Source organism: Aquarana catesbeiana, linkage group LG12, assembly GCF_042186555.1.
Source record: "Aquarana catesbeiana isolate 2022-GZ linkage group LG12, ASM4218655v1, whole genome shotgun sequence".
NCBI classification, from domain to species: domain Eukaryota; kingdom Metazoa; phylum Chordata; class Amphibia; order Anura; family Ranidae; genus Aquarana; species Aquarana catesbeiana.
The window spans coordinates 122,725,048-122,869,226 of NC_133335.1; the positions used below are offsets into that span (position 1 = coordinate 122,725,048).

General features: G+C 45.6%; 1 protein-coding gene across 3 annotated transcripts; it reads left to right on the forward strand.

The window, feature by feature from the left end:
• The first annotated feature begins 42,217 nt into the window (after positions 1-42,217).
• RPL27 (ribosomal protein L27) lies at positions 42,218-109,019 on the forward strand. Of its 3 annotated transcripts, XR_012236927.1 has the most exons (6): positions 42,261-42,336; positions 63,968-64,050; positions 64,699-64,868; positions 83,265-83,409; positions 84,767-84,877; positions 108,924-109,019. XR_012236927.1 is itself a non-coding variant. In XM_073608313.1 (5 exons), exons 2-5 carry the CDS (start codon positions 63,970-63,972, stop codon positions 108,970-108,972), a joined length of 411 nt encoding a protein of 136 aa, XP_073464414.1. In that variant the 5' UTR covers positions 42,218-42,294; positions 63,968-63,969; the 3' UTR covers positions 108,973-109,019. The 3 variants fall into 3 exon arrangements, 2 of the variants coding, with proteins under 2 accessions (XP_073464414.1, XP_073464413.1); XM_073608313.1 differs by lacking the exon at positions 83,265-83,409 and having other exon boundaries at positions 42,218-42,294; XM_073608312.1 differs by lacking the exon at positions 83,265-83,409 and having other exon boundaries at positions 42,307-42,336.
• The last annotated feature ends 35,160 nt before the right edge of the window (positions 109,020-144,179 follow it).

Here is a 144,179-nt window from a genome sequence, read left to right on the forward strand (position 1 = left end):
TAATACTCTGTTTGGAACAATTTGTTTGGGGTACTGTGTGGATACCAGCATTAGAGGACTGGAACTACTGACTAACTTAGGAGTCAACCCGTCTGGGGTCTCCTCCTGTGTTAGTCTCCTGCCGAAAGGGGAGAAATGTGACAGACCTAGCCAGGACAGAGGCTTTTGGAGGGGACTGAATGCCAGCCTCTTGCCAACCGATTATGGACCCTGGCATTTGGGGGAATGGTGCTCTTTGTGAGCTGTATGCCTGGGGACCCTTGAGGTGGCATTACTTTAGATTCAGGTCCATGTCCCCCAAGACACACAGACTCTGGGGACCCTGGATATGCCATTGTGATGGGAGTCACTAATAGGGGCACAAGGTAAATGAGAACCCCGCTATGATCTGTGCTAGTCAGACTCAATGTTGTATATATGTATATATAATGTGTGCTGTCTCATTGTGTTGTGTACTATTTGCTGTGCTAGTTTGGGGCGGGGCTGTATTCCAATGTTCTATTGTGTCTGTCTGCCTTGGATCACAGGATGTGTATCTCTATGGAGAAAGGGGGGTTCCTCCAACAGCTCTCCCTGCTGATAAGACTGTTTACTGATGAGAAGTTATATACACCTGACCTGTGTGTCCATTGTCATTGGACAGTTTAAACTGCTTTGTTTTCCAAGGGTGGGGGGGAAGTGTTTTGAATTGGGATCTGTGTAACATGTTTGAATAAAGATGCATTCCTGCTTGAACCTCAAGACACACAGAGCCTTGTCTCGTATTTGGGGGAGAATTATTTGTATGGGTTCCTTGCTCGGCTGATTGAAGTGTTCGGTAGCTGCCTTTGTGTTTGGGTATGGACTGTCATAAACGACTTTAACCCCTTTCATACTCGGGTGTCATTACAATGTCTTAACGCGTGTTGCGCCTCTCAACATAGGCCTCAGAACCAGCTCCTGTGGAACAGTCCATAACGGTCCTAACGTGCTGTGTTTCCCAACACGTGCCGCTTTGCTACTGGGTGACACACCAACATCATTCTTCTGTGACAGCTTCCATGTCACCATTCTGTATCTTCTTCTTTCTGACATCTTCATGAAGGGGTATAATACAGGCATGGGGCGTCCATTCACCCACCATTTACCAGCACACACCCAGAGCAGCATCTTAACCAGCTTTCAGATATAGAGTCTCGAGGAGGGCCTATTGCCCATATTACTAGCCTAAATTACACCTTTATCATACTATATGATGACATAAATCAACCCATCACCATAATATATACATATATGTGTCACATCCAAATATGCATCCCGCTCCCAACCTCCTATAACTCCTCACTGTAGTTACGGGTCGGGATTAGGCAGGCTTTCCTACCGCACTTTTGGCATGTCAGAGGTATCGCAGGGCTCTGACTTGGCAGCAAAGTCTCTAACTTGTACGAAGAGACTAGGGATGAGCTTCGTGTTCGAGTCGAACCCATGTTCGACTCGAACATCGGCTGTTCGATCGTTCGTCGAATTGCAAACGATATGGGCCGTTCGCGCCAAATTCGTGTGGCGCGTCACGGCCCATAATTCACTGCAGCATCGCAGTGCATTGCTGGCTGATGATTGGCCAAGCATTCACTATGACCCGCATGCTTGGCCAATCACAGCGCCGTCGGTAGAGACAGCTGGAATTGGCCAAAGCCAGGGTGGCTTTGGCCAATTATGGCTCAGGGGGTTTAGAACACGCCCCACACTATATAAGGCCGCCTACACAGCGGCCCTGTGTAGTGTGTTCCGGCGTGCTTAGAGAGAGAGACAGTGTCATTTCATTTGAGTTAGCTAGATTAGGCAGGACAGTCAGTGAGTTAGCTGCACTTACAGTGTATTGTGTATATATATATATATATGCATCCCAGGTGTAGCATATATATATATATATATATATATATATATATATATATATACACACTGTATTCAGTTTAGCTAGATCCGTTCCTGTTATCTTCCTACTGACAGGCAGGCTTGTCTTGTTACAGTATTTACAGCTACCTAAAGAAAATTGCTGGTGTTCTTTTGATCCTATTAGTACCACAGTCAGGCAGCTAGACTATTTACAGTTAGTGTAGTGCATCCTCCTCACAGTGTACAGTTAAAGCTACATGTTAGTTTAGTGTGACCTATGCACAGTGTTCAGCTAAAACTACAAGTTAGGGTAGTGCACAGTGTTCAGCTAAAGTTACAAGTTAGGGTAGTGCGTCCTCCTCACAGTGTTCAGGTAAAACTACAAGTTAGTTTAGTGTGACCTCTGCACAGTGTTCAGCTAAAGCTACAAGTTAGGGTAGTGCGTCCTCCTCACAGTGTTCAGCTAAAACTACAAGTTAGTGTAGTGCGACCTCTGCACAGTGTTCAGCTAAAACTACAAGTTAGTGTAGTGCACAGTGTTCAGCTAAAGCTACAAGTTAGGGTAGTGTGTCCTCCTCACAGTGTTCAGCTAAAACTACAAGTTGGTGTAGTGTGTCCTCCTCACAGTGTTCAGTGAAAACTACAAGTTAGTGTAGTGCAACCTCTGCACAGTGTTCAGCTAAAGCTACAAGTTAGTGTAGTGCGTCCTCCTCACAGTGTTCAGCTAAAACTACAAGTTAGTGTAGTGCGACCTCTGCACAGTGTTCAGCTAAAGCTACAAGTTAGTGTAGTGCGTCCTCCTCACAGTGTTCAGCTAAAACTACAAGTTAGCGTAGTGCGACCTCTGCACAGCGTTCAACTAAAGCTACAAGTTAGTGTAGTGCGTCCTCCTCACAGTGTTCAGCTAAAGCTACAAGTTAGTTTAGTGTGACCTCTGCACAGTGTTCAGCTAAAGCTACAAATTAGGGTAGTGCGTCCTCCTCACAGTGTTCAGCTAAAGCTACAAGTTGGTGTAGTGTGTCCTCCTCACAGTGTTCAGCGAAAACTACAAGTTAGTGTAGTGCGACTCTGCACAGTGTTCAGCTAAAGCTACAAGTTAGCGTAGTGCGTCCTCCTCACAGTGTTCAGCTAAAACTACAAGTTAGTGTAGTGCGACCTCTGCACAGTGTTCAGCTAAAGCTACACGTTAGTGTAGTGCGTCCTCCTCACAGTGTTCAGCTAAACCTACAAGTTATTTTTTTGCGAGCTCTGCACAGTGTTCAGCTAAAGCTACCTGTAGAAGGTTGGTGGTGTTTTCCTGATCCTATCACTATCGCAGGCAGCTAAATAAGCTACAAGTTAGTGTAGTGCGAGCTCTGCACAGTGTTCAGCTAAAGCTACCTGTAGAAGGTTGGCGGTGTTTTCCTGATCCTATCACTACCGCAGGCAGCTAAATAAGCTACAAGTTATTTTTTTGCGAGCTCTGCACAGTGTTCAGCTAAAGCTACCTGTAGGTTGGTGGTGTTTTCCTGATGCTATCACTACCGCAGGCAGCTAAATAAGCTACAAGTTAGTGTAGTGCGAGCTCTGCAGTGTTCACCTAAAGCTACCTGTAGAAGGTTGGTGGTGTTTTCCTGATCCTATTACTACTGCAGGCAGCTAAATAAGCTACAAGTTAGTGTAGTGCGAACTCTGCGTTCCAACTAGAGTATCTGTGAGGGGTTGCAGTGTTGTGGCACCAGTGCCTAAGGCTCAATTTTTCAGCCCCTGTTCAACAGGGGCAAGTAATTACAATTCTTGATCTAATATTTCACAGCAGGGCCCGTTTCTGCGCCCACCAAGAGCGAGTGAGGACTTACAATGTTGTGGCACCAGCACCATCACCACCACCAAAGGGCCAATTTTTCTGCCCCTGTTCAACAGGGGCATGTAATTACAATTCTTGATCTAATTTTTCACAGCAGGGCCCTGTGAGGGCTTACAGTGTTGTGGCCACAACAACACCTATGGCCCAAATTTCTGCTGAGTATATAGGGCAGGTGTCAGGGGATCTAATTGACCAGACCGTGTGGACTGCACAGAGGAGACCAGAAACACATGTAAGTGAAAAAATAATGGTGTTTATTAAACAAGTGACAAGTAAGAGGAATATAAACAGTGCAAAACCAACCACAGACCCACAAACAACAAATAGTATATACAAGTAAATGGAGATACCGGAATAGTAAACAAAGCCAGGCCAAGGTCATACACAGGGAGGTCAGCAGATGGGCAAGGACGGGAAACCAGCAGGACAGGGAGAGGATGGATGGTTAGGCTGCAGGGCAGGGATCCAAGGGAATCAGGAGGGACAAGAACAGGATGGGCTAGGGATAGACATTGGATCGGATCGGATCAGAGCAGGACAGAAACAGGTACACGATCAGGATACAGGCAGCAAGGTCTGGGCGCAGGGAGAGATACCAAGGCAAGCCTATGAGGGCTTGCCGGGTATTTATAAGGCTGTGGTAATTGACCTCATGTTACAGCTAAGCGCAGAGTGTGCTGTTTGCTCCACACTGCTGGAGTGCACCCGCTGGTGGACACCGGTACTACGGCCCAAGGATGCAACAGTGCCACCAGCAGGAGAGACCTCTTACTACAGGTCCCAGGTGTTGGAAGACACCCGCTGGTGGACACTGGTACTGCGATCCAAGAGACCGATAGCGCCACCAACGGGTAAACCCTCTCATGACAGTACCCCCCCAAAGGAGCGGCCTCCGGACGCTCCAACAAGGTGGAATTGTCCAAAGTTCATGGCCTCAAACCGAACAACAGATGAGGGCACATCAGGCTGGGCATCGGGTACACCAAACTGGACAGCGGGCACATCCGGGCAGACAGCGGGCACATCCAAGATGACAGCGGGCAGGAATACACCAAGCTGGGCAGCGGGCACGGGCACCTCGAGCTGGGCAGCGGGTACTTTGAGCTGGGCAGCGGGCACTTTGAGCTGGGCAGCGGGCACATCAGTCTGGGAAGCTGGCACATCAGTCTGGGAAGCTGGCACTGAGACATCAGGCTGGAAGGCAGGCACTGGGACAATAGGCTGGAAAGCAGGCACATCAGACTGGGAAGCTGGCACATCAGACTGGGAAGCTGGCACATCAGACTGGGAGGCAATCTTCGAGACATCAGGCTGGAGGGCAGGCACTGAGACAACAGACTGGGAAGCTGGCACATCAAACTGGGAAGCTGGCACATCAGACTGGGAAGCTGGCACATCAGACTGGGAAGCTGGCACATCAGACTGGGAAGCTGGCACATCAGACTGGAAGGCTGGCACATCAGGCTGGTAGGCAGGCATCGAGACATCAGGCTGGGAAGCTGGCACATCAGACTGGGAAGCTGGCACATCAGACTGGGAAGCTGGCACATCAGGCTGGTAGGCAGGCATCGGGACATCAGGCTGGAAGGCAAGCTTCAAGACATCAGGCTGGGAAGCTGGCACTTCAAACTGGGAAGCTGGCACATCAGACTGGGAAGCTGGCACATCAGACTGGGAAGCTGGCACATCAGACTGAAAGGCAGGCATCGAGACATCAGGCTGGGAAGCTGGCACATCAGACTGGGAAGCTGGCACATCAGACTGGAAGGTAGGCATCGAGACATCAGGTGGAAATGCAGACACCGAGACAGGCTGAAAGGCAAGCTTCGAGACATCAGGCTGGAAGGCAGGCATGAAGACATCAGACTGGGAAGCGGGCACATCAGACTGAAAAGCAGGCACCGAGACTTCAGACTGGAAGGCAGGCATCAAGGCATCAGGCTGGAAAGCAGGCACATTAGACTGGAGAGCAGGTACATCAGACTGGAAGGCTGAGACATCCGGCTGGAAGGCAGGCGTCGGGACATCCGGCTGGAAGGCAGGCATCGGGACATCCGGCTGGAAGGCAGGCATCGGGACATCCGGCTGGAAGGCAGGCATCGGGACATCCGGCTGGAAGGCAGGCATCGGGACATCCGGCTGGAAGGCAGGCATCGGGACATCCGGCTGGAAGGCAGGCATCGGGACATCCGGCTGGAAGGCAGGCAGCGGGACATCCGGCTGGAAGGCAGGCAGCGGGACATCCGGCTGGAAGGCAGGCATCGAGACATCCGGCTGGAAGGCAGGCACATCAGACTGGATAGCAGGCGCATCAGACTGGATAGCAGGCGCATCAGACTGGAAAGCGGGCACCGAGACTTCGGGCTGGAAGGCAGACATCAGGACAGACTGGACAGCGGGCACATCAGACTGTGAGGCAAAGACATCAAGCTGGGAGGCAGGCACCGAGACATCAGGCTGGAAGGCAGGCATCAGGACATCAGACTGGAAAGCAGACACATTAGACCGGAGAGCGGGTACATCAGACTGGAAGGTGGGCACATCAGACTGGAAGGCAGAGACATCAAGCTGGAAGGCAGAGACATCAAGCTGGAAGGCAGAGACATCCAGCTGGAAGGCAGGCATCGAGACATCAGACTGAGAAGCGGGCATATCAGACTGGAAGGCAGAGACATCAAGCTGGAAGGCAGGCACCAAGACATCCAGCTGGAAGGCAGGCATCAAGACATCAGACTGAGAAGCGGGCATATCAGACTGGAAGGCAGAGACATCCGGCTGGAAGGCAGGCACCGAGACATCCGGCTGGAAGGTAGGCACCGAAACATCCGGCTGGAAGGTAGGCACCGAAACATCCGGCTGGAAGGCAGGCACCGAGACATCCGGCTGGAAGGCAGGCATCGAGACATCTGGTTGGAAGGCGGACACCGAGACATCAGGCTCGAGCTTGAAGGCAGGCATCAGGACAGACTGGACAGTGGGCACATCAGACTGGACAGCCAGGGCAGGTTGGGTTACTGGCAAGATGGTGTGGGTCGGGAAGAATTTTCGTTTCTTTTTTGGTTTAGCCCGTGCAGTTTTGTACGTAGGTGCAGGGCTGTAAGAAAAGAAAGTAGCTGGGCAGAAGGAAGACCAAGGAACTGTGGCTGGAGGAGGGTTTTGTGGGACTGTTACAGGTGGAGGAGAAGAGACAGGTGGATTGAAGGCAGGATAGGTGCTACACTTGGAGACTGGGTAGTAGTATTTAGTAGGGGGCTGATTAAACTGGGCTGTAGCTGAGGTTGCCATAGGCAATGGGGAGATAGATTTTTGGGAAGGCAGATGATTAATGGCAGGGCTGGAATATTGTGGCTTAGCTAAAGACAGGAGATCTGACCATGCCTGCAGCACAGGTTGAACAAACCCTGATTCACACACAGCCTGACTAACCAAGGATTGCACCGACTGGATGCAATTAGACAACACCTGCTGTGAACAGGAGGAATAATGTTCCATGAAATAGGCTGGATCATCCTCTAACAACCAAACCAGGGATTCAACTTGGCCATAATTGAAGGGGGGCGAAAAATCATCGCTCCCTTCGGGAATACATGACAGGGCTGGTTTTGCACATAACTGGATCAGGGGCTGAACATCTTCAAATGACATATACCCCTGATCCACCAGGGAATGAGCCGATCGGATAGTTTCCATCAGCTGGTCACTAGTCCACCCTTTTAAAATCTGGCGACAATATTCACCATCCTCTTCTGCTAGCAGAGAATAATAAATTATTTCATTGAAATCCATTTTAACAGACCTGACAAACCAGGATGGTTTCCTCAATGCAGCCACGTCTGGTCAGGGAAGGCCTTGGTATACTGTCAGGGGATCTAATTGACCAGACCGTGTGGACTGCACAGAGGAGACCAGAAACACATGTAAGTGAAAAAATAATGGTGTTTATTAAACAAGTGACAAGTAAGAGGAATATAAACAGTGCAAAACCAACCACAGACCCACAAACAACAAATAGTATATACACAAGTAAATGAAGATACCGGAATAGTAAACAAAGCCAGGCCAAGGTCATACACAGGGAGGTCAGCAGATGGGCAAGGACGGGAAACCAGCAGGACAGGGAGAGGATGGATGGTTAGGCTGCAGGGCAGGGATCCAAGGGAATCAGGAGGGACAAGAACAGGATGGGCTAGGGATAGGGATCGGATCAGAGCAGGACAGAAACAGGTACACGATCAGGATACAGGCAGCAAGGTCTGGGCGCAGGGAGACACCAGGGAAAAGTTCTCCCCTCAATCCATGTAAGGTACTGGTCGCAGTATGAAGTACGAATGTTGTTATTGGGTGAACAACCGAAGCAGGAGTGGACAGCTGAGTTAAGCAGGCTGATCCGGGCAGAGATGCAGTTGGATGAGAGCTACAGAGCCCTCCGGTGGTATGTAGCCCAAGAGTGCCCGTGGTCAGCGGATTACAGCCCCACGGTAGGCTTTGACTATGATGGCCTGGGATTGTTGTATTGGAGGCTGTCCAGGGACCCTGACTTTGGGAGTGATCGGGAGTGGCGTTTGGTGGAATTAATGGAGCACAGAGAGCGAAGACTGAATGTCTCGGAAGGGCACTGGACACAGGAAGATTTGGAGTTTCTGGCCATTCAGGAATGGGAGCTGGAGATCGCCTACAGACAGCTGCTAGACTCTGCTCAGCAGCAGGGTGGGGCTCCCTTTGCCTGGGACTATCAGGAAATACCAGTTGACAACGCCAAAATCCTGGCTGAAAAATCGGCAGTGGAAAATCTGGAGATTGCCATCCCCAAAGCTGAAGTACTGACAACTGGGCAGAGTTCTGCTAACCTCTGCCCAGCACTGATAGCATCTTCTGGGTTCCACGGACATGAGATTGTCAACTTCTATCCCCAGACACCAGTTATAGAGATTGGGGATTTGATGGACTGTTCTGCTGAAGAAGAACAACCTGGTGAGCCTCCAGCAGAAAAGCTGGTATTAGAACCAAACTTCACTGAGCTCTGCCCAGCACCAACAGAAGCATCTGTGGAGTTACCAGAGACTTCCCCAGCTGAAGCGATAATCACCGGACAGAGGGTCCAAGACCTCTGCCCCACACCTGTGGCAGTTCTGAAGGCCCAGGTTGAGGAGGTGGTGGTCACTCCCGAGCAGCAGATCAGGACCCAAGGAGAGAATGCAATCTGCACCTCATAACTGCAGCTTGAGCTGATATCGGTGGATGGGACTGCGGTCTCCACTCACAGCAACCCAGCAGAAGGGTTGGCAACAGAGCAGAATGCTGCTAGCCTCTGCCCTCACCTAACAGAAGAGGGAGTTCCTGTGGTAGTGGAGGGGACTTTGGTCTTCACTGACACAACCCCAAAAATTGGTGCGGCACTGGGACAGGAGGATGTCAGCCGTGCTTTGCAAGCACTGGGGGATTTTCACCTACCAAAAGTGGATGGGACTTCAGTCTCCACTTGTATGCCCCAGGGATGCTGGGCGGTCGGCCCAGATCCCCAAAAGCATGACGGAGTGAGCCCAGTCACCCTGTCTTCTCTCCAGCGACTGAAAAGACTCCAGGGAGAAGGGGCAGTCCAGGCCTCTCCCCAGTGGCGGGCGTGTTCTCTGAGAGAGGCAGAGGTTGGCCGAGTGAGTAATACTCTGTTTGGAACAATTTGTTTGGGGTACTGTGTGGATACCAGCATTAGAGGACTGGAACTACTGACTAACTTAGGAGTCAACCCGTCTGGGGTCTCCTCCTGTGTTAGTCTCCTGCCGAAAGGGGAGAAATGTGACAGACCTAGCCAGGACAGAGGCTTTTGGAGGGGACTGAATGCCAGCCTCTTGCCAACCGATTATGGACCCTGGCATTTGGGGGAATGGTGCTCTTTGTGAGCTGTATGCCTGGGGACCCTTGAGGTGGCATTACTTTAGATTCAGGTCCATGTCCCCCAAGACACACAGACTCTGGGGACCCTGGATATGCCATTGTGATGGGAGTCACTAATAGGGGCACAAGGTAAATGAGAACCCCGCTATGATCTGTGCTAGTCAGACTCAATGTTGTATATATGTATATATAATGTGTGCTGTCTCATTGTGTTGTGTACTATTTGCTGTGCTAGTTTGGGGCGGGGCTGTATTCCAATGTTCTATTGTGTCTGTCTGCCTTGGATCACAGGATGTGTATCTCTATGGAGAAAGGGGGGTTCCTCCAACAGCTCTCCCTGCTGATAAGACTGTTTACTGATGAGAAGTTATATACACCTGACCTGTGTGTCCATTGTCATTGGACAGTTTAAACTGCTTTGTTTTCCAAGGGTGGGGGGGGAAGTGTTTTGAATTGGGATCTGTGTAACATGTTTGAATAAAGATGCATTCCTGCTTGAACCTCAAGACACACAGAGCCTTGTCTCGTATTTGGGGGAGAATTATTTGTATGGGTTCCTTGCTCGGCTGATTGAAGTGTTCGGTAGCTGCCTTTGTGTTTGGGTATGGACTGTCATAAACGACTTTAACCCCTTTCATACTCAGGTGTCATTACAATGTCTTAACGCGTGTTGCGCCTCTCAACATAGGCCTCAGAACCAGCTCCTGTGGAACAGTCCATAACGGTCCTAACGTGCTGTGTTTCCCAACACGTGCCGCTTTGCTACTGGGTGACACACCAACATCATTCTTCTGTGACAGCTTCCATGTCACCATTCTGTATCTTCTTCTTTCTGACATCTTCATGAAGGGGTATAATACAGGCATGGGGCGTCCATTCACCCACCATTTACCAGCACACACCCAGAGCAGCATCTTAACCAGCTTTCAGATATAGAGTCTCGAGGAGGGCCTATTGCCCATATTACTAGCCTAAATTACACCTTTATCATACTATATGATGACATAAATCAACCCATCACCATAATATATACATATATGTGTCACATCCAAATATGCATCCCGCTCCCAACCTCCTATAACTCCTCACTGTAGTTACGGGTCGGGATTAGGCAGGCTTTCCTACCGCACTTTTGGCATGTCAGAGGTATCGCAGGGCTCTGACTTGGCAGCAAAGTCTCTAACTTGTACGAAGAGACTAGGGATGAGCTTCGTGTTCGAGTCGAACCCATGTTCGACTCGAACATCGGCTGTTCGATCGTTCGTCGAATTGCAAACGATATGGGCCGTTCGCGCCAAATTCGTGTGGCGCGTCACGGCCCATAATTCACTGCAGCATCGCAGTGCATTGCTGGCTGATGATTGGCCAAGCATTCACTATGACCCGCATGCTTGGCCAATCACAGCGCCGTCGGTAGAGACAGCTGGAATTGGCCAAAGCCAGGGTGGCTTTGGCCAATTATGGCTCAGGGGGTTTAGAACACGCCCCACACTATATAAGGCCGCCTGCACAGCGGCCCTGTGTAGTGTGTTCCGGCGTGCTTAGAGAGAGAGACAGTGTCATTTCATTTGAGTTAGCTAGATTAGGCAGGACAGTCAGTGAGTTAGCTGCACTTACAGTGTATTGTGTATATATATATATATATGCATCCCAGGTGTAGCATATATATATATATATATATATATACACACTGTATTCAGTTTAGCTAGATCCGTTCCTGTTATCTTCCTACTGACAGGCAGGCTTGTCTTGTTACAGTATTTACAGCTACCTAAAGAAAATTGCTGGTGTTCTTTTGATCCTATTAGTACCACAGTCAGGCAGCTAGACTATTTACAGTTAGTGTAGTGCATCCTCCTCACAGTGTACAGTTAAAGCTACATGTTAGTTTAGTGTGACCTATGCACAGTGTTCAGCTAAAACTACAAGTTAGGGTAGTGCACAGTGTTCAGCTAAAGTTACAAGTTAGGGTAGTGCGTCCTCCTCACAGTGTTCAGGTAAAACTACAAGTTAGTTTAGTGTGACCTCTGCACAGTGTTCAGCTAAAGCTACAAGTTAGGGTAGTGCGTCCTCCTCACAGTGTTCAGCTAAAACTACAAGTTAGTGTAGTGCGACCTCTGCACAGTGTTCAGCTAAAACTACAAGTTAGTGTAGTGCACAGTGTTCAGCTAAAGCTACAAGTTAGGGTAGTGTGTCCTCCTCACAGTGTTCAGCTAAAACTACAAGTTGGTGTAGTGTGTCCTCCTCACAGTGTTCAGTGAAAACTACAAGTTAGTGTAGTGCAACCTCTGCACAGTGTTCAGCTAAAGCTACAAGTTAGTGTAGTGCGTCCTCCTCACAGTGTTCAGCTAAAACTACAAGTTAGTGTAGTGCGACCTCTGCACAGTGTTCAGCTAAAGCTACAAGTTAGTGTAGTGCGTCCTCCTCACAGTGTTCAGCTAAAACTACAAGTTAGCGTAGTGCGACCTCTGCACAGCGTTCAACTAAAGCTACAAGTTAGTGTAGTGCGTCCTCCTCACAGTGTTCAGCTAAAGCTACAAGTTAGTTTAGTGTGACCTCTGCACAGTGTTCAGCTAAAGCTACAAATTAGGGTAGTGCGTCCTCCTCACAGTGTTCAGCTAAAGCTACAAGTTGGTGTAGTGTGTCCTCCTCACAGTGTTCAGCGAAAACTACAAGTTAGTGTAGTGCGACTCTGCACAGTGTTCAGCTAAAGCTACAAGTTAGCGTAGTGCGTCCTCCTCACAGTGTTCAGCTAAAACTACAAGTTAGTGTAGTGCGACCTCTGCACAGTGTTCAGCTAAAGCTACACGTTAGTGTAGTGCGTCCTCCTCACAGTGTTCAGCTAAACCTACAAGTTATTTTTTTGCGAGCTCTGCACAGTGTTCAGCTAAAGCTACCTGTAGAAGGTTGGTGGTGTTTTCCTGATCCTATCACTATCGCAGGCAGCTAAATAAGCTACAAGTTAGTGTAGTGCGAGCTCTGCACAGTGTTCAGCTAAAGCTACCTGTAGAAGGTTGGCGGTGTTTTCCTGATCCTATCACTACCGCAGGCAGCTAAATAAGCTACAAGTTATTTTTTTGCGAGCTCTGCACAGTGTTCAGCTAAAGCTACCTGTAGGTTGGTGGTGTTTTCCTGATGCTATCACTACCGCAGGCAGCTAAATAAGCTACAAGTTAGTGTAGTGCGAGCTCTGCAGTGTTCACCTAAAGCTACCTGTAGAAGGTTGGTGGTGTTTTCCTGATCCTATTACTACTGCAGGCAGCTAAATAAGCTACAAGTTAGTGTAGTGCGAACTCTGCGTTCCAACTAGAGTATCTGTGAGGGGTTGCAGTGTTGTGGCACCAGTGCCTAAGGCCCAATTTTTCAGCCCCTGTTCAACAGGGGCAAGTAATTACAATTCTTGATCTAATATTTCACAGCAGGGCCCGTTTCTGCGCCCACCAAGAGGGAGTGAGGACTTACAATGTTGTGGCACCAGCACCATCACCACCACCAAAGGGCCAATTTTTCTGCCCCTGTTCAACAGGGGCATGTAATTACAATTCTTGATCTAATTTTTCACAGCAGGGCCCTGTGAGGGCTTACAGTGTTGTGGCCACAACAACACCTATGGCCCAAATTTCTGCTGAGTATATAGGGCAGGTGTCAGGGGATCTAATTGACCAGACCGTGTGGACTGCACAGAGGAGACCAGAAACACATGTAAGTGAAAAAATAATGGTGTTTATTAAACAAGTGACAAGTAAGAGGAATATAAACAGTGCAAAACCAACCACAGACCCACAAACAACAAATAGTATATACAAGTAAATGGAGATACCGGAATAGTAAACAAAGCCAGGCCAAGGTCATACACAGGGAGGTCAGCAGATGGGCAAGGACGGGAAACCAGCAGGACAGGGAGAGGATGGATGGTTAGGCTGCAGGGCAGGGATCCAAGGGAATCAGGAGGGACAAGAACAGGATGGGCTAGGGATAGACATTGGATCGGATCGGATCAGAGCAGGACAGAAACAGGTACACGATCAGGATACAGGCAGCAAGGTCTGGGCGCAGGGAGAGATACCAAGGCAAGCCTATGAGGGCTTGCCGGGTATTTATAAGGCTGTGGTAATTGACCTCATGTTACAGCTAAGCGCAGAGTGTGCTGTTTGCTCCACACTGCTGGAGTGCACCCGCTGGTGGACACCGGTACTACGGCCCAAGGATGCAACAGTGCCACCAGCAGGAGAGACCTCTTACTACAGGTCCCAGGTGTTGGAAGACACCCGCTGGTGGACACTGGTACTGCGATCCAAGAGACCGATAGCGCCACCAACGGGTAAACCCTCTCATGACAGTACCCCCCCAAAGGAGCGGCCTCCGGACGCTCCAACAAGGTGGAATTGTCCAAAGTTCATGGCCTCAAACCGAACAACAGATGAGGGCACATCAGGCTGGGCATCGGGTACACCAAACTGGACAGCGGGCACATCCGGGCAGACAGCGGGCACATCCGAGATGACAGCGGGCAGGAATACACCAAGCTGGGCAGCGGGCACGGGCACCTCGAGCTGGGCAGCGGGTACTTTGAGCTGGGCAGCGGGCACTTTGAGCTGGGCAGCGGGCACATCAGTCTGGGAAGCTGGCACATCAGTCTGGGAAGCTGGCACTGAGACATCAGGCTGGAAGGCAGGCACTGGGACAATAGGCTGGAAAGCAGGCACATCAGACTGGGAAGCTGGCACATCAGACTGGGAAGCTGGCACATCAGACTGGGAGGCAATCTTCGAGACATCAGGCTGGAGGGCAGGCACTGAGACAACAGACTGGGAAGCTGGCACATCAAACTGGGAAGCTGGCACATCAGACTGGGAAGCTGGCACATCAGACTGGGAAGCTGGCACATCAGACTGGGAAGCTGGCACATCAGACTGGAAGGCTGGCACATCAGGCTGGTAGGCAGGCATCGAGACATCAGGCTGGGAAGCTGGCACATCAGACTGGGAAGCTGGCACATCAGACTGGGAAGCTGGCACATCAGGCTGGTAGGCAGGCATCGGGACATCAGGCTGGAAGGCAAGCTTCAAGACATCAGGCTGGGAAGCTGGCACTTCAAACTGGGAAGCTGGCACATCAGACTGGGAAGCTGGCACATCAGACTGGGAAGCTGGCACATCAGACTGAAAGGCAGGCATCGAGACATCAGGCTGGGAAGCTGGCACATCAGACTGGGAAGCTGGCACATCAGACTGGAAGGTAGGCATCGAGACATCAGGTGGAAATGCAGACACCGAGACAGGCTGAAAGGCAAGCTTCGAGACATCAGGCTGGAAGGCAGGCATGAAGACATCAGACTGGGAAGCGGGCACATCAGACTGAAAAGCAGGCACCGAGACTTCAGACTGGAAGGCAGGCATCAAGGCATCAGGCTGGAAAGCAGGCACATTAGACTGGAGAGCAGGTACATCAGACTGGAAGGCTGAGACATCCGGCTGGAAGGCAGGCGTCGGGACATCCGGCTGGAAGGCAGTCATCGGGACATCCGGCTGGAAGGCAGGCATCGGGACATCCGGCTGGAAGGCAGGCATCGGGACATCCGGCTGGAAGGCAGGCATCGGGACATCCGGCTGGAAGGCAGGCATCGGGACATCCGGCTGGAAGGCAGGCATCGGGACATCCGGCTGGAAGGCAGGCAGCGGGACATCCGGCTGGAAGGCAGGCAGCGGGACATCCGGCTGGAAGGCAGGCAGCGGGACATCCGGCTGGAAGGCAGGCATCGAGACATCCGGCTGGAAGGCAGGCACATCAGACTGGATAGCAGGCGCATCAGACTGGATAGCAGGCGCATCAGACTGGAAAGCGGGCACCGAGACTTCGGGCTGGAAGGCAGACATCAGGACAGACTGGACAGCGGGCACATCAGACTGTGAGGCAAAGACATCAAGCTGGGAGGCAGGCACCGAGACATCAGGCTGGAAGGCAGGCATCAGGACATCAGACTGGAAAGCAGACACATTAGACCGGAGAGCGGGTACATCAGACTGGAAGGTGGGCACATCAGACTGGAAGGCAGAGACATCAAGCTGGAAGGCAGAGACATCAAGCTGGAAGGCAGAGACATCCAGCTGGAAGGCAGGCATCGAGACATCAGACTGAGAAGCGGGCATATCAGACTGGAAGGCAGAGACATCAAGCTGGAAGGCAGGCACCAAGACATCCAGCTGGAAGGCAGGCATCAAGACATCAGACTGAGAAGCGGGCATATCAGACTGGAAGGCAGAGACATCCGGCTGGAAGGCAGGCACCGAGACATCCGGCTGGAAGGTAGGCACCGAAACATCCGGCTGGAAGGTAGGCACCGAAACATCCGGCTGGAAGGCAGGCACCGAGACATCCGGCTGGAAGGCAGGCATCGAGACATCTGGTTGGAAGGCGGACACCGAGACATCAGGCTCGAGCTTGAAGGCAGGCATCAGGACAGACTGGACAGTGGGCACATCAGACTGGACAGCCAGGGCAGGTTGGGTTACTGGCAAGATGGTGTGGGTCGGGAAGAATTTTCGTTTCTTTTTTGGTTTAGCCCGTGCAGTTTTGTACGTAGGTGCAGGGCTGTAAGAAAAGAAAGTAGCTGGGCAGAAGGAAGACCAAGGAACTGTGGCTGGAGGAGGGTTTTGTGGGACTGTTACAGGTGGAGGAGAAGAGACAGGTGGATTGAAGGCAGGATAGGTGCTACACTTGGAGACTGGGTAGTAGTATTTAGTAGGGGGCTGATTAAACTGGGCTGTAGCTGAGGTTGCCATAGGCAATGGGGAGATAGATTTTTGGGAAGGCAGATGATTAATGGCAGGGCTGGAATATTGTGGCTTAGCTAAAGACAGGAGATCTGACCATGCCTGCAGCACAGGTTGAACAAACCCTGATTCACACACAGCCTGACTAACCAAGGATTGCACCGACTGGATGCAATTAGACAACACCTGCTGTGAACAGGAGGAATAATGTTCCATGAAATAGGCTGGATCATCCTCTAACAACCAAACCAGGGATTCAACTTGGCCATAATTGAAGGGGGGCGAAAAATCATCGCTCCCTTCGGGAATACATGACAGGGCTGGTTTTGCACATAACTGGATCAGGGGCTGAACATCTTCAAATGACATATACCCCTGATCCACCAGGGAATGAGCCGATCGGATAGTTTCTATCAGCTGGTCACTAGTCCACCCTTTTAAAATCTGGCGACAATATTCACCATCCTCTTCTGCTAGCAGAGAATAATAAATTATTTCATTGAAATCCATTTTAACAGACCTGACAAACCAGGATGGTTTCCTCAATGCAGCCACGTCTGGTCAGGGAAGGCCTTGGTATACTGTCAGGGGATCTAATTGACCAGACCGTGTGGACTGCACAGAGGAGACCAGAAACACATGTAAGTGAAAAAATAATGGTGTTTATTAAACAAGTGACAAGTAAGAGGAATATAAACAGTGCAAAACCAACCACAGACCCACAAACAACAAATAGTATATACACAAGTAAATGAAGATACCGGAATAGTAAACAAAGCCAGGCCAAGGTCATACACAGGGAGGTCAGCAGATGGGCAAGGACGGGAAACCAGCAGGACAGGGAGAGGATGGATGGTTAGGCTGCAGGGCAGGGATCCAAGGGAATCAGGAGGGACAAGAACAGGATGGGCTAGGGATAGGGATCGGATCAGAGCAGGACAGAAACAGGTACACGATCAGGATACAGGCAGCAAGGTCTGGGCGCAGGGAGAAAGATACCAAGGCAAGCCTATGAGGGCTTGCCGGGTATTTATAAGGCTGTGGTAATTGACCTCATGTTACAGCTGAGCGCAGAGTGTGCTGTTTGCTCCACACTGCCGGAGTGCACCCGCTGGTGGACACCGGTACTACCGCCCAAGGATGCAACAGTGCCACCAGCAGGAGAGACCTCTTACTACAGGTCCCAGGTGTTGGAAGACACCCGCTGGTGGACACTGGTACTGCGATCCAAGAGACCGATAGTGCCACCAACGGGTAAACCCTCTCATGACAGCAGGCCCCTACTTTCAAACATCCAACTTACAAACGACTCCTACTTGCAAACGGAAGGAGACAACAGGAAGTGAGATGAAATCTACCCCTAGGAAGGGAAATTCTCTCCTGTAAGAGTTAATATGGGAAAAACATTTCTCCTTTCCACTGATGCTTTATCACCAATCCTTGTTTCACAAAAAAACCCAAATTTTCAAAAAACATTTGACATTGGGACAAAAAGTGAGGTTCAATCTTCTGAAGAGGAGCACAGACAGCAAAACAAATGTCACAGGGGTGATAACCCTTCCCTATGTTTTCCAAAAAGCTTAAAATAGATTTTTTTGCTGGAGCTAAACACGTTAAAAATGTACCCGTTCAAAATTACAAACAGATTCTACTTAACAACAAACCTACAGTCCCTGTCTTGTTTGCCTGTTTATTGCTGTTCAGAGTACAGAGCCTGTATACTGCTGTTTCCTTTTTTAATTTGGGTGCGGGGTTCCCCTTAATATCCATACAAGACCCTAAGGGACTGGGGGGTATCCATGCCGTTTGTCTCACTGATTTTCGTCCATATTGCCAGGACCCGACATTACATTAAAGCCGCAAACAGTTTTGAAATGACTTTTTTCCTTTAAAAATGACATTTTATATTTCACCTTTTTTTTTTTTTTTTTACTTTAAGCATCATTAAAATCACTGCTCCCGAAAAAACGGACGTTTTTAAAAGTTTTTTTTGCATTGATACATGTCCCTTGGGACAGGAGCCGGGTCCCCAAACCCTTTTTAGGACAATACCATGCAAATTAGCCTTTAAAATGAGCACTTTTGATTTCGAACGTTCGAGTCCCATAGACGTCAATGGGGTTCTAACGTTCATGCAAATTTTCGGTCCGTTCGCAGGTTCTGGTGCGAACCGAACCGGGGGGTGTTCGGCTCATCCCTAGAAGAGACCTTACCGTCAATTCGTCCCCCAGCTCGCATAGATAAATGGGAGATCCTTCTATATAAATTTTGAGTCTAACAACACATATAAATCTGCAACAATGACCAAACCCACACAATTCCATCCCTGTGCCTGTATTTCAGAGACCATGCCCAGGGTTTACCATGCACCTCTACCTATGGTTAGGTTCAAGGAACCCTCTAGTTCCATGACTAACGTTACCTCGGTATTCTTTAGGACAAAGAAACAAACTCGTCTATGTCCCAAATAATACCCAGTTGCTTTCTTCCCCGCAATGATCTCTCCATCCAGAACACAGAATAAAATATCTTCCCAACATTTTTGGTTCACCACCATGTATTGACCTGGCATACAAAGGATGTCATGGTCATGCCTCTGACCAAGGGAAATATCAACCTGCCTCCAGCTTCCATCTTCTCTGATCACATGTGGGTAATTTAGCCTCAAATGCAACAAGATTGAATCCTCAGTCAGTAAGCCCATTGATGTCACCAAATATACAGACCTTCTATATGTGGGATCATACAGCAGCATAACACCTCTCACAATCCAAACTATTACAGCCCATCCAGGCATTCGACCACCACTTTGGATTAGTGTAAGCGATGTGTTTTGGCAAAGTCTTACTGAGCAGTGATACTAACTCATCAGGCCACTGCCCCTCATACAGAGACTGTACAATCAGCTCAATGCTGGTTGATACTTCCGCCTGCCACTGCGTGCACGCCAGAGCCCATGACAGATTTCTGTCCTGTACCATCACACTCTCTACCAACCTCTCAAAACGGTATAGAAAATCTGGAGCCACTTTAACCTGGGTGTTTATATGACTTTGTTGAATGCTATCCTGGATGCCACCAATCTCTCTGAGCAACAAAGCCCCGCTTAAGTTATGGCTGAGAGTTTGTTCCTCAGAGACCGATGTCCACTGCATTAACAACACCTATCCCAGCTCCTATTCCCCCAATATAGTGCTGAATACATCCCTCCTCTTTCGGGTTACTCCTCAGAAATAAGCGTCCTGCATGAACCTCATTCTGTGTCCGCACATCTCTGGGAGCAAGCCACTGGTACAATGACCGCACTTGATTCAGTGTATACTCAGCACATATAGGGTGATAGGTTTTTATCAACCACTGTGAGATGTTGCAGCGCCATGTGGTGAAGGCATACTGTACCCTGGTAGCCAGCGTTTTGTTCCCTTTATCTAATGGAGCATGCTCCTGTGTGTATTCACTGGCATTACCTGTGCAGGGTTTCAACCTTTCAGGTGAGACATCAACCAGGCGTATCTCCCCGATGTCCAATTCTGGTGTCCCACGTGTCCAGTAACCGAGAGCTTCTCTGTAGGACTGATAAGACTGAGATACCACTCCCACAAGGAAGTTTTCACCCCGTTGATATGTCACCTGGCACCCTCTAGTCTGGCCAACCGACACCTTATTATGTATAAGTGCCAGTCTCCTGGGTACCTGCACCATATTATTTCTGTTACGTCAATACATGTCATACATTAAAAACCTTTTCTTCTTTCAATTCCTCCCTCCAACAAAAAAAACATATATTTTACATTTCATGTTCTGATGGATTGGATGTGTATATTCCTTCCCCAACATCCAACCCATCGCACATGTATTAATAGCACGTTTGCATTCATCAGGAGAGACTCTGGCAAAAATGTTTCACAAGTCTTGTTGATAGGCACAGTCTTTCAGAGCACGTTAGATCTCCGTAAAAAGAGATCTAGGGAGCTGGTAAGCGGCAGCATTTCTCGTGGTGAAGGCACTTTCTGTATTGTACCCCAACACATACCACCTCCAGTGTCGGAATTGCGTGTCACCGTTTATAGAAGGACATTAAGTCACCCCCCGGAGGACTGTCTATAATAGTGGACTTTTTATTTTGGTCTATTTTTGTCTATTTGAGTTGACTTCATTTTTTATAATATTCTTCATATCATATTTTTTGTTTTATTTCTTGGCATTTAGTCATACATATTTGTCACTGCTTGTTTTTTTCCCTTTTTTTGCACATATCACTGGTGATAGGGAATGTCAATGTGATACTGTATATATGCACTTATGTGTATTCACACAACCTGTAAGGGTTTTTTTGATGATTTTAAATCAATTCATAGCGCAGCTTATTATTTGGTACAGTCTTTCAGATTCAGCATTAGCACTACATTGTCCATAAGAAAAAAACAAGTATTAATCTGAATCTTTTCGTTTGTCCCTTCTCTCCTGGTGTCTATCAGAACAAATTTGCGGTGTGGTATGGCACAAACAAACTGCCAACCAGATGATCATCTGTCATCCATGTTCCAGAAACCTCTCCAGTCTCGCTCCACCAGGATTTTGGAAGTGAAAAACAAGAGCAGAATCAAATTCTTATCCATAATATCTGCTCACTTGCTACGTTTACTTATAGTTCCTTGCTTGGAACCCAGGAAACTACTATTCCTGGCTTCTGCAACTCTGACCAAACTATCAAAACAACCATGACTTCTTTAGACTGAACCCACTCTAAAATGGATTCCCATGGTATAAGCTAAAAATTCAAAAACGAACATGAATGTTGCTTTCCAAAAATTCTCAATTTAAACACTAAAAAAAAAAACAATGCATTTATCTGTATCTTAAGACCTACGCACTAACCCCCTTTTCAGGTGGACAAAGCGTGAACCTTTTGGAACTCTTTGCACCTGAATGAAAATAAAAACAAATAACAAAAAAAAAACGAACTCCTGGAGGACATATCCCATGACGATCTATTCAGCTGCTAATTGACGGAATAGCCAATTACCCCCCTTTCAGATGGACTAAACAATAATTTTTCCACCTGAACAAAACAAAAATAAAATAGATGACTAAACAAATACCAAAAATATAAAAAAAAAATAAAAAAAAGAATAACAAAAAAAAAATACAATTCTGCCCATTATCACACAAAAACAACATGACAAGACAACCACCATAAAACAATGACAAACACTCAACTTTTAATTAAAGACATCCATGGGCTTTCCTCATGAGAAGAGTAAGTGCTCATTTCGATCTGAAAGACAATTAGTTAATGGGAAAAACAAAAAACAAAACATCTGTACCTCATCACAACATTTGTAACTTCATTTGTAATTCTTTAATCCATTAATGTCTGACTATTGTTTAATTTTTTTTCATTGTTTGCAAACAATTACTAATTAATGAGCTTGTGGTACCATGTGATAATTGATTATGCATTTACAATAACCTAACCCCTGCAAACAAAACACAAACATTAGTATGCAAACCAGTTTAACTTCTTCCCTGGTCTCTGGAAAAGGAACACAAAGACAGTGATTACACACAATTATCATGACAATTGACTTTTTGAGTCCCTCAAGCCTTTTCCCATGAATTGTAATGCTAGGGGGACAATTGCCATATTTTCCTATACTAAGCAAGCAGTATTGGTAAACTTTGCCATATTACTCAGGAAAAATGGCAATGCAATTTGCGTCCAACTACATACAAGCCACAAATTTTTAAAAGAAATGTAATTAAAAAAAATTAAAAATAAGAGAAGAGAAAAAAAACCTACTAATCATAACAGAAAAAAATGTTTAATAAAGAAAAAAAAAAAAAAATCACAGGCTTATCTTTGAACATACTAAAAATATATCAAGGCCCTCTTTCATAATTAAAACATGAAGCTCACATCTAACCCTTATTCATAGCAAGGAAACATTGACCAGAAAATTCTTAGCATCCATGCAGCTCACTAAGTGCTGCTAACATTATTTCCCCCAGTGCTACATTTGAATAACCATGCGGCTACCTCCATTTTGACTTTACATAACTGTTCTACATATTGATGATTTTCAGTTTGTAGTCTCCGCATTTGGGTTTAAAAAGGGGAAATGGGTTTGATTACTATGACCTCAATGCTTTGGATTGCTACCTCATCGGGCAGAATACACTTCATAATGCCCTGGGGTCTTTTTAGGGTGGTTCGGTCTTCTTTTGATAACAATATTTTGCGATGTGACCCCCCTTTTACACAAAACACATTTGAAGGCTGGTCTCTCTCCATAGGCCCTTCTTTGAGCATATGGCGCTGGAAACTCACATTGCTGGACATTATTACTACGATTATTATGATTGGAATAAACAGACTTTACACTTTCATCATCTGAGGAGTCATCAGAAGTTTCCATTGTTTCAACTCCTGAATCAACTTCAAGCGTAGTTATCGCACTTTTATTTAAATCTCCAACACTGATTTCTATCATAGTAACATCACTTTGCAGCAATAAGAGCGTCTGGTTTTTCTGCATGTTGTTTTACTTCTATCTTTGTTATGCACTGAGCATGTGCGGAGGGTACCTCCACCATTGCACATTTGGCTTTTACATGTTTGGAGGATAACTCCATTATGGCTGCCTATGCACCCTGTAATTCCTCCCTAAGCAGTGTGATAACACGCAAATTCTCAGCCTCTCTTTGATTCAAAGAGACAATGCAACTTTCTCTTAATTTATGCCGCGTACACACGAGCGGACTTTTCGACCGGACTGGTCCGATGGTCTATCCAACGAACTTTTGGCAGACTTCCGACAGACTTTCCGAACAAACGGACTTGCCTACACACGATCACACCAAAGTCCGACGGATTCGTACGTGATGACGTATGACCGGACTAAAATAGGGAAGTTGATAGCCAGTAGCCAATAGCTGCCCTAGCATCGGTTTTCGTCCGTCGGACTAGCATACAGACGAGCGGACTTTTCAATAGGAACTGGGTCCGGCGGAGTTCCGATGTAAAGATTTCAAACATGTTCCAAATCTAAAGTCCGTCAGATTTTCGACCGAAAAAGCCCGCTGCAGGTCCGATGAAGCCCACACATGGTCAAGTTGTCCGCCGGACTCGGTCCGTCGGACCAGTCTGGTCGAAAAGTCTGCCCATGTGTACGCTGCATTACACGTTTGTTCTAATTCATCTATTCTCTGTTCCAATACACATCTCTCAGTCACTAATTGTTGAATGTGATCAACAACATTTGCATCTGCTTTTGCAACTATTGCTAATATATTCTCAGTTACACTTTGTACCTGTTCCAATAATTGTTTCCTCTCACTATACCATTCTAATTCTTTTTGTTCCGCAATGTCTCTCATTTTCAACAACATGCTTATGAAATTGACCATTCTCTGTTTCTTGCCTCTTTTGGAAGACTTTTTATACTTTTTGGCATCATTATGAGTATTGCATTGTTTTAATAGATCATTGTATTGGTGTGTTAACGCATTCTTTTGTATAGACTCAAATCTTGTTAACAAAATCTTCAATGGCTTCCATTGATATGCTGATCTGCAACTAGCTACATTGAAGTTGCTCAACCAGTTGCTTACACAATGCACACAGATAAACAACAACAAAGAAAAAAAACAGATACAAAGCCGTTTAAACCTTAAACAGTGACTTGTAGTTCTCCAATACACAAGCCAGACTCCAAAACACAAGGCACACTCTTATAGGGCGTACACACGGTTGGACTTTGTTCGGACATTCCGACAACAAAATCCATGGATTTTTTCCGACGGATGTTGGCTCAAACTTGTCTTGCATACACACGGTCACACAAAGTTGTCGGAAAATCCGATTGTTCTGAACGCGGTGACGTAAAACACGTACGTCGGGACTATAAACGGGGCAGTGGCCAATAGCTTTCATCTCTTTATTTATTGTGAGCATGCGTGGCACTTTGTCCGTCGGATTTGTGTACACATGATCGGAATTTCCGACAACGGATTTTGTTGTCGGAAAATTTTATCTCCTGCTCTCCAACTTTGTGTGTCGGAAAATCTGATGGAAAATGTCTGATGGAGCCCACACATGGTCGGAATTTCCGACAACACGCTCCGATCGGACATTTTCCATCGGAAAATCCGACCGTGTGTACGGGCCATTAATCAACCTTCTGGTGGTGTACACAGTTTAAAATACAGTGCATCCGTAGTACAGTTGCTAATGCAGTTCAGGTGGTGTACACAGTATCTTAATACAGTGTGTAGTTTCTACTACACTTCTGGTGGTGTACACAGTATAAGATACAGTGCAGCCGTAGTACAGTTGTTAATACAGTGCAGGCGGTGTACACAGTATCTAATACAGTGTCTAGAGTTTCTACTACACTTCTGGTGGTGTACACAGTATCTAATACAGTGTAGTGTGGTGTTGCAAAACAAAATATACATCATCTCCGGAAGGCCACCAAGGAGAGGCAGACGCTCACAGGCCACTAAAAGAGGGCAAGCAGCCTCTGTGTCTACAGTCAACAGTGCTGGTTGTGGACATGGTGCATCCTTTGCAGGTGGCCGTGGGGCACACTTGTCCTTTTTTTCTGCTGTTGGCCGTGTTATTGAGCCACAACATGCAGAAGAGTTGGTGGAATGGATAACAAAGCCGTCCTCATTCTCCTCATCCTCTGTCACCCAGGCTCAGAGTAGTTTGCCTTCCAATGCAGCTACCAAAGCGGCCTATTCCACTGGCTCCTTGTCCACAGTCACTCCTTCCATAGCCCCACCATCATGCACGGAGGAGTCCCCAGAACTATTCGACCACAGTGTTGGGTACATGCTGCTGGAGGATGCGCAGCGATTTGAAGGCTCCAATGTTGGTTCCCAGGTTGAGGAAGGGAGTAACGTGAGCCTAGAGAGAGGGGGTGCCCAAGAAGGACAAGAAACTGGCAGTCATGTTCCCCCAGCTGCAGCATACTGCCAAGTTTGCTCCAGTGACAAGGAGGGAGGGGATGATGAGGTCACTGACTCTACTTGGGTGCCTAAGAGAGGAGGAGGAAGCACAACTGAGGCAGGATGTCCTCTAGGGGGCAGCTTAAGGGCAGCCATCCTATTGCATCACACCACAGAGCTCTGCAGGTGCAGGGGGCACTGCTGACTCCCCGCTGACTTTTAAAAGTTCCTTGGTGTGGGCCTTTTTCGACACGTGTGCAGCAGATCGCTCCATTGCTGTTTGCAACCAATGTCTGAAGCGGATCAAATGTGGCCAGAACAGCAGCCGCTTGGCACCACATGCTTGACCAGACATATGACGACCTGCAATGCAGTCCGTTGGCAAAAGCACTTGAAAGACCCACATCAAAGAAAAAGGCGGACTTCTCCTTGCTCCTCATCTGGGATCTCCAACCCCACTATACTCCCAGTCCTCTCAAAAACCTGCACTGGGAGGAATGAAGGTATAGCCATAGGTGTACCAAGTACTTGCAGCCAATCTGCTAGCAGTACACCACCATCTGATTTTAGCAGGCAAATTTCCCTACCCCAGTTGCTGAACCATAAAAAGAAATTCAGTCCCAGCCATCCACATGCTCAGTGTCTGAATGCTAGCTTGGCCAAATTGCTAGCACTGCAAATGCTGCCTTTTCAGCTGGTAGACTCTGCCCCCTTTCGTGAATTTGTGGAATGTGCTGTACCTCAGTGGCAGGTTCCAAAACATCATTTCTTTTCACAGAAGGCCATTCCGGCTCTCTACCGGCATGTGGAATGCAATGTTTTGGCCTCGTTGGACAGGGCAGTCAGCAGTAAGGTGCATATTACCACTGACTCATGGTATGGGCATGGGCAGGGATGTTACTTTTCCTTCATGGCGCACTGGGTAACTTTGCTGGCAGTTGGGAAGGATGCAGGACAGGGTTCGGTATTGTTGGAGCATGTTCCGCCACCACGCTTCCTAAATGCTAGTGGTGATTCTGCCACAGCTCTCTCCTCCACCCCCTCCTCTTCTTCTTCCTCTATGGCCTCTTCTGCAGATTTGTCCTCTGAACCACCGGTGCTCCGTAAGCGTTCAAAGGTCTATGCAAGCAGTCAGGCAAAAAGATGCCATGCGGTGCTTGAGTTGGTCTGCTTAGGGGACAGGAGCCACACTGGGGCAGAGATTCTGTCAGCTCTGCAGGGGCAGGCTCAGAGGTGGTTGACGCTATGCCAGCTTCAGCCATGAATGGTTATATGCGACAATGGCACCAACTTTCTCTCCGCCCTCCGACAGGGACATTTGAACCATGTTCCATGTTTGGCACACGTCTTGAATTTGGTGGTGCAGCGGTGCTCCGCGTAAGCGTTCAAGGGGCTACGCAAGCAGTCAAGGAAAAAGATGCCATGCGGTGCTTGAGTTGGTCTGCTTAGGGGATAGGAGTCACACTGGGGCAGAGATTCTGTCAGCTCTGCAGGGGCAGGCTCAGAGGTGGTTGACGCCATGCCAGCTTCAGCCAGGAATGGTTGTATGCGACAATGGCACCAACCTTCTCTTCGCCCTCCAACAGGGACACTTGACCCATGTTCCATGTTTGGTACACGTCTTAAATTTGGTGGTGCAGCGGTTCTTGAGCAGGTACCCAGGCTTACAGGATGTCAGAGGAATAATCCTTCCAGTCACACCAGCCGTGTCCCAGCGTGCATGCGCAGTGGAACAGCGCTCCGGCGCATGCGCATTCGCACCCCAGCGCGACGGCGCACGCACATGCGCACTGGCACATGCCCAACGTGACCCTTGGGGCTAGCCTATAAAAATTGCTCTTGTGCTCAAATTGTTGATTCGTCTTCAGCTTCCTGTTAAAACTTGATCCTGTTTCCTGTGCCTGATTACCTGTTGTGACCCGGATTACTACTGACTCCTCTGCTCTTCTCCTGGACCTGACCCTTGGCTTGTTTAACGGATCTCCACCTATCTCCTGTGTTTGACCCTCTGCCTGTGACCTGGATTTGCCTCCTGTCTCCTTGCCTTGACCCCCTGCTTGTGACCTGGACTTGCCTGGTGTCTTCCAGACACCATCCCTCAGCCTGCGGTTGGATTTACTGATCTTGTGTTTGACCCTCAGCCTGGTTCTGGACTTTCTGTTTGTTCTCTTCCAGCAAGTTATCCTGTTTGCCAGTCTCTGCACAGCGGCTCATCCCTACAAGGACCACCACGCAAGTCCACTCCTGTCCAGGTAGCCTGTGCCTCTTTGTGCCATTCACTCCCTGTACCACCTCCAGGGGGCGGACTGCGCTTAGTCGCATGGGTGAACCGCTCTCGGCATCTCAGCCTTGGTAAGTACTTTCCTGACAGTACGAACCAGCCATGTCAGAGGCCGACTGAGCTCGTTCCCTGCTTGAAATCCTATGTCAGCAAGTTTCGGCATTCATAGATGCAGTTCAGAAGTTGCAAGAGGGCTACCCCCAAATAGACAGTCGCCTCCAGCAACTCTCCGGGGCACCCACATCAGCAGCCGCAGCCCCTGCACCTCCCAGCGGGGCCTCCTCCTCTCAGATTTCATCCAACCCTACAGCGATTATGGCTTCCCCTGAACCCAGGGTCCCCACCCCGGAGGGATTCTCTGGCGACCACAAAAAATTCAGAGCCTTCAAAAATGCCTGCTCCTTGTACTTAGCTTTGCAACCCAGGCCTTTTTTCTCCAATGTAGTAAAAGTTGGCTTTATCATCTCTCTCCTAGCCGATGAACCACAAGCTTGGGCCCACAGCCTTATGGAACAGAGGAGCCCTGTGCTGAATTTAGTAGATACCTTTTTCGAAAGTATGGCACAATTGTACGATGACCCCCAACGCATGGCAACGGCTGAGGCAACTTTACACAACTTATCTCAAGGGCGAAGGCCGGTAGAGGACTATACTGTTGAGTTCCGGAAATGGTCGGCTGATACCAGCTGGAATGAACCTGCCCTCAAGTACCAGTTCCGTCAGGGGCTGTCCGAAGCTCTTAAAGATGAGTTGGCGAGGATAGAGACCCCTGCTACTCTGGAGGACTTGATCTACCAGCTACCAAATTGGACAGGCGTATGCGGGAGCGACGCTCAGAGTGCTTCTAGGTTCTTCGTCCCAGCTGGATGCTCCCCAAGCCGACTCCCATCCATTCATCCTACTCGGCTCCTCCAGTCTCCACCACTCCTGAGGCCGAGCCTATGCAGTTAGGACTGGTCCGTGCTCCTTTTACCCTGGAGGAAAGATTACGTAGACGTCAGGCCAACCCGTGCCTTTATTGTGGGGGTTCAGGACATTTTCTTTGTACCGGCCCTGTGAGACCTAGTAAGTCCTACCCTCAATCTGCCATGAACTATTAAAGGGGTTGTAAAGGTATAAATTTTTTCACCTTAATGCATTCTATGCATTAAGGTGAAAAAACTTTTGAAAATACCGCCGCCCCCAGCCCCCCCGTTTTACTTACCTGACACCTCGAAACTCGGCCGCTCGCTCCCGACCTCCATTCAGCCGATCAGCCTGGTCGCTGATTGGCTATAGTGGATGGATTGAAAGCAGCGCAGCCATTGGCTCGCGCTGCTGTCAATCACAGCCAATGACGCCGAGTGATACAGCGAGTGGCTATAGCCGCCGGCTGTATCACGGGAGTGCGCCCGCAATAACTAACCACCATGCCAGAGAGCTCGCATTAAGGTGGTTAGTTATTGCGGGGAGGAGCTGAGACAGCCGCCGAGGGACCCCAGAAGAGCAGGTTCGGGGCCACTCTGTGCAGAACGAGCTGCACAGTGAAGGTAAGTATAACATGTTTGTTATTTAAAAAAAAAAAAAAAAATTACCTTTACAACCCCTTTAAGTCTCCGGTATTTCACAGACTTATGTTACCCTCTTTGTCTCCTTACAGTTAACGGAAAAGGAAACTCGCCTGCCAGCCATAGTTGATTCTGGAGCGTGCAGCTGCTTCCTGGATGCTTCACTAGCTGCAAAACTACACAACCCTCTGTTGACTAAAAACCAAAGCTTCCAGGTACACCAGGCTGATTGGTCTCTTCCCCACTCTGGACTGATCACTCAAGAAACCAGACCCATCCTTACCACCACGGACTCCGGTCATCAGGAGTTCCTACGCTTCAACATTATCCCTTCTCCTATGTTTCCCATCATCTTGGGGCTCCCCTGGCTACAGGCTCATGAATCTCAAATCCATTGGAAAAAGAAAGAAGTCTCCTTCTCTTCCCAATACTGTTCCCAACACTGCCTTCTTCCAGCCTCTTGCTCAACCATAGTACCAGTACCTGACAGTCTCCAACACAACAATACCTCCAGTCTACCTGGAGTTTAAGGATGTTTTTGACAAACAACAGGCCGACCGTCTACCACCTCATCGTCTTATGACTGCCCTATAGACCTTTTGCCCGGCTCTGAAATCCCTTTTGGCCGCATCTTCCCCTTGTTCGAGACTGAATTAAAGGCCCTCAAGTCTTACATTGACGAAAATATTGAAAAAGGATTTATCCGTCTCTCCTCATCGCCGGATGGAGCCGGTATCTTCTTCGTAGAGAAAAAAGATGGCTCTCTCAGAGCCTGCATTGATTACAGGGAGCTAAACAAAATCACCATTAAAAATCGGTACTCGCTTTCTCTCATTCCGGAGTTAGTCCAACGTTTCCGATCCGCCCGAATCTTCTCCAAGTTAGACCTTCGTGGTGCCTACAACCTTATTCGAATTTGAGCTGGCGATGAATGGAAAACCGCCTTCAGGTCCAGGTTTGGGCACTATGAGTACCTGGTGATGCCGTTTGGACTCTTCAACGCCCCGGCCACCTTCCAGCACCTGGTAAACGACATTTTCGGTGAATACCGTGAATACCTTGATAACTTTCTAGTAGTTTACCTGGACGACATCCTCATTTTTTCTGCCACCATTGAACTACACCAGGCACATGTCAAACAGGTCCTTGCAATCCTCAGGAGACACAAATTATACCTCAAAGCAGAAAAGTGTGAATTTGAAAAGACAACGGTGCAGTTCTTGGGATTCATCATCTCCACCAACGGGGTCGCAATGGACCCTCAGAAGGTCAAGGCAATCCAGGAGTGGCCGGCTCCTGTGGATAAAAAAGGGGTACAACGATTTATAGGATTCTCAAATTTCTACCGGAGATTTATTGCTGGCTTCTCAGCTATTGTAGCTTCCATCACCCAACTCACACGCCCACATAATCAATTTCAGTGGTCCTCAGAAGCCCAGGAAGCTTTTATTAAACTAAAGGCTCTATTTTCATCTGCACCAATCTTACGACATCCAGATCCAGCCCTGCCATTTGTACTGGAAGTAGATGCTTCAGAAACAGCCACTGGGGCCATCCTCTCTCAAAGACAGGGCCCCAAAGCCCTCCTGCACCCCGTAGCCTTCGCATCTCGGAAATTAAGTTCACCTGAGAAGAATTTTGACGTAAGCGATAGGAAGTTGTTGGCCATCAAGTTTGCTCTGGAAGATTGGAGATACCTACTAGAGGGGGCATCTCACCCTGTCATGATCTTCACCGACCATAAAAATGTAGAGTATCTCAGGACAGCAAAACGTTTAAAACCCAGACAGGCCCGGTGGGCCCTCTTCTTTTCCAGGTTTAATTTTCATATTTCATACAGACCCGGTTCAAAAAATGGTAAAGCAGATGCACTCTCCCGGATGTTCCACGAAACTTCTCAGGTAGTTGAACCCAGTACCATTTTGTCTCCACAAAATTTTTTTTTGGTCACCCAAGCTGACCTAATGACCGCCATTAAATCAGCATCCAGTCATTGTTCTGATCCTGACATGTCCTCTTTGGAGAAACACGATGACTTACTCTGGTCCCACGGAAAAATTTTTGTCCCGCTGGAGGTAAGACCTCTAACTTTAAGGACCTTCCGCGACCACAAACTGGCAGGCCACTTCGGGACACAAAAGACTACTGAATTGATTTCCCTTCCTTTTGGTGGCCAGGTTGGAGACAGGACTGTAAGGATTACGTTTCCTCCTGCATCCCATGCCAACGCAGTAAGGAGCCAAATACTAAATCTTGGGGTCTACTAAAACCCTTGTCCATCCCTGAACGGCCATGGGCAGGAATTTCCATGGATTTTATTGTGGATCTACCTCCCTCGGGGGGGGGGGGGGGTGTTCACCACCATCCTTGTTATCATTGATCGTTTTTCAAAGATGGCACATTTCCTGCCCATGGTGGGTACTCCCTCTGCTTCTGCTACAGCCAACATTTTCTTCAAAGAAATAATTAGACTTCATGGTGTGCCTGTGAGCATCACCTCGGATAGAGGTGTCCAATTCACTTCTAAGTTTTGGAGAGAGCTTTGTAAGTCCCTGGAAGTAAAGATCTGTCTCTCCTCTGCACACCATCCCCAGAGCAACGGCCAAACGGAGAGAACGAATCAAACTCTGGAGCAGTATCCCTGCTGTTTTTGTTCTGATTCCCAAGATGACTGGTCCACTCTCCTGCCGTACGCTGAATTTGCGTATAACAACTCCATCCATACTGCCACCAATCAAACACCTTTTTGGTCTAACTTCGGTTTTCATCCCTCTTTTCTTCCAAATTCTATTCCTGAGTTATCTGTCTCTGCTGTACAAGACCGGGTAACTTCCATTCAGCTGAACTTCCGGAGAATTCAGGAAGCTATGCAAAAATCCCAGGAGGACTACCAAAAGCACTATAACAAGGGAAGGAAGGAGAACCCAGCCTTTAAGGTAGGCGAAGAAGTATGGTTATCATCCATCAACCTCAGATTGCCCATACCTTCACGGAAATTAGGGCCAAAGTTTATAGGTCCCTTCAAAATCAAGAGGGTGATCAATCCTGTGGCCTTTGAACTGGCCTTACCTAACTCTTATAAAGTACATCCAGTATTTTACGCATCTCTCCTGAAGCCTGTTGTTCCCAGCCCTTTTCCTGGTAGGGAAAAACCACCTCCTCCACCAGTCATGATAGACGGGGAAAGTGAATTTGAAGTGGAGAATATACTGAGTTGCAGAAAAAGGGGTACACAGCTCCAGTACTTAATTAAGTGGAAAGGGTATCCCTCTGAAGACAACTCCTGGGAACCCTCTGGAAATTTACCTGCCCCACGTTTGATCCAGGCCTTTCACCAGGAACATCCAGAATTGATGTCCAGTTTGGGTGTCCAGAGGCCACCCCTCGGGGGGGGGGGGCACTGTCAGAGGAATAATCTTTCCAGTCACACCAGTCGTGTCCCTGCGCGCATGCACGGTGGAACAGCGCTCCGGCACATGCGCATTCGCGGCCCGGCGCTACTCCTGTCCACTGGATAGCCTGTGCCTCTTTGCGCCATTCACTCTCTGTACCACCTCCGGGGGGTGGACTGCTCTTAGTCACAAATGTGAATCGCTCTCGGCATCTCAGCCTCGGTAAGTACTTTCCTGACACAGGATCTCCTGAGGCAGGCCAGAAAAGTCTGTGGTCATTTCTGCTGGTCATACAATGCCAGTGCTCGGCTGGCTGACATTCAAAGGGAATGCAACCTGCCCACCAAACGCCTCATTTGTGACATGCCCACCAGGTGGAACTCAACGTTGGCAATGCTGCAGTGGCTGCACATGCAGCAGAGGGCCATTAATGAGTACCTGTGCGAGTATGGCATCAGGACAGGGTCAGGGGAGCTTGGCTTCTTTTTGCCACACCAGTGGCTACTGATCACGGATGCATGCACTGTCCTGTCACCATTTGAGGAGGCCACAAGGATGGTGAGCAGCGACAATGCATGCATCAGCGACACTGTCCCTCTAGTCTTCCTGTTGGAGCACTCGCTTTGTGGAATAATGGACAGGGCAGAACAGCGGGAGGAAGAGAAGGACTTCCTTACCTCTCAAGGCCGCCTTTATCCAGATAGCATTCCTGTGGGCCTGCCAAACACACAGGAAGAAGAGGAGGAGGATTGTGTCAGCATGGACGTGGAGGATAACACTCAGCAACAGTCTTCAAGGGATGGTTTTCAGTCCCCAGAAACCCAAGGAGTTTTTTTACGTGGCTGGGAGGAGGTTGTCACGGATCATGTGATCCTTAGTGACCCAGAGGACTCAGAATCGAATGCCTCTGCAAACTTATGCTGCATGGCCTCCCTGATTCTACAAAGCCTGCGAAAGGACCCTAGGATTCGTGGTATCAAGGAGAGGGATCATTACTGGCTGGCAACCCTTCTTGATCCACGTTATGAGGATAAAGTTGCAGAACTCATCCTGCCTTCGCAGAGGGAGCAGAGGATGAAACATCTTCAGGAGGCCTTGAAGAAAGGTTTGTGCAATGCATTTCCAGACCCTGGGAGGTTACAATTTCCTGGTGCTGGACAATGTGTTCCTGCGGCTTCGTTCAGTCAGAGAAAGAGAGTGGTGGAGAACGTGGCCGGCTGACTGATGTCTTTAAACAATTTTTTAGTCCTCAGCGCCAAGGTCTGAACGGTTCAAGCAACCATCGCCAGCGTCTGCATTACATGGTGTAGGAATATCTAGGGGCAAGAGCAGACTTGGAGACCTTTCCAACAGACCATACACTGGGTTACTGGGTCTTGAGGATGGACCACTGGCCAGAACTTGCTCAATATGGAATTGAGCTACTTGGCTGTCCTGCATCCAACTTTCTTTCTGAACGCACATTCAGTGGTGCTGGAGGGTTTGTAACAGATCATAGAGTGCGCCTGTCCACAGACTCCATTGATAGGCTCACATTCATAAAAATGAATCAGTCTTGGATCAGCAGCTATCAAGTACCTGATGCTGATGTAACTGATTGAATTTTCTATGGATGTGGGATGCCTTGAAGACTGCCTGTGCTGACTATCCTATTCCTCCTCAATCTTGATGATGCTAGCTTCCAACAATATTTTTGGTTTAGGGCACCACCACCACCACCCAAGGCCCAATTTGTCTGCCCCTGTTAAACAGGGGCATGTGATTACAATTTTTTATCTAATATTTCACAGCAGGGCCCGTTCTGTGAGGGGTTACAGTTTTGTGGCACCAACACCCAAGGCCCAATTTTTCTGCCCTGTTTAACAGGGGCATGCAATTACAATGTTTGGTACAATATTATAACGCAGGGCCCATTCCTGCGCCCAACAAGAATATCTGTGAGGGGTTACAGTGTTGTGGCACCACCACCATCACCCAAGACCCAATCTTTCTGCCCCTGTTTAATAGGGGCATGTAATTACAATTTTTGATATAATATTTCATAGCAGGGACCGTTCCTGCACCCAACAAGTGTAACTGTGAGGGCTTACAGTGTTGTGGCACCACCACCACCAAAGGCCCAATTTTATTCCAAATCTTGATATAATATTTCACAGTAGGGCCCGTTCCTGCGCCAAACAAGATTAACTGTGAGGGCTTACAGTGTTCTGGTACCACCACCACCAAAGGCCCAATTTTTCTGCCCCAGTTTAACAGTGGCATGTAATTCCAAATCTTGATAAAATATTTCACAGCAGGGCCCATTCCTGCGCCCAACAAGATTAACTGTGAGGGCTTACAGTGTTCTGGTACCACCACCATCAAAGGCCCAATTTTTCTGCCCCTGTTTAACAGGGGCATGTAATTACAATTTTTGCTATAGTATTTCACAGCAGGGCCTGTTCCTGCGCTCACCAAGAATAATGCCCCGTACACACGGTCGGATTTTCTGATGGAAAATGTCCGATCGGAGCATGTTGTCGGAAATTCCGACCGTGTGTGGGCTCCATCGGACATTTTCCATCGGATTTTCCGACACACAAAGTTGGAGAGCAGGAGATAAAATTTTCCGACAACAAAATCCGTTGTCGGAAATTCCGATCGTGTGTACACAAATCCGACGGACAAAGTGCCACGCATGCTCAGAATAAATAAAGAGATGAAAGCTATTGGCCACTGCCCCGTTTATAGTCCCAACGTACGTGTTTTACGTCACCGTGTTCAGAACGATCGGATTTTCCGACAACTTTGTGTGACCGTGTGTATGCAAGACATGTTTGAGCCAACAACCGTCGTAAAAAATCCAAGGATTTTGTTGTCGGAATGTCTGAACAAAATCCGACCGTGTGTACGCCCTATTACTGTGAGGGCTTACAGTGTTCTGGTACCACCAACACCTAAGGCCCAATTTTCTGCAGAGTATATAGGGCAGGCCGTATAGTATATATACTGCTGTTCAGAATATATAGTGCCTGGGGGACCCCCACGCCATTTAAAAAAAAAAATAGTGTGTGGGGTTACCCTTAATATCCATACCAGACCCAAAGAGCCTGGTAATGGACTGGGGGGGGGGGGGCCATGCCATTTTTTCAATGATTTTCTGATTTTCATCTATATTACCAGGACCCAACAATACATTACAGCCGCTATCAGTTTTAAATGACTTTTTTCCTTTAGAAATGTAATTTCAGCTATGAGTAAGCATCTTACAATGTGAAACGCGTTAGTAATTGACCCCTGTTTTGTCCTTGTTTGATATGACTGTCACGTTGGATTTTTACCTTTTACAATAAAGATACCTTTCTATGGAGTGCGGCAGTCCGGGACCTTTCTTGTTTCTACAGACTTGCGCAAAGCCTGCACCTGAAAGTTCACAGTAGGGCGGGAGCACCTGTGAAGGTTTGGAGGCTTAGTGAGCGGCGTTCCCCTTCTATTATTATTCTAAACATGGGAAAACTGCGCCACTTTAGATACATGTCCTCTGGGGCAGGACCCGGGTCCCCAAACACTTTTTATGGCAATAACTTGCATATAAGCCTTTTTAAAATAATATCACCCAAATCATCCTCTCCGCTCTTCTCAAGACCTCCTACTCTCAAGCTCTCTCGTCTCCTCCTCTCATGCTCGTCTCCAGGATTTCTCCAGAGTCTCTCCCATCCTCTGGAACTCGCTACCTCCACCTGTCCGGCTATGCCCTACTCTTGCTACCTTCAGGCGATCCCTGAAAACTCATCTCTTCAGGAAAGCCTATCACGTCTCTAACTAATCTTTTACTACTTCCATCAGCTCATTCCCCACAGTTACAACCTTCTGTACCACCTGCCCCACCCTATTATGCCCCGAAATTCTGACCGTGTTTAGGCTCCATCACACCTTTTCCATCTGATTTTCCGAAACACAAAGTTTGAGAGCAGGCTATAAAATTTTCCGACAACAAAATCCGTTGTCGGAAACTCCGATCGTGTGTACACAAATCCGACGGACAAAGTGCCACGCATGCTCAGAATAAATAAAGAGATGAAAGCTATTGGCCACTGCCCCGTTTATAGTCCCGACGTACGTGTTTTACGTCACCGCGTTTAGAACGATCGGATTTTCCGACAACTTTGTGTGACCGTGTGTATGCAAGACAAGTTTGAGCCAACATCCGTCGGAAAAAATCCTAGGATTTTGTTGTCGGAATGTCCGAACAAAGTCCGACCGTGTGTACGGGGAATTAGGTTGTAAGGGCCCTCTTAATCCTCCTGTATTTTATTGTATTATAACTGTATTGTCTCCCTTTTTATATTGTAAAGCGCTGCGTAAACTGTTGGCGCTATATAAATCCTGTATAATAATAATAATAATAATAAAATTAGCACTTTTGATTTCTCACATTCGTGTCCCATAGACTTTAACGGTGTTCGCACAAATTTTTTGCCTGTTTGCATGTTCTGCTGCGAACCGAACCGGGGGGGTATTCAGCTCATCCCTAGTGCACAGCTGACTGATAAATATGAAACCACTCCCATTAGACCCACTCAGCACAGAGGCACAAAGAAACAAACAGTGATTTCTTCAGAATAACAAAAGGTAGGAATCTGCAACAAAGGCTGTTATAACCCTTGCAATGTACATAGGTCACCCAGAGGGGAATTTTTTTTTCTCAACAAAAGTGAAGTTACGCTTTAACCACTTCAGCCCCAGAAGGATTTACCCCCTTAATGACCAGGCCATTTTTTGCGATACAGCACTGCATTGCTTTAACTGACAATTGTGTGGTCGTGCGACGTTGTATCCAAACAAAATTGATGTCCTTTTTTTCCCCACAAATAGAGCTTTCTTTTGGTGGTATTTGATCCCCTCTGTGGTTTTTATTTTTTGCGCTATAAACAAAAAAAGACTGACAATTTAAAAAAATATACTGTATATATATTTTTTACTTTCTGCTATAATACATAGCCAAAAAAATATATAAAAAAAATATTTTTTTCATCACTTTAGGCCAATATGTATTCTGCTACATATTTTTTGTAAAAAAAAAATCTCAATAAGCGTATATTGATTGGTTTGCACAAAAGTTATAGCATCTACAAAATAGGGGATAGATTTATGTACTTTTATTTTTTTTTTAATGTTTTTACTGGTAATGGCGGTGATCTGCGATTTTTAGCGGGACTGCGACTTTACAGCAAATCTCACCCCAAGTGACACTTTTTGGGGACCAGTGACATTATTACAGTGATCAGTGCTAAAAAAATGCACTGATCAATGTAAAACTGACACAGGCAGGGAAGGGGGTAACACTAGGGGGTGATCAAGAGGTTAACTGTGTTCTGTGTGGGGGCTCACTGGGACAACACAGAGATTACTGTTCCTGATCACTAGGAACAGCGGAGCTCCATGTTGTCCCCTGTCAGAACGGGGGTTCACCTTGTTTACATAGGCAGATCCCTGTTATGACTCTCTGTACCGCGATTGCGGGTGGCCGGTGAATATCGAATCTGTCAGGGACTACAGTAACCAAGACTGTAATGTTAATGTTAATAACACATCACAGAAAGAACCCATATGGCTAACAGAAGGCAGAATCAGAAATAGAATTGAAAAACTTAACATAAGTCACCGGGACCAGATGGCTTACAGGGTCCTTAAGGAACTCAGCCAGGTGATAGCCAGACCATTGTTCCTAATTTTTATGGACAGTTTACTGACTAGAATGGTACCAGCTGATGGGAGAAAAGCCAATGTGGCACCAATATTTTAAAAAGGTTTGAGATATATCCCTGGGAACTACAGGCCAGTTAGTCTAACATAAATAGTCTGCAAGCTATTGGAGGGAATGATGAGGGACTATATACAAGATTTTAGTAATGAAAATGGTATCATTAGTAGTAATCAGCATGGATTAATGAAGAATCGTTCTTGCCAGCCCAATCTATCAACCTTCTATGAAGAAGTGAGCTACCATCTAGATAAAGGAAGGCCTGTAGATGTGGTGTATCTGGATTATGCACAAACGTTTACTGTACAAACTAAGGTATGCAGGCATGGACCATAGAGTGAGTACCTGGATTAAAAACTGGCTACAGGGACAAGTCCATAGGGTGGTGATGAATGGCGAGTACTCTGAATGGTCTGGTGTGGAAAGTGGGGTCCCCAAAGGATCTGTCCTGGGACCAGTCCTGTTTAATGCATTAATAAACTATCTAAGGATGGGATAAACAGCTCAATCTTAGTATTTGCGGACGATACAAAGCTAAGCAGGGCAATAACTTCTACACAGGATGTGGAACCCTTACAAGAAGACCTAAACAAAATAATGGGGTGGGCAACTACATGGCAAATGAATGAGGTTTAATGTTGAAAAATGTAAAGTAATGCATTTGGGTGCCAAAAATATGAATGTAAGTTACTCGCTAGGGGGAGAACCTCTGGGGAAATCTAGGATGTAAAAGGACCTGGGGGTCCTAGTAGATGACAGGCTCAGCAATGGCATGCAATGCCAGGCTGCTACAAGCAAAGCCAACAGAATATTGGCATGCATTAAAAAGGGGATTCACTTCAGAGATAAAACAATAATTCTCCCACTCTACAAGACTCTTGTCCGGCCGAAGGATGTGCTGGAACTGGAGAGAGTTCAGAGAAGGGCAAAAAAGCTAATAAAGGGACTGGGGGACCTCAACTATGGGGAAAAACTACAAGCATTGAACTTATTCTCTCTGGAGAGGAGATGTACTGGCAACCCTAGCATAGGGGAAAAAGTTTGCAGCGAAAGGGATGTTAGAGGGGGGCAGGGCCACCCGTTTACCTCACGGGGTGGCCCCGCTCTTGGCTATATAACAGCTGTCACCGCAAAAAGGCTGCAGTTAGCGGTACTTTTGTGTTCGTTTTTTCTCGGGACCTTCAGCGCTGTGATTAAAGATGGATGGACATTGCAGGACCCCTTTTTTTTTAAATAAAGGAATTGTCAAAAACTGTCTGTCATTTTTACTTTTTTGACACTTTTTTGTGAATGGGTAGGGGTACAATGTACCCCATATCATTCACATGGGGGGCGGGATCTGGGGGCCCCCTTGTTAAAGGGGAATTCCAGATTCCGATAAGCCCCCCCGCTCGCAGACCCCCACAACCACTGGGCAAGGGTTGTGGGGGTGAGGCCCTTGTCCCCACCAACATGGGTAAAAGGTGATTTGGGGGGACCCCAAAGCACCCTCCACATGTTGAGGGCATGTGGCCTGGTACGGTTCGGGGGGGGTGCTCTCTCGTCCCCCACCCTTTTCCTCTGGCCTGCCAGGTTGCATGCTCGGATAAGGGTCTGGTATGGATTTTGGGGGGGACCCCCACGCAATTTTTTATCTAATTTGGCGCAGGGTTCCCCTTAAAATCCATACCAGACCTGAAGGCCCTGGTATGGATTTTGGGGGAACCCACACCGTTTTTTTCCATGATTTTTTATTACAGCCGCGAGCAACTTGTAATGACATTTTTTCCTTTAGAAATGTCATTTTGCTGCAGTATTGTTATAAACATGGGAAAGAGGTGCTACTTTACAGGCAGACCAAAGGGACCCCCAGGCACGATATTTAAAATAATATTTCATTTTTATTGTTTCACTTTAAGCATTATTAAAATCACTGCTCCTGAAAAAACAGCCGTTTTAAAAACTTTCTTTTTTGCATTGATACATGTCACCTGGGGCAGGACCCGGGTCCCCAAACACTTTTTATAGCAATAACTTGCATATAAGCCTTTAAAATTAACAATTTTGTTTTTTCACATTCGTGTCCCATAGACTTTAACGGTGTTCGCAGGTTCGTACAAATTTTTTGCCAGAACATGCGAACCAAACGGGGGGGGTGTTCGGCTCATCCCTACTGTATATATAATAAACAAATAGATAGTGCATGTTATATAGATCAGACCAAATGAGGAGGAAAGAGAGACAGAGGGTCTTTGTTCCAAATCAGGGACAGACAGTTCCTTGAAATCAGGGACAGTTGGGAGCTATGCCATTATTAGTATAAAAAAATAAATAAATACAAATTCCAGTATATATACCAGGGTTTGTAGACACTACAACTGTCACGCAAACCACATAGTATACGCTTACTGGGTTTCTTTTTTTTTTCTTTTTTTACCAAAGACATGTAGCAGAATACATTTTGGCTTAAATTCATGAAGAATTTAGATTTTTTTATTGGATTTGTTTTATAGCAGAAAGTAAAAAAAAAAAATTTTTCCCCAAAATTTTAGGTCTTTTTTCGTTTGTATAATAATAAAAAAAACAAAAAAAAACAGTGGTGATAAAATACCACCAAAAGAAAGCTCTATTTGTGTGGAAAAAACTTCATTTGCATACAGCGTTGCATGACTGTGCAATTGTCAGTTAGCATAGTGCAGTACCAAATAGCGAAAAATGGCCTGTTCATGTTGTTAAGTGGTTAAAGGGCAAGTTCACCTTTACAGAAAAATCTGTAAGGTGAACTTACACAGGACCCTCACCCGTTTTATGCCCCGGTATAGCCGCCTCACGGCTCCGGGACTTAGAAATCCCCGGAGCTTAATCTCCTAAAAGTACCCCGTCAGGAGGTACCTTTAGAAGCATTCTAATTGATCATCGTTGTCACATGGGCAGCACGGACCAATCAGAAGCCGCATAGCCACGTAGCCCACCCCGCTGAGAGGAGGAAGAGAACTGAGAGGATTTCTAAGCCCCGGAGCCGTGAGGCGGCTATACCGGGGCTCACAAAGGGCGATTACTGCCATTCAGGTCAGCGGGAGGTCACCGCATACTAGCTCATTATGAAATACTTACCTTAGAACAGTGGTTCTCAACTCCGGTCCTCAGGACCCACTAACAGGCCAGGTTTGCAAGATAACTGAAATACATCACAGGTGATATCATTTGCTGCTTAGTGATTGCAGTATTCTTGTCTGCATCTCCCCAAGGTAATACTTAAAATCTGGCCTGTTGGTGGGTCCTGAGGACTGGAGTTGAGAACCACTGCCTTAGAACGAAGCGCCCGCACCGCCTCCCGGTCACTGCTGAGGGAGCTGACATTTCTTCCGGGTTCGCGTCTCTGGCGCTGTGAGTGGCCAGAGCTGCGATGATATCACTCTCGTGATCTCTGTTGGTGGGGTGCGCCACTGACATCAGCAGCTTAATGCAAGGTGAATATCTCCAAAACCTTACAGGTTTAGGAGATATTCATTTTACCTTATTATAGGCTTACCTGTAGGTAAAAATGTGCAAGTGGGTATACAACTGCTTTAACTAAACTTAAGGCATAATTTTTTGTATTGTTTTTTGAAATGTGTATAAAACAAAAACAGGCTCTGGCAGCAAAAGTATAGTCTCCACCTACAATGGCTTGCTGGACGCACCACAAAAAATGTTGGCAATTCAGAAACTCACGCTGTCACACAAGCCAAAAGTTTGACATGGGCCATAACAATGCTCTTATAACGTTGCGAAGCTGATCAGTGTATATTATCAAGTGTAAATCTCCAAAAGCTAGGAAAGCTTGGACTACAAGCACGCAAACTGTCACCAACCAGACATTCGCACCAGTCCTCCCACAGCCATAGAGGAATCCCGGCTGGCTGCTAGACAGCGTTCTACAGGAAGTACGTCATGAAAAGCACGGCGTGAAAGGGCAGCTGCGTCGAATCTACTTCCTTTCTTTTCAGGTCGGCCATTGAGTTGAAACGAGTGAGTACTTGGAGCTGTTCATGCAATCTGCGGCCATCACGGGTATTTTGTTATCGCTGAATGCTGGAAACGTTACTATATTGTAGTGCAGGAATCGCTCTTTGTTTCCGTGGACGTATATTCGCGATCTCTCTTTTGCGTTAGCTGGGTGGGGTGATTTTGGTCAGACGAGTTCCATCCATAGATGTGAATGTATGGTTGCTGTGGCCTATTCTATAGTGGAATTTTCGCCGCTTTCTGCAAGGTTTGTTTGGATGCGTTGAGTAGTAGCGGAGTCCTATACATTGCTCATCTGTTTCATTCACTTATTGTAGAACTTGTCATTACTAAGTAGTCGAACGGCCAATGCCTAGTCTGTTGGTGTGACGAATGAATTGGTGTTATATCTTGTTCAATCCACCACTGTAAGGGGAAGCAAGCCCTAGTTTAAAAAAAAAAAATGGTTTATTATGGCTAAAGTTAGTCTTGTCTGCTCTGTCTTAAATGCAAGTTGTGACGTGGTCTGTTAAAACTGCTGTTCAATAAAGGGGAGAAAAAGACTTTCAGAAGAAGGCAGGATCACCTTCTGGTTAAGCCTCCCTCTGGAAAGCGATGCTTTTGCATTATGGCAGTGTGCTTTTGAGATCTGAAAACCTTTACATTTCTTTGGCTGATTTGCTTTCATTTTAATGCCAACCTTCACTCATTTGCCAACTAGCCTGTCACCGACTCCCCTGCCCCCCCAAATTGCAGCTAGTTTTGTACATTTTGGGAAGTGTGTGTGTGTGTGTGTGTGTGTATATATGTGTATATATATATATATATATATATATATATATATATATATATATATATATATATATATGTGTATATATATATATATATCTATCTCAGCCTGCCACTTCATGATTCTTTACCCAGGAAAAGGTGATATGGAGATCAGCTGCTTGATGCCTCCTGGAATGTTTGTCATCCACATCCCAGGAAGCTGTGCTTCACCAAAGGGTGGCCTAGCACAGGCTTTGAATCTTGGCAGAGATCTGCAGCATGTTGACAAATGCATGGGACCTTTGCTGTGCATGCATGTGCCAGAAAGCAACAATTGTGTCACTGAAAAGGAGTTTCAAGATGGCAGCGTGGAAGAGCGGTGCATGGAGAACTTGGGCTCTATAGATTAGTGTGGATTTTTTTTTTTTATTGTACGGAGACAATTATAGTATTATTAAAGGATAAGTTTTCCTGGTGTTGTACCGGCCGCCGCACTGCACCCCCCCCCCCCCCCCCCCCCATTCCCCGTTTTGACAGCAAGCAGGGGATTATCTCCCTCTGCTTGCTGGCACAATCCTAAAAAACACCATCGTGAGGGGCTCCAGTCATTCAGTGAATGTGAAAACTACAAGTACCGACCTCCTTTGCGGCTGTCTGCTTGTAGTTCTCAATGAGCTACCAGGGCGCTCTAAGTAGTTCATCGAGTGTTCCTGCCTGCACGTACCGAAGGTACGAGCAGACAGCTTCACAATCTGCAGGTCCTCAGTGTTACATCCATAATCTGCTGACCATCCTGCCTCCAGCTCTCCATTCAGTCTGAGGTGGGAGAGTGAAGGGCAGAGGACACTAGGGGGGGTGGGGGTTGTGTGAGTGTTGTGAAAGGAGGCTATCAAGAGGGCAGAGCACACTACTGTGGGGATAAAGGGGGGGGGGGTATTGCTGGGGGGGAGCTGTGAAGAGGTGGGGTTGTGATGTGAGAGGGGGCAGTGCATTAGGAGGGTGAAGAGGGCAGAACACACTACTGGGAGGAAATGGGATTTGTGTTGTAAATGGGTGCAGTGATGTGAAGAGAGCAGATCACACTGCTGGGGTGGGGGGGGGGGGGGTGAGATGCAAGAGGCGGGATATGTGAAGAGGGGCTGTGGTGGAGGAGGGGGACAGTGCTGGGGAAAGCAGGTGGTGTGAAGGGTGAGCAGTTCTGATGTGAAGGGAGCATACTACTGGGGGGGGGGACGCTGCTGTGAATAAAGGGGGTGTGTTATGTAAAGGGAATTCAATACACTACTGTGAAGGGGGCCTGAGAACACTGCTCTGTAGGGAAAAATGTGAAATGAAGTGAGGATGGGATTGTGATATAAAGGGGGCTGTGATGTAAAGGAGACTTAGCACAAACGTGATTCAGGCCTTTGCCGGAAGAACATTTTACTGATCGGACCTCCGTAAATTTTAATTCAATACCCCTGCTCAATAGACTCCTAACAAAAAAATTTTTTTCTTGCTGAAAGTACATTTTCCCCCCTCATCTTCCAGGACAGCTACTTGAGGAGATTGGCTCCTCCTTCTACAGGAAACACAAATCGGACACAATTTAAAAGGCCCCTCCCTTTCCCCTGACCCTCAGTAGTTTTGTGTTTCCAGACCTCCAGAAGTACGCACCATCATGTTTGTTTCTTTCGTTTGGTCTGGTGATTGTGGTTAGCGGACCCCCCTTGTTCAGATTACTCAGACCGATTGTGGCCTTGTCTGCAGTATATTCTGCTTTTTCAGCAGTCTGAGAAGGGTTCCCCCTGTTTTTGTGGTGGTTACTTGCATTAGGGAATCTTCTGCAACTTCCACCCCCCCCACCTTCCTGATCCACCTTGGTACACCCAGAGAGCGCTTCCTTGTGTCCTTTTCACCGTTTTGGGTGTACCAAGATGGCGGCGAGTGCACTTCCTGTCTCGCCACTGGAAGTGATGTCACGCACTTCCGGATGCCGAGCCTCTTCATGTTTAAAAAGGACTGGCTCAGGCACACATGCTGCTGGGGATGTTTTGCTGGCTGTACAGCAAACGGACAGCGTCCAAGCTCATTACAACGCTTTCCTATCTGGTCCTTCTCATCATGTTGGTTAAGGACACCCCTGTGGACGGTGCACCTGCTCTGTCTGATCCAGCGGCTGCAATCGGGTCCTGTGTTACCCCTAAGGTTAGTACTTCTCCTCTGTAATGAGAGATTGTATATGCAGGGGCAATCGTTTTAGAAAGTGTAATTTTGTATGCCTTTTCTTATTGTGGTTTATTTTTTCTAGGTTGACAAACCTGTAAAAAGAAAATGTGGAAATTGTAGATCCAAGCTCCCTGATAACTGTAGGAAACTGTTATGTGAGACATGTATTTCTTCAGTGGCAGGGGCTGAGTCTGCTTCTGACCTAAAGGAATTGATGGTTTCCATGAAGGAGGTAGTTTCCTCCTTTCAAGCCTTTAAAGAGGAGCTACACCTTAAAAAAAATATTAAAAGCCAGCAGCTACAAATACTGCAGCTGCTGACTTTTAATAAATGGAAACTTACCTGTCCCAGGGTCCAGCAATGTCGGCAGCCGATCAATCGCTCGGCTCTCAGCTGCCCCCGCCGCCATCCTCAGTCAGGGAATCGGGAAGTGGAGCGCTGCGGCTTCACTGCCCGGTTCCCTACTGCGCATGCGCGAGTCGCGCTGCGCCTCTGCACTGGTCCCTGTTGTGTGCTGGGTACTGTGTTTCCCAGGACACGACGGGGGGGGGGGGGCGCATCTGCGGATATTCTGCGGCTGTCTAAGCCTGGAAGTGGCTGCAGATATCTGTATTAGACGGGTATCTGCGCCCCCCCCCCCCCCCTGAAAGGTGCCAATTGTGGCACCGGAGGGGGGGAGGAATCGGATGGGTGGAACTCCGCTTTAATGATAAGTTGGCTGGGCCCTTCCACGTCTGTAGCAGTGATAGTAAACCAGGTTCCTTCGGTCTTTTCAAGATCTCTACCCCCTTTGGTGTCAGAGACCGTTGGTTCCCGTGCGGTCCCTGATCCAGAGGAGGGGGAGAACTCCGATTCCTCATCTGACGAGGAATCTGTATCAGAGATGTAGGAAACTGTTAATACAGCTAGATACATATATTCAGTCGAAGATCTGTTGAAAGCAATCTTTACTTCTGAACAGATTGAGCCACCACAAAAATCTCAATCAGTTCAGGATAGAATGTATAGGGGTCTTCAGAGCGTATAAACAAAAGTCAGTGCTACTACCCATACATCACATAGAAAGCAGAGATCCCGGGTGTTCGATCCACAGTTGCTGGCTGAGTAGGGAAATGAGGAAAAGATGATCCGCACTCCGGTGATTGCTCTTAAAAAGTGTAATATTTATTGACAAGCCACAGTGACCAAACGCAAATGATAACAGTTGACGCGTTTCAGCCTATAAGGCCTTAGTCATAACCACCATAGTATTCAGAGCGTAAGCCTAAGTGTTTTCCGGTACACCAGTCACTTAAAGATATGGTCCTGTCAGAATGGAAAGAGCCTGAGAAAAGGTTGTTCCAGTCAGGAGGGCATAAGAGGAGATTTCCCTTTCAGTTGGACATTGAAGAGACGTTTTTCAAGTGTCCCAGACTGGATGCTCCTAGGTCTCAAATGTCTAAGAAATCTGACCTTTCATTTGAAGACTCTGGGGCTCTTAAGGACCAGATGGATAGGAAAGCTGACACTTTGCTCCGCAAGGCCTGGGATGCTTCAGCCTCCTCTCTGGGGCCAGCCCTGACATCCACCTTCTTAGCTAGAAATCTAGATGTTTGGGTCCAGAGGCTAGATTACCTGTTCCCCACCGACACGCCTGTAGAAGAGATCAAAGAATCTCTCCCTCGATTGCCAAATCAGTGGCCTTCTTGGCAGATTTGGTTAGATCAGTGGCCAAAATGTCAGCCTTGATCAATTGCTCTAGACAGGCAATCTGGTTGAAATCCTGGGACTGGGATCTGACCTCCAAAAATAAACTCTGCGGTATTCCCTTTGAAGGCAAACTATTGTTTGGCTCGGCTTTAGAGGAAGTACTTGGTCCTCAGCAAAGGGTAAACGTTTCTCATCTAGGAAGGTTAAGCCTCAAAGTAAGCGGCCCTTTCGTAGTTTTCTGAGCAAAGCTAATTTCAAACCAGTGGGTCAGCAGGCAAAGAAAAAATGGTTGTTTAGCAAAGACAAAGCTAAAGGGTTTCTCTTTGCTCCTTCAACCCAGGCAAAAAGCTCTCAGTGACGCCAGGTCAGGGGTAGGAGGAAGGCTGACCTTTTTCACTGAGAAATGGGCAAAGGTAACAGAAAATCCTTTTGTTCTCAAGGTCATAAGAGGGTTTTAGGTTGGAATTCAATCTCCCTCCTCCCCAGAGGTTTTTTCTCACTCATCTGCCGAAGGACCAAGAGAAACGGCAGGGCATGTTATGTCTGATTTCTCTTTGGATTTCTCTTTGGAAATCTGAAGGGGTTATTTCCCCCGTTCCAGAGGATCAAAAATTCCAAGGATTTTATTCCCATGTTTTCCTGGTAAGAAAGGAATCGGGAGGATTTCGGATGGTCATCAATCCGAGCCTCCTAAACAGTTTCCTGGTTTACAGGCATTTTCGGATGGAAAGCATTTATTCACTCAGGAATCTGTTATTTCCAGAGGTATTCATGGTGACCCTGGATCTTCAGGATGCTTATCTCCATGTTCCAATATACCAGGATCATCAGATGTTTTTGAGGTTTGCGATCCTCGGGAAAACGGCTTAAGTCACTGGCAGTTCAGAGCCCTTCCTTTTGGTCTCTCGGCAGCCCCGATAATCTTTACAAAGGTCATGGCTGAGGTCATGGCTTTTTTTCGTTTGCAGAAAATTTCAATCGTCCCTTACTTGGACGACTTTTTGATCTTTGCCCGGGACAAAGAGGACCTGGGTCAGGATCTGCAAGTAGTTCTGCAGACCTTCCAAAGATTGGGTTGGAAAGTCAATCTGCAGAAATCTGCTCTGGTTCCCTCCTAGAGCTGTCTTTTTTTTTTTGGGCTACCTGATAGACTCAGCCAAAGAATTTTCTTGCCGGAAGAGAAGATCTCCAAGATCCTCCTTTCCATGCAGAAATTCAGGTGCAATCCCCAGGCATCCCTGCATCAGATAATGCAGCTGTTGGGCTGGATGACTGCAGCAATTCTGGGAGTGCCCTGGGCCCAATTGCATTTGATCCTCTGAATCTATCCTGGTGGGTCCGACTGGAGCATCTGCCATTGGGGAAGGCTTGGGCCCAGCGTTTCCCAGTAAAGATTACCACAGACGCCAGGTTGGGGGGCGCACTTGGAGGTTTGGCAGGCTCAGGGTGCCTGGCAGACAGAGGTAGCCCAATCCTTAAACTACAGGGAATTGTTAGCAGTAGGAAAAGCTTTGATCACTTTGAAAACCAGGGTTCATGCAAAGGACCTGTTGAGTTTTTTTGGACAATGCCACGACAGTGGCTTACCTCAACAAGCAGGGGGGTACTCTCTCAGACAGCCTGCTAGGGTTAAGTCAGGAGATCCTTTCCTGGGCATAGGACAATGTTTCCTCAATCAGGGCAGTCCACATCAGTGGGTCGGCAAATATACTGGCAGATTATCTGAGCAGAGTGACTGTCACTTCCAGCAGTTGGGAGCTGAACCAGGAAATCTTCCGGGAGTTAGTGGTCAGGTGGGGAATGCCCAAAGTGGATCTGTTTGCTTCCACCCATAACAGGAAGCTTCCAGCTTATTTTTTCCCTGGAGAGAGAAGCAGTCTCTAGGGACAGATGCGCTCTTTCCAGTGAAATTTTCCCCTGGCCTGCACGCTTCCTCCAATTACGCTATTGCCTCTGGTGCTCTAAAAGATTGTGCAGGAACAAACAAGTTATTCTGATTGCCCCATGGTGGCCCAGGAGGAGTTGGTTCTCCGCACTGAGAGCACTCTCAGAGCTCCCCTGGCCCCTGCCAGAGAGAAGAGACCTTCTACACCAAGGGCCAATGCTACATCCAGACCCTTGTATTTACTGTCTGACGGCTTGGAGGTTGAGTGGCACATCCTACAATTGAAAGGATGTTCAGCTAGGGTTATTGAGACTATTCTAGACAGCCATAAATTAGTCACAAGGAAGATTTATGGCAAAGTGGCGGACCTTTTGTAGCCTGGCAAAAAAGGGCTGGGGTAGACTCGTTTTTCTATTCCCTATGTTCTGAACTTTTTACAGAGGAGTGGAAAAGGGGCTTGCTGTCAGCACTCTTAGGGTTCAGGTTGCTGCCCTATCTCTGTTCATGGAGAAAAGACTGGCGGAGGAGCATTTAATTAAGAGATTCCTCCTAGCTAGGGCTAGACGTACACCCAGAGTAGTCAAGCAGGTTCCCCCCTGGGATTTGTCCTTGGTGTTGAACGCCCTTACCAGACCCCCTTTTGAGCCACTGCGTGATGCCTCTTTTTAAAATTGGTCACCCTAAAGATGGTTTTCCTTTTGGCGAGAACTTCTGGGAGAAGGGTCTCTGATTTAGGTTCTTTCTCGTGTAAAGATCCTTTCTTAAGGATTTTAGACGAGAGTAGTGATCAGGCCTGACCCTTTGTATTTGCCCAAAGTTTCGTCTGACTTCCACAAATCCGAGGAAGTAGTTCTTAGCTTTTGTTCCTCCCCCAGGAATCCAGAGGAAGAAAGGTTTGGTTTTTTAGATGTAAGAAGATGTCTTCTACACTACTTAGAAGTTACTAGTGAATTTAGGAAAGATTCCAATTACTGATTACTTTTAGTGGCCCCAAAAAGGGTTCCATTTCCAGATGGATTAGAGATGCTATATGTGAGGCCTACAAATTTTCAGGACAATCACCTCCTTCCAGAGTTAGGGCTCACTCTACTAGGTCGCTAGCTGCCTCTTGGGCAGAAAGAGCGGGTGCATCATGAGAAGATATTTCCAAAGCTGAAGTCTGGGCCTCCTCTTGTGCATTTGTCAGGCATTTATAGAGTCCAGATGCTTTCCAGCCAGGACCTCTCCTTTTGGAAGAAAAGTACTTCAGGCTGTCGTCCCTCCCTAAGGTATAGTTCTTGCTTATCCTCTCAAGTAACTGTCCTGGAAGATGAGGGGGGAAAACCTCCGTTAGACTTACCAGTAACGGTATTTTCAGGATCCTTCCAGGACAGAGTCGATATTCCCACCCTATTCTTGTTTCACTGGTCCCCTTATTTTAACCTGGTGTTGGTGTATTAATGTTATTCCTCTTCCGAGTTCACTTTTGGTGTAGGTTTACTCGATTTCATACAACTGAAGGTCAGGGGAAAGGGAGGGGCCTTTTAAATTGTGTCTGATTTGTGTTTCCTGTAGAAGGCAGAGCCAATCATCTCTCAAGTAGCTGTCCTGGAAGATTCCTGGAAATACCGTTACCGGTAAGTCTTAACGGGGGTTATTTCCCCCTTCATCTTCCAGGATAGCTACTTGAGAGGATTGGCTCTGCCTTCTACATGAAACACAAACCAGACACTATTTAAAAAGCCCCTCCATCTCCTCTGACCCTCTGTTTTGTGTTTCCAGACCTCCAGAAGTATGCACCGTAATGTTTATTTTCTTTAGGTCTGGTGACACTGGTTAGCGGACCCCCTTTTTCGGTTATACTCAGACTGGTTGTGGCTGTGTCTGCAGTATTTGTGGCATGTGCAGCTGAAAGGGGGCCCCCCCATGTGGTGGGTGCCTTTGCTTTGCTTGGGCATTGGTGACTTCCACCCCCCTACGTCTGTCTGGCGTCTTGCAGGGTACCTGGGTGAAGAGAGGAGCGTCTTCCTCATGTTTCACTTCATTTGGGTGTACCAAATGGGCATTGGATGACACACTTCAGGTGACGTGGCAAGATGGTGCAGGAAGTGGCGTGACACACTTCCAGACGCCGTTTCTTTTGGAAAGGAGCTGCTCGGATGTCACACTGCTGGGGGTTTTGCTGCTGTAGTAGAAGCTCTACAAATGGCGTCGATCAGCACATACAGCATTGCTTTCCTGCCTGCCTATAGTCCTCTTTTGTTATGGTGGACAGTCCTGAGGATGGAGCACCCACTCAAACTGACCCAGCGGCTGCATCCAGGTCCTATACTGGCCCCAAAGTGCCTCCCCTAAGGGTTATTGAGAGCCATTAGAACCTGGGGTCTGTATAGTTTTCTGTTCCCATATAGTGAAAAGTGTCATATATGCCTCCTTTTTTGCTTTTTCTCCTAGGTTGACAAGCCTGCTAAGAGAAAATGTGGAAATTGTAGATCTAAGCTTCCTCATGGCTGTAGGAAACTGTTGTGTGATAGTTGTATTTCTTCAGTTGCAGGGGCTGATTCTTTTGCTTTTATAAAGGAATTGATGCTTTCCATGAAAAGTGTTTTCTTCTTTTCAGTCCTTTTAATGATAGATTAGCAGGGTTAGGCTCCTCCACTTAAAGAGCTGTGACAGTGACCCAGGATCCTTTGGTCTCGGTGAAGTCTTTACCTCCTTTAGTACTAGCGACTGTGAGTTCACGAGCGGTCTCTGACCTGCAGGAGGGGGAGAATTCTATGACCGATTCTATGTCTGACGAGGAATCCGTGTCAGAGGTTGAAGAAACGGTTAACATGGCCAGATATCTTTTTTCCGATTTGTTAAAAGCAGTTTATGCTTCTGAACAGTTTAAGATGCCACAGCAGGAGATTTTTAGGATAAAATATACAGGGGCATAATCCTAAGCCTTTTCCAGTACATCAGTTGGTTGAAGACATGGTCCTTTCTGAGTGGAAAGAACCTGAAAGAAGGTTGTTCCAGTTTAGAGGACATAAAAGGAGGTTTCCCTTTCAGTCCGACATTGAGGAAGTGTTTTTCAAATGTCTTAGACTGGGTGCTCCTATGTCACAGGTGTCTAAAAAAAATCTCTCATTTAAAGGTTCTGGTGTGCTTTAAAGATTAGATGGGTAGGAAAGCTGACTCTTTACTCTGTAAAGCCTGGGATGCTTCAGCCTTCTCGCTGGGTCCAGCCCTGGCATCCACATGTAGCCCTAGAAATCTAGATGTGTGGGTCCATAGGCTAGATGACCTTCTCTCCTCCAATATGCTGGTGGAGGAGGTGTCCCCCATCCCCCCCCTCCTCCCGATTGCAAGTCAGTGGCCTTTCAGACGAGCAATCTGGTTAAAATCCTGGGAGGGGGATCTGACCTCCAATACTAAGCTTTGTAGTATTCCTTTTGAGGGCAAACTTTTATTTTGGCTCTGCTTTAGAGGAAGTACTGGCTCATTTTTCAGAAAAGGGTAAAGGTTTTCTGACTCTGAAGACTAAGCCCCAAAGTAAGAGGCCTTTTTGTAGCTTTCAAAACAAAGCCAATTTCAAGGCAGGTGGTCTTTTAACAAGGACAAAGCTAAAGGGGCACTCTTTCTCACTCTGCTGCCCAGAGACCAAGATAGGTGGCAGGGCATGTTAGATATGATTTCTCTTTGGAAATTGGGGTAATTTCTCCTGTTCCAGAGGATCAGAAGTTCCAAGGGTTCTATGCTCACATTTTCCTGGTGAAGACATCCAGAGGGTTTTGGATGGTCATCAATCTAAGCCTCTTGAACAGATTCTTAATTTACAGGAGTTTCCGAATAGAAAACATTTACTCTCTCGAATGTATTGTTACTAAAAGTGTTCATGGTAACCCTGGATCTTAAGGACGCTTGCCTTCATGTACCAATATGCCAGAACCATCAAACATTCTTGAGGTTTGCGATCCTTGCGGAGAATGGTCCATGTCATTGGCAGTTCAGGGCCCTTCCTTTTGGTCTCGGCAGCCCCGAGAATCTTTACAAAAGGCCATGACTTCGGCCATGATTTTTGTGATCGAAAAAAAAGATCGCAATCGTCTCGTACTCAGATGACTTTTTGGTCTTTGCCTGGGAGAAAGAGAACCTTTGTCAGGATCTTCAGTTGGTTCTGCAGACTTTTCAAAAATTGGGCTGGAAAGTAGGGTTGTCCTGATACCACTTCTTTTTTTTTTTTTTTTTGTCATGTAGCACTAATGGGCACTGATGGGTGGCATGCACTGATGGCTGGCACTGATAGCTGGCACTGACTGATGAGCAATAATAGGTGGCATTGATTATGCAGCACTGATGGGTGGCACACACTGATGGATGGCACTAACAGATGTAACTGAGCACTGATTGATGGCTGGCACTTGTGGGCACGAGAGGATTTATTTTTCTATGCTGCCTCTGCGACACCCATCTTGGTACACCTTGCACTCGGCCTCAATAAAGCAGCAGCGGACATCTTGTTACACCCAGCCCCAACTATATGGGCTGGGTGTAACCAGATGTCCGCTGCTGGCATAATGTGGCTGAGTGCAGAGTGTACCAAGATGGGCGTTGGGATTTTCAAGCACTGATGGTGTAACGGCAACACGGAGCGTCACTTCCATTACCGAATATGACGGCTCCGATCCCGATGGATGATGCAGCTGTGCCCTGCACTACCTGCTTGAGGACTCGCTCTCCGCTCCGCCTGCTGACTTCCTGTCTCTCCCATCCCAGGTATCGGCTAAGGCATTGGAGGATTTGTGCGCGTACAAGTACTCACGCAAATGCTCGGTATTGGTCCCTATACTAGTATCGGGACAACCCTACTGGAAAGTCAATCCGCAGAAGTCTTCTCTGGTTCCCTCCTTTTTGGGTTACCTAATAAACTCAGTCGCCCAAATGATTTTTCTTCCAGGGGAGAAAATCTCAAAGATCCTTCTCTCCGTGCGGAGTTTCAGGTTGCTCTCCCAGGCCCCCCTTTGTCAACAATCCCGGGAGTGCCCTGGGCCCAATTGCATTCCATGTCCCTTTAGGCGTTTCTTCTGTGTCATTGGGATTGCAGAAAAGGCTCATTGAATCAGGTCATACATCTTCCAGGAGACGATTCTCTCAGTCTGTCTTAGTTGGAGCAGCCGGAACATCTGCAGGGAGGGAAGGACTGGGCTCAGCATTCCCTGATAAAGATTACCACAGATGCCAGGCTGTGGGGTTGGGGAGCTCACTCAGAGGACTGGCGACCAAGGGAGGCAGCCAAGTCTTACAACCTTTTACCGTAGGCCTGGGGCTGAGGTCCCTCCCTGCTGGTCTCCAGACCACAAGTGGATGCAGGTCTTGGTTAACAGGGCCCTGCCCAGGGGAACTCCAGCAGGTCCAAATCTAATGCCCCCTCCCGGTCTAAGTGTTGCGGGTACTGCAACGACAAGCTCCCGCAGGACCATTCTACACCTTTCTGCTTTAAGTGTATCCATAAGCTAGCCAGCAAAGAGACCTCGCAAGTCATGAAAGATTTTCTGTACAATCAGAGATGCTTGTGACATTCCAGTCCTTTAAAACAGCTTTTGGGACCAGGCAAGGACTGCAAGGACTTCTCACAAATAGAGCTTTCTTTTGGTGGTATTTGATCATCTCTGCGGTTTTTATTTTTTGCGCTGTAATAAATGGCCCCAATTTTTTTTTTTTTTAAAAAAGCCTATTTTTTTCCCTCAGTTTAGGCCGATATGTATTCTACATATTTTTGGTAATAAGCGTATATTGATTGGTTTGTGCAAAAGTTAGTGTCTACAAAATGGGGGATAGATTTATGGCTTTTTTTTTTTTTTTTTTTTTTTTTTTACTAGTAATAGCGGTGATCTGCGTGTGTGTGTGGTGTGTGTTTTTTTTTTTTTTTTTTTTTTTTTTTTTATTTTTTTCACATTTTTGGGTCGATTGACAATTATTCAGCGATCAGTGCTATCCAAATGCACTGATTGCTGTGTAAATGTCACTGGCAGGGAAGGGGTTAATACTAGGGGGTGATCAAGGAGTTAACTGTTCCCTAGGTGTGTGTTCTAACTGTGGGGGATGGGACTGACTATAGGAGATGAGAGATCGTGGTTCCCAGCTTGTAGGAACTCGCGATCTCTCTCCTCACAGAACTGTTCATACAAACACATGCTTGTACTGCCTCTTGTGCCTGCGATGGCTCGTGGCCGCTGGCCATTGCAACCGCCGTTCACGAGCATCGGCACCCCCGCTGTGCGCGGCGGCGCGTGCGTGCCTGCTACCACGCTTAAAGGGACCGACTTATAGCTTCGACTGTTCGAGGTGTCCTGCTGACCTGCCGCAACATGATGGCGGCTGGTCGGCAAGCGGTTAACCGCTTGCTGTTCTGCAGACGGGCGGTTGCTGTAGGCAAAGCGACAATACCCGTACATAGTTTCATACTTCCAGGTTCAGGGCTCACTCATTCACACTCGGTTTCTCACTGTGATTGTACACGGCGGCAGCCTGTCAGCAAGTTCTGGCCAATCATTTGCAGCCGGAAGCGATCAGTTTCTCATCGGAGAAACAGATCATTGGTGAAAAGCAGCACACTTTAAATGCATTACACATAGGCACACTTCTAACCCCTTGATCACCCTAGATGTTAACCCCTTCCCAGCCATTGTCAGTATAGTGACAGTGTATAGTCTGATCACTTTATTACCCACTTAAGCCCCGGACCATTTGGCAGCTCAATGACTGGAGGACTTTTTACAATTTGGCACTGTGCTGCTTTAACTGGTAATTGCGCAGTCATGCAATGTTGTACCCAAATGAAATTTGCGTCCTTTTTGTCTCACAAATAGAGCTTTCTTTTGATGGTATCTGATTGCCTCTGCGATTTTTATTTTTGCAATATAAAACGTAAAAAGCCCGAAAATTTTGAAAAAAAAAAAAAAAAGATATTCTTTACTTTGTTATAAGAAAAATCCAATAAACTCAATTTTAGTCATACATTTAGGCCAAAATGTATTCAGCCACATGTCTTTGGTAAAAAAAAAATGTAAATAAGCGTATATTGGTTTGCGCAAAAGTTATAGCGTCTACAAACTAGGGTACATTTTCTGGAATTTACACAGCTTTTAGTTTGACTGCCTATCTATCCTATCTAATTTCTTGAGGTGGTAAAATGGCAGGGCAGTACACCCCCCCCCCCCCCCAATGACCCCATTTTGGAAAGTAGACACCCCATGGAAATTGCTGAGAGGCATGTTGAGCCCATTGAATATTTAATTTTTTTTTTTTTGTCCCAAGTGATTGAATAATGTCAAAAAAATATTATTTTTAGAAAAAGTTGTCTCTAAATGATATATTGCTCACACATGCCATGTTTATATGTGGAATTGCACCCCCAAAATACTTTTTGCTGCTTCTCCTGAGTACGGGGATACCTCATGTGTGGGACTTTTTGGGAGCCTAGCCGTGTATGGGGCCCCGAAAACCAAGCACCAACTTCAGGATTTCTAAGGGCGTACATTTTTGATTTCACTCCTCACTACCTATCAGTTTTGAAGGCTATAAAATGCCAAGATGGCATGACCCCATTTTGGAGAGACCCCCAAGCTATTGGCTAAGAGGCATGGTGAGTATTTTGCAGCTCATTTTGTTTTTGAAAATGAAGAATGAAAAATTTTTTTTTTCTTTCAGTTTTCACAACTTTGTGACAAAAAGCGAGGTCTGCAAAGTACTCACCATACCTCTCAGCAAATGGCTTGGGGTGTCTACTTTCCAAAATGGGGTCATTTGGGGGTCTTTTGTGCCATCTGGGCATTCCATGGCCTCCAAAACTGGGATAGGGAGTGAAATCAAAAATTTACACCCTTAACCTGAAGGCGGTGCTTGGTTTTGGGGGCCCCTACGCGGCTAGACTCCCAAAATGTCTCACATATGTGGTATCCCCGTACTCGGGAGAAGCAACAGAATGTATTTTGGGGTGTAATTTTACATATGCCGGTGGCATGTTTGTGCAATATATCATTTAGTGACAACTTTGTGCAAAAAAAATAAAATTTGTCTTTTTCCCGCAACTTGTGTCAAAACATAAAATATTCCATGGACTCGACATTCCTCTCAGCAAATAGCTTGAGGTGTCTACTTTCCAAAATGGGGTCATTTGGGGGGGGGTGGGGGGTTGAACTGTCCTGGCATTTTATGCACAAGATTTAGAAGCTTATGTCACACATCACCCACTCTTCTAACCACTTGAAGACACAGCCCTTTCTGAGACTTTTTTTGTTTACATGAGAAAATTTATTGTTTTTTACAAGAAAATTACTTTGACCCCCCCCCAAACATATATTTTAAAGCAAAGGCCCTACAGATTAAAATGGTGGGTGTTTCATTTTTTTTTAATTTTTTTTCTTCACAGTATTTGCGCAGCGATTTTTTTTTTTTTTTTTTTTTTTTATTATTTTTAAACTGTTCCTTTTCATTGTTATTATCTCAGGGAATGTAAATATCCCCTATGATTGCAATAGGTGTTGACAGGTACTTTTTTTGAAAACATTGGGGTCTATTAGACCCTAGATCTCTGCCCTCAAAGCATCTGACCACACCAAGATCAGTGTGATAAAATGCTTTCCCAGTTTCCCAATGGCGCTGTTTACATCCGGCAAAATCTAAGTCGTGAAATGCTCGTAGCTTCCGGTTTCTTAGGCCATAGACATGATTGGAGCTGTTCTGGTCTCTGATCGGCTCTATGGTCAGCTGGCAGAACCACCAGCTGCATTCTCAGGTTCCCTGTTGGGAGGGGGGGGGGGAGATTCCCTCCCACTGCTTGTAAAAGCAGTCTAGAGGCTAATTAGCCGACCGCTGGCTGAAAATGATGCATAAACCTGTAGGCATCATTCTGGTATAACACTCAAGTCCAGCAACATACCAGTAAGTTGCTGGTCCTTGTTGAGTATAGATTGTAATTTTTTTTTTTTTTCATGCAGCCTGTGGGCTGAACGAAAAAGATTGATCGGTGGGTATGCCCACCATTAGAATACCTCCCTTCATCCACCCACTTCTAATGATGGGCATACATGCACCATTTTGTTTTTAACTGTGGTGGTGAAATCACCTTCTACAGCGCTGGAGTCATGGCTTTATGTATCGTGGGAGCAAACGCTGTTGCCGCCAAGATAAATAAAGCAGCTGTATGGCGTACCTGCTAAGCAAATGATGGTTAACAATAAAACAAACATTACAGTATAAACATGCCATACCTGCAAAGCAAATACAATAAAACATAGTAAAAATAAAACAGAACGAGAGCTATAGAACAATAGTGTACGAACAGTAGAGAACATAAGAGAGAGGAAATACAACCACAACTATTGCTTTTTTATTTTTTATTTTTTTTGTTTTTATTTTTTTTTCTCCACTTTTATAAAAACTAAAAAAAAACTTTAAACTGAACATTGCAGATTAGGGTCTCTCAAAATGTGATGGCCATCACATCTTTCGAGACCCTGTGTAAGTGTGCCTATGACTGGTGCCCTACGCTAATACTCAACTAGTGTGTGATAGCGTTCAAAACAGTCACCAATGCAAAGTTCAGGTTGGTCAGGACAGAAGGGACAATAAAAGCGGGTGTCACGCCTAAACCTGTGCTTTCTACAGACACAACATCTTTGGGGTGTTCTTTGGGTAGGGGTACTAGAGGACATACAGAAAATGCCTCTCATGCAGCCGGCTTACTGCATTTGCGTTGGGAAGTTGGGCCAGAGCACCGTCTGAAAATGGAAGGGCTCTGATGATCTCTTCCTGGAATTTAAGGAAGGATCCAGTTCGTCCTGAAGCTCTGTATAGCACATGAGCATTCAGCAAAGCCAATTGAAATAAGTATACAGACACTTTATTTTATACCAGCATCTGGCCTTACGGGCAGTTGGGTACAGCGCCAACTGGTCGTTGAGGTTATATTCGTGGACACAGAGGGGTTTCTCCACAACACCAGTCGCCGTAGGAATTTGGACTGTTGTGTCTGCGTGAAGGGAGGAAAGAACGGAAACCTTTATTATCCCTCCACTTCACAGCGAGCAAATTATTACATCTCAAGCATGCTCTCTCCCTCAGCCTAAGACGGGAATCTACAAGCCGCTGGGGAATGCCCCAGCGATTGCACGGTGCCACATGCGCCAATTTGATGATCAAACAAGTGACTAAAAAGTGGCACGCTTGTGTAATGGCCACTTACAAGTGGTACCCCTTTCCGAATAAGGCTGACACCAAGTCCCACACAATCTTGCCAGCGCTCCCTATGTAGGCAGGGCAGTTCTCCAGAGCTACGTAACTATCTCGTAAACCATAAAACTACATGTATAGCCTATGGCCCTGTCACAGAGCTTATACATCTTGACCCCGTATCTGGCACGCTTGCTGGGAAGATGCTGTTTGAATGACAAGTGGCCAGAAAACTTAATCAGGGACTCAACGCAGACAACTATATGGGGCGTAAACAAGGCTGCAAAACGTTGGTTGAAGTGGTTTACGAGGGGCTGAATCAAATTCGGGGTCACCACGAGGACGACAGAGTTCATTATCGTTGAAATGCATGAACCGCAAGATGTGCTCGTATCGTGTCCTGGTCATGGAGGCAGAGAACATGGACATATGGTGAATTGTGTCAGTGGACCAATATGACCGTAACTCACTCTTTTTTTAGTTATGACCATGAGGAGGGATAGGCCCAGGAAGGTCTTAAATTCGGAGACTGTAATTGGTCTCCAATCTCTGGCAAGGGTCAGTTGGGGATTAGCGGCGATGATGAACTGACCAGCATATAAATTGCTTTGGTCCACAACAGATCTATAGAGATCTTCAGTGAAAAACTGCAAATAAAAATCAAGTGACGTAAAATGAACTGTTTCCACCTGAATTCCGGGTTGGCCAGTGAATGGGGGAAGTACGGGTGCTGCCGAAGTGGTGGGTTCCCAATTAGGATTGCCGAATGCAGCAGGAAGGGCACTGTGGGCTCGACGGGCCTGTCTTTGTCTTCTTGGTGGCAGCGGGACAGTACTGGTGCTTGCTACCTCGCCAGCTTGAACTGCACTTATGGGACTCGCCAGGTCACCAAGTATTACTTCAGTACTGGATGTACGACCAGGATGTACTAGGCCGCTGGTGCTTGCCAGTTCACCAGAAGGAATAGCGGCGCTAGTACTTCTCTGCTCCATACGAGAGCCCTGCGGTTCTAGCACCTCAACGACAGCAGAAGATCAGGGTCTGGTACGCCTAACCTTGGCAGGGACCACAACTCCGTCGTTAGAGTGATCTGTCAAGGTGCCGCTGCTGTCTACAAGTTCGTATTCTGAGCCTGAATCTGACAGATGAGTGACTTCCTCTTCACTATCTGTCATGCTCAGAAACGTGTAGGCCTCTTCACTACTGTACCTTCGATTTGACATTTTGGTCTCTAAATTTACTGGTACAGTAGTGAGACTCACAGGTAAAAAAAGCTCCTGACTGTTAGCGACTGATTCAAATGCTACCAAAAAAACTGTTGGCGTTTGCAGGGATCAGGCCTGACTCTGCGAACGCTGCAGTTGTGTGTTTTGTGACAGTGATCGATTGATACTGCACTTGGGTGGGCTGGGCGGAGGGGCTAAACACAGGTGCTAGAAGGTATCTGGGCTGATCCCGCTAACACTGTTTTTGGGAACCCTAAACTGTTGGGGACGCTAATATAGATCTGATCAGATATTGATCCATTCAGACACTATACTCCTAAGGGAGTCGTATGGTGCGTGCGTGGGTGTTAGCGGTACTGGCACTAATCTGACACTGCCTGTGGCGACGCAGACCCTATCTGACGCTAAAACCTAACTTTGATCACTCGCCGGGTGATTAGGGGGTTAAACCTTTATTGGGTAAAATATGGCGGGTGCCATGACGCTATAAAAAAAAAAAAAAATCTAGCTAAACTGCATCAGCTGTGACACTTATGCTGTGATCACAGGTTATGGGGTAATCAAGGTGTTAAACCTTTATTGGGGGGGTTAGGGGGAGTCCCTAAACCTAACACTGATTAGTGTCACTAATGACACTAGTACAGCGATCAAAAAATCTGATTGCTGTACTGGGTGACAGTGACAGGTGGTGAAGGGGTTAACTGGGGGAGTGATCGGGGGGTGAATTGTGCCTACCATGACCTGGTGTTAGTGTAGCGTTGTGCAACTCACTTTTTAGATGCTCTCTCCTCTCGGTCAGGAACGAAAAGACTGACACGAGGAAAGATGGCATCACTTCCCCTGTCAGTGTTTACAGTTACACAGACATGGGAAGGATATCATTCGTCGGTAACGATCACTAGGTCCAGTCCAGATTTTATTGGTCTGGGGATTGAACGGTTCCTGATCGAATCCGATTGGCGCCGGCCATGCACCGCCGTACCATGTCGGTGATTCGACTGTGCCATTCTGCTGCAGTATAACTGGCCTTCCGACAAAAGGAATACCCCTGGATATTTGCCAGCCAATCGTGTGAGCTGTCAAACCAAGTTTGTTATTCACAAAGTCTAAGGCAGGCACGATTGGAATTCTGAACAAAATTTTCTTTCAAATCTTTTTAAAGAATTTTCATTTGAATTTCGCACTATTAGTGGGACACAGCAATGGTCGATTTTCGTGCGGCTATCGAATTTGAGTGATCGGACATGTTGGAAATTTTTTGAAATACAAATGATTTCCTAAGCAATGATGGGAGAATCGTGTGAGAAATATAATTGAAAAAGTAATGCACATGAGTGCAAGAAAATTCACGGAAAGAAAAGATTCCCAGACAAATTCTTTTCTGTAGCAACATGAGGTGCAATTGAAGGCTTGGTTGATTGAATTTTGAAAATCGATGGTGGCACAATCGGATAAACGCAAAATTTCTGATTTTGAAAAGAGAATTTGTTTGGAATTTGCCCATGTATGGCTTGCCTAAGTCCTCCTTGTGTAATAGCAGCTCCAGTTCCTCTATTTTGTTAGCTAGACTCCTAGCATCTGTGTTGTATGTAGGAGTGCAACGGATCAAAAAACTCACGATTCTGATCGTTCCTCGGATCAGGAATCGTGGTTCGGATCAACAACAAAAAAAAAAATCTTCCCCACTGTAATATCCACAATCTCCGTATTGGCAGGGTATTGTCAGGGCATTGCAGGGTATTGTCAGGGCATTGGCACTGTAAACGGCCGCCGGGTGTACCAAGATGGCCGCCGCTCCGGAGCTAGGCCGAAGCCACGGCCTTTCCTATGGCCGAGGCCACAGAGCGCTCCGCGGATCGTGTGTGTCCCGATCCACGGAGGTTGATCCGTACGGATCACGGATCGATGACAATCCGTTGCACCCCTATTTGCATGAGTGCATATTTTCTCCTTATGTTTCCTCTAGCTTCGTTTTCAAATTGTCCATTAGGGGATTAGATGTTACGGCTGTATTATCACTGCTGACTCCACTATTACCCTCTGTCCTTTGCTCACTTCCGGCTATTGTTTGCTCTGAAAACCCCCGCTGAGCAGGAAGATGACAGCAGCAACGGACCTGTCAGAGCGCCGCTCCCCCCCTATGGGGGGATCATATGATGACGGACCGTAGAGTCCATCGTCACCCGATCCAAAAACGGATGGAAAAGTAGGGTTTTCCTCCGTTACACTTTTCGGATAGGAGCGGGTCGGATGTCAGCGGACATGTCACCGCTGACATCCGACGCTCCATAGGGATACATGTATGTCCGTTTTTCATCCGAAAACGGAAGGATGTAAAACAGACATACGGATCCTCTGTGTGAAAGAGCCCTTTTCTGACACTTGTTACTTACAAGTTAAAATCAGTGGTTGGTTTGTTTTTTTAGCCAAACAAAAAAAAAAATTACTTTTGAACCCCCAAACATTATACATGGTTTTTTTTTTTTTTTACCCTAAAGAATAAAATGGTGATCATTGTAATATCTTGTCACGTTATTTGCGCAACGGTCTTTCAAACACAATTTTGTGGGGAAAAAATACTCTTCCATATAGTTAAAAAAACAAAACCGTAAAGTTGGCCCAATTTTTGTGAAAGGATGCTACGCCACAAGAATCTTTATTCTAAGCAAAAAAAGCGATTCTCATTTTATCAAGTGTCATGCAGCTCTAATGCAAACCAAAAATTTGACTTAAGTGTATGTAAAAAATTGTAAGTTTTTCTCTGAAAAAAACAAAACTGAACTGACGAAACTGAAGGCATGTGTGAAAGGGGGGGCCGAAGTGCCCGGTATGTACTGCGCATGTGCTGTACAGAACAGCACAACGGCTGATTTGCCGATCAGCTGGCCTGACGTAGCCAGGGCGCATACGCACATCTTAGGAGGTAGCTCTAGATGGGAGATACCATTTCACAGGCATAATTTAAACCTATACAAACAGCGGGGGAGACCGTAGTGCTCAGATTGTGCATCGCTGCTGCTGGAGGGAGGCTAGCGGCTGTGTTGAAGAGCTGTTTTTGTCTGTGTTGCAACCCGCCCTTTCACACAGGCAAAACCTGTTGACCAACACTGCAAACCTTCCCTGCAACACAGACAATACCGAACCATCAGCACACTGTAAAGCCGCCCCGCAACAGTGAGACACAATACGGTCTTCCCCCGCTGTTTGTATAGGTTTCAATTGTGGCCGTGAAATATTATCTCCCATTGAGAGATGCCTCCTACGATGTGCGCTTGCGCCCTGGTCACTTCACCCCAGCTGATCGGTAAACCAGCTGAAGTGCGGCTCCGTCCTGCGCATGAACGGGCACTATTCGATAGGAGGCACTTCTCGCCAGAACACCGGTTCACACTGGGGCAACTTGTCAGCCTGGCAAGTCGCGATCCATTCAGTACAATGGAAACATTCTAATAGGAGTGACTCAGGTCGCTCTGACTTGGAGAAAGGTTCCTGTACTACCTGGGGGCGACTTTGGATCGGCTTGCATTGACATCTATACAGAAGTTGTTTTGCGAGCTGCGCTGAAGGCGCGCTGTACAGGGCCGCATCAGACGGACAAGAGCCAGGCGACTTTGGGAAATAGGTTTATTAGAAGAGAAAATGTTTTCCTGTCAAGATTTGTTTTTTAAAGAGAATCCATTTCATGGGAATGCCTTGTATAACATTTTAAATCTTTCCACAGAGATGGGCAAGTTCATGAAACCAGGGAAAGTTGTCCTTGTTTTAGCAGGACGCTATGCAGGCCGCAAAGCTGTCATTGTAAAGGTATATTTATTTCATGTTTTACTTGTGTAATATGTACCTTCTCCTCCTCCTCCTCCCTCCTCCTCCCTCCTCCTCCCTCCTCCTCCTCCTCAAAAACAGAGGCTTGTTTTCAGTTATCACGTGCCCTTTTTATTCTGATGCTTGTACTATATTTCCTGATTTGTGGCTTGGCTTCACATCCCTGTGACAGGCACATGTATATTCCTCATTTAGTGGGAGGACTACTCTGCTTGCCTCACAAGGGTTTGTGTCAATCGCTCCTTGTAAACAAAATCTGTTCTGGCCAAAAATTTAAATTTTTTTTTTTTTTGTATACCAATTTTGAGTAGATGGTGCTATCCATCCCATCACTACACCATCCATCCGGCTGATTTATGGATGCCGTTTACTCTGCTTACCTGACACATCCCACCTGTTATTGTGAGGCATGCAGATAATGGATGCAGGGTTTTTGATGCTCAGTCTTGGCAGATGTAACTTGATCAGTGGGATCATGACAAAAAGCTATAACAGTTAATGGAGCAACTGTTAAACATCAAGTGCTTAGCCTTCACTTACTAATTCACTCACTGTATAGAGATTTGTAACGTTTAATATAGGAAGCTTTTGAAATAGCATTTTGAACAAATGTTTTGTTCTCTTAAACAGAACATTGATGATGGCACCTCTGACCGTCAGTACAGCCACGCCCTGGTTGCTGGCATTGATCGCTATCCTCGTAAGGTGACCGCCACTATGGGCAAGAAGAGAATTGCCAAGCGTTCGAAGATCAAGTCATTCGTGAAGGTGTACAACTACAACCACCTCATGCCAACCAGGTACATAGTGATCTTTATAGTGATGTGATGCTACAAGCTTTCGAAATTGCAATACATGTTAAAAAGCAAAAACCTGTGCTCAGACCGCAGCAGTACATACTATAGACAAACGTCAGGACGAGAAGGCCAGCAAAGGGGTGTGTTGGCACAATAGTCTTTATAGATCCCTTGGGAGTTAAAAGTATCCTATGCATAAAGTGACGCATTTCAGCCCAGGTGCTCTTTATTCATGATAAATCACTTAGAGGAAGTAACCCTGATGGGGGGTTTACTTTTTTTTTTTTTTCCTGCTAAGTAAAAGCATAAAGTGCTAGTATGCATAGCATACTAGCACGTTATGTGACACTTGCCTGCAAACGAAGCACGCGCCATCCCCGCTGCAGGCTGCATCCATCTTCGCCCCTCTTCCTTCCGGGGCTGCGGACTCCGGCTCTGTGACTGGCTGGGGCCTCGTGACGTCATTCCCGCGCAGGAGCTGCCAGTCACTGCACTCGCTACTGAAGAAACGGCACGGGGGCCGTTTCTTCACAGTGCATGTGCCAATGTCATCGGCGCAGTAAAAAAATCTCACGTTTAGGAGATATTTACAGTACCTATAGGGAAGCTTTTTATAGGCTTACCTATAGGTACAACGTGTAAATGGAGGTTTACAACCCCTTAAGAGCACAATATATAATCGCCACCTGGTTCTGAAGAGGGGCGGAGGTAGAATATTTAAAGGGGTTGTAAAGATAAAAAATTTTTCACCTTAATGCATTCTATGCATTAAGGTGAAAAAACTTTTGACAGTACCGCTGCCCCCAGCCCCCCCGTTTTACTTACCTGACGCCTCGAATCTTCGCTGCTCGTCCTCATTGCAGCTCAGCCTGGTCGCTGATTGGCTGCAGTGGATGGATTGAAAGCAGCGCAGCCATTGGCTCGCGCTGCTGTCAATCATATCCGATGACGCGGCGCGCCGGGGGGCGGGGCCGAGTGATACAGCGAGCGGCTATAGCCGCCGGCTGTATCACGGGAGCGCACCCGCAAGCACTCACCACCATGCGAGGGAGCTCGCATTAAGGTGGTAAATGCTTGCGGGGAGGAGCTGAAACAGCCGCCGAGGGACCCCATAAGACCTGGTTCGGGGCCACTCTGTGCAGAACGAGCTGCACAGTGAAGGTAAGTATAACATGTTTGTTGTTTTAAAAAAAAAAAAAAAATTACCTTTACAACCCCTTTAACCCTTTCCGCAGGATAAACTTCTGACCACAAACCAGATGGTGACACAAACAAATTTATCCACATTAACGTTTTCCCGCCTGACCTATTGTACAAATATAGGTGGGCAGGTGCTCTTTTCCGGGTGGACATCGTTAGACCACCTCCCTGTTGCTCACCCCCTGGGGCATGGAGTGGCAAATCTCAATCTGCAACTGCTGTGTCCAGCAGACACAGCAGAACTGAGCAATGAATACTGGGCCACTGTGTTCGACCCAGGTACAGTGTGACTGCTCTGACCAATCACCTGCTCACCAAGTAAAATATTCATGATTATTTACTATTGTGATTGGTCACAGTAACCCCAGGGCCCTGTACCTAGCTGTGGACAATTACCGTATAGTAAACGAGTCATAAATGAAAATCATTTGACAGTTAAAATTATTGCAATTACAGTGATGATCACTGTAACAAGTAATCGGTGTAAAAAAGAGAAAAAATCCCAATCTCCTTCCCAGAGTAGTACAGTGGCACTAAGGTGACACTGCACTGGCGACAGTATTTAAAAAAAGTGTGTGTTGCCGCATACCTTAGTCTGGTTGAAAAAGACAAGTCCATCCTGTTGAACATTGGTTCAACATAAGGGAGGAAAAAAGTATACAATACTTTACCCACAGGTAATCCAGAGGAAGGCAAAGAACCCCAATAAATCATGATCCAATTTGCTCCAGCAGGGAGAAAAAAAATCCTTCCTGAACCCCCAAGAGGCAATCGGATGTTCCCTTGATCAACTTTACCTATAAATAATAGTATCCAGTTATATTATGTGCATCTAGCAAATAATTCAGGCCTTTCTAAAAACAATCTAATGATCTGGCCAGAATCACATCTTGAGGGATTCTATCCCACAATTTCATAACTTTTGCTGTGAACAGCCTTTCTGTATTTGGAAACGAAATCTTTTCTTTCAGACGTAGAGAGTGTCCCCTTGGTCTCTGTGATGACCTTAATGTAAGTAACTCAACACTCTGGTCCGGCCGCACCTAGAGTATGCTGTCCAGTTCTGGGCACCAGTCCTCAGGAAGGATGTACTGGAAATGGAGCGAGTACAAAAGGGCAAAAAAAGCTAATGAAGGGTCTGGAGGATATTGGTTATGAGGAAAGGTTGCGAGCACTGAACTTATTCTCTCTGGAGAAGAGACACTTGAGAGGGGATATGATTCCATTATACAAATACCATACTGGTGGTCCCACGATAAGGATAGATGAGTGGCCAGACTTGTGGCCACTCATTAAAATGAGAAGAAAAGAGGTTTAACCTTAAACTACGTAGAGGGTTCTTTACTGTAAGAGGGGCAAGGATGTGGAATTCCCTTCCACAGGCTGTGGTCTCAGCTGTGGGCATTGATAGTTTCACAAAACTATTAGACTAGCACCTGAACAACGGCAACATTCAGGGATATACAATGCAATACTGACATATAATCACACACAGGTTGGACTTGTGTCTCTTTTCAACCTCAACTACTATTCCAGATGAGGTCTTACTAATGATTTGTACAGGGGCAAAATTATGCATCTCTCTGCAGTCCATGCCTCTTAATACAAGAGTATTTTGCTCGCTTTGTAAACTGCAGCTTGGCATTGCATTAAGCCTATGATCTACCAGAACATCCAGATTCTTCTCCACCATTGATGATTCCCCCCCTAGTATATAGGATGCATGCATGTTTTTAGCCCCCAAGTGCATGTTACATTTATCAACATTAAACCTCATTTGCCACTTAGTTGCCCAATTAAACAGTGCATTGAAGTCCAGCGATGCGACTGCCTAAAGCCTAGTTTCTCTCCCCCCGTGCCAGCATCACTAGTGTGGACACCTGGCTGTGACAGCTAGCGGCTTCGTCGCTGGGTGCGCGCTGCGCGTCCTGAATGGTAGAGCAATTTTCTGGAACCTGACTTGTCCCAGAAGATGCGAGGGAGGCGGAAAGGTGGAGTTGCCTAGGCGGCGAAAGTGGCAGCTGGGTACCCGTCAACTAGGTACCCACTCCTAAGTAGCAGAGGGGGTTGTTAATCAGTTTTAGCTGCTTTGGTGTTAATGAAATTACCAGGTGCACTAGATGGGCAACAATGAGATGACCTCCAAAACAGGAATGGTTTTACAGGTGGAGGCCACTGACTTTTTTTTTTTTTTTTTCTCTACTCCTCTTTTCTGTTTTTCACTAGTTTTGCATTTAGAGGGTCAGTGCCACTACTGGTAGAATGAGGTGAAACCTTGACCCTATAGAGGTTACACAGGCAGTCCAAATCCTCCAGGATGGCACATCAATACATGCCATTGCCAAAAGGTTTACTGTGTCTCCCAGCAGAGTCTCTAGAGCATGGAGGAGATTCCGGTAGACAGGAAGTTACTATTGGAGAGCTGGACAGGGCTGTAGAAGGTCTTTAACCCATCAGCAGGACCAGTATCTGCTCCTTTGTGCAAGGAGGAACAGAATAAGCACTGCTAGAGCCCTACGAAATGACCTCCAGCTGGCCACTGGTGTGAATGTCTGACCAAACCATCAGAAACCGACTTCATGAGAGTGGCCTGAGGGCCCAACCACCTCTAGTGGGCAATGTGCTTACTGCCTGGCACCGTGGAGCTCAATTGGCATTTGCCATTGAACACCAGACCTGGCACCCTGACTGCTATTGAGTATTGGGATGAAATCCTTGGACACATTGTCAGACCCTATGCCGGTGCAGTGGGTCGTGGGTTCCTCCTGGTGCACAACAATGCCTAGCCTCATGTGGTAAAAGTATGCGGCCAGTTCCTGAAGGAATAAGGAATTGATACCATTGAATTGGCCCCCACACTTGCCTGACCCCTCCTGGGACATTGTTTTGGTCCATCCAATACTGCCAGGTTTCACCTCAGTCTGTTCAGGAGCTCAGTGATGCCCTGGTCCAGATCTGGGAGGAAATACCCCAGGACACCATCCGTCTCATGCAGAGCGGACATTGTCAGGCATGTGTAGAAAGCAAACATACAAAGTACTTAGTACCATTTTGAATTGCTGCAATGAAATTTCAGCAAAATGGACTAGCCTGCTGCATCATTTTTTCACTTTGATTTTTGGCAGTCTTTGAGTTCAGCCATTTGTATGTAGGTTGATAATTTTAAATTCCATCAGACTATATGGCATCCTTTTGGTTCCTAACACAATACCCAGTCCAAATCCGTATACATATCCAGCATTTTTCCCCTATTGAGATCTGATGTGTTTTCAAAGTGTTCCTTTTAGTTTTTTTTTTTTTCCGAGCAGTGCATGTGTGTATAATGCCGTGTACATACGGCCGGACTTCCCGACAGAAAAAGTCCGATGGACATTCCGACCGTGTGTATGCCCCATCTGACTTTTTCTGTCGGCATTTCCGATGGACTCCGATATAGAACATGTTCTAAATCTTTCCGTCGGAAATGCCGACGGAGTTTAGCTCATTGGCAAGTCTGGCCATGAGTACGCGGCATTAGTATACTATTTCAAAAAGCCACCATGCTGACACTTGACGATCAGGCTGTCACTTTTGTGACTACCTTTTCTAAAGAATATCAGGTTGTGGACATCAAGAGAAATCTGCCTGTTCTGTATTTTGACAAACTAGTTTTCTGTATTGTGGAAAGGCTGGCTTTAAATTCTCAATGTCATGCACCCACGTTGGGTACCCTTCTATTCCCCCCCCTTATGTGGGTTGTACAACCCGGCTTTTAGAAACCAGTATAGGGGAACATCTCTAACTCCCATAATCTACATGCTAAGCTTATTTCCAATGCTTTTGAAACCCTTTTAAAAATAACAGAGGTGATGGAGGTAGTCTTTTCTTGTATTGAGAGGGATGGACTCAAGAGAAAGATCATTTTGCCCCTGTACAAATTGGTAAGGCCTCATCTGGAATATGCAGTTCAGTTTTGGGCACCAGTTCTTACAGATTTCAGGGAACTGGAAAGAGTGCAGAGAAGGGCATGGAGGAGCTCAGCTATAAGGAAAGATTAGAGAAACTGAATTTATTCCCTCTTGAGAAGAAAAGATTAAGGGGGGATATGATCAATTTGTACAAATACAGAAGTTGTCCATATAGTGAACTTGGTGTTATTCACTTTAACCACTTGCCGACCACCTAGCGCAGATTTACTGCGGCAGAATGGCACGGGCAACCAAAATCACATATCCGATGTGGGGACACATCACTTACAAAAACACTAAACGCACATAACTGCAGCGTTCGCAGAGTCAGGCCTGATCCCTGCGATTGCTAACAGTTTTTTTGGTAGCGTTTTGATAGTCGCTAACAGTCAGCAGCTTTTTTACCTGTGAGTCTCACTAGTGTACCACTAAATTTAGAGCCCAAAATGGCAAATCGAAGGTACACTAGTGAAGACGCCTACATGTTTCTGAGCATGACAGATAGTGAAGAGGAAGTCGCTCATTATGGTTTCCGAATTTAAGCTCTTTCTGGGCCTTTCCCTCAACATGGGCATAACTAAAAAGTGTGAGTTGCGGTCATATTGGTCCACTGACCCAATTTACCATATTCCCTTGTTCTCTGCCTCCATGACCAGGGCACGATACGAGCAGATCTTGCGGTTCATGCACTTCAATGATGATCTCTGTCGACCTCATGGAGACCCTGGATACGATTGGCTCTACAAAATTCGGCCCTCGTAAACCACTTCAACCAACGTTTTGCAGACTTGTTTACTACCCATCAAGTTGTCTGTGTTGATGAGTCTCTGATTAAGTTTTCTGGCCGTTTGTCATTCAAACAGTACCTTCCCAGCAAGCGTGCCAGATACGGGGTCAAGATGTATAAGCTCTGTGACAGGGCCACAGGCTATACATGTAGTCTTATGGTTTACGAGGGAAAAAGATAGCCACGTAGAGCTGACAAACTGCTCTGACTACATAGGAAGCGCTAGCAAGATTGTGTGGGACTTGGTGTCACCCTTATTCGGAAAGGAGTTCCACTTTTATGTGGACAATTATTACACGAGCATGCCACTTTTTAGTCACTAATTTGATCAGCAGATTGGAGCATGTGGCACAGTGCGACCTAATCGCCAGGGCTTTCCCCAGCGGCTTGTAGATTCCCGTCTTAGGCTGGGGGAGAGAGCCTGCTTCAGGTGTAATAACTTGCTCGCTATGAAGTGGAGGGATAATAAGAATGTTTTTGTTCTTACCTCCCTTCATGTAGACACGACTGTCCAAATTACTACAGCGACTGGTGTTGTGGAGAAACCCCTCTGTGTCCACGAATATAACCAAAATATGGGAGGGGTGGACCTCAACGACCAGTTGTTGGCGCCGTACCTAATTGCCCGTAAGGCCAGACACTGGTACAAGAAAGTGTGTATTTCAATTGGCTTTGCTGAACGCTCATGTGCTATACAGAGCTTCAGGATGGATTGGATCCTTCCTTAAATTCCAGGAAGAGATCTTCAGAGCCCTTCTGTTTCCAGACGGTGCCCCACCTCACCTTCCCCAATCAAATGCAGTAAGCCGGCTGCATGAGAGGCATTTTCTTTATGTCCTCCTGAGTTCCCCTACCCAACGAACCCCCAAAAATGTGTCTGCAGCAAGCGTGGATATAGGCGTGACACCCGCTATTATTGTCCCTCCTGTCCTGACAATCCTGGTCTTTGCATTGGTGAATGTTTTGAACGCTACCATACACTAGTTGAGTATTAGCGTAGGGTACAGCACTGCACAGACTAGGCACACTTTCACAGGGTCTCCCAAGATGCCATCGCATTTTGAGAGACCTGAACCTGGAACCAATTACAAGTTACAAAAAAAAAAAAGTAAAAAAACACAAATATAAAATAAACCAAAAGTAGTTGTCGTTTTATTGCTCTCTCTTGTTCTGCTCTTTTTTACTGTATTCTATTCTGCAATGTTTTATTGTTTTATAATGTTTGCTTTATAGGTATGCAATTTTTTTTATATTTTACCGTTAACCATTTTTTTGTTTTCAGGTATGCCATTCAGCTGCAGAGCGGAATCTATTTATCTCGACAGCAACAGTGTTTGCTCCCACGATACATAAAGCCGTGACTCCAGCGCTGTCGGAGGTGATTTCACCACCACAGTTATAAAAAAAAAAAAAAAAAGCATATATGCTTTTATGGGGCCAGCAGGGGGTGGAGGAGCAATTTGCTCCTACCTTTTTGGGGCGGATGCCCCCATGCTTCGGCATATATAAACGGTACATGTATGCCCATCATTAGAAGTGGGTGGATGAAGGGAGGTATTCTAATGGTGGGCATACCCACCGATCAATCCTTTTTTTTTTTTTTTTTTTCTTTCAGCCCACAGGCTGCATGAAGAAAAAGTTTGCAATATATGCCCAACAAGGACCAGCAACGTACTTGTATGTTGCTGGACTTTGAGTGATTATGCCAGAATGATACCTGCAGGTTTAGGTATCATAAGATAGAAAATAGATGCGCAACCCACAAGTAAAAAAACTAATGTGATCATATGACACTAAGGAAAGGGAATAAGTGCACCCTAATACTCTAATTGTGACAAGTGAATAAATGGAATATTGTGAATGTTCGGATGAATCTCAAATAGCCTCTATCTGCATACACAAATAAGCATAAACAAAAACGTGCTGAAGCAAATAAGTGCTAAAACAAATAAGGGAGCTCCAGTGTTGGCAAAGACACAAAAAAGGTCCATAGCGCATTAGGTACAGTTCATATGGAAAGGGGTTATTCTGATGAAGAGCCCCAATTTATCTTTTTCAGCATATGGTCCCACCAGATGGTCAGGGAATGAAAGAAAAGGGAGGCCAGGTGGCTGCTTACCGGAACTGTAGGACCCCTATTACAGAGGTCTGATAGGCGCAAACAGAAATGAGCGGTCAGTCACAGGTGGCAAATTCAAAGGTCCATCCAGATCCTCTCATCCACCCGCATGCCAGACTTCAATACATTCCACAGGACCCACATTCCGTAGGTGGAAATGGAAAAGGAGGGCTTCATGGTGCATTATGTTTTAAAAATATAGGTTTATTGCAGCACTGCATACAAACATGGGTAAAGAGCAGGCACTTCAGCGCAGAAAGAAAAAAACAGCCGAGGCTCACGCCAGTCGGCTGATGCCCGGTGACGTCAAATCTAGCTCCTGATAAAACTGAGTATTCCTTTTTTTTATTTATTTTTTTTTTTTTAAGTGCAGCACCATTACACATGTATTTGTAATGATTGCATTTCATTTTTTTTTTTTTTTTTTTTTTGCACTGATTGGGGTAGCGCGGATTGCCACATTATACATTAGGTATCATCTTGGTATCATTCTTTTCAGCCAGTGGTCGGCTTTCATGTAAAAGCAATCCTAGCTGCTAACTAGCCTCTAGAGTGGGAGGGAATGCCCCCCCCACCGTCCATGTTTTTCTCTGGCTCTCCTGTCCCAACAGGGAACCTGAGAATGCAGCCGGTGATTCGGCCAGCTGACCATAGAGCTGATCGGAGACCAGAATGGCTCCAATCATCTCTATGGCCTAAAACCGGAAGCTACAAGCATTTTATGACTTGGATTTCGCCGGATGTAAACAGCGCCATTGGGAAAGCATTTTATCATACCGATCTTGGTGTGGTCAGATGCTTTGAGGGCAGAGGAGAGATCTAGGGTCTAATAGACCCCAATTTTTTCAAGAGTACCTGTCACTACCTATTGCTCATCATAGGGAATATTTACATTCCCTGAGATAAAAATGATTTTAAAAAAATGAAAGGAACAGTTTAAAAATAAGATAAAGCAAAAAAAAAAATACCCCTGTCCGACCCCCTCCCCTGCTCTCGCGCAAAAGCGAACGCAAGCGTCGGTCTGGCGTCAAATGTAAACAGCAATTGCACCATGCATGTGAGGTATCATTGCAAAGATCAGATCGAGGGCAGTAATTTTAGCAGTAGACCTCCTCTGTAAATCCTAAAGTGGTAACCCGTAAAGGCTTTTAAAAATGTATTTAGTTTGTCGTCACTGCACGTTTGTGCGCAGTTTTATAGCATGTTGTGTTTGGTATCCATGTACTCGGCCTAAGATCATCATTTTTTTTTTATTTCATCAAACATTTGGGCAATATAGTGTGTTTTGGTGCATTCAAATTTAAAGTGTGTTTTTTCCCAAAAAGCGCTTGAAAAATCGCTGCGCAAATACTGTGTGGGGAAAAAAAAAAATAAAACTCCCACTATTTATTTTAATCTGTAGGGCCTTTGCTTCAAAAAAAAAAAAATGTTTGGGGGTTCAAAGTAATTTTCTTGCAAAAAAAAAAAAAAAAAAAAACTTTTTCATGTAAACAAAGTGTCAAAAAAGGCTTTGTCTTCAAGTGGTTAGAGTGGGTGATGTATGACATAAGCTTCTAAATGTTGTGCATAAAATTCCAGGACTGTTCAAACCCGTCTCTTCTCCCCCCCCCCCCCCCCATTTTGGAAAGTAGACACCCCCCAAGCTATTTGCTGAGAGGCATGTCGAGTCCATGGAATATTTTATATTGTGACACAAGTTGCGGGAAAGACTTTTTTTTTTTTTTTTTTTTGCACAAAGTTGTCACTTAATGATATATTGCTCAAACATGCCATGGGAATATGTGAAATTACACCCCAAAATACATTCTGTTGCTTCTCCTGAGTACGGGGATACCACATGTGTGACTTTTTGGAAGCCTAGCCGCATGCGGTACCTCAAAAACCAAGCACCGCCTTCAGGCTTTCTAAGGGTGTAAATTTTTTATTTCACTCTTCACTGCCTATCAGTTTCGGAGGCCATGGAATGCCCAGATGGCACAAACCTCCTGTCTTCATTTTCAAAAACAAATGAGAGCTGCAAAATACTCACCATGCCTCTCAGCAAATAGCTTGGGGTGTCTACTTTCCAAAATGGAGTCATTTGGGGGGTTTTTGTGCTATCTTGGCATTTTATGGCCTTTGAAACTGATAGGTAGTGAGGAGTGAAATTAAAAATTTACGCCCTTCGAAATCCTGAAGGCGGTGATTGGTTTTCGGGGCTCCGTATGCAGCTAGGCTCCCAAAAAGTCTCACACGTGGTATCCCCGTACTCAGGAGAAGCAGCAGAATGTATTTTGGGGTGTAATTCCACATATGCCCATGGCATGTTTGAGCAATATATCATTCAGTGACCGCTTTGTGCAAAAAAGTTAGTCATATTCCTGCAACTTGTGGCAAAATATAAAATATTCCATGGACTCAACAGGCCTCTCAGCAAATGGCTTGGGGCGTCTACTTTCCAAAAATGGGTCATTTGGGGGGGGGGCGGGGCGGTTTGTGCCATCTTGGCATTTTATGGCCTTCAAAACTGTGATCGATAGTGAGGAGTGAAATCAAAAATTTACGAACTTAGAAATCCTGAAGGCGGTGCTTGGGTTTCGGGGCCCCGTACGCGGCTAGGCTCCCAAAAAGTCCCACACATGTGGTATCCTCATACTCAGGAGAAGCAGCTAAATGTATTTTGAGGTGCAATTTCACATATAACAATGGCATGTGTGAGCAATATATCATTTAGTGACAACATTTTTGTAATTTTTTTTTTTTTTCATTACTCAATCACTTGGGACAAAAAAATTAATATTTAATGGGCTCAACATGCCTCTCAGCAATTTCCTTGGGGTGTCTACTTTCCAAAATTGGGTCATTTTGGGGGGGTTTTGTACTGCCCTGCCATTTTAGCACCTCAAGAAATGACATGGGCAGTCATAAACTAAAAGCTGTGTAAATTCCAGAAAATGTACCCTAGTTTGTAGACGCTATAACTTTTTCGCAAACCAATAAATATACGCTTATTGACTTTTTTTTTTTTTTCTTTTTTTTTTTTTTTTTACCAAAGACGTGGCCGAATACATCTTGGCCTAAATGTATTACTAAAATTGTGTTTATTGGATTTTTTTTTTTGTTTTTTTTTTTTATAACAAAAAGTAGAAAATATAATTTTTCTCAAAATTTTCAGTCTTTTTCCGTTTATAGCGCAAAAAATAAACGCAGAGGTGATCAAATACCATCAAAAGAAAGCTCTATTTGTAGGGAAAAAAAGGACATAAATTTCATTTGGGTACAGCATTGCATGACTGTGCAATTAGCAGTTAAAGGGACGCAGTGCCAAATTGTAAAAAGTGCTCTGGCCAGGAAGGGGGTAAATCCTTCCGGGGCTGAAGTAGTTAAGGTCATCACAGAGGACAAGGGGGCACTCATTAAGTTTTTTTTTTTTTTTTTTTTTTTTTTTTTTAGAGGGGAAAAAAAGATTTCATCTCCAAAAGGAGACCGGTTTCTTCACAGTAAGAGCTGTGAAAGTGTCGAATAGACTCCCTCCAGAGGTGGTTCTGGCAAGCTCAGTAGATTGCTTTAAAAAAAGGTCCTGGATTCTTTCCCAAATGTACATAATATAACTGGGTACTGACCTTTTTATAGGTAAAATTACTCCAGGGAAAATCTGTTTGCCTCTTGGGGGATCAGGAAGGAATTTCTTTCCCCTGCATCATGCTTTGCTGGGGTTTTTGCCTTCCTCTGGATCGGTTTGGTGGATATTTTAGGTTGCGGGCCAGGGTCCTGCAGGGGTTAAACCTCGGGTGGCATCTGGAGTTGCAACTCTTCTCTATTGAGATCCATTTGTTCCCCTCTTTTCCATTTGGATACTATTTAGTCTTTGGTTGACTTTCTGCTTTTGTTTTTAAGATGTGCACTTTTGTTTGCATGTGGGGTGTTTTTTTAATTTTTTTTTTTTACTTTTCACATCCTGGTTTGCAATCAGGTTTATGCTGCAGCAGAGGTAAAATATTCTACCTTCTCTTTCAAGCCAGGTAGTGCTTATATATTCTGTTCTTAACCACTTGCTGACCGCGCACTGTACATATACTGCAACAGTGCGTGCCGGCATACAGAATCACATGGGGGTGTGTGCTGTCAGTATGTTTAAACAGTTTTATATTAATGAAAATAAGCAAGGATCTATAATTAAGGAGATTCCCAACTTATTTCCACAAAATAACTCGTTTATTTGCGCTAACCTGAATACAGAAGTGTGAAAATATATATTTATATTTTACTTTAAAAAAAAAATCCGCGCAGAATATTAAAATATAACTGGTGACAGAATATGGATCAAAATTTCAATAATATGGATAACACAGATAAGGAAACAGCCAAAAGTAATTACTGATCAAAAGGTGCAGATTTTGACACGTGACCTCTGTCCAACAGATATGGGAAGCTCAAATTTCCTTTACAGCACATGGACAAACTTTGATATACCATGCACAGAATTGGTGATTTAACCAAGACTTATATTTTAGGTAAAGATACATTTTCAATAAACTTTATTTTTAATCGTACATCATAACTAAACCATTTTACTAGACTGAAATCGACTTCAGTGAGATTATACATGGTAAAACAATAGTTCCGCGCTTAGGAGGAGAAAAAAGGAACTGCAGCCCCCCGACACAGAATATCACCTAAGTGAAATTCTAATCAGACAGAATTCTATAATGAGGGAATTGGCGCTGTTCAACCACATATGCACTGGATAATGATCATAAATATGTGTAAAAATTTTATATATATATATATATATATATATATATATATATATATATATATAATATAAGTGTAAAATGTGAGGAAAAAAGAGCTATATATATGTGGAATGCTCTTACAGCAATGTATTATACATTAAAGTGCAGTGTGCTATAACATATGTACTCTAATACATCAATAAAAATCTAAACAATCCAAACTGTGATAAAAAACAAGTGGGGAAAATCCAATCTAAACCACTCCGGTAAAGTGTCCAGCTTTAGTGTGTAAACTGTCCAATTCATAAACAAAGTGATGATAAAAAACAGTGTCCCAAAAAAATTTTTCCCCCTTCGTCTTTCAGGACAGCCACCATGAGAGATAGTCTCCTCCTCTTCCTCTAGGAAACACTGCGCCAGCCCATAAATTCTTACTTCCCCCTGCCAGTCCTCAGTATTAGTGTTTCCTCCGGTGGGGAGACACTGTGCAAGGAACCTGGCCACTCAGTCAGGGTGACTATGGCTGTTTTTATTTTTTTGGAGCCTATAATGGAAGCAGGGGCTTCATAGGGGCTTGAGGGGGGACTTACCCCTCGTTCTGTTGCCACCACTTCCTAGCCGAGCGCGGCTTCAGGCTGTGGGGGCTCCCTATCGCGGCCACAGGGCTGCAGCATGCAGGCGTTCGCCTTTCCTGTGTACTATACAGACCGCTCTCTTTTTTTCTTTTTGGAACTAGGCGGGCCGGATGACGGGCGACGTCATTTCTGGCGGAAGGGCAAATGCTTGTCTTTGACCCGCGGCTTCCGGTTCCGGGTCGCGGCGCTGATAGGGAAGCCAGGCACAGGCTGGAGACGAGTCTGGGATGCGCACAGGCAGCGTAGGACTCGGTAGTAGCAACCACCTGCAAAGTCATGTCGGAAGCAGATGCTCAGCCAACGGACACTACCTCCAGCCTTCCTAAGGTAAGAGTGCCCTGGGGAAGAGTACTCTTTATCTAGGATTGTCCCTCCATGTATAGTTCCTGTCATGGGGGGGCAGACACCCTGGGTGGTCAGGGGGAGGGAGGCTCAGATCCCCACATATTAAGGAGGGTCTAGTGCACTCCCAGGGTTGTATCCTTGTTTTTTTTTAAAAAAAAAAAAGTGACAAAATGTTTTTTTCTTTCATGTATTTCAGAAAGCTACAGAGAAGTCTAGGTCTACACATAGCTCTAAGAGGTGTGCCTCTTGCAAAGACACATTAGGAGAAGCATGGACAAAGGTCTTGTGTAGGGAGTGCATAGACTCCCTTGTTAAGGAGAGGGACTCTGAACAGGAGTCAGGACTTGCAGCCTCGGTTAAGGAGCTTTCGTCCACCTTTTCTTCATTTAAAGCCTTATTTGAAAGGTTTCAGCCTCCCATTAGTCCAGCTCCCCAGGATACAACCCCGCCTCAGGCTCAGGGCTCTGCTCCTGCCCAACCTGCAACTTCAGTTAGGGCAGAGGAAGCTCCAGGGCCCTCCGGAGTGGAACAAAGACAACCAGACAGTTCCTCCTCCGATTCCCAGGATGGTTCTGAGGGGGAGGACCAGGACGGGGAGTCCAGGAAATCCTCCAGATATAAATTATCCCTGGAAGAGGTAGAGGACCTCTTAGGGGCTATTTATACAACCCTCGGTATTCAGGAGGACAGGAAACCCCTGACCCTTCATGACCAAATGTACAAAGGCTTGGGGGAACAAAGGAGGAAAGTTTTTCCAGTACATGAGGTACTGGTTGAAACTATTAAAAAGGAGTGCCAGGATCCCGAAAGGAAGCCCTTTTTTTCTAGATCCTTAAAGAGGAGATTTCCGTTCTCGGATGATCCTACATCTATCTGGAATAAAAATCCCAAGTTAGATGCCGCCTTCTCCCAGGTTTCCAGACACACAGACCTGGCATTTGAGGACATGGGGGCCCTGGTGGATGTCATGGATAAGAGAATAGACTCTCCTCAAAAAGACTTGGGATTCAACAATTGGTAACTTAAAACCTGAGTTGGCTGTCACAGTAGTGGCTCGCAATCTGGAGCACTGGCTCTCTAAGATTCAAGAGCATATTGAAGCTGGAACGGCAAAAGAAACCATTCTGTCTTCTTTCCCTACGATTCTGCGAGGTATTGCCTACATAGCTGATGCCTCGGCAGAGTCAGTACGTATGTCGGCCAGATCAGCGGCTCTGGCCAATTCGGCCAGGAGAGCCCTCTGGCTAAAAACTTGGCCGGGCGATAGCGCCTCTAAAGTCAAATTGTGCGGCATACCATTAACGGGAGACCTTCTCTTTGGCCCAGGGTTAGAGACCGTCTTGGACCGCACAGCAGACAGGAAGAAATCCTTCCCGGTTAAGCGGAAAACCCCTGCACATACAAAGAAGGGGTTTCGTCCGCAAAAGCGTAAAGAAACTCCAAAGCCGGAAGGGCAAAAGAAATTTTGGGGTCAGAAAGGCAAGGGCAGGGGAGGGGCGATTTTTCGCCCTCCTGAACAGCCCTGTAAAAGTCAATGACTCCCCAACCAGGGTGGGGGGAAGACTGGGGGCCTTCCTCCCACAGTGGGAGGCAATATCCCCCAATCGCTTTATCCTAGGGATTATAAGAAGGGGGTACCATATCGAATTCGCAAATCCTCCTCCACGGAGATTTCTTGTCACGCACCTACCCAGGTGTACGGCAAAAGCCGAGGCTCTGTTGGAAGCATTAAGAGATCTGGTAGATCAAAATGTGGTTCTCAGAGTTCCAAAGGCCGAGGAGGGAGAGGGTTTCTATTCACACATTTTCGTAGTGAAGAAACCCACAGGGAAATTCAGACTGATTCTGAATCTAAAGCCCCTGAACAGGTCAGTGACATACAGGAGATTCCGTATGGAAACAATTTTCACAGTCAGAGCCCTGTTGCCCCGCAACTGCTTTATGGTATCTCTGGACCTAAAGGATGCGTATCTACACGTTCCTATAACAGAAGCCTCGCAGAGGTTTCTTCGGCTAGCGGTAGATGTAGGTGGAACAACGGTACATCTACAGTTTCAGGCGCTGCCTTTCGGGCTATCCTCCTCGCCCCGCATTTTCACCAAGGTCTTGGCGGAGGTGATGGCTTTTCTTCGGCTCCAGGGTATATCAGTGATGGCATACCTGGACGACCTGCTCCTATTTGCAGCTTGTCCACTGCAGTTAGTAAGAGATCTAGAACTAACAAAGAGGGTTCTTACAGGTCTAGGGTGGCTAATGAACTTGGAGAAATCCAGTTTGATTCCTTCTCAGCGCATCACGTACTTAGGCTATCTGTTGGACTCAACGCTACTGAGAGTGTTTCTTCCAGCAGAAAAAGTAAAAAAACTGGACAGGGCAGTGGCTGTTCTCCAGTGCAGCAGTCAGGTCTCCATAAGAATTCTGATGTCGGTCCTAGGACTATTAACCGCTACCCTCCCAGCAGTGCAATGGGCAGGTCTGCACTTTCGTCCCTTACAGTCCTTTGTCCTAAGGGTGTGGGATCACAGTCAGAAAGATCTGGACACCTTGGTACAGGTTCCACCCCAAGTAAAGAGATCCCTCTGGTGGTGGAGGAGGGTCTCAAACTTGTCGCAGGGTCGTCTGTGGTTCATCCCAGTTTCTCAGGTGGTAACCACAGACGCAAGCGGCAAGGGTTGGGGGGCGCATCTGGGTTCCCTTTTAGCACAGGGCACCTGGGAGGGCGACGAACTAAGAAGGTCGTCCAATTGGAAGGAGCTGAGGGCAATCGGGCTAGCACTCAGGTTCTTCAAAGAGGAGCTACAGGGCCACCATGTGCAGGTGCGGTCGGACAACTCGTCCGCCGTGGCCTATGTAAACAAACAGGGCGGCACAAGAAGCGGAGTCCTGTCGGCCTTAGCATCAGGCATTCTGAACTGGGCCGAGACTCACACTCTCTCACTCTCAGCAGTCTTCCTGAGAGGAGAAAAGAATGTGATAGCAGATTTTCTCAGCCGAACCAAACAGAGAGGGCGATTGGATCCTCAACCAGGAGGTTTTCAATCTCATTTCAGAGAAATGGGGTCCTCCAGAAGTAGATCTGTTCGCGTCAAGAAGCAACGCGAAAGCCCCTTGTTTTTTCTCCCTAAACAGAGGGGAGGGAGCGCGAGGGGTCGACGCATTGATCCAGAACTGGCATTTCAGAATCTGCTATGCCTTCCCGCCCCCAGCGTTATTACCGGCAGTTCTCAGGAAGTTCCAGATGGAAAACACGTCCCTGATTCTAGTAGCACCACATTGGCCAAAGAGGGCTTGGTTCTCAGTACTCAAGCAGCTAGCGGTCGAACCTCCCTTATTCCTGCCACCTCGAGAGGATCTCCTCTCACAGGGCCCAGTCCTCTGTCCACAGGTTCACCAATGGCAGTTAGCGGCCTGGCTACTGAGGAGGGTATGCTAAGAGCTAGAGGTTTTTCTGAGAAATTAATCTCCACCCTCCTCAACAGCAGGAAAAAGGAAACACGCCAGATTTATAAAAAGGTCTGGGTACGTTTCAATGAATGGTGTGCAGAAGGCTCCTTTGCGGTACACAGTCCAACAACGGTGTTGGAATTCCTTCAGTGCGGGGCAGATAGGGGTTTATCCAGAAGTACCCTTAAAGGTCAGGTGTCAGCACTCAGTGCTTATTTAGAAAAGCATCTGGCCACCAACCCTTGGGTGGTCAGATTCTTTAAGGCTCTGTCTAGACAAAGACCGGTTCAGGGCCCTCCCTTTCCCAAGTGGGACCTATCTTTAGTGTTACAGGGCCTGACGGGAACCCCCTTTGAACCTTTAGAGGAATGTCTACTAAAGGATCTTACGTTAAAAACAGTTTTTTTGGTAGCAGTGACTACTGCCAGGAGAGTCAGTGAGATTGAGGCCTTATCGGTTAGACCTCCTTTTTGCGTTATTTTTTCAGATCGGATCATCTTCAAGACTGATCCAGCATTTTTACCTAAGGTGGCTTCTGGTTTCCACAGAAGTCAGGAGGTAGTTCTACCCTCATTTTGTCCCAACCCCTCGGGGGAAAGGGAATTAAAATTTCATTCTTTGGATGTAAGGAGATGTATCCTTAAGTACCTAGAGCTGACCAAGAGGTTTAGAAAGTCAGACTCTTTGTTTTGTTTTCTGGGGCCAGAAAAGGATGCAAAGCGTCTCAACGCACTATTGCCAGATGGCTCAGAGTAACCATTGGCCAGGCCTATACATTAGCAGGGAAAGAAATCCCAATGGGTATAAGGGCACACTCTACCAGAGCTATGGCAGCTTCTCAGGCAGAAAAGGCTGGAGCACCGCCAGAGCAAATATGCAGGGCTGCAACATGGTCCAGCTATTCCACTTTCGTAAAGCACTACAGAGTGGACCTGGTGTCGGCTAGTGAGCAAGCCTTTGGGCGAAAGGTATTGCAAGCTGTAGTCCCACCCTAACTGGTAAGTGCTCGTTCATCCTCTCATGGTGGCTGTCCTGAAAGACGAAGGGGGAAAATTGGAGTTGCGTACCGGTAACGTCTTTTCCAGTAGTCTTTCAGGACAGCCCTAGTTACCCACCCGAGATTTTTGGGTGTCTTATAAAAGACCAGAATGCAGCATGATAATGATATGGGATAGTATGTTATTAATGTGTTCTTGTGTCTCCCCAGCTTACCGGAGGTAATCTTGGAATATACTGAGGTCTGGCAGGGGGAAGTAAGAATTTATGGGCTGGCGCAGTGTTTCCTAGAGGAAGAGGAGGAGACTATCTCTCATGGTGGCTGTCCTGAAAGACTACTGGAAAAGACGTTACCGGTAGGTAACTCTAATTTTTTTTAAAAACTGATGTGTCCCTTCAATAAAATGGCAATATTCTTGATGTGGCAAGTGCTCCCCATCTTCCAATGCACCTAATGTACTTTAAACATACACCCCTCAATAAAATATATATATATATATTTTGTTTTTTTAATGTTAAAATCAAACCAGGAATATTGTAAAAGTACATAAACAAAAATATGTAAAATTATTATATATAATTAAGAAGGCATATAGAGGTCGGCCGATATTTGTTGTCTTTTAAGAAATCGTCATCGGCCAATTCACGGCTGCTACACTATACCCGGTCCGCAGGGCCCCGCTCCCCCTATAGGAGCATGAGAAATTAACCCTTCACCCATGCTGCCGGCCCCTATAGAGAAGAGGAGAGTTTCACTAGCACCGCACACCCCCCCCTGGTATGCTGTAGCAGAGGAAGAAGGCATCATTAGTGTGTCACAAGCCCGAGCCTCAACCGCCTGTCTGACTAGTAACCCCCCCCCCCAGCAGGTGATCATGGCCAGCACTAGCTAGCTCCTCTTCCTTCCCTGCTGAGGCAGAGTTGCTATTTTGTGATTGGCCGGTCAGCTCATCAGCGTGCATCTGCATGTACCTACTAGCCCTATCAGGTGCATGCAGATAGATACTATAAAGCAGCATGGATGGAGGGCAAGTCACAAATGTAATGTGTGCTGCCTGCAGACTTTAAAGTGGATGTAAACCCACTGTCCTTTGTATACTACTGCCATAGTGCCTCCTGCATGTATCCCTATCTGTTGTATGTTACCCCCAATCTGTAAAAGGCGGAGGCTGTCTGTTGAGGCTTTGTGGACTAGATCACTCAGGTGCCTCAGCTGGAGCGATTTACAGTGCCTATCGCTGGTCACAACAGTAAAAAAGCTGTTCCAGATTTTACATTATCCTGTGATCACTATGACCAGTCATAGCAATTACATAATACCCAGATACTGGTAACTGTAATCCACTGCGTCTGATGGACATGGGGAGCGTGCTGCACGACCAATCGTGATGTGTGCTCCTAACCCAGAAGAGGCTCAGTCACATATGTGGCTGTGCCTGCCGTGCTGCCCTGCTGCAGTAAATCTGCATGAGTGGGGTAACAAGTGGTTAAACACTACGCAGATTTTATACTACTATGTAATGTTGACATTTCTTTTTTTATATGGATGTTGGATTTAATTCTGCAATTATGTGTGTATATATATATATATATATATATATATATATATATATATATATATATATATATATATATATATATATATATATATATATATATATATATATATATATATATATATATTAAAATAAAAAAAAATTTTTTTTTCTCTAGATACTCTGTTGATATCCCTCTTGACAAAGCTGTGGTGAACAAGGATGTTTTCAGGGACCCAGCTCTGAAACGGAAAGCCAGAAGGGAGGCCAAAGTAAAATTTGAGGAAAGGTTAGTATTAGAAAAATATTGATGCCGCTTACATAAAATTTATTTAGTTTTAGCCTGGGTTCACATTATTGCGATGCGGGAACTAGCGCAATTCCAGTGCTGGTTCCAGAGTCGCATCTCCCTTGTGGGCAGTTTACACTGCCCTTTGCGAACCCCTGTGGGTTTACCTTTTTCGTGCAAATCCAGTGTGAGTTCAGCCATACAACTGTGTGGCTGAAGTCGCATTGCACAGCAATGCGGTGCGAATCACATGCAATGTCTGTGTTCGCAATAATGTCAACCCAGGCATAGTGATTAATTATTCCTGACATTCAAGCATGATTGCTGCAAAACAAGTTCTGTTCAGTGTAAACAGCATATTTTATATAGTTTTTGCCATATTATTCCATTGCACAGAGCAGGTAAGTATAGATATGTATGTTGCCTTTTACAATCCCCTTATCCACAACACCTTCCTGTAGAAATTGAAGAACTGAGGAAGAATCGGCCTGTGCCCTGTTAGAATCTGCCAACCAAAGATTAAGTTATCTCTAGGGCTGAAACAACTAATCGATCAACAACTAATCGATTATGAAAATAGTAATCAATTTAATAATCGGCCAGTAACATAACAGAGTTAAAAATAAAAAACTAAAATGAGCCCTTTATAATACAAAAAGAGCAAATAATTGCTACTGTAACTATTCTTTTTTCAGCTGCTGCATATTTGGAAAGGGTCAGGGACTTTTTTTTTTTTTAACACAAAACGGTGCTTTTTTGGTTCAATATACTTCAATGGAGAAGCTGCAGAAAAACATGTGATGCGTTTTTGCAGCAACTTGTGTTTTTTAATCTGCCCAACAACAAATTGTCAAAAAAAAAAAAAAAATACAAAATCATGTGCGCAAAAAGCACTGCAGAAACGGATCAAAAGCAAATTGCATAGGTGTGTACTGAGCCTTATGCTGGCCACATGGATCAATTTTGAGACAAGAATATTCATAAGAAAAATCTTTGTACATTTGCTGAAAGAGAATTTTTCATTTCATGAAATTTTCACTTGTTTTTAAGTGAATGTAACTTCTGAACGAAAACCACATACACTGTCTGAAAATTCCTTTGACCAAGAAGTTTTCTATTTCCAAATTTTCCCATCACTGTGGTTGAAAATGAACGTCGATTTGACTCCACTAACGATTAGAAAATTGAACGAACGTTCTTAAAATGACATTTTTTTTGAAGGAAGACATTGTTTTTTAAATAAAAAAAATTTGATCTTGGAGTCTGATATTTATCAGATTCACCCTTTAATATACTGTTAGAGGATATATACTGTCTCTCCTCTAATAGTATATACAGTATATCTCTTCTGTCTGTTATTCTAAGAGTGGATTAGAGATTTTGCTCCCTAACCATATAGTTGGTTATTTAAATTTACTACTGCATAGAGATATTTAAGAATAAATTGCCTTTTTTTTAAACTTTACATATTAACTAAATTATACACCACACTTTTTTTAAAGGTTATTAATTGAAATAATAATCGGCCAACTAATCGATTATGAAAATAATCGTTAGTTGCAGCCCTAGTTATCTCCACACTTTTTGCTAAATGGCTCTTATAACCAGCTTACAGCTCTGAATTAACCACTTACCAGCCGAGTCGTACCCAAATGACAGCGAGATTGGATAACTCTGGGAGGGCATACAATGAGGTTCTCCCAGAATCGCGTAACAGTCAGGTCCCCTGGACCCGGCGTGCCATGGAACGGGGTAAAGGGCCAATGACAGCAGCCCTTTACAATGTGATTGCTCTGTCCAATGATGGAGCGATCAGTTGTCAACAAACTGGACCATGTCCGGTCCAGTTCCTCACACAGAATCGGTACAGTGTGTGAGGAGAGGAGGGAGCCGGGTGCAGCAGCGCTGTGGGCTGGATCTGAAGTGCCACTACAGTGCCCCATCAGTCTCTCAAAAGTGTTATAGGTAGTCCAATTATATTTTAAATGTATGCCCTTAGCACACCTGATGGTGCTCCCTGCATGTTAGGCCTCCGTATGTGGCCAGGCTGTGGAAAACTGACGCGTTATCACCACACTTGAGAAGAGTAGCAGAATATATTTTGGGGTGTAATTTTTGCTATGTTCATGCTAGGTGTTAGAAATATATATATGAACAACTTTGTGTGTAGAAAGGATAAACGCTTTTTTTTTAAACATTTTTGAAAAAATTATATATTCAAAAGACTCATTATGCTTCATAGATTCATTGGGGTGTTTCCGTTCCAAAATGGTGTCATTTTTGGGCTGTTTCCATTGTCCTGGTGCTCCAGGGCCTTCAAGTATAAGAGGTAGTCGGGAAACTAAATGTGTAATTTATGTCCCAGTCAACTAAAACGTTTTTTCGTTTGCGGCATTTTTAGTGATGAAAACTAAACAACATTTTTGTCCACTGATGTACTATGACGAAAATCAATTCAGTTTTCGTTAACGAACGAAAACTAAATTAAAATGGGAGGACAGGGATGTTTAATCTCAGAACTTCTAGTTTCCATGGAGCTCTGCCTGCTTTCTCTGGCTGGAGCCTGGCATTTGTAGATAGGAGGCTGTCAGAGGAAGGCTGTTCTCTGCAGTCTGAAGGGGTATGGTGAGGCTGGACTGTGTAGTTAACCCTCTCACACACTGCCACTTCATATTGATATATAGAGGCCCCCTGAAAAAGACCTGCTCCTTGTCAATAGGCTTCGCAGCTTGTCCGTTACAGGAGAGCAGCACAGTCTGATCTGTGCTGGATTAACCCTTTTGGTGCCAGAGCTGTTTTTGCACCCATGCTTAAATCAATTTAGGCCTGAAGATATAGATATACTTTAATGTCATTGTATACATACAACAAAATTTTTTCGGATACCCTTTACAGCAGCAATAAAACATTTCTCAAGAAAACCACACATACATACTCCTAGCGCATGCCCACATATCTATTTAAATATATCAAGATATAAAATGTTATTTAAAAATAAATAAAAGAATGTTAAAATTCCTAAAACACTGTACCTGATGGGATTATGGACAATACGGCCCTAGGAAAAAAACTATGCTTTAAGCGATTAGTGTGCGTTTTAAGTGTTCTATATCATTTCCCTGATGGCAATGGGACAAACACATTGTAACCTGGGTGGGTTGGATCAATACTAATAGCTTTTGCCCGCTTTTTTAATCGGTTGGCATATGCTGTGTCCAAACTTGGTAGATCTGTTCCTATGATCCGCTGTGCGGTTTTCACCACACGAGACAGGCACTTCTTATCCTCCGCCCTGCAGCTGGCATACCACACTACAGCGCAGTGGAGAAGAATACTCTCAATGGTACAATGATAGAAATTGACCAGAAGCCTTAAGGGCAATCCAGCCTGATTCAGTCTCCGAAGGAAAAACAGTCTCTGCTGCGCTTTTTTCACTAGAAAAAAAGTGTTTTGAGACCATGACAACTCCCTTGTAATATGCACTCCCAAAAATGTAATAGTGTCCACCCTTTCCACCTCCTCACCACCTATATGAACCGGGCAATGATTGATCTTGATCTCCTATAATCCACTATTTCTTTAGTTTTTGCCGTATTGAGTATTAAATCATTTTCTCTACACCACTCAACCAAATGTTGATTTTCTGCCTATAAGCTGTCTCATCATTATCTTGTATGAGTCCCACTAAAGTGGTGTCATCAGCAAACTTCACTATAGTGTTAGACGCATGTATGGGAGTACAGTCGTGAGTGAACAATGTAAACAAGGCCGGACTTAACACACATCCCTGTGGTACCCCTGTATTCAAAATAATAGTGTTAGACATCTGATCTCCTATTCTCACCATTTGTGGCCTGTTTGTTAGAAAATCCATAATCCATGAGCGCAGCAATGGACATAGGCCCAAAGCTTTTAACTTTTTCACTAATTTGTCAGGGACTACTGTGTTAAATGCAGAGCTAAAATCAATGAATAACATCCTAACATATGTGTTTGGGTGCTCAAGATGTGTCAAGGCAGCATGCAATGCAATAGCAATTGCATCATCTGTGCACCTATTTGCACGATAGGCAAACTGATACTTATCCAGATCAACAGGAATGCTTGCCTTAAGATGTGATAATACGAGCCTCTCAAAACATTTCATGATGATAGGAGTTAGGGCAACTGGGCGATAATCATTTAAGCATGATACCGCTGATTTTTTAGGTATTGGGACAATAGTAGTAGATTTAAAACAAGAAGGTACTGCAGCCTGCTTTAATGACAAATTAAAAATATCAGTAAAAACACCTGCTAACTGGTCTGCACATCCCCTCAGTATATGGCCTGACACCCCGTCTGGTCCTGCTGCCTTTCTGATGTCAATCTTCCTCAAATTTGACCTGACCTCATGTATTTTTAATACCAATAAATGGTCATCCTCCACTAGTTCTTTACTATGGGTTTCGCATCTCATATTTTGGCCCTCAAAGCGAGCAAAAAATTGGTTTAAGGTGTCAGGGAGCACTTTACAAACCTGTGTATTCCTAGATTTAAAATCTACCATTGTTTTAATCCCCTTCCACATGCTACAAGAATTTTGATTTTCAAAATAAGATTCAATGCGCTGTTTATATCTACGCTTAGCCTCCTTAATGCCTTTCTTTAATTCATTCCGAGCTTTCCTATAAGCCATCGGGTCGCCCGATCTAAAGGCCACATCCCTTGCTCTAAGCTGAGCCCTTACTTTACCATCCAACCAAGGCTTTTGATTTGGGAACACCTTAATAGTTTTTGTAACTAGGAACATCTCCATGCAAAAGCGGATATAAGCTAGAACAGATAAAGCATATTCCTCTAAGTCTGCATCCTGTGCAAATACATTCCAATCAGTTAATTCAAAGCACTCTTGCAGGAGTGAATTTGACTCCTCACTCCAAACCTGTATGGTTTTAATATCTGGTTTTGTTCTGCAAACAAGAGGCTTATAACATGGGATCATCATTAAAGAGGTATGATCTGATAGACCAAGATGTGGCAACAAAGTAGCTTTATATGCACTGGAAACATTTTGTATATACCTGATCTAAAATATTGTTCTCCCTTGTTGGAAAGTGCACATTCTTATAAAATTTAGGAAGAACCATTTCTAGCTCCACATGGTTAAAATCGCCAGCCACAATCACAACCCCCTCTGGATGTGCATTCAGCTGAATGTTGATAGCATCATATAATTCCTCCAGAGCCAGCTTAGAATTAACCTGTGAAGATTACATAAACCCCCCAAAACATATATTTTCTTAAAGCAGACACATTCATGTGAATGTGCACTGCATGGTGGCATCACAGAATTGTTAAAATGAAAGAAAAAAAAAATTACATTTCTGTCAATATACAATATTCTTGTAACAAAACGTGGTTTACCTTAAATTATAAAATGACTAAATCTGTGTCTGTTGTTTATGCTATTAAGGATAGAACATGCACTAACTAATTAGATTTTTCACTCCAGGAGTATGAGTTTGGAAATTGTAGATAAATGCATTACAATGTAACTAAACCCATTTGATTTTAGTCAATTAAAATGTACTGAATTAAATCGAAATTTGCTACCAAAATTAACACTGCCTAGAACACCTGATGGTGCTCCTTGCATGTTGGGCCTCTGCATGTGGCCAGGCTGTGTAAAAGTCTCACATTTGATATCACCATACTCTGGAGTAACAGTGTATTTTGGGGTGTAGTTGCAAGCATACGATATGTGAGATATAACCTGTTAATAATAAGTTTTGTGAAAAAAAAGAATCTTAATTTTTCAAACAATTGCGTGAAAAAAATGACAACTTCAAAAGAAACTCACCATTCCTGTACCTTGGAATGTCTACTTTGCAAAAAGGGGTATTTATACTGTCCTGGCTTGTTAGTCTCATGAGATGTGCCGTCAGTACATCAGGTGTGATCAATTTTCAATGATTGGCACCATAGCTTGTAGACTCTATAACCTTCACAAAGACCAAATCTACACTTATTTGGGTTATTTTTACCAAAGATATGTAACGGTATAAATTTTTGCCAAAATTCGATGAGAAAATTACTAAGTTGCAAAATTTTATAGCAAGCAAAGAAAAATGCCTTTTTTATTACAAAATTTTCAGTTTTTTTTTTTTTTTATTATTCCTCCAAAAGAAAGCTCTATTTGTGTGGTATTTGTGAGGGAAAAGACAAATTTCATATGGGTACAGTGTTGCATGACTGTCATTCAAAACGTGAGCACTGAAAGATGAAAATTGGTCAGGTTAGGAAGGGGGTTTAAGTGCCCAGTGGGCAAGTGGTTAACTACTTCAATACCAGGCACTTAGACACCTTCCTGCCCAAGCCAATTTTTCAGCTTTCAGCGCTGCAGCAATTGGGATGACAATTGCGCAGTCATACAACACTGTACCCAAACCAATTTTTTTATCATTTTGTTCTCACAAATAGCTTTCTTTTGGTGGTATTTGATCACCTCTGAGATTTTTATTTTTTGCGCAACAAATAACGAAAATTTTGAAGAAGAAAACACGTTTTTCTTTGTTTCTGTTAAAATTTTTTGTAAAGTATGTTTTCTTCAGTGATGGACACCGATGATCTGGCACTGATGGGCACTCGTAGGTGGCACTGATGGGTGACATTGCTGGGCATCACTGATGTAATTTGTTACATAATGGTGCCAGTCAGTGCCCATTTGTGGGCACTGATTGGCACAGATTGGGCATTCATTTGCACATGTGGATGGCCATGGATTGGTGTAGCGATGTGTCAGACTGACACACCGCACCACCGATCGCCACGATGCGCGCCCCCATGGGCGCGTAGCGGCTGTTATCCTGAAGGACGTCATATGATGCCCAGTCAGGATAACTGAACCACTGCCAGGCCGTCATTTTGCTATAGGCCGGGCGGGAAGTGGTTAAGTATTTTCTCAAATCGCCTTTCAGGACAACCTTGGATAGAGCGCAGCTCCGCCCATTTTTCAGGAAACGCATGCAGCCTTTAAATCCCTCCTCTTCCACCATGGCCTCAGTTATTGTGTTTCCTCCGCCATGATGGAAGTGCATGCTGGAACCAGGGGGGCTGCGCTCCCTCCAAGGTGGAGGGGAAAGGGCTTACCTCTGTAATTTTTTTTTTTTTTTCTGCCTGGAGTGCAGCGACCATCCCAGCACCCTCCCGTACAAGCGGGGGGGTGTTCCGGAGTCCCCAGTTTCTTCCAGCTCAGTGGAGCAAGCAGCCAGCAGCAGGTTGAGGTGTCGGTGTGCCCGAGGTTGGCTTAGGTAGCTTGGTGGCTCGCTGCCATTCTTTCGCGCCGCCGTTCAGTGGTTTTCTCGCCGCCGTTCGTACAGTGGTTGTTTTCTGCATTATGCGGTTCCAGGTCCTGGCGGGCGGGTGACAGGCCAGTGACGCTCCTTCCTGTGTGGGCGTGGCGACAAGTGGTTCCGGTCGCCTGGAACACAGAGGCCAAGGGGGCAGGTCTATTGACAGGTGCTTCCGCTCCCGGCCATCGATGACGCCGGAGCCGGGAAATTTTAAAACGGGAGTTTTTCTTTCTCATCCCCCTGCTGCTAAGATGGACGAGAGACCGTCCGCAACGGTGGAAACAGGCACCGGTCAAGCCCAGGTAAGAGGGGCACAGTGGTGCCTTTATTCTTCTCCTTATGGGCTTATGCTGTCACTGTTTTTATGCTGGCCCTGTTGGGAGCCTGTTTCTGCTGGGTCAAAGGTTACTTCTCTTGGACCCTGCAGTTTGATGGTGGAGGTTTTTTATATGTATTGGTTTCAATACTGAGGGTAGTCTCTTTCTATCGCTGGTGGTCTGTGTTAAACACTAGAGGGCAGGAAGGTGTTTAACATTTTCAGTGAGAGGCCATTGCTCTCGTTTCAGGAAAAAGTTTTAGTGAAAACGAAACATTCAAACCCACCAAGTCAGAGGAAATGCCCTTCATGCAAGAATCCTTTCTGAGACTCTTGGCAAAAAGCTATGTGCAGATCTTGTATTAAGAATCTTGTGGAAGAGGAAACATCTCAGCAATATAGGGACTTGTTTTCCTCAGTTCGTGAACTCACAAATTCACGGAGTTCAGTCAAATCAATGCTGGTTGAGTCCAGCAGGCCAAGTTGAATCTCAACCACCATCTAGTCCCAGGGCATCTACCTCTAGGCCCGTGGAGGTTGTAGACTCTGAGGACGAGGGGGCAAGTACTCTTCCTTCCCTCAAGGGTTGAGGATGAGGTAGAAGAGGAAGACTATATGAGAGGCTCTAGGTTCAAATTGTCTTTAGAAGAAGTGGACGACCTTTTGAAAGCGATTTACACGGCCCTCGACATTCAGGAGGAGAAAGTACAACTGTCGGTTCACGATAGAATGTACCAGGGTCTGGATGACACCAAACACAGGGTGTTTCCAGTACATAGTCCCATCGGATTCGGTCAAGAAGGAAAGGAAGGACCTTGAAAGAGGCCCTTTCCTGTCCAAAACCCTTGAGACGTTTTCCCTTTGAAGACAAAGTCTGAAATGTGGAATAAAAAATAGTGGGTAGATGACGCTTTTTCACAAGTGTCCCGTCGCACAGACCTTGCCTTTGAGGGTGCTCAAGGACGCGATGGATAAAAGGGCAGATTCCCTCTTAAAGACATGGGATTCCGCGTCGGCCAGCCTCAAACCAGCTATGGCTTCAACAGTGGTGGCAAAAAACCTAGAGTGCTGGGTGGAAAAGCTGAAGAGTCATGTAGAGGCGGGGACACCACAGAAAGATCTTTTGGAATCCTTTACATTAATTCTGAAAGCAGTGAAATACATGACTGACTCCTCATCTGAATCAGGATGGCAGCGAGGTCATCGGCTCTGGTGAATTCAGCCAAGACGGGCTGTCTGGCTAAAAACTTGGTCGGGTGACACAGCCTCCAAGATTCAATTGTGTGGCCTACCCTTCTTTTTGGACCAGACCTGGAAACCATCTTGGACAGGACAGCTGACAAGAAAAAGGCTTTCTCTGCCAAAAAGAAGCAAACAGTTGAGAAGAATTTTCGTGCTGTTCAACAGCCCCGTAAGAGTAGGGAAGACAACAAGAGCCGTTGGTCCTCCCAAAAGGGTAAAGGTAGAGGAGGAGTTCTCTTCAGATCTCCCTCAGACCAACCACTAAAAACAAGTGACAATCTGGTCCCAGTAGGGGGAAGATTGTCTGCCTTCCGCCTACAATGGAACAGAACATCTTCAGGCCTGTTCGTTAGGAATGTTGTGTCTCGGGGATACAGTCTGGTGTTTTCAGAGCCTCTCCCAAGCAGGTTTTAAGTTAGAACTGTTCCAAAGGATCGAGACAAAGCTTCAGAAATGACGAACCTATTTCAGGATCTGATCCAACAAGTAATTGTTCAGGTCCCGAAACATCAGGAGGGCAGAGGCTTCTGGTGAAAAAGCCTTCAGGGAAGTATCGTTTGATCCTGAACCTAAAAATCCTAAACAGATCAATTTGTTAAACATTTCCGGATGGACACAATCCATTCAATAGCAAAACTATTGACTCCAGACTGCTTCATGGCATCCCTAGATTTAAGGGATGCTTACCTACACGTCCCGATTGCTCAGGCTTCTCAACGTTTTGGCCATCAACCTGGGGTGTCATTGGTGTGGCACCTTCAGTTCAAAGCTCTGCCGTTCGGACTCCTCTTCCCCCAGGATTTTCACAAAAATAATGGCGGAAGCCCTGGAGCCTCTGAAGTTTGGAGGAATTTCCGTCATTCCATATCTGGACGACTTGTTCTTTGCGGACTCCAGGGAGCAAGTGGTGACGAATCTCCAGATATCAGAGATACACCTCAGGGAACTAGGGTGGCTCCTCAACCTAGAGAAATCCAAATCTAGTACCAAGTCAAGAAATAATGTTTCTCGGGTATACAACAAATTCGGTGCTCCAGAATGTTTTCTTACCACAGGCGAAGTTAGAGAAAATTCTTTCTGCAGTAAAACAAATTCAAACGAATATCTCAATCTCAGTCCGATCAGCCATGGCAGTATTAGGACTTTTCACGGCATCGTTCCCAGCCGTACAGTGGCCCAGATTCCGTTCCAGACCACTCCAGCTGAATATCTTGCAGGCATGGTCGCATCAGGTTTCACTGGAAAAGCAGATCAGGCTTACCTCAAAGGTAAAACGGGCACTCTGGTGGTGGAGGGACTCAGCCAACCTGACCAAAGGTCTTCTCTGGGTCTTTCCACTAGACAAGCATCTAACAGACGCAAGTTCCTGGGATTGGGGAGCCCACCTGGACGGCTTAACGTCTCAGGACTTGGTCCAAGACAGAATACAGAAGATCAACAAACTGGCGGGAACTAAAAGCCATCTTTCTCGGTCTTCTAGCTTTTCAACAAGCAGTGAAGGGACATCGCATTCAAGGCCTTCCGAGCAATATGACCGCTGTAGCATACGTGCTCAAACAGGGAGGAACCAGGAGCAGAGGACTTATGGAACTAGCCAATCAACTACTTTCTTGGGCAGAACAGAATGTGGCATCTGTCAGCAATCAATCTAAAGGGTTATCAGAATCTGTTAGCAGACCTACTCAGCAGGACGAGGGTGGTGGAAGCAGAATGGAGTCTGAGTCGAGACGTCTTCTTGATGATCTCCAGAACATGGGGGCACCCCCAAGTAGACCTGTTCGCCAGCCAACAATGCAAAGGTTCAGAACCTCTTTTCTCTCCGAGAAGACCAAGCCATAGGCATAGACGTTCTCGCTCATCCATGGCATTACCAACTGTGCTATGCCTTTCCCCCCTTCCCTCTGATACCGATGGTCTTAAGGAATTTCAGGGAAGAAAGAACCAACATGTTCCTGGTCACTCCTTTTTGGCCAAAAACACCTTGGTTCGCAACACTGCTAAATTTGGCCACAGAACCTCCTTGGAGGCTACTGCTCAGGGAGGACCTTCTGACACAGGGCTCGGTGAATCATCCAGAATCAGATCCGTTACATCTATCTGCTTGGCTTCTGAAGATCTCCTCCTAAAAACCAAGGGTTTATCTGATAAACTAGTAAAGACCCTACTTTCCAGCAGAAAAGGGGTAACCCGAGCCATATACCTGAAGGTCTGGAAGAAGTTTAATTCCTATTGTACCTCAAAACCTTCAGGTAAAAAGCATTGCATCAGTCCTTGAATTTCTCGGAAGTGTCTGATTCATTTGAAGTTATTGGTAAGGCAGTAGCCTACCTGGCAGACGCTGCTGTAGTAACAGTTAGAACAACTGCCAAATCGGCGGCTCTTCTGAACTCTGCCAGAAGAGCCCTTTGGGTAAAAACCTGGGATGGAGATTTTACTTCTAAATCGCATCTCTGTGGGATACCCTTTGAGGGCTCTTTGCTTTTCGGTGCAGGTCTAGAACAAGTCTTATCCCGATCATCAGATAAAGGCAAAAAATTCCCAACAAAACCCAAAGGAAATGGGGGGGAGATTTTTTTTTTTTGGAGTCCCTCCAGTCAAGACTGCTTCATGGACAAGAAGGAGCCTAGGAAGAAGTGGGGGTTCGGTAAGGGCAAGGGAAAAGGTGGTATCCTTTTTTCCGGGCTCGTATCCTCTAACAAGGAGCCCAAATGACACCAACATAAAGGTTGGTGGAAGGCTCACGTTCCTCCCCCAATGGGAAAACCTCTGTCCTTACATTCTAAGTCTCTTGTAAAGGAGGGTTACAGGCTGGAATTTCTGTCTACCCCTCCTCCAAACTTTATCCTCGCCCATCTCTCCAGGGACCCACTAAAGGCAAAGGGCCTTTTGGAGCGTGTCAGGGTTCTGGCAGAACAGGAAGTAATTACCCCGGTTCCCGTGGGTCAGATTGGCCGGGGTTTTACTCCCACATTTTTGTGGTGCCGAAACCCTCGGGACCAATTATAAATTTAAGGAAACTGAACCGGTACTTGTACAAAAAGTTCCGGATGGAAAGCATTTTCAGTCAGACACCTCCAAGAAGGCGTATTCATGATCACGCTAGACTTAAAAGATGCTTACTTGCATGTTCCCATTGCCCTGAAACATCAGAAATTCCTACGTTTCGCGGTTCAGACAGACCAGGGTGTTCAACACTGGCAGTTCAGGACACTCCCCTTCGGCTTAGCCAGCCCGAGGATCTTTACAAAGGTCCTCGCCAAAGTGGTGTCGTTCCTACACCTAACAAGGGATATCCTTGATCCCATACCTGCACGACATGCTAATTTACATCCCAACCCAAGAACAGCTCCTGTCCAACCGAGACAGGGTGCTGTTAACTCTGAAAACCCTGGGTTGGTTGGTCAGCAAGGAGAAGTCCTCCCTGGACCCTGCACAATCCAAGATTTTTCTGGGGTACTGGATAGACTCGGTATCCCAGAGAATCTTCCTTCCCCAAGAAAAGATTACAAAAGTGCAGAGGGCCATGTCCACTCGTCAAGAGAGGAGAGGCCTCTTTGAGGACCATCATGAGTATTCTGGGGCTGATGTCATCTTGCGGCCCACTGCGCCCAGTTCCTCTCTCAGGGGGGGTTCCAGGGATTTCTTCTCCCTTGGGATGGGAGAAGGGAATCCCTGGACATCAGGGAGTTTACCTCCCTCGAGATGGATACCCTTAACTGGTGGCTCAACCCATTCAACCTCTCGGGGGGGGGGGGGGGGGGGGGGACGCAGACCTGGAACCAGCAGAACCCGCTGAATGTAACTACGGACGCAAGTGCCTGGAGCTGGGGTTCTCATCTAGGAGATCTTTTGGCCCAGGGTCCTTGGGATCAGGAGCAGACCTTGGCTTCCTCCAATGTCAGAGAGCTACTAGCGGTCGGAAAAGCATTAAGCTTTTTCAGAGATCAAGTCCGGGGTCAAGAGGTACAAATCTTCTCAGACAACGCAGTAGCCGTGTCCTAGCTAAATCACCAGGGGGGGAACAAGGTCCAGCAAGTTAATGAGGCTGACCCAGGAAATCCTGGGAGAAGCGGAGGAAACAGTTCTCTCAATCTCGGCAGTCCGCATAAAAGGGTCCCTCAATATGTGGGCAGACTCTCAGCAGGCAACCCATTTATCAGGGGGAGTGGGAGCTGAGCAACGAGGTGTTTTCTCTGGTTTGCCAATGCTTTGGCAGGCCAGAGATAGACTTGTTTGCCTCCAAGAAGAACAGGAAGGTTCACAAGTTCTTCTCCCTGGCCAGGGGGCAGGGATCCTGGGGAGTAGATGCACTAGCCCAAAGCTGGGATTTTGCCCTAGCATATGAGTTTCCTCCCCTGGTGCTCATTCCCTGGGTTTTACAGAAACTGTCCCAGTCAGACGGTTGCCTTATTCTAATTGCACCCTGGTGGCCGAGACAGGCATGGTTCCCCACCCTGAAGAGATGGTTGGTGGCTCCTCCATTCCATCTCCCCTCCAGTCACGATCTCCTCCACCAGGGACCAGTTTTTCACCCAGATACCGGGTTTCTTCCCCTGGCGGGCTGGTGTTTGAAAGGGAGATCCTCAGATGTAAGGGTTGTTCTGAAAAAGTGATATGCTTTTATCAAGTAGAAAGCCAGCCACTAGACAGATTTACGCTAAGGTCTTCTCTCACTGGGCTCAGTCTAGAAAAGGCTCTCTTCAAATAATTCCAGCGGTCCTGGAGTTTCTCCAGAATGGGGCTGACCAGGGTTTAGCAGTCAATACCCTCAGAGTCCAGGTTGCAGCCTTGTCAGTTTTTCTGGATAGTAAGCTGGCCCTTAAACCCCTCATAAAAAGATTTTTGTCAGCTAGGGAAAGTTACCCTGGTGAAAACCAACAGGTTTCCACCTTGGGACTTATCCTTAGTATTAGATGCCCTTACTAAAGGACCTTTTTGAGCCAGTGACTCAAGTTTCAGTTACCGTATTTATCGGCGTATAACACGCACCCCAAGTTTAGGAGGGAATTTTAAGGAAAAAAAACTTACATTAAAATGCCCATCAATGCAGCCTCATCAGTGTTCATCTGCAGCCTTGTTAGTGCAGCCTTGCCCCAGTGTCCAGTGCAGCCTTGCCCCAGTGTCCAGTGCAGCCTTGTCAGTGCAGCCTTGTCCCCAGTGCTGCCGACATACACAAGTTTAGTGTGTATTTTAAAATATGGCGCCGCGGAGTTCGGAGGGACTCGGCGGCGCTCCTTCAGCTGAACGAGCGCCGCCGAGATACACATAGCCGAGGGTTCTCGGCTCTTCTCGGTGCCGTTCACAGTCACGCCCAGTCCCTATGATGGACATAACAGAGGTCCAATGGCGGGACTGGGCGGCACTGTGAACGGCGCCGAGAAGACCCGAGAACCCTCGGCTATGTGTATCTCGGCTCCGCCCAGTCACTGTGTCCTCGGCGGCGCTCGTTCAGCTGAAAGAGCGCCGCCGAATCCCTCCTGAACTCCGCGGCGCCATATTTAAAAATACACGCTATGTGAATGTCGGCGGCGATCGCTCCGATAGATCACAAAAATAGCGGGGATCGGCATATAACACGCACCCACGATTTTCCCCTGATTTTAAGGGGAAAAAAGTCCGTGTTATACGCCGATAAATACGGTAATTTTCTTTCTCTTAAAATGGCTTTCCTTCTGGCGATCACGACAGCCAGAAGAGTTAGCGACCTTCATGCTCTGACGATTAAAGAGCCCTTTTTGTTGCTCCTGGAGGATAAGGTAATCCTCAGACATGATCCTTTATATTTGCCAAAAGTGACCTTGGATTTTCACAGGAGATTATTCTTCCCTCTTTTTGTCAGAATCCCAAAAATAAGGAAGAAAGATTTCTTTTATTAGATGTTATAAGATGTCTATTTAGAGTGAGTTCAGAAGAGCAAATCATTTGCTAATTTAGTTTTTCGGGCCAGAAAAAGGGTCCTCAGGCCTCCAAGCCAACGATAGCCAGGTGGATTAAGCAGACTATCTCTGTAGCCTATGAACATTTGGGCAAACCTGAGCTGAAGGGGTAAACAAGGTCACATGCCGTCTGTGTGGTGGCTTTCAACGTATTTTCTTGTGTACTTTCACTTCGTGCATTCGCTGACGTGCTCCCACTAGTAATAACCCCAGCAGAGAATGTGTCCCCCTACAAACGTAGCATAAAGATGCTTTAGTTTTATACTGTTAGGGATCGGAGTGGGTGCTTTAACTAGCCAGGAGTTCATAAAGGATGGCTGGCTAAACAGAGCACGATTTTCAGTTTAGAAACAGACTTACAAGAGGGCAGCATTGTAAAGATAACAGGCCATAAATTTTAGGTAAGACACTAGGGAGAAAATAAAGCATCACAATGTGGACAGGTCTACAGATGGTTAAGCAGAAAGAACATACCAGAGTAATACACACAAGGAACGCCAATTTCAGTATTTCAGCTATGGGTGGAATTGCAGCAGCAAGGACAGAAATCAGATGATGCACAGGTCGGCAGTGCTCCCACTTATAGAAATACCCCCACTTTTAGACAGAACCCCAAGAGCAAATGTGCCCCCCTGTAAATACACATTCCTCCTGGCGTGGTAGGCTATCATCTCAAGCTGATGACAGAACTGTGCCAAGAGGCCCATTCCTCCAGATTTAGGTTGCCTTGCTATTGCTTGGGGATCACCTCCCAGGGTCTATAAATATTAAGCCTGTGTCCTGTACTGTACAATACAATTAAAAGGAATTTTGACTTGACTTAACTTTAAAGTCCATATCTTGTATATCAGTTACGACCCATGGTTAGTAAATATTTAGACCCTTTGCAGTTTGCATACCAGCCAAGACTGGTTGTTGAGGATGCTATCATTTTCATGGTAAATTGCATGTATGCACACCTGAAAGTCAGCAAGCACTGAGGGTCATGTTTTTTTGACTTCTCCAGTGCTTTTAATACTATCAGGCTGGCTCTTTTGGGTGAGAATCTAGCAGCAATACAGGTTGAGGTTTTCCTTGTCATGGATTGTAGACTACCTGACAGGAAGACAGCAATATGTGTGTTTGCAAGACTGTCAGATAGGGGGATCAGCGATATTGGAATTCCCCAGGGGGGCAGTTCTCTCTCCCCTTTTTTACTGTGTACACCACTGATTTTACCAAATGATAAAAGGTTGTGGACATAAACAGGAGTTAGGACGATTCTCCCAATCCCTAATTATAACCAAATACAACGAAAGTTGGGATTCTTTCAAAAGACTGGGATTTTTGTGGGGAGATAATACGTCTATTTTCCAGTAGGTATCAACGAGTGAGATAGTTAAAATATAATTTTTATTTAATTGCAATAAAAAGGAAATATACAAAACAGATATAAATATATGTACACAAGTATGACCATCCAGTATTGTGTTCAAATTTCATTCGTGCCTGTCAGCCAACATGTTTCGCAGAAAACTAATTGCTTCATCGGGGCATAGATCGGCATCAATGGTTCTTTTTAAACTATATAAACAGATATACTACAGTTATATGGCGGTCATACATATTTGTGCAACCAAATACAGTAAAAAACATAATTGATCAAAACATTCAATCTGGTAGTCTCACCTACTGGTGCAAGTCTAAAATTTAAAGCACACACACCACCATTGCTAGGCATCATCCACTGTACCAACTGGTGCAAAAAATCCAAGGGTGCCAGATCCCAACTGGATAATACCAATAGAGGAACTGGACCACACAACAGCAGGACAAGCGTCTAGTAAAATATATAAGAAACAAAAAGAAAAAATAATAAACCACTAAGCTTCCTAATCCAAAAAGACAATATATATGATTAATCTATGCCATAAGATAGTCAGTACGACATATAATCAAATTCGTTATACTGAAGTATAACGTAGATGGGTGAGATAGTAATGGCCATATGTGCTAGGAAATAAATCTCAATATGGGAGGCTAGTAGCTATATTCAAGTGTAATGTTACAATCAGTGTATAATACACTTAATGACCAAATAAACGTAAGCCTAATCGCATAATCCCTTTATGATTAAGGTATCTGGGTGGGAGAGTCGGTATTAAATTGCAAGCTGTATAAAGATGGCAAGGTTAAATGGGACCATATAGCGCAATATAGTTCCATATGCGCCACTGCAGACCCCAAGGCCCTATAAGGTAGCATGGTTAACCCGTATCAAGGAATTGACAAACGGCCAATGAGTCTTCTCTAAAACAAACAGATACACACCTTCCCCCAAAAAAACATGGGAAACCGATAGTACATGTAGTCCCACAAAAATAGGGGTGCCTTCCCAAATGGTCATAGAGATCAAACATAGATTACCTGCAAAGGCTAAAGAATTGTAGCTCCTCACTCAACGAGGTCTCCTCCTGTCAATAAAGATGGGTCGGGCCGAGTGTGTCTGTAAGACAACACAGCGGCGCCTCCCATCTTTTGTGTGGTCCCACCGGAAGTGAAAAGGTCAGGGATGACCTCCGGCATCACTTCCGGTCCGGACGTCCCCGCACATGATGCGCGCGCACCTCGCCGAGCAGACGCATACATCGCCACTTCTAGCGGATGCGCGCGCACTGCCCACACTACGCGAACGGAGTAAGGGCATGTGGGGCGGACATGAAAGACTCCGCCCCCTTACACAGGGACGTCCGAGTCCCCCCATCTATGGCAATAGCAACAGTACGGTACCCGACTCGTCCAGCATGGGGGAGGCTTCATTACATAGTCCCGCAAACGTCTCTATGCACTTATATTTTAAATGCAATGATTATAGTTGTAAGGAAATAAAAAACGAAATGTTTTAAACATGATAATAACCCATACAGGGATCTTTCCCCTAAAGACCAAACAGGTATGCATGGGTATAAGTAACTCAACAGAGTAAATACATATATATTGCAGCAACCATTCTATTTGACAAGGTGGAATTAATGGAAAAGAGGAGGTAAGAAACCTGATAGGGCAGTGTCCCCTGATTAGTTATCCATACATCCTAACCCCCCCCTAGAAAAAATATACAGAAGATGGAACCAGACAGGGGGTATAGATTCATTTAAAATGTACATTCATAAAACCTATATATTGAAGAAAGCGAGGACATCAAGAAGGAAAAAAAAAAAATGTAAATAAACAGGAAGAGGATGGAATTAAGGAGGAGGATCCCAGCTGAGGCTCCCAACCATGTATTATAAAAATGGTTTATATGAGAGTGCTGTATTAAGGCCAGGTGGATGAGTGGCCTGCTGGCCGAAAATCCATCTAGCCTCTCTCTGGAGTATTCGTTTGTCCACATTTCCTCCCCTCTCGAAGTCAGATATGACCTCCAGAGCAAAGAAGGAAATAAAGCTAGGATCAAAACTATGATGGAGGCCGATGTGCTTACAGATAGGAGTGTATAGCAGTCCGGCATCCAGATAGTATAAATGGTCCTGAATCCTTTTAGCAAAGGGACGTTTGGTTTTACCAATATAGAAGGCGCCGCAACGGCACGTGGCAAGATATACAATGCCTGTTGTGGAACAATCTGCGTAGCCCTTTAGCTTATGGAAACCCCCTCTTGGGAGGGGGCATCCTATGCCTTCTCTGATCCACGGGCAAAATTCTCAGTGTCCACATCTATAAGTGCCGTTGCCACCCTCCGCCCCCAGTAAGGTTGTTGTAGGCTGTAGATGACTATGTACTAAGGTGTCCCTAATGGACCGTGACTTTCTATACGTGATCTGTGGCACATTAGCTACATATTTAGAAACTATTGGATCCTCAGAGGAAATGCCAATTTTCATTGATGAGATTCTGGATCGACTGTTGATGGATCGTGAAGGTGGTGATAAGTTTGGTAGTAGGATGGGAGTCACATACTTTCTGTTTAAATATGAGAGTATCACGTGTGTTTGATTTTGCCCGTTTGTAGGCCCTTTTGAGTATTTTCTTGCTATAGCCTCTGTCAAGTAGCCTCCTGTAAAGGGCCTTTGCTTCCCTTTCGAAGTCTTCATTTCTCGCACAATTCCACCGCAGCCGCAGATATTGGCTGTAAGGTATACTATGTACAAGCGTACGGAGGTGAGAGCTGGAGAAGTGCAATATGGTGCTCAGAAGCTCATCGAGGCAAGATCTAATTATCTGACCATCATCGATCAAGCATACCAACAGGGCTTGATTGACAAAGACACCCGGGAGTTTTTGGAAGTAAAATGGCCAATCACGCCAACTTTTTACTCATTACCCAAAGTTCATAAGAACATCGTGAACCCCCCTGGACGTCCAATTATATCTGGGATAGGCAGCCATACCCAGACTGCCAGCCAATACGTAGATGGTTATCTACGCCCACATGTCACAAGCTTGCCCTCATACCTTAAGGATACATTAGACCTACTTAAAATCCTGGAAGGACTTACTATACCTCAAGGAGCAATCTTGGCAGCAATTGACATAGAGGCTCTTTATTCAAGCATCCCGCACACCAAGGGTATAGAGGTAGTTTCGGAATTCCTGAGAGAAAGAGACACCAATAGCTGGGAACTAGGCCAATTTATCATCCTACTACTGGAACATATCTTAACCAACAATATGTTTTTGTTTAATGGCGTTACCTACCTCCAGGTACAGGGGGTAGCGATGGACTTCTTGTGCCCCATCGTATGCCAACCTGTACCTGGGGGGGATGGGAACGCACTCTCTTCTCCAGTGAAGGGGCCTCGATGTATCTCCGCCACATTCTTCTTTGGCGGAGATACATCGATGATGTCCTCCTTATTTGGACAGGTTCAACAAACCTGTTGTCGGATTTCATAGAATTTCTGTCCCAGAATAACTTCAATTTAAAGTTCACGATTCAATCGGATGCAATCTCCATCCCTTTCTTGGATCTGCGCCTCGTCCTCAAAGAAGATGGCTCTGTCTTCAGCACATTATATAGGAAGGAGACTGCTGGGAACACCATATTGCACTTCTCCAGCTCTCAACCCCGTACGCTTGTACATAGTATATCTTACAGCCAATATCTGCGGCTGCGGTGGAATTGTGCGAGAAATGAAGACTTCGAAAGGGAAGCAAAGGCCCTTTACAGGAGGCTACTTGACAGAGGCTATAGCAAGAAAATACTCAAAAGGGCCTACAAACGGGCAAAATCAAACACACGTGATACTCTCATATTTAAACAAAGTATGTGACTCCCATCCTACTACCAAACTTATCACCACCTTCACGACCCATCAACAGTCGATCCGGAATCTCATCATTGAAAATTGGCATTTCCTCTCGGAGGATCCGATAGTTTCTAAATATGTAGCTAATGTAATACAGATCACGTATAGAAAGTCACGGTCCATTAGGGACACCTTAGTACATAGTCATCTACAGCCTACAACAACCTTACTGGGGGCGGCAATGGCACTTATAGATGTGGACACTGCGAATTTTGCCCGTGGATCAGAGAAGGCATAGGATGCCCCCTCCCAAGAGGGGGTTTCCATAAGCTAAAGGGCTACGCAGATTGTTCCACAACAGGCATTGTATATTTTGCCACGTGCCGTTGCGGCGCCTTCTATATTGGTAAAACCAAACGTCCCTTTGCTAAAAGGATTCAGGACCATTTATACTATCTGGATGCTGGACTGCTATACACTCCTATCTGTAAGCACATCGGCCTCCATCATAGTTTTGATCCTAGCTTTATTTCCTTCTTTGCTCTGGAGGTCATATCTGACTTAGAGAGGGGAGGGAATGTGGACAAACGAATACTCCAGAGAGAGGCTAGATGGATTTTTGGCCAGCAGGCCACTCATCCACCTGGCCTTAATACAGCACTCTCATATAAACCATTTTTATAATACATGGTTGGGAGCCTCAGCTGGGATCCTCCTCCTTAATTCCATCCTCTTCCTGTTTATTTACATTTTTTTTTTTTCCTTCTTGATGTCCTCGCTTTCTTCAATATATAGGTTTTATGAATGTACATTTTAAATGAATCTATACCCCCTGTCTGGTTCCATCTTCTGTATATTTTTTCTAGGGGGGTTAGGATGTATGGATAACTAATCAGGGGACACTGCCCTATCAGGTTTCTTACCTCCTCTTTTCCATTAATTCCACCTTGTCAAATAGAATGGTTGCTGCAATATATATGTATTTACTCTGTTGAGTTACTTATACCCATGCATACCTGTTTGGTCTTTAGGGGAAAGATCCCTGTATGGGTTATTATGTTTAAAACATTTAGTTTTTTATTTCCTTACAACTATAATCATTGCATTTAAAATATAAGTGCATAGAGACGTTTGCGGGACTATGTAATGAAGCCTCCCCCATGCTGGACGAGTCGGGTACCGTACTGTTGCTATTGCCATAGATAGGTTGACTCGGACATCCCTGCGTAAGGGGCCGGAGTCTTTCATGTCCGCCCCACATGCCCTTACTCCGTTCGCGTAGTGTGGGCAGTGCGCGCGCATCCGCTAGAAGTGGTGACGTATGCGTCCGCTCGGCGAGGTGCGCGCGCATCATGTGCGGGGACGTCCGGACCGGAAGTGATGCCGGAGGTCATCCCTGACCTTTTCACTTCCGGTGGGACCACACAAAAGATGGGAGGCGCCACTGTGTTGTCTTACAGACACACTCGGCCCCGACCCATCTTTATTGACAGGAGGAGACCTTGTTGAGTGAGGAGCTACAATTCTTTAGCCTTTGCAGGTAATCTCTGTTTGATCTCTATGACCATTTGGGAAGGCACCCCTATTTTTGCGGGACTACATGTACTATCTGTTTCCCATGTTTTTTTGGGGGAAGGTGGGTATCTGTTTTAGAGAAGACTCATTGGCCGTTTGTTAATTCCTTGATACCCGTTAACCATGCTACCTTATAGGGCCTTGGGGTCTGCAGTGGCGCATATGGAACTATATCGCGCTATATGGTCCCATTTAACCTTGCCATCTTTATACAGCTTGCAATTTAATACTGACTCTCCCACCCAGATACCTTAATCATAAAGGAATTATGCGATTAGGCTTACGTTTATTTGGTCATTAAGTGTATTATACACTGATTGTAACATTACACTTGAATATAGCTACTAGCCTCCCATATTGAGATTTATTTCCTAGCACATATGGCCATTACTATATCTCACCCATCTACGTTATACTTCAGTATAACGAGTTTGATTATATGTCGTACTGACTATCTTATGGCATAGATTAATCATATATATTGTCTTTTTGGATTAGGAAGCTTAGTGGTTTATTTATTATTTTTTCTTTTTGTTTCTTATATATTTTACTAGACTCTTGTCCTGCTGTTGTGTGGTCCAGTTCCTCTATTGGTATTATCCGGTTGGGATCTGGCACCCTTGGATTTTTTGCACCAGTTGGTACAGTGGACGATGCCTGGCAATGGTGGTGTGTGCTTTAAATTTTAGACTTGCACCAGTAGGTGAGACTACCAGATTGAATGTTTTGATCAATTATGTTTTTTACTGTATTTGGTTGCACAAATATGTATGACCGCCATATAACTGTAGTATATCTGTTGTTTATATAGTTTAAAAAGAACCATTGATGCCGATCTATGCCCTGATGAAGCTATTAGTTTTCTGCGAAACATGTTGGCTGACAGGCACGAATGAAATTTGAACACAATACTGGATGGTCATACTTGTGCATATATATTTATATCTGTTTTGTATACTTTCCTTTTTATTGCAATTAAATAAAAATTATATTTTAACTATCTCACTCGTTGATACCTACTGGAAAAGACGTATTATCTCCCCACAAAAATCAGTCTTTTGAAAGAATCCCAACTTTCGTTGTATTTGTGTACACCACTGATTTCAGCTACCAGACAGTCTTGCCATCTTCAGAAGTTTTCTAAAGACTCTATGGTAGTGGGATGTATCAGGGATGGGGAAGAGACTGAGTGAGTATAGGACTGTGGTGGAACCTCACACCATGTGACAAAGGAGCTGGTTGTGGATTTCAGAAAGAGGAAGCCACCAGTGACCCAATCTCAATCCGAGGAGTGGAGGTAGTAGAGGGTTACGAGTATCTGGGGGTGCACATAGATAATAAGCTGGACTGGGGCAAGAACACTGAAGTGCTCTATAGGAAGGGCCAGAACTGCCTCTTTGAGGAGACCGAGGTCCTTTTAACAACTCAACAAACTAATTCGCAAGGCCAATGATGTTGTTTTCTTGGAATTGGAGTCTCTCACAACAGTGTTGGAGAAGAAAATGTTCAAGTTACGTTCTATCTTGGACAACTCCCACCCATTCCACAATACGCTGGTTAGTCTGCGGAGTACCATCAGTGACATATTGTTACACCCACAGAGCGACACAGGAAATAATTTTTGCCTGTGGCGATCACTATTTAGAATTATTTTGGTGAGGGCTAGAGGTGAAGATTTAATTCTGGTTGTTTTTGATCAGCATTTTGTGGTGTTTTTATAGTTTGTTGGTATTGTGTTGGTCATTATCTGGGGTGGTGTTGGGCAAACTACCAAATACAAATACACCACTTTCTGTTATTTGAATCTGTTTATGCATATATTTTGTGTGTGTCTTTTATTTGTAGTGTAGTTTTAATTTCAAGGCCACTCTACTTCACTCTGTTGCTGTGTTCTGCAATGCTTGTTACAAAACTGAGGACTCGTGGAGTGGGGAAGGTCTATTTTGGGGGTGGGGGGTGGGAACACCCCACTTGGAATCGGGTGATCGAATCGGTGTTCTCACCCATGCGATCCGATTCCTGTGCGAGTTTACAGTTCGCACTGCAATCTGTGAACAGATCTGGGGGTGCCATTAACAATGTATTGACACCCACAGCAGTTCAGAGGGTAGTGTGAACTGCCTGCGAGAGAGATGAGATGCAGGAACCGGCACTGTAATCGCCCCATTTCCCACAACATGTGTTTGAACCTAGACTGAATGTCTTAAATGCTTGAGTGTACATTTTTATAGTATGTGTGCAGAAAAAAATGGCTGTAACAGCAAAACTTTTAAGCGTTAGAGGAAAAGTACAGAACAGTTTAGGCCTGTACTTGATTGAATTCTACTTTGAATTGATAAAACTACTGTATAGTTTATCAAAGTACACCACTTTTGTCCCGTTTAACAAAACTAACCATACTATTTACATCTACAGGTACAAGACAGGCAAAAACAAGTGGTTCTTCCAGAAGCTGCGGTTCTAAAGCACTGTTCATTTGGTATACCAATAAACGTCTTGAAAAAAAGTAAACCTGCTTGTCGTTTCCTTTTTATGTAAACTAGTATTTTTTTTATAGATAGAATAGAAAAGTACTGTATGGATACCCATTCAGCTCTACACTTGGTAAACATGCTTACACACCGGCTGCTCTCCTTGCTGTAAACATGCCCCTCTGATCTGAAACGGGAGAACAATCTACTACTTTCTGCACGTGGCCAGCTTTAATGACTCATACATTGCCCCTGTTCTACTCATTGACACATTCTCAGGGAGATCTTATTATTGCAGAAATGCACAGACTTAGCTGGTGCATAAGTCGTTCAGGGCATACATGTAGAAACATGGATGAAATTGGCATGCAGGGTAGATACATACACTCTGAACACTGTTGACAGATAAAAACAAATGGAGTCAGGGTGCAAACATTCAGACACACACTTGTCCCTAGCTAATGAGCTAGATCAGATATTTCCCACCCTAAAATTGGGGGGGGGGGAACGAGCCTGTATGTGTGAGCGCAGTGTCAATTCTCACCACGCTGTTAAAAATATGTGGTGACACACTCAGCTTCACCCTTCTAAGCTCCCAAGACCACAATCTAGGTGCCAGCTGTTTCTTTAGTCTAAGGTTACTTTGAGTTATAAGCAAGGAAGCTCAGAACTCTGCAGTGTATTAATGTGCCTTAAAGAGGGAGTCCACCTAAAAAAAAAAAAAAAAAATTATTAAAAGCCAGCAGCTACAAATACTGCAGCTGCTGACTATTCCATTTTATGTCCATTTATTAAAAAATAGACACTTGTCCTGGAGTCCAGCGATGTTGGCAGCCGATCAATCTCTCGGCTGCCGCCGCAATTCTCTGTGAGGGAACCAGGAAGTGAAGCGTTGCGGCTTCACTTCCCGGTTCCCTACTGCACACGCGCGAGTCACGCTTAGCGTCCTAAGTGGTCTCCGCTATCTCCTAGTACCGGTGTTTCCCAGGAGACGGGGGGGGGGGGGGGGGGGGACGGGGAGTCTATTCCAGGAAGTGTGTTCAAATACCTGTAGTAGACAGGTATCTGCACCCCTCTCCCCCCTGAAAGGTGACAATTGTGGCAAAGGAGGGGGGGAGGAATCAGATGAACGGAAGTTCCACTTTTGGGTGGAACTCCGCTTTAACTACACACAAATGCTGTACATACAAACTGCTACAATTTTATAGGAAAAAAATACAAAACTGGTAGATATAATAACACAAACAAAATGCTACATACTTCCTAGCAAATAAGCAAACTATGGTTTGTAAACAATAGAAATATGCTTAACCGGTTCCCGACCAGCTCCTGTAGATATGTCGGCAGAATGGTACGGCTGCGCAAAGTAACATACCCGTACGTTACTTTTGAGTTTGCCGCCGTGTGCGCACCCCTGCCGCATTCTCTGAGTTGGGTCCCGCGGACTCGATCGCCGCGGGGATACCTGCGATCGCCTCATGGAGAGGACGAACAGGGAGATGCCGTTGTAAACAGCATCTCCCCGTTCTGCCTAGTGACAGTGTCACTGTTCTCTGCTCCCTGTCATCGGGAGCAGAGATCAGTGTAGTGACACACACACAGCCCATCCCCCATACAGTTAGAATCACTCCCCTAGGACATACTTAACCCCTCCCTGCCCCCTAGTGGTTAACCCCTTCACTGCCAGTGTCATTTACACAGGAATCAGTGCATTTTTATAGCACTGATTGCTGTATAAATGACAATGGTCTCAAAAATGTCTGCTGTGTCTGCCATAATGTCGCAGTCCCGATAAAAATCGCTGATCGCCGCCATTACTAGTAAAAAAAAAAATTAATAAAAATGCCATAAAACTATCCCCTATTGTAAACGCTATAACTTTTGCGCAAACCAATCAAACGCTTATTGCGATTCTTATTTTTGGTAAAAAAAAAAATGTAGAAGAATACGTATCGGCCTAAACTGGGGAAAAAAATGTTTTTTTATATATTTTTTGGGGATATTTATTATAGCAAAAAGTAAAAAAGAGTGCTTTTTTTTTTTTTTTTTTTTTTTTTTTTTTTTACAAAATTGCCGCTCTTATTGTTTATAGCGCAAAAAATAAAAATCGCAGAGGTGATCAAATACCACCAAAAGAAAGCTATAAATGTGGGGAAAAAAGGATGTTAATTTTGTTTCGCGGCCAAGACAGCACAATTGTCAGTTAAAGCGACTCAGTGCCGAATCGCAAAAAGTGCTCTGGTCATGAAGGGGGTAAATCCTTCCGGGGCTGAAGTGGTTAAAAGTTATTTAACTCATGTTAGTGGGTTCATGATCTCCATAGGGAACGAGGACCCAGGCTTAATCTATAAGCAGTTTGCTGGAGATCAAGTGAAAGGGTCTTTAGATATAGCTTCTGTACAGATCTTCCTTGGTGTTAAGTCATGGAGTCCTTATCAGCTTTTGCCTGATACTAATTTTCAATGGGAGAAAGGTTCTCTAATTTGCTCTCAAGATGGCACTATGGTGTCCTATACAGGTGCATCTCAAATTAGAATAGCATCAAAAAGTTAATTTTATTTCAGTAATTCAATTTAAAGAGTGAAACTCCTATTTTATATAGATTTATTACAAAGTGATATATTTCAAGCATTTTTAATTTTGAGTCTGGCTTACAGCTAGTGAAAACGCAAAGTTCAGTATCTCAGCAAATTAGAATATTGTGACAGTTCAATATTGTGGACTCATGGGGGGTTATTTACGATGATGAATGTGCTGCGCCGGTTCATACCTTAATTGTTGCACCGGAAAAAATCATTGCTTGAACGTGCATGCAGACGAGCAAAACCATAATAAATTTGTAAACTGCAACTGGTGCTAGGGTAACTGCAATTTTCTCATCGATAATGGCGCACGCCCAATATATTTGGTTAATTTCATCTCATTGGATGTGTCTTGTTAGGCAATTAGTAGGTGTTTTCAGTGAATTAACCCTTTTGATGCTAGTCTCATTCCTATTACTGCTACATCTTTTGAAGTGTGTTTTTTTTTTTTTTTTTTTTTTTTTTTTTTTTTCTATTTTTACCCAAATCTTTCAATACATTACAAAGAACAGAAGTGTTTCTAAACCCAATAAATATTTCTCAAGTCGTCTTCCAGGACGGCACCCTGAGAGATGACTGGTCCACCTGACAGGAAACACAATCAAGAGGTTAAAGGCCCCCGCCCCTCCCGATGCTCCTCAGTTTTTGATTGTGTTTCCCCACAGCGAAACCGTTTGTTATTTTTCTGTTGACCTAAAAGCCTGGACCAAATGCCTGGGAAGCCGCTGGGTCCGGCCGGATGGTTCTCATCCTTCCTGGGGGTTTCCCAATCCGTGTCTCGGGGGGGGGGGGGGAGAGAGAGGCAGCAGAAGCGGGACCCTGGTCGGTGACCGTGCTTCTTTCCATGGAAGAGCCCCCCCCCGAGTGCTGAAGAACCCTGGGTGCGGTGGTGTAATTTCCAAATTTCCTGTTGCCCTTCCTTACCTGTGCGGTGGCCGCGCAGTTGCAGGAGTTGGTGGTTTTCCTTCTACTGGCTACAAGACCACAGGAGGTGAGTCTGGGACCCGTTCTGGGGTGTGGCCAGGGCTGCCCACCGACCGTCCGGAACGACCGTTTGCGGGGGTCGCGCGGCAAGAAGCTCTGCATGGAGAGCTTTTCTTCCAGGGGCCTTGCTGAGTGTAGCTCAGTGCCATTTTCCTGAAGATCAGGGAATGACATCACTTCCTCCTCTAAGAGGAGGGAGTGGGAGGGCTGCAGCAGGAAGTGACCTCAGGTCCAGTATCACTTCCTGTCTTTGGCAAGATGGTGGTGGCAAGTTGCGGCCAGCATACAGAGGATATAAAAAGCCACAGGGAACAGGCGCCCATGCAGCACCTCCAGGGAGAGATCGGAAGTAGCATGGAACATGAGAAGGAGAGACCTGCAGGGTCTGCGGCCATGGAAGAGACCACAGGGGGTGAGTCTGACTGGCCTTCGGAGGTTTAGAGGGGGAGGGTACCCCAACTCTTCTCCGACTCTCACAGTGTATGCCTGTGTGTTTTTCTTTTCAGGGGACGATGCTATTGCCCGTGAGGTTGCCAGCCGTCCTGTGAAATCCTCCACCTGCTCTAAACGATGTGGGAACTGTAATGACAGGCTACCCCCAGAACATCCAAAGCCCTTCTGTTTTAAATGCATACAGAAGTTGACAGGGAAGGAGACATCTCAGATAATGAAGGAATTCCTTACTGTGCAAACTGAGATGCTGTCCACCTTAAAGTCCTTTCAGGCCACCCTTAAGCCTAGGGATTCAGAGGCTCACTCTAGTAAGGATGCCTCTTCCCAGGAGTGCTCTGCCTCCTCTAGGAGGTATCGGGCGGAGGTACTGAAGTATCCACTCCCCACGATTCAGAGGAAGAGTGTGATTTAGAAGTTCCTAATCAGGAGTTTTCTGATGAAGGGGTGGTGGACAGCCAAGAGGAGGATGGGAGGGAGGAATCCAGGTCTAGCAGACATATTTTCTGCCGACGACATGGAAGATCTTCTGAAAGCTATTTATACCTCAGAAGAGATTCAGGAGCCTGCTGCACAGGTGTCCGCTCAGGATAGGATGTATAGAGGCTTGATTAAACCTCAGGCCAGGGTCCTTCCGGTACATTCCGCCCTTAAGGAAGTCATCTTAAGGGAATGGAAAGAACCAGAAAGAAGGCTTCTGAAATATAAAACCTGGAAGTGTAGATGCCCCTTCTCTGAGGAGAATGAGGAAAAGTTTTTAAAAACTCCTAGACTAGACGCCTCCTTAGCACTGGTCTCTAAGCAGTCGGATCTTTCCTTTGAAGATACCGGTAATTTAAAGGATCAAATGGATCACAGGGCTGAAACCATTTTACGCACAGCTAACGCTGCGGCTATGAGCCCCGCATTGGCCTCAGCTTGCATCGCAAGGAATGCCGACACGTGGGTCTGTAAATTTTTTTTTTTTGAAAAAGTTTTTTATTATGCACAAGAAGTATACATATCACTCATATTACACATATTCCATATGTTCCATTAGCATATAAATTCCATAAACATAACAATCATATTGCAGGCTTAACATATGCTCATTCCATCATCAATTCTGTCTTATGATATCATACACGTGCATTTTTTTTTTCATAACAGAAACCCCAATAACAATAAAAATAACCCCCCTCCCACCTTCTTCCCCTGGGATGTCTGCATTTCAGTATTTTTATTTTTTTCCTTGCCCCTTCTTAAAAAACGAACATATCTGGCCCATCTAGGAAAGGGAAGCAAGCAACCCATTTCCATCTCTCCAGAGTTTATCTATCACTCATACAACATACTATGGCTCTCCCTCATCCAGAGTATTCTCAGTCTATCCACCGGAACCAAACTTTCCTAAACTTCTTGGTAGCCCCTCTAGCCTCATAAGTCATTTTATACATCAATAAATCTGCGTTTATTATTTTAATCCACATCCCTAGCGTCAATTGTTCCTCATGTATCCATCTCCTTGCTATGAGCTTTTTAACACCAAAATACAGGATCCTTAGGAACAATTTAGTGTGGGCATTTAACTCCTCTTGATCGAAAATCCCAAGTAAACACCGCATAGGAGAGCAAATATTTGGTAAAGCAAACTTATCTGATATAAATTCAGTGACCTGAGACCATAGCGGTCTCACCTTCATACATTCCCAGACCATATGTGCAAATGTGCCCTCCTCCTTCCCACATTTATGACAAATAGCAGAGTCCCTCCTACGCATTCGATGTAATCTGGTCGGTGTATAATACTGTTGGTGTAGATATCGATATTGAATCATTCTGTCCGTGGAGGAGATAACAGACACCAAAAACGTGTCCAATACCTCCTGCCACAGTTCCTCCGACAACTCCGGGACAATCATCTCCCATCTCCCCCTGGCCTTGGAGGTCAAAGCTACCTGACCCGGACCCACCGCCCCGTAATATCTGGAAATCCTCTTTGACACATCCGGGTCAATCAGTACCCTTTCTAAGTCTGTATTCTGTACACGAATCTCAGACCCTCCAAACTGAGTGTATGCTGCGTGCCTCAATTGTGCATATCGGAAGAGCCAAGACCTCGGCACTCCAAATTGCTCACGCAACTGGGTAAACGTGCACAAACGACCATCTCCACAAATTTGGTGTAGATATTTAATACCATATTTTGCCCATGACCCTGGACCATCAGAAAGTTTCATAAACTCCCCCAATGATTGGTTGTACCATAAAGGACTGTTAGGAGATAGCCACAAGGGGTCATCCCCCCCGTCACTGAGAGCATAGGTGAAAAACCTTCCCCGGTAACGCCATCACCGAACCCATCTTTCTACCTGGGACCCCCTTCCTATATAACACATTCTGCAGGGTCTCCTGTGATGTGGCAATTGCAGCCTCCAACAAGGCAGTGGCATTAGGTGTCTGTGGAGACAACCGCCAGTGCAGGAAAGAGAGCTGTGAGGCCAAAAAATAGGAGCGCAAATCCGGAAGGGCAAGCCCCCCCAATGTAACTGGTAGTTTCAAAACCTTTAAAGAGACCCTGGGAGCTTTAGACCCCCACAAGAAACCTACAATAATGGAGTCAATATTCCTAAAGACCTGCAATGTCACGAAAACCGGGGAGTTCGAAAGGATATAGAGAAACTTGGCAGGAAGATCATCTTAAATAGGTTTATCCTTCCCATCAAGGAGATCGGTAAATTCTGCCACCTTTGAACTTTTTCCCGAAACTTCCCCACAATCGGTGACAAATTGGCCTCCAGGAACTTAGAAAGGGGAAGTTGAATCTCAATTTCCAGATATCTAAAAGATGCAGACAATGGAATGGGGCACCCGAGTGGGACAGTCACCCCCTCATCAATAGGGAAAAGAGAAGATTTTTTCCAATTTATACGGAATCCAGAGTAATCTCCAAACTTCTGTATCAGTCGGAAAGCCTCCAGAAGCGAGGGTCCAGGATCCTGCAGATAGAGCAACATGTCATCTGCATAGAGTGACACTCGCTCCTCAATATCCCCGATCCTCAATCCAGTCAACTGTGAACTAGACCTCAGCTGTACCGCTAAGGGCTCTATGGCCAGGACAAACAGGAGGGGTGAAAGTGGACACCCCTGCCTGGTGCCCCGAAAAATAGGAAAGGGATCTGACATAATACCATTGACCCGTATTCTAATCAATGGGTCCGTATACAACAGCCGGACCCATGAGATGAACACTGGGCCAAAACCATAGGACTTCAGCAACTGAAACAAATACGGCCACTCAACCGAGTCAAAGGCCTTCTTTGTATCCAAAGAGGCCACCACCCTAGTCCCGGAGTTGTCATGAACAGTCTGAAGATTCAAAAAAAGCCTCCTGATATTCATCTGAGTGCACCTACCCTGGATAAATCCTGTTTGGTCTGCATCCACCAGCTTAGGAATGACTGCCTGCAGCCTGCTTGCAATTATTTTGGCCAATATCTTTGTATCAACATTCATCAGCGAGATCGGGCGGTAAGAATCACATTCCCGAGGATCTTTCCCCCCTTTAGGTATCAGGACTACCAAAGCTTCCCTCATAGAAGGGGGCAACCCACCGCCCACCCTGGCCTCATTAAACACTCTAAGCAAGCGGGGAGCTAATCCGTAGCGATAGGTGCAATACCACTCTGATGGGAAACCATCTAACCCAAGGGATTTTCTAGGGGGGAAGGAGGCAATCGCCTCCTCTACCGTAATGCCAGCCTCCAAAGCAGTGCTGTCATCCTCCGCCAATTTAGGTAGATCAATGGCCGCTATATATGTTTCCACTGCTTCAGACCCCAAAGGAGCACAAGACTTGTATAATTCTTTATAAAAAAGGACAAAAGTGTTCAAAATATTCGCCGAGTCACAGACCTCCAACTTACAATCGTCAAAAACCGATTTAATATGTACCGGAACGTATTCTGGCCTTGCCAAGTATGCCAGCAATCTGCCATTCTTGTCACCAAATTCAAACAAACGCCAGCGTTGAGCGAGGCCAAGCTTCGTAGTATGGTCTGTTAGTGCTTTCTTGTACTCCCTTGTTGCCACCCGCTCCTCAGTGGGACCCCTAACATATTCTGCCTCTGCCAGAGAGACCTCTGTTTCCCTATGCTGCAGTGTGGAGGCCAACTGCTTCTTAAATCCCTTTACCTCCGCCATGAACACCCCTCTCAACGTGGCCTTAAAGGCCTCCCACTGAAGCAGAAAGGACCCGGAACCGGCATTATCAGCCCAGTAATGTTTGATGGCTTCTGTGCACTTAATTGTTACATATTCTTCCTGAAGCCAACTAGCCTCCATCCGCCAGAGTCTTAACCCAGGCCTTGGTCCCAGATTAAGCTCCAACAGCATAGGGGAATGATCAGAGAGAGCTCTGGGCAGGTAAGACATCTTCTGAACTAATGGCATTCCCTCCCCTTCCGTTAGGATAGCGTCTATTCTGGAGAGTGTCTTGTGCGTTTCTGAGTAGCAGTAGTATTCCCTAGTATCAGGATGGTGAAAACGCCAGACATCTCTAAAGCCATGAGCAGACATCCATCCCGCCAATGGGGCAGGAGCACCAACCGTCCCTCCCAACCTGTCCAACACTGGATCGGAGACTGAATTAAAGTCCCCCAATATGAAGATCCTCCCCTCCGCTACCTCATATGTATCCTTCATCATATCATCCAGATGAGTTAACGTAAAGGGAGGAGGAACATACAGATTCACAAATGTCAATGTCCTGTTCATCACTTTCAAAACAAGTATAACATATCGCCCTTTAACATCTGTTCTTACTGTTTGAATGGATGAATGGATTGAACTGTTTGAATGGATATAGGCATGGTCTTGGTGACCAAAGTAGAAACTCCCCTCGCATACGAGGAATAGCTGGAATGATAGGCCCCAGCAATGTGAGCCCTTTTTAAAGAGAGTAGCCTGGAGCCCTGCAGATGAGTCTCCTGGAGGAGTATCAAGTGAGGTTTGTATTTTTTTATATACTCAAACACCAAAGAGCGTTTAAACTTAGCATTTAGGCCTCTGACATTCCAGGCCACCACCCTCAAATTTACCTCCATGGCAGATATGAAAAAGCAAAGAAAAGAGTCGAGTGGAGGCGTTCTCTCCACCCCTGGGTATGGTCATCTGTAAAGTCAGGCTTCCAGGCTCCTCCCCCCATACACACGCCACTACATTTTATACCTTGGGCAGTACCTAATGCAGAAACAACAAGTAAAGACAATCCCATCCGTACATTAACATAGAACCCTTGCCCCCAAGAACATCCCAACTTCCCCCACCCCCCTCCCCGCACCCAGCCCCAACATGCCAGGCACTTTATTCCCATAACCTGAATTTAAGTAGGTAACAGAGATGCGACTCAAAAAAAACCTATCACATGAGACCAGTCGCCAAAAGGGCGGCCAGTTCTACCCGTATAGTTCAAGAACTGTTCACCTGTTATTGAACAAAAAGGTAAGAACAATAGACAAACTCCACTAATAGAAAAATATATTGCCTAGAGCATCTTGCAGACTTGGCATATATTGCTGGCAATTGACATAAACAGTCCCAATATCAGCAAAAAAAACCTTTTCCTCTTGTGTTCCCTCTTTTCGTACAAAACAATCCAAGGAGGTAATGGTAAAAAAAGAAAACAAAAAACGTTCAGTTCCCCAAATTATGTGTCCCATGGGAGGATCAGCAAACTGGTAGATCCGTGCCAGTATAGGTGTATCTTCCATAACTGTGCAATATCAAGCACAACTCTAAATGTCATCCTTGAGAGAATAATGCGGGGGTAAAAAAACTTTTCCTCCCATTTTTAATGCAAATGCCCTTCCTCTTCCTCCCAGCATGTATGCAAAAAAGGTTTTGTAGGAGAAACCTGAACACCATATTTAGGTTGGTCTGGAGGAAACGATCAAGAGAAAAAAAAAAAAAAATCTCCCCCCCCCCCCCCCCCTTTTCCAAAAAAACAAGGTTCTGCTGACATTTCTTCTGTGGGCCCCCCGATCCAGTGGTGTCTCCACAAGACTCACTCATGGTCGGCTGGGAGAAACTCTATTTCTTTGGCGGCCACGTGTATCCAACCACTCTGAGGCCTCAGTAGGATTGTTGAAGAAATATACTTTCCCATTATCCACCACCCTCAATTTGGCAGGGTAGAGCATGCTGTAGATCAGGCTAAGATCCCTCAATCTCTTTTTTACAGGATGAAAGGAGGCCCTCTGCTTCTGTGTAGTTGCAGAAAAATCAGGGTATATTGATATACGGCATCCATCGATCGTTAACTCAGGACCCGTTCGGGCTCCCCGCAGGATATTTTCCTGATCACGGAAGTGCAGTACTTTTGCAATCATCGATCTAGGGGGGGCTCCCTTTGGAGGTGCTCGTCCTGGAATGCGGTGTGCCCTTTCAATGGCAAACATACTTGTAAAGGTGTTAGAAGGCATATGTTCCAACAACCACTTCTCAAGGAATTCTTCAGGGTGCCTCCCTTCCACCCCTTCCGGGAACCCCACCAGCCTAATATTGTTCCTTCTCATACGATCTTCCATATCAGCCATCTTTAATGTATGTTCAGACAGTGTCTTCTTAGTCACTTGTGCTGCAATATCTAATGGTCTGAATACATCTTCCAATGTAGTAAGGCGGCGATCCGTGATCTGTGCCCTTTCTCTTAGTTTTTGCATGTCATGCTTCATGAAAGAGAATTCTACCTTCAGCTCCTCAAAGTGGTTTATTAACTTGCTCTGACATCCCTGTATGGCCTCCATGATTTGTGTTAGGGATGGCTCCTCTCCCCCCTCCACCGCTCTGTCAGCACTGGCTCTAGAGTCTCTCAGCCTGTCTAGGGATCTCCCCCTCTTCAGCACATCAGCCCACTGGGGTTTAGGACTCACCCTGTCTTGCTGTGGAGGCGCCTGCTGTGAAGGATCCTCAGGCCTGTGAAGCGGCGGCCATTCGTCCCTCTCCTGTGTGCCGGCGCCATTTTGAGAGCCCTAGGCATACTTCGCCAGCCGTTCTCCGGTCAATTTTGGCCAGGGGGGGCCGTATTTCACCATCCCCGGAGACTCCCGGGGTGTCCCCGAACTCATCCCCCACCTCCTGAGAGAAAAGCGGGTGTCTTTAGCCCAGGATCAATGCAGGATCTGCTGTCTGCTAACGGAGCTCCGTTCTCAGGCTCCTCACATGCCGCTTGCTGGCTCCGCCCCCCGTCCGTGGGTCTGTAAATTAATGGACCACGTATCCCGAACCTCAAAATCCAAGGAGGTCCTGGATTCTCTGGAGGTCATAGGGAATGCTGTCGCATATTTAGCAGATGCTGCGGTTGAGACAGTGCGTACAACCGCTAAGACGGGTGCCTTACTAAACTCAGCCAGGCAAGCCCTCTGGGTTAAAACCTGGGATGGGGATAGCTCATCCAAAACCCATCTATGTGGTCTCCCTTTTGAAGGGACGCTCCTTTTTGGTGCTGGCCTAGATCAGGCTTTAGCCAGATCTACCGAGAAGGGGAAAACATTTTCTACCAAACCTAGGAGAGAGAGGAAGCGGTTTTTCATGGCCCCCAGGCAAAGAATCGCTTCTCCGAGAAAAAGGTCTCCCCTAATAGACGTTGGGGCGCAGGAAAAGACAAACAAAAAACTGGCGTTCTCTTTTCCAGCCAGAAGTCAGTTGACAAGACCCCCAAATGACTTTCCGGTAGGGGGCAGACTTTCCCACTTTGCCTCTCAGTGGGAAAGGATCACCCAAAGCCCCTATGTACTTCGGATCATAAGAGAGGGTTACAGATTGGAGTTTCTCTCCCCTCCACCCCCCAAGTTTCTCTTGACCTGCCTTCCCAGGGATCCCTGCAAGGTGGTAGGAATCCTTCAGAATATAAGAGCTGGCCAGTCAGGAGGTTATAATACCTGTTCCAGTGGACCAGCAGGGTCAGGGGTTTTATTCCCACATTTTCGTGGTACCAAAACCCTCAGGAAGGTATCATCTTATTATAAATCTAAGGAACCTCAATGTTTTTCTTCGTTACAAGAAGTTCCGCATGGAGAGTGTCTATTCCCTCAGGAGACATCTCCTCAAAGAAGTGTTTATGGTGACCTTGGATTTAAGACGCCTACCTTCATGTCCCCATTTTTCAGGGCCATCAAAGCTTCCTGAGATTTGCGATCGCCTCTCCAGAGGGAGTGCAACACTGGCAGTTCACAGTTCTCCCCTTTGGACTGGCATCCAGTCCGAGAGTCTTTGCAAAGGTCATGGCAGAGGTGGCTTTTCTGCACCTCCAGGGAGTGGCATTGATTCCCTACCTGGACGACATTTTGATTTACAGTCTAAGTCGGGATCAACTACTTCTGGATCTATCCAGAGTAATGGAGACCTTAGAAGCCCTGGGATGGATTGTCAGCAAGGAAAAGTCCTCGCTGACTCCTGCTCAGACAAAGCTGTATCTGGGTTTCCTGGTGGACTCCTCAGAACAAAAGTTAGTTCTTCCTCAGGGCAAGGTAGAGGGCCTCATATCAGCGGTCATGTCGCTGTTACAGGCAAGCACTATCTCCTACAGAGGTATCATGAGAGTTCTGGGTCTAATGACATCAGCTATCCCAGCAGTTCCTTGGGCACAGCTACACTCCAGGCCCCTCCAGCACTTTCTTCTATCCTTTTGGGACAGAAAAAGACTCGCTGGACATTGAGAGAGCCATCCTGGTCGAAGTAAAGAACTCCCTTCACTGGTGGCTCCTTCCTCAGAGGCTTCAAGGGGGCCTCCTTTGGAGCCAACTTCAGACTCTCAGGATAACTAGAGATGCAAGTTCCTGGGGGTGGGGAGCCCACCTGGAGGATCTAATAGCTCAGGGATCCTGGGATTCAGAACAAAGGGCCTCCTCCAATTTTTGAGAACTGTTGGCCATAGGAGAAGCACTAAAGGCTTTCGAAGGAAGGATCAGGGGCCTGGAGGTGCAGGTCTTGTCAGACAATGCCACGGCTGTGGCGTTTCTGAATCATCAGGGGGGGTACCAGATCCACAACACTCCTATCCCTATCAGCAGAGATCCTGTCCTGGGCGGAAAGTCGGATTCCTTCCATCTCCGCAGTCCACATAAAGGGGACGTTAAATGTAGAGGCAGACTACCTCAGTCGGCAGCCGATTCTGCTGGGGGAATGGGAACTGAATCCAGAGGTCTTTTGCCTGGAAAGTCGGCAATTCGGCGTTCCAGAGATAGATCTCTTTGCCCGCAGGAAAAGCAGAAGGGTAAAGAGATTCATTTCCCTTGCTCGGGAGAGAGGTTCAGAGAGGATAGATGCGTTGGCGCAGGTCTGGGATTTCCGACTGGCCTATGCCTTTCCCCCTCTGGGACTAATTCCGAGGGTCCTTCAAAAACTGTTCCTCTCGGAAAGCAAGTTGATTCTGATAGCCCCTTGGTGGCCCAAGAGAGCCTGGTTTCCAACCCAGCAGGGTTGGTCCATAGCCCCACCGCTTCACCTCCCGGTCCGGGGCGACCTTCTCCTTCAGGGTCCAGTCCGCCACCCAGACCCCAGCTTCTTCAAGCTGACGGCCTGGCTCTTGAAAGGCAGAACCTGCGGGAGAAGGGGCTGTCGGACAGAGTAGTGGATACACTGCTCCTTAGTAGGAAGCCAGTCACAAGGCGTATTTACGCCAAGACCTGGGCGATTTTCTCTCGCTGGTGCCAGGAGAGAGGGACTTCTCAAACAGAGATCCCTGCTATTTTAGAATTTCTCCAGGATGGAGCAGATCTAGGTTTGGCAACCAAGACCCTTAAGGCGCAGGTTTCAGCCCTGTCCTGTTTCCTTGAGAAATGTTTGGCATTACACCCCCTGATCAAGAGATTTCTCTTGGTCAGGGAGAGGTTGTCCCCTGTTCAAATGTCCAGGTGTCCTCCTTGGGACCTTACACTAGTACTGGAGGGGTTAACAAAGGCCCCATTTGAACCGATAGATCAGATCCCCCTTTAGGATCCTGACCTTTAAATTTAGCCTTTTTACTAGCAATCACCTCAGCTAGGAGAGTAGGTGACATTCAGGCTTTTTCTATTAAAGAACCATTTTTTTCTTTATTCGAGGACAGGGTTATACTTAGGCAGGACCCCCTGTACCTCCCTAAGGTAGCATCAACGTTCCATAGGACTCAAGAAGTGGTGCTGCCTTCCTTTTGTAGTAACTCTAAAAGTGAAGGGGAAGTTTCTTTTCATTGTCTGGACGTCAGACGCTGTTAATTATCCTACCTAGAAAGGGTTAAGGAATTCAAAAGGTCCAGCCATCTTTTAGTTAATTTTTCTGGCCAAAAGAAGGGCCAACAGGCATCCAAGGCTTCTATAGCTAGATGGATTAAACGTACCATTTCGTTAGCCTATGAGCAGTCAGGTAAAGCAGCTCCTAGAAACCTTAGAGCGCATTCCACTCGATCTCTGGCAACCTCCTGGGTGGAAAGGGCCGGAGCTTCGGTGGAGCAGATATGTAGAGCCGCTACATGGTCAAGCCAGAACACGTTCCTGAGGCATTATAGAGTGGAGTTACTATCTCCTCAGGACCTGGCATTTGGCAGGAAGGTCCTGCAAGCGGTGGTCCCGCCCTAAAGGTAGGCCTGAGCTACTTGCTCTTCTCTCAGGGTGCCGTCCTGGAAGACGACTTGAGAAAAGAACCAGTTACACTTAACGGTAACGGTGTTTCTGGGAAGTCTTCCAGGACGGCAGGCCTACTTCCCACCCATTCTATTTAGGAAACAATGTTTAGAGTGTGGTGGTGGTTATGTTTTTCACTCGTGCACTGGTGTGGGTCAATACTTTGTCACAACTGAGGAGCATCGGGAGGGGCGGGGGCCTTTAACCTCTTGATTGATTGTGTTTCCTGTCAGGTGGACCAGTCATCTCTCAGGGTGCCGTCCTGGAAGACTTCCCAGAAACACTGTTACCGTTAAGTGTAGCTGGTTCTTTTTCCGATCTTGAAAGGTGACCATACACTGCAATCAGATCTTAAAAAAAAAATAGATTTAGTGCAAGAGCCTGCTTGATTTCCTATCATTTGAATTAATTGTTCAAGTGCGTCTTCCTATTACCTATTTTGCCTTAATATTGAGTTGTACAGATTGCATAGTGCATGACCATCTTGAGTGCCAAATTTGGAATGTAGATGTGCCATGACCCACTTGTATTTTCCAAACGATAAACATTTTTTTTTTTTTTTTCCCAAGACATGCTAGAGTGATCAGGAATCTTCAAACTACAGCTCTCCAGCTGTTGTGAAACTACACATCCAATGAGGCATTGTAAAACACATTCAGACATAACGGGAATTGTAGTTTCTGGACAACTGGAGGGCTGTAGTTTGAAGACCCCCTGTGCTAGATCATTATGCCTCTAGAATTGGAAGTGTGGCATCTACCCAACTTCTCTCTGCTGGTGGACACAAGAACCTGCATCTATAGATTTATATTTGGGCAGCACAGTGGTGTAGTGGTTAGCACTTTCACCTAGCAGGAAAAAGGGTCTCTAGTTCGAAATCTGCCCGTGACACCATTTTCCTGGAGTTTGCATGTTCTCCCTGTGCCTGCGTGGGTTTCCTCCCACACTCTAAAAGCATGCTGGTAGGTAAATTGGATCCTGTCTAAATTGGCCCTAATATGTCTGAATGTGTGTTGGGGACCCACACAAACACCACCCCATGTTAAAAAGAAAAAAAAAAAAAATTCTTAATTTGCAAATAAGAATCATCTCTTCCTCAGAACAGTGAGCTGGGCATGGTGGTGGGAAGAAATTATCAGCAATACAAGCAACTTCCTGTAGGCGCGTGATGTGAATCCTGTGTGCTGTTTGCCGCTTCCGGGAACCAGGTATGTGCCATGGGCACATACCTATGCACTCGCATAGACAGCGGTCACGCATCTAGGTGCATTTGATGCTTTTAGCTGCAGGAATCCATATTTTAAATGTAAATTAATAGTAAAGCAGATCCAGATTTTCAGGACTGGACTAACAAATGTTTCTAGTGAAAGGCAACTGGTGTTTTATATTAAATAAGGTCTAAATGGGCCATTGGCATGCATCACAGTTGAACTTAGGAATGTGTCTTTGCAAAGTTAAATTGCATGAAATACTTTCTTATTTTTGCTTGGGGATAGAGTGCAGAGGGATCAGAAGTCTTGTCGGTTTTTGGGGATGTCTGCACCCCTGATAGGGTGAACAAAACAGATTACAGCGCACACATACAAAAAAGATATTTCTTTATCGTACATCATAGGACACAGAGCCTCAAGTAATTGGTGGGTTATGGGCCTACCTTCAGGTGTTGACACTGGTATAACCAATACAGGAAGTTGACTCCCCTATATAACCCCTCCTCCTTCCAGGAGTCCTCACTTTTTTTGCCAGTGTCTAAGGTGTTGGTCACGAGTGAAGATGTGCTCTGAGGAGCTCCAGAGAGGGATCCATGCTGGATTTAAAAAACCTCCACAACCGGATCCATCCTCGCCACTGAGGCCATAGGATGGTACCTGGGCCTTGAATTGAACGAGGTTTTGCCTGTAAGCTTCTCTTTGCGAGCTGGACCCTAGGAACCAGGACTCTCTAATTTTTCATATTACCTAAAGTTGTTCCTGAGGGGTGCTATACAGGTCCAAAGGAGCGGAACCCCAGTCTTTAAAGGTTTAACTATGCTGCCCGCCGTGATGGGTGAAAGTTGGATCTGTCTGTTAAATCAGCAGTATCCTGCAGCGAGGATAAGGTAAAGGGAGAAGTCTATGCCTTTTTCTCCAAAAAAAAAAAAAATATATATATATATATTATAACTGTATGCCTTAAAATGTCTCCTAGAGGGAGTATATTACTTACCTAGACAATGCTTTTTCAGCAGCTCTGTGTCTGGCTATAGCAGCGGGTGTGGTCCCTGCAGCCAGAGGGGAGTTCTTAATTGAAGAGATGATGTTCCTCTTCTGAGGGATCTAAAGGGGTTACAGCAGTAGTTTATGAACATACAAAACCAGCCATTTGCATTTTTTTGAGCTTAACAAACACTGGTGATAAAAATTCCCCTCCCCCTCCCCTCTACTCCTGGAGAGGTGGTAACAGCTGACACTTATGTGTAATCAGGTTCTCACCTGAGGCTTAACACACACTCTTAGTTCATGTGCTGAACACAGAAGTCTGTCACACTAAGACACAGGAGCGCTGGGCATGTAAAAGTGTGTAAACAGGCATTTCCAGCACAGGTAACATTATGTACTCAGCATCAAAGGCTGATCTTTATGGTGACATTGTTTTTTTTTGCTAAAACTATTGTTCAGCAAATACCGTAATTTGTTAAAGTGCCTCTGCTGTTGTGCTTAGCACATTTGATTTCCAGTGTACCACAAAGGTACCAAGGATTCCACCCCCAGGCGCTGGGAACTCCAGTCATGCCTCCACACTGTCATCCTCTCCAGAGATACCTGACATGGCAAGCCAGGGTGAGTCATTGGAAGCAATTGGTAGTGCAACTGCTTCTCACACTTCCGCCCCTGTGTATGTGACTGAAGATGCATTCTCCTCTGCCCTGTTGGGCTTAGAAGGAAGATTAGCAGCTTTAATCGCATTCTCCATCCAAGAGGATAAGAAGCATGCTAGACCCCCCTCCCCCACCTCAAACCCCTTTTTCCAAGGGAACAGTGGGCACAGGGTGAGGTGTTATCCTCGTGATCACGGGGAAAAACAAGCCAAATTTTCTTCTGTGGAGGAAACAGTTGATGACCCTTATGCAACCTCACAATCTGACAGATCGATGTTACAAACTCTTACAGAGATGGTTCATCCCATTTTTTATACTACTCCTAACAGAGTAAGCTGAAAGTCTAGGTCCCTTTTGTTTTTTTTTAAAAAAAAAAAAAAAAAAAAAAACCTTTTACAGCGCTTATTTATGCTGAATGGGATCATCTGGATAAGCATTTTTTTCCCTCCAAAGAGTTTCTCAGCTCTCTATCATGGAGGAAAAACTCACAAGGGTTGGAAATACCAGCAGTAGACGCTGCGATTTCCAGCATCAATAAAGATGCATAATTGCTTAAGCATCCAACAGATAAGGAGTTGGAATTTTTTTGTTTAAATCCTCCTACCAATGGCGTTATGTTTCGCCATAGATGCCATAAAAGACCCTATCCACCAGGCGTCTTGCCTTGCGCTTGTACTAAAACACTTGCTTAGGACCATGTGGTTAAAAGGGTTGGTCAGCCGAAGCATCTTGCAAAAAAGGGGTGTCTGACTAGTTTCCCTTTTCATTGGGGAAGGTTTGGTGAAATACATCCAAAGGATTTCTAGCAGTAAAGCTCTTTTGTCCAGTAGAAGGTATATATGTCCTTTTTATTTAAAGTGAAGCCGCAACAGCTCACAGGTTATGTACTCTGATGGCCAGTGCAGACATGGGTTCAGAGCCACATGTCGGCGTTCACTAGTGAAGGAGCCACTCCTCACAGGTTAACTACTCTGACGGCCAGCGTAGCCATGGGAGGCTTCCTGAAAGACGTGGGACCTCGTCCTCATGTTGGCTCCTTGTGACCTTGGACAAGTCAGTTAAACAGATTCCTTCCCCTGCGCAGGGGCAGCTGCCTCCAGGCAGCGGTGACGGCCTCCACCGTCAGACTCTAGGGCATGATTTCCAAGAAATACTGCTCAGATATGTGCGACTTCAAGGTAGTCCCTGCACTACTTTGGTACCACTTTGATGCGACTTGAGGTCCATAAACCTCTACAATACACAGGCATTGTTTCCTGTTGCATCAAAATCGTGCCCCGACGTATTCTCGGCGGCAAAGGATCACAGTAAAATCACGCAACTTTGGGGTTGCAATAGTGGAAACTGAGCCTAAGAGGAGAATATATTCAGCCCCTGTATACATGATTGAAGATGCATCCACTATCCAAGGATGAGAAGCGTTTTAGACCCCCCTCCCCCACATGAGATCCCTTATCAAGGGAACAGTGGGTAGAGGATGAATGATTACCCTCAGGTAATCGGGAAGAAATGCAAACCGAGTACTCCCCTGCAGAGGAGACAACTAGAGTTGAACTTTTTTTCAGCCTCGCAATCTGAGAAGTTGCTGGTACAAACCTCTTACAGAGATGATTTGTGCCTCCTTCAAGCTACTTCTAGTAGAGTCAGCTGATCTGTTTTTTTTCTTAGGTTCCTTGGAACCTTCACTGTCTTTTTCATGCGTTCCAGTACAGTTACAGAGCTATGCAGAAATTCAACAGATCCATTCTAGATCTAAAAAAATCTAAATCAGTTCCTGAAGATCCGCTCCTTTCTATGGAGTCGATCAAGTCAGTAGTTTCTATCCTGCAAGTAGGAAAACTTCTGGCGCCTATCGGCATCAGGGATGCATATCTGCATGTCCATATATTTCCTGCTCACCAAAGGTTTCTGTGGTTCGAAGTAGAAAAGCAGCATTTCAGTTTATAGCCTTGCTCTTCGGGCTAGCTACAGCACCTCAAGTGTTCACAAAGGTGCTAGCCCCACCTGTAGCCAGGTCAAGGGCACAGGGCTTAAACAGTCTTGGCATACCTTGACGATCTATTGCTAATAGACCAATCGCTGTTCGGAGTAAGGTGTACGCATTACAACCAGTTACCTGGAAAGGTCTGGGTTGTATTCTCGACCTAGTAAAGTCTCCATTAAAATCGCTAAAAAAGGGCTGCAGTATTTGGGTCTGATCATAGATACAGCCCAGAAAAACAAACAAACAAAAAAAAACACACCACTCTATAAAAGAGTTGGTGCGGATGGTCAGGTCAAAAGGAGGTTCCTCCATTCACCTTTGCATGAGGTTGTTAGAAAGGATGGTGGCTTCATTCGAAGCAGTTCCCTTTGCCCAGTTCCATTCGAGACTCTTGCAAAACAGTATTCTATTTTCTTGGAACAAAACGATCCAAGCTTTGGACTTGCCAATGCGGCTGTCCCAAAGCCTCAATTGGTGGTTACTAAAGAATGTCCTAAAGGGTAAATACTTCAAACCACTTTTCTGGAAAGTGGTAATGACAGAGAAGACAACTGTCCAAGGACAGTATTTAAGAACCGAAAGAGCCTTGCCCATCAACATCCTAGAGATTCGGGCAGTGCATCTCTGGCTCTAAAAGCCTGGACTTCCAGGTTAAGGGATTGTCCCGACAGGATCCAATCTGTCAATGCCACGGCTGTGGCCTATATCAATCCCCAAAAGGGGCACCAAGAATCTCTCAGTGCAGAGAGAAGTGAACTATATTCTAACTTGGGCACAAAGAAATATTCCGTGCCCAATCGGCAGTCTTTATTCTGGGAATAGAGAATTGGCACGCGCACTACATGTGCCGCCAGCAGATTATTCCCAGGGGAATGGTCTCTTCACCCCGACATGTTTCGGGCTGTTTGTCAAGGATGGGGGACTCCGGATATAGATCTTCTAGCATCCAGTGCAACATAAAGTTAGTCAACTTTGTGTCAACAAAGGATCAATTCGCATGCAGAATAGATGCGTTTGATACTGTGGGATCAGCTTTTACTGATCTATGCATTTTCCCCTATTCAGCTGCTGTCTTGACTTCTTTTCAGGATCAAGCTGGAAAGAAAACCGGTAATTCTGACAGCACCAGCATGGCCCAGAAGGTCATGGTATGCAGAGGTCGTAAAGATGGCAGTGGAGGATCTGTGGTCCCTTCCACTAAGGCCAGGCCTGCTCTCACATGGTCCGATATTCCATCCTACTTTACGAAAGCTAAATTTAATGGCCTGGCTGTTGAGACCCACATTCTGAAGAGACGTGGGCTTTCCGGGTCAGTTATCTCTATTTCAATTTAATGCAAGAAGCCAGCTTCTAGAGCTATATATTATAGAGTCTGGAAAGCTTGTTTCCTGGTGTGATTCCAAGGGTTGGCACCCTCGGAGATATATTAGAGGCAGAATTCTTGCCTTTCTACAAGTAGGCATAGTGATGAAGTTGGCCCTGAGTACTATTAAGGGCCAAGTCTCAGCCTTATCAATTTTATTTCAAAGATCACTTGCTATGCATTCTTTAGTCCGGGGTTTCATGCGAGGAGTGATGTGGATTAATCCGCCAGTTAAATCACCCTTAAACCCTTGGGACTTCAATTTAGTTTTGTCAGTGTTACAAAAACTGCCATTCAAACCATTGCAGCATGTTCCCTTAGTCCTTCTGACTACGAAGCTGATATTTTTGGTTGCTATATCCTCAGCAAAGAGGGTTTAAGAATTGGCTGCTTTTTCCTGTAAAGAGCCATATTTGGTTATTCATGAGGACAGAGTGGTGTTGGGCCCTCGTCCAGGTTTTTTACCAAAAGTGGTCTCAGGTTTCCACCTGAACAAGATATTGTCCTGCCGTTTTTTCCAAAACCATGTTGGTTATTCATGAGGACAGAGTGGTGTTACCCTCTCGTCCAGGCTTTTAGCCAAAAGTGGTTTCAGGCTTTCATCTGAATGAAGATATTATCCTGCCATAGTTTTTTTCCAAAACCATGTTCCAAAGAAGAAAAGTCACTACGTTATCTTGATGTGGTGAGAGCAGTGAAGATCTATTTAAAGAAAACTGCTCAGATTCGTAAGACTGATGTCTTATTTATTCTGCCAGAGGGTCCTAAAAAAAGACAGGCAGCGTCAAGATCCACTGTGGCTAAGTGGATTTGGCAAGTTATAATTCAAACTTATGATTTAAAGGGAAAGATTCCCCCTTTTCAAGTTAAGGCGCACTCTACCAGAGCGGTTGGTGCTTCTTGGGCAGTGCGTCACCAGGCCTCCATGTCTCAGATCTGCAAGGCCGCGACTTGGTCTTCAGTGCATACACTTACAAAATTTTATCAAGTAGATGTAAAATGGAATGAGGATATCGCCTTTGGGCGCAGTGTGCTGCAAGCAGCAGTATAAGTCCTCAAGGTCTGGGGGTGCCCTACAGGTTGTGTCTCCCTCCCCTCAAGTAGCATTGCTATGGGACATCCCACCAAGTAATTACTTGAGGCTCTGTGTCTTATGATGTATGATAAAGAAAATAGGATTTTTAAAAACCGCTTACCTGTAAAATCCTTTTCTTGGAGTACATCATAGGACACAGAGCTCCCACCCCTCTGTTTTATGGGGGTGAGAGTATATTGCTTGGCTACAAAAACTGAGGACTCCTGGAAGGAGGAGGGGTTATATAGGGGAGTCAACTTCCTGTATTGGTTATACCAGTGTCAACACCTGAAGGTAGGCCCATAACCCACCAAGTAATTACTTGAGGCTCTGTGTCCTATGATGTACTCCAAGAAAAGGATTTCACAGGTAAGCGGTTTTAAAAATCCTATTTTATCCCGCAAGGCTAGTTAAAAACACCTGAACATATTCAAAAATACGGGGGTTTGGTTACACTATAATGGTCATATAGTGCTAAGCCCACTTACTGCAACAAAGTACCCCAAATTTGTGGGTCCTACCCTAGTAATAGAATGAAAGAACCTGTGTCTCAACCATGGGAGATAAACTCCTATGTGGGAGAACTGAAAGGATTCCTCCTATGCACTGGTGCCCACTAATACGAGGTAATGAAGAGGGGGAGGGATGCTCCAGCCCAAGAGACCTGGTCAGGGTCCATACAATATTCAAAAACATACTTGGGTGGGCACACCCTAAAATGCTTTACATTCAAGATGGTGCTGCTATAAGACCAAAAACAGATTACAGCGCACTCATACAAAAATTACATTTATCCTGCAAGGCTAGTTAAAAACGCCTGAACATATTCAAAAATACGGGGGTTTGGTCACACTATATAGTAATATAGTGCTAAGCCCACTTACTGCAACAGAGTACCCTGAATTAGGGTGAAGACTCCTCCCAAATGTTGCCACTTGCTCCTTCATATTCACTTCCTGTCACATAGCCAAACAGGAAGTGAGGGTAAAACCCTACCAATGTTTTTCCTTGTGGACACACAAGTCATTCTAAATAGTTTCTCCATTAGGTAAATTGCACTCTAGCATTTTGCTCTGGACACCCCAAATTATTAGGTATGTTGTACTTTGGGGTTTATTTACTAAAGGCAAATCCACTTTGCACTACAAGTGTACTTGTGGGAGATCCGAGGGGGACATGCAAGGAAAATAAAAAAACAGCATCTTTGCTTCTACATGATTGGATGATAAAATCACCAGTGCTTTCCCCTCAGATTTACAGCGAGTACACTTATATTGCAGAGTGGATTTGCCTTTAATAAACCCCAAAATGCCTAATGTGGTGTACACAAAAAAGTGCTAGAGTGCAATTTGCCTAATGGGGACACTAGTTAGATTGACCTTTGTGTCCCCAATGAAAAACAGTGGTAGTGTTTTACCCTCACTTCCTGTTTGGCTTTGTGACAGGAAGTGAAGCCAATTTTAAGAAAAGGGACAAAAGCCCGCCCTAAAAGGACAAGCAGGGGTTCTAACACTCACTTGGTTTCCCTCAAATGCCCACAATTAGAATAGGGATTGTCTGGAGCTCGATGCTCTAAATCAGTGATTCTCAACCCTGTCCTCGAGTACCCCCAACAGGCCATGATTGAAGGTTTTCCTTAATCTTGGCAGGTGCTTTAAATCAGTCAATGGCTCTGTATTTTTGGCAGCTATTTTAGCTAAGATAAATTCCCCAAAACATGTCCTGTAGGGGGTACTTAGGGAGGACTGAGGCTAAGAACCACTGCGCTAAAATGGAAAATGTAATAACGCTCTGTAATTTTCTTTTTCTGGTGCCTATCCATGCATATGCTACCATGAAGACACCAGGAAAGTAGCTTGTAGACAAATCACGCTTTTTGTTTTGTTTTGCCATGCCAATCAGCCTAGTTAAGCTGCAGCTGGGAAATCTGTTGCATGAAAAGTAACAAAACACAACATAAAATCTTGCTACAGATTTTATTGGTCAACAAAACAGAACTTAGAAAAGAGCAAGGAAAGCAAAAAAGACATGTATATTAATTTGAGACACTAACAATGTTTTTTTGAGGTTTAAGTTAAAAGGACTGCACCCACAAATGGATATCTATTAAGGATTTAAACATTAGTCACAACATTTTGAGAAAGATTTTGCTAAATAATGCAGCACAGACAATTAAATCAAAGTGCACAACCTACAAATGACCCACATTGCCAAAATCAAAAATATTTCAGGGGAAAATATCCCCCACCCAAAAAAACAATAAACCAAAGTAAAAAAAAAAAAAAAAAATTGCTCAAACATGTCTTTGCAAAACAGAACAAACAAAATACAAAGAAAATACATGTGTTACCAACTCAATAAGCATACCCAAATGTATTCTCTTCGCCGGCCCCACACACAATCTTGCCTCATCAGGGCAATGTAAAGAATGCTTTCTGCAAGCTTTATATAACATAGGTTTGTGTGCTAATGAGGCAATTAAAAACGCATGCACAGTCCACGAAACGCACAAAATGCAAGTTCACCCAGTGTAGAGACTGAACTTCAAAGTGGGGTACACCTGTTAAGGATGTCCTTAAATTACTAACCTAAAAAACACACTCTCTGAGCATGCCCAGAAACATCCAAATGCTGTTCACACACAAAAAGCACAAAAATAACAGTCTCTGAGCATGCCCAGGCCAACCCAAATGCAGGTAGCACAAAATAAACCACCCCCTGTCCAAAATGAAGCACATCATCCAGCATGTCCTTATTTCCTTATTTAAGGTTAAGAATAAAAGGTGGAAAAAAGTACTGGACTGCACCAAAAACATATCATAAACGCATTGGAACGCATTAAAAAAGAAAAGAAATCTGGACTGCGTTTCTATGGAGTGAACTAGCCCTAAAGCTAGTAACTGGGGGGGGGTTACTCTGCCTGTAAAGTGGTGCATCTGTAGCATGTATCCAAAATGCTGCTTCAAAGATGTATGGTTTTGGAAAAAACGTACAAATTGACATTGCAGCTGCAAGATTTTAACCCAAAAATAGCCTGCCCCCCCCAATACATACTAGGTCATTTTGGTCTGTAGAGGCTTAAAATGAGAACCTCCACGTGAAAAATACCACCCCAAAATAAAAAAATATTGTGCCCCTCCCACACTTACAAACCCCTAGCCAAACGCACAGCAAGCCAACCCATGAAAGGGGGGGTGTATGCTTGGGGGCAGGAGGGGCTTGGGCACCCCAAAAGTCAACCACCTTGTTCCCATATTCAGGGGGACAAGGGCCTCTTCCACACAACCCTAGGCTGGGGTTGTGGGGGGATGCAGATGAGGATTTACGGAATGTGGAAAGCCCCTTTAAACTAGCGGGTACAAGGTGCTTTGTGATAGGTATTGGGCTGAGCCCAACATGCCCCAAAGGCAGCCAGCTATGTTGAGTGCATGTGGCCTTGTATGGTTCAGGAGGGGGTTGGGCGATCGCTCTTCTCGCACCTTTCCTAGCTGGCCCTGTTGTATGCTCTGAAAAAAGATGTGGTTTGGATTGGTGAAGGCAGCTCACAGCCTTTTGAGGAAGGAGTGGAGTTTCCCTTTAAAAGCAAAAGTTAGCCCAAATCCAAGGGGTTAGAGGAGGGAAACAAGAGCATTGGAGAATGAAGTGTGGCATTCACCTTTAGGCCTTATGCACACTGCATAAGGTTTTAAAAACGCCAGTAGCTTTGCAGTGAGTTTTTCAACGTTCTTGCAATAGCAGTTTTTAGCGCTTTTCCGCATTAGCGTTTTTTTTTTTCATTCAGTGGATCAAAAATATTTAAAAAACCGCTGGTGAGTGACGTTTTTGAGAGTTTATCGATGTCTATCAGCATTAGAGCGTTTTTACAGCTGAAAAACGTCTCTCAGAACCCACTAGTTTTGTTTTTTGCATGGACACATAGGATAACATGATGGAGAGTTTAATGACTGTAGGAAAAAAAAAACATCTACTGCCAAAAACAGCTGCTGTAAAAACGTCCAAAAACGTCTAGTGTGCATAAGGCCTTAAAAGCAAAGGTTAGCTCATGGAAATCCAAGGGGTTAGGGGGGAGACGAGAGCATTGGAGAATGGAGTGTGGAGTTCCCCTTTTAAAAGCAAAAGCTAGCCCAAGGAAATCATATGCATTAGAGGGGGAAGGTTAAATGCCCTTTTAGGAGGAGCTAGAGGAGCGAGAGTCATTTTACATAATTTTAACAGGGTGCATGTCACATGTTGGCAACGTAACATGCTAACATGACCTGTGTGCAAATATCCTTAAAAAAAATACATAAAGGTGAACCAGCATAAACAAAAATTGTCAAGTTTAGAGTTGCGCCCGTTCAACCCAGGCAATTGCATTTGCGTTGCTTGACATTTACTAAGATTTTGGCCGCGCAGTGAACAAACGCATTTGAACAAACACAAGAGCTGCTTGCACATGCGCAGTTCTAAACATACTTGCAGGCTCGCTCAGAAAAAGTTACTTTCTCATTCTATTTTGGGCATATTTGTTACTTGGGCAGTTGTTACTATACTTCCTCACATTGTAATGGTTAAGAACTATAATCTAGTTCAAGGTTATCTGCTGCTGTTCCTAATTAGAAAGTGTGAATATGCATGCATACTGGAAGCAGAACACTCTCTGTTCAGCTTGGTTACTTCCACACTTCTGGTTTATTGCAGGGCGGTGCTAATGTTTTATACAGAAAGATACGTCATTGTTATGTACACATGTTATTGGCTGAAATACAAGAGGAATGCAGAAACTTGATGCTGAGGCTTGGTTGAAGCTGGTTCTCTCTTCACTTCCGCATTCTTCTTATCTGGGGGAACCATTTTAGTCCTGAAGCAAAGCTAATCTGTATACTATATAATGAGTAAGGAGTTGCATAGAAACATGTATACACATAAGCAAATAAACATTTTCTGATTATCATTTATGTACATTACATTCCTCCACAGTCCCCCCTAAAATGGCTACTTTCTTCTGTCCCTCATCTAAAGGTCCTACTCGCTTGGCCCATTCTCCTCAGCAACTCTTTTTAGACTGTATATAGAATTGGGCAGCAACTAGTTCACTACCCCCCTCGATACAGCTGGAGAAGTGCAATCAGGAGCTATCTATCCCTATAACCTTATAGGATTGTGAGATTATGGACAGGGCGTGACTGTATAGGAGTGAAGGGTTTGTCATCTTCCATCATAAGGGGGTCCTCCTCTTCTTGGTGGAGAAATGTAGGTGTGCTGTTGTCTACAGCCTTGCTCATCAACTTCTTTACGAAAGGTAGAATACAGCATACAATCGGGGCTAAAAGAACCAGGATTATTAATACCGTTACCACTATCTGAGCGAGCACCTTCTGCCACCCACTCATCCAGCCAAAATATTGATCCCATGGGTCTGTAACACCTGAGTTCTTCTTCAACTCTAATGATAGATCTTCTAATTTCTTTATAGCTAGAGTAACCTTACCATTTGGGCCAGTATTATCAGGAATGTTGGTGCAACAAGTTCCCGTTTTTTCTATCATTTTACAGACACCTCCTTTCTCAGCTAACACCATGTCTAAGGCCATCCGGTTCTGGAATGTCATGTAGGAAGTGGGGGCTAATTGGTCAGCAATTCCCTGGAGGGCATCTTTGGTATAATTAATGAATCTCTGTTGGTTGTAGTATATGTAGTTGATCCAATCTACATTCTTGACAGTTATTATGGGGATCAAAGACTCTAAACCAGCTTTTACCTGGTCCCTGGCTTTGAATTCATTAGGGACCCCCCTTGGAAGCCCTATAGCAGCTATGTACACATGAGGGTCAAAGCTTCCGGAGGGAGCTGCCCGCTTCCTCCTACAATTGAGTGACAGTTCAGGTTGTCTGTGGCCGGTACCCCCAGTCTGGCCCTGTGTTCCAACTCACTGCCCCCCAGGAACCACAACTCTGTCCTCAGTAACTGTCTGTGACACACACACACACATATATATATATATATATATCCTTACCGTCAGGGATGTCACTGTACCAATGGCATTGCCATGAAGGGTCAAATAGACAAGGTACTATGTCACAGTAATCAAAGGTAAAGGTGGCCACACGTGTACCTGAAGAGTTATACCAAAATGTAATTATGTTATCATTTTTTGTTATGGTCACCTCCTGCCCCCCCCCCCCCGACCAAACAGAAAAAGGATATGTAGCATGGTTGTCATGAAGTGGGCGGGATCTTGTCCTCAGGGGTTGGAGCTTTCTTGCAGTGGGAAGCGTCTATCCTGGCCAATTTGACTGAGGTGGCTGTGGTCAGCAAAACTTGGAATGGACCATCATATCATAGCTCAAGGATTTCCAGGCAGTAGTTGTGTTCCTGTATCTAATTCAGGATCTGGAATGTAAGAAAACACCTGGACATGCATTCGGGTTAATTCTCGTGATGCGGTTACATAATTAGTCAACACATTAGATTGCAACTGTAACTGTTGTGGAAAGTAACAGCCAAGTCTGGGGGCTGAACCAAACAAAATTTCATAAGTGGACAGGGCATGTTTCCCCCGGGGAGTGTGTCTGACACTGAACAGGGCAATGGGCAAACTGTCTGGCCAACTGAATCCTCAGTGCTGACCAAATCTCTTTTGTAAGGTTGCTGTGAAGGCTGGGCCCTGATCGCTCTCTATCTTCTCTGGGACCCCAAATCTACATACTATCTCACTCAGTAGTTTCTTAGCCATGGTCCTGGCAATCATGACCACTTCCACTAGGGCGTATTCAAATCTGCCACTTTTTTGGCATTTGGATGTGATCAATTTGTATCCTCTGGAAGCTGTATAGGGCTTTTGCCAGGTGCTTTTGCGGTGACTTTTCTGTGCATCCTGGGTTACATTTGGCGCATATAGTGCATGATCTGCAGAAGTTGTTGGTCAATGGATTAACTCCTGGTGCTACATAGTACTTGTTGATAAGAGAGTTCATAAGAGTCTTTGACAAGTGGGCAGCTCCATGTGCCCATTGCACCACGGCTGGGTGCATACTCCTGGGTAGACAAGGCTTCTTGTTGCACTCGAATAGTCCATCTCTGAGAGTTGCTCCTCTCCGTTTCCAGCTTTCCTTCTCATCCGGACTTCTGTAGGGCAAGCACAGGGTGGTCTTCTTTTACCACCCTGCTGTCCACTTCCCATGGACCACTGGCTGTCTGTTTGGCAGCTGAATCGGCTAGATGATCACCTCAAACTTCCTTCGAGTTCAGTTTGTCTTGTGCTTTTACTTTCAGAATAGCCACTTGGGTTGGGAGAAGCAAGGCGTCCATCAAGTCCTTGATGGCTGAGCTGTGTTTCACTGTCTGCACTCTCCAGGGATATTTCACTCATGGTGGGGAGATGCGTGGTTTCCAGCCGCATAATTAACTACAGTCATGGACTTGACTCCTTCTCCTTTCCCTCCCCAAAAAGTGGAAGAAGGGTGGTAGGGTTCAGTGTTTGACAACGTAATAGAGTAATGCTGTCCAGTAGAAGTACACCTGCAGCATGTCGCAGACGTTCGGATACAAAGAGCTTGAACATTTTGTCGTAGTCTGGGAGCCCTAGTGCCGGGGCAGAGGAGATGGCGCGCTTGAGGGCCTCAAAGTTCGATAGTGCTTCGGGGAGACATCTGGAAGGGGTTTGATTGCAGAGCATCAGTAGGGAGGCTTCTGGAATCCATGCTCTGCACTAGGAAATTAGTCCAAGGAAGGCATGAAGGGGCTTCTGGCCTTGTGGCAGTGGGATGTCAGAGATTGCTTTCACCCTGTCTTCAGTGAGGTGTCTTGTCCCAAGGTCATCAACATACTGGAGGAGAATCACTTCCAGGTGATTCTCTTGTCATGTGTCAAGGATGAAAGCCATAGCTTTTGCAAACTGGCTTGGAGAGTTCTGTGTCCCTTGTGGCATAACTGTTTAGGTATGTTGCTGTTTTACGTGGGTGACTGCAAAAAGGTACCAGCAGGAGGGTGAGGGTGGACACTGGAGAAAGTGTTTGCAAGGTCCACCACTGTAAAGTACTTTGCGGTCAGAGGCACCCCCCGCAAGTAGCTGGTTCTCTTTTAGAGGTTCTCTTCTTCACAGGGAACAGTGGTGTGTTGCATGGAGATGTACAGGTTATCAGGGCTCCATCTGACACGAGGGCCTTGTCCTGCTTCGAAATAGCTGCAAATTGAGCTAACTTTAGAGGGTACTGTGGTTTCTGAGGCAATGATGCGCCCTCTTTGAGCTTGACTGAAACTGGTGGTACTTATAAGTGACCGATGTCTTCCGGTCCTGTAGACCATGTGTGCCTTTTCATAGTGGGAGAAGCCCAGATCATCAAAGGCCTGTATGAGTCTAGCATGATACTTCTCCACAGACTCCCCTTTAATTTGGGCAATATCTTGACTTGTGGTAGTCTGATCCGCCAATTTCTCCTTTGCCCAGTAGCAGAGTTGGGCACAGAACTCCACGCCTGAGGTATAGAAGTGGCACTTGTCAGGCAGGCATCTGAAGGCCAATACACAAGAAAGTCCCACAATCATAAATGAGTGACGTGAAAAATCCTCAATACTTCATCTGTTGAAGGATGATAATTCCAATATAACACATCTATGTGGTGAAATGCTTACCAGAGAGTAAGCCAGAATCAAACGAGTGGCTTAAAACCCAGCCTGGGCCTTTAGAAGGCGATCCCACTGGAACAGGATGGATCACACTTATGCCGCGTGTTCAGGTCCACAAAGGGTTACCCAAAAGTATATAACAAAAACATAGCGTAATACTGATACCATAAAAAACTCACAAACTGAAAAAAAGTGCAGCACTCAACAAAACCAAAATCATATATAATCATATAAACATCCAGTGTCATGCGTACACATGGGAGTGTTAAGTGAGTGGCATGCAAATCACGCAAAAAAAAAAAAGTATTTTGGTGCACTTAAATAGGAAGAATCGTATGTGCACCTACAAAAGAATCTGATTACCAGATATCAGAGACAAGTGAGCACACAATTGTCACCCGGATAAAGAAGCGTGAAGAAATCCCACCAGGTGCAACAAACCACATATATACTGCTTACCAGATAGCAAATTAATGTGAACAAACTGCACACAGCTGAAAACTTAACACCATAAGAAGTGACAGAGATCTATCTTTCCAGCGAACCTTTGCAAATTCTTGCTTACCAGATGACAGATAAGAGTGAGCAGATTTTTTGTTTTTATATTTATATTGGTGTGCCTCACTTATAACCGCAGCTGTTAGTTATTTATTTTATTATTTTTTCATTTTCCAAGCGCAGTTTTTTTCTTTATTTCTTTATTTTTAGGCATCTGAAGGCCGCCTGCATGACCGGCCAAAAGACATGTCCTGTTTTGATATGGCATAGGCTGATCAAGTCTCTCCAGGCAGCTGAGTAAGTCTCTTGTATCTGCACTATCCTGCGGTAGAAGGGCATTGGCTGTTTCTCTGGGTCAGGCAGACTTGTCACTAAGGCCGCTGCTTGTGATGGGGTAAAAGTGACATACATCACCGGTGCCCCTTCTGGTAACCGAGACTGGTGTTGGGGCGGGGGCTGAGAAGGGGCACTGTTCCTTACAGTTGCCAGCATACATTGGAGATCCTCATGGAACTGTGAGTCCGGAGCTGGATTGAGGGTTAAATCAGCGGGCGGCCTTGCTGCCTGTTGTTGGTCTTCCCACGCTTCTTCATCATTAATATATCCGGCCTGGGAAGGTGGTGCTTCCGTATTGGGGGAAGACAGGTGTGTGGTAGAAACCATCCTGGTTTAGAACAGGGAGAACTGGGTATAGGCCATGGTTGGGCCTACTGGGTGAAGGCCTGGGTGCACTAAGATGGCCGCCACAGGGAGTTGTCACAGTGGGTTGTGTTTGGGTTGGGGTGGTGAGAAGAGAGTGGGCGTTAGACGGAGGGCAGGGTTGCCCCTCCCCTCCTCTGTTCCAAGTTCTTGCATAGCGCGGTGGTTCCAGCATATCATCAACTCTGTGATACACATACATGATACAACCACCATCTTTCTTAATTTCCTCTATCCAATTTTCTTTGTGCAATGCTTTTTGCCGTTCTGTACCAAGCCTCTGCCACATCTAATAAGCGGTTATCACACAGAATTCCGCTCTGTTTCTTTAGCAACGTGCGTCATTCCTCTGCTTGCAGTCTAGCAACACAATCTTTCAATTCACAAACCTTGCTACTTTGTACAACTTTTTAACTGCTTCACAATATCACATTCTAGCATTCCTTTCTCTCTCTCTCTATTCTGTTTCTCGGCTGACAGCTTGAGGGGTTAATATCTCTCTTCACTGCTTTCTTATCAAGAAATTCCAAAGGGTGGGGCTCCTAGTGCTGCAAGGGAAACACAAACAGACTTGTCTCCCTGCCCCCTCGTCCTCTTCTGGCTGTATAGTAAGCTCTAACCACACTCATGAATACCAGACATTAATCCACATACACATTTAGGACATGACATAAACTCCTGCTACCCCTTTGCACCGCAAAGCTTCAGTAGCTGAGCTAAACCGTCAGGGGCCAACAGCTCACCTGAGTAACCAGTCCATAGATGTTTGGTGCAAGGTTCCAATCTTCCCAGAGGCAGACAGCTCATCTGGGGGTCAGGTTACCTGCCTCTGAACAACCTCCAGGACCCAACAAGACCCAGTGACCAGACAGAAACAAGTCGTACAGTGGTAAGTATAAATGTACCTACCATACTCTCAGGCTTGCGCAAGCCCTCTTGGTCTGTCCTGGTCAGCCACTCAGCCTCTGAGTTGCGTTCTCCCTTCGGTCGAAGCCTGGGGCCCCACGTTGTCGGCACCAGCTGTAATGGTTAAGAACTACAATCTAGTTCAAGGTTATCTGCTGCTGTTCCATACTGGAAGCAAACACTCTCTGACACATGTTCAGCTCGGTTACTTCCACACTTCTAGTTTATTGCAGGGCAGTGCTAATGTTTTATACAGAAAGATATGTTATTGTTATGTACACATCTTATTGGCTGAAATACAAGAGGAATGCAGAAACTTGATGCTGAGGCTTGGTCGAAGCTGGTTCTCTCTTCCCTTCCGCATTCTTCTAATCTGGGGGAAGCAGGGGGTAGCCGCCATTTTAGTCCCGAAGCAAAGCTAATCTGTATACTATATAATGAGTTGCATAGAAACATGTATACACATAAGCAAATAGACATTTTCTGATTATTTGTTTATTTATGGTACTTATATAGCGCCATCAATTTATGCAGCGCTTTACATATACATTGTACATTCACATCAGTCCCTACCCTCGAGGAGCTTACAATCTAAGGTCCCTAACTCACATTCATACATACTAGGGACAATTTAGACAGGATCCAATTAACCTACCAGCATGTCTTTGGAGTGTGGGAGAAAACCCACACAGGCACAGGGAGAACATACAAACTCCAGGCAGGTAGTGTCGTGGTTGGGATTCGAACCAGCGACCCTTCTTACTGCTAGGTGAAAGTGCTATCCACTACACCACTGTGCCACCCATGATTTATGTACATTACATTTCTCTACAACATCACCCTGTAATATTGGCACCTCCATCTTCTGTTAATATTGAATTGAAGATGCCGTGCGCCATGTCCATAGTGGCGCTCAGATTTCATTCTCCCGTGCGCCAAGATCGCTATAGTTAAAAGGAGGATTAGCGCTTTGTTACCGGCGCAAATGTTTCATAAATATGAAATTGTACTTTGCGCCTCTACTGATGGCGCAAACGTTTCGTAAATCAGCTCAATAGTGTCACTCTAATCAGCTAATTAACGCAAAACACCTGTAAAGGTTTTATGCGCCTTTAAATGGTCTGGTTCAGTAGGTTACACAATCATGGGGAAAAGTGACTTGACAGTTGTCCAGAAAACAAGGAGGGCAAGTCACAAAAGGACATTGCTAAATAAGCTGTCTGTTCAGAGTGCTGCATACAAGCATATTAATGGAAAGTTGAGTGGAAATAAAGTGTGGTAGAAAAAAGGTGCATAAGCAACAGGGATAACTGCAGTCTTGAGAGGATTGTGAAGCAAAGGTCATTCAGGAATTTGGGGGAGATTCACAAGGAGTAGACTACGGTTGGTGTCAGTGCTTCAGGATCCACCACACAGGTATCCAGGACATGGGCTACAACTGCTGCATTCCTTGTGTCAAGCCACTCCTGAACCGGAGACCACGTCAGAAGCATCTTGCCTGGGCTAAGGAGAAAAAAGAATGGACTGTCGATCAGTGATCCATCCTCTCTTCGGATGAAAGTAAATTTTGCATTTCATTTGGAAATCAAGGTCCCAAGGTCTGGAGGAAGAGTGGAGAGGCACAGAATCCAAGTTGCATGAGGTCCAGTGTGACAATTTTACAGTCCATGACGATTTGGGGAGCCATGTCATCTTCTGGGGTTGGTCCACTGTTCTATCAAGTCAAGTGCAGCCCTCTACCAAGATATTCTCGAGCACTTCAGGCTTCCCTCTGCTGACCAGCTTTATGTAAATGCTGATTTTGTTTTCCAGCAGCACTTGGCACCTGCCCACACTGCCAAAAGTACCAATACCTGGTTTAATGATCATGGTGTCGCTGTGCTTGATTGGCCAGCAAACTCGCCTGACCTAAACCCCCATAGAGAATCTGTGGGTTATTGTCAAGAGGAAGATGAGACACCAGACCCAACAATGTAGATGTGCTGAAGGTTGCTATCAAAACAACCTGCGCTTCCATAACACCTAAGCAGTACCACATAATTGTTTACCATAGTTGCACAATAAAAATATCTGTCAGCTGAACAGTAGTTCCTTGTTCCCATTATATCCAAGGACATTTGTTTGAGAAGTATCCCCTCAAACTTGATGTCTGTTTCTAAGAAAAACATAATCTTCTTAAAGTGGAGTTCCACCCAAAAATTGAACTTCCGCTGTTCCGGTTCCTCTCCTCCTTCCGGAGTCACATTTGGCACCTTTCAGGGGAGAGCAAATACCTGTCTAATGCAGGTATTTGCTTCCACTTCCGGCAGATTCCGTGGCGATCTACGCCATGTCCAGCCCCTCCTCCGGTCCCCCCACCCCTGCTCTCTTCTGTGAGACCCACAGCTCCTAGAAAATAGCAGGGATCAGTGAGGATGCACAGCGCGACTCGGGCATGCGCAGTTGGGAGCCAGGAACCAGGCACCTCATGATCCCCTTACTGAAGATGCTAACGCCTGCACCCGGGAGCCGAGGGACAGATCGGCTTTGGGTGAGGACATCGAGGGCGCCCT

Bases quoted from the DNA above. Each gene is read 5' to 3' on its own strand.
- RPL27 (XM_073608312.1), top strand. From the start codon at position 42,315: ATGCAATCTGCGGCCATCACGG. The intron at 42,337-63,967 runs GTATTTTGTTAT...ATCTTTCCACAG, and splicing joins GCAATCTGCGGCCATCACGG to AGATGGGCAAGTTCATGAAA. The intron at 64,051-64,698 runs GTATATTTATTT...TCTCTTAAACAG, and splicing joins GCAAAGCTGTCATTGTAAAG to AACATTGATGATGGCACCTC.